This window comes from Callithrix jacchus, chromosome 6 (assembly GCF_049354715.1).
Source record: "Callithrix jacchus isolate 240 chromosome 6, calJac240_pri, whole genome shotgun sequence".
Lineage (NCBI taxonomy): Eukaryota > Metazoa > Chordata > Mammalia > Primates > Cebidae > Callithrix > Callithrix jacchus.
The window spans coordinates 162,263,557-162,381,188 of NC_133507.1; the positions used below are offsets into that span (position 1 = coordinate 162,263,557).

Sequence of the window (117,632 nt, forward strand, 5' to 3'; positions counted from 1 at the left end):
CCCTGGAACCATGGCTGTCCTGGAACTCTGAGAGCTGGGACCATGACCCAAGGGCTAACTGCAGGACAGAGCCTGTCCCCTCCCCGGCTCAGTTCACCTCTCTGCAAGTAGAGTCGTCACCCCATGCAGGGGGGGAAAGGCGCCAGGTGCAGGCTCTCAGGAGGCACTGACTCAGGGGCATGCCAGTGTGGGGTCAGCCCTCCCTAAAAGTTCCACACCTGGCCCTGACACCAAGTCTAAAGGGTCGTGAACCTCTGAGTGAAAACACCATGTGCAGGGTCTGTTAAAACCAGCAACACCCGTCACACGCAGAGAACCCTCCCATGCTTCTTAAAAATAACTGACTGCATCTGGGCCTCCCCGCAAAACAACACGTGCTCACTTGAGGCATTTCAGAAAATACAAACACGAAGACAGACATGGAACCACCCAGAACCTCAGTGGTAGCTGCGGTTACCAGCAGGCGGGCCTTTTCTGCTTGTCTTCGAGGGGTACACTCCTGCCTTTGGAGGCCCCAGTGTGGCACACAACATCACCCAACACCAGGATCTAAGAGAGCAGGGCAGGCTGGGTAGGCTCCAGGAACCAGACCCTGCTGTGGGCCTGGAGACACAGAGGTGGTCCCGACTGGGCCCCTGAGGAAGGACAGATGGACACAGAGCAATGCCCAGGCCAGTGGCCCGAGAGGCCATGGGGAGGGCTGGGCAGGTCACAGGGTCAGGACCATTAATTCAAATACTGGGACTCAGGGTCCTGTCCCCACCTGCCAAGGCCTTGCCCCCAGGGCCTTCGTGGACCAGTCTTCCCCACAGAGGGTCTCCTTTACCCAGGAGTCGACCCGAGGTCCTGAGCTTCCCAGGGGTCTCTCGTGATGTGGCCATGCAGCCGCGAACACTTAGTTCCCTGCCTCCAAGTCTCCGGCCGGGCTCTTCCTCGCACAAACCCGGGCAGGGAGTGGGGTCCCTGGCAGCCTGCCCCTGTGGCCAGAAGCCTGGCGACCCCAGGCTCAGGGCTGGGAAGGGGGCAGCATGGCAGAGGCCTCTGGCCACTCTGAGAAAGTACATCCAGGCACTGCCCGGCCACGGTGCCCCCCACCCCGTGAGTCACGCCTTCGGGGCAGGCCCAGCACCTCGGGCCTTAGGGACACAGGGGACACAGGGCTGTCCCAGGACTGCTCTCAGGGCCCCGGCGCCCCCTCCGGGCTGGGGACCGGGGCGGAGCGTGGACAGAGCGCGCCCAGGCCAGGGACGGGGCTCCCCGCGCGCCGCGCTCTCCCACGGGGCCTGGCGCTTTAAGAGCCGCCCGTTCTGCGCGGCCCCGCCCCGGACGAGTGACCGCCGGGCTGGATATTTAAATCGCGGCCCCAGAGGCGGGGCCGGCCCCGAACGCGCTCCCGCCCGGCGCCTTCCTCCGCGGAGCGGGTGCGGAACGCGGAGCTCCCGACGGCGCGGCCACCCGGCGCCCCCCGCGCCCCGCGCCCCGCACCGCGCTCCCCGCCTGGCCCCGCGGCCACCCCCGCGCGCAGCCTCGGCCCCGCCGCCCGCTCCCCGCCCCGTCCCGCGCTCACCGCGCGATGCGTCTCGGCGTCGCCTGGGCGCTGCTGGCGGCCGCGGCCCTGGGGCTCGGGGCGCGCGGGGTGCGCGGCGCGGTGGCGCTCGCCGACTTCTACCCGTTCGGCGCGGAGCGCGGCGACGCCGTCACCCCCAAGCAGGACGACGGCGGCTCGGGGCTGCGGCCGCTCTCGGGGCCCTTCCCGTTCTTCGGCGCCCGGCACTCCGGACTCTTCGTGAGTATCCCGGGCCCGGACTCCCGCCGCCGCCGCCAGCCACTTGGCACCGGGCGGCCGAGGTGGAATGAGGACAGCGCTCCCTCCTCCTGGGCGGCCCGCGGGAGAGGCGCGGGCGGGGCGGGGGCGAGCGGAGCGCGGCGCCCCGGGGCCGGCCAGAGCCGCCGAGTGCGTCTCCGGGCGCCTGACCCCAGGGCAGGGCAGGGGGCCCGGTACCGCCCTGGTTTTCACGTTTCACGGCTGCGTGGCCCCGGGCACGGGCCTCCCGGACCTCAGTTTCCCAAGTGGGGCGCCTGGCCTGCGAAGGTTGCGGCCCTTCCTCGGACCGTCTCAGCCCCGCCCCCAGTGGCCGCCAGTGCGGCCCGAGGCCAGCAGGCTGGACCCCTGGGTCCGGCGCTCGGGGCAGGGCTGGTTTGTCCGCAGACCCTCGCACGCAGGCTGGCATCAGGCATGTCCGTCCCTCCCCTCCTCTCCGCAGTCTGGGGACTGGCTGCTCAGGCTCCGTTCCTCCAAACGGGACTCCCAGGGGGACTCAGGATCGCAGGCTCAGCTCAGCTGAAGGACCAGGCCCGAGTGCCGCTTGTGTCTCCGCAGCTCCCAGAGTGTGACCCTGGGCCAGGCCTTTGTGGCCGCCCAGGGAGTGAAATGCTGCACCTGGTGACTGCATGGAGCACTCGCCGGCAGTGCAGTGGCACCTGGCGGTTCCCTGAAACACCCCAGATCGTATCTAGAAAACTGCTGGGCCAGCGTCAAGTAGAGTCTCCTCCAGCTCCATCACCGCTGCCACCTCCACCATCAGCCCTCCCTCACCCTCACCTACCCCCAGCCTCAGCCCACAGCCAGCCACATGGCCTCTGCCATCTGTGCTGTGGAGTACCACCACCTACACTGCCAGCTCCACCATCACCACCACCTCCTTCAGCCCACCACCAGCAACACGCCCACCACTGCTGCCATCCCCACGGTCCCCAGCTTCCCATCGTCACTGTCCACATCCTGAGCATGGCTGTCATCGCCCCTACCCACCTCCATCCTCCAGGCCTCCTCCACCCTCCAATGTGCCTCCCACCCCACAGCCACCAACACCACCTACCGCACCCATTCGGTTTCCCCACCTGCTCAGGAAGGCCTCCCCACTTTGGTGGCGGCTCTGGGCAACCTGATGCGGTGGGAGGAACAGCCATGCTGTCATTGCTACCCCCCAAAAGTCCCTCTGGCCCAGGACAGAGGAGCAGGACTGACTCTCAGAAGTACGAGGTGGGTGGGCAGAGTGGTGCTCGGGGTTGGCCAGAGCTGGAGGAGGCCTATACACTTTAGGAACGGGACACTCACGTTGGCACCATCCTAACAGATCTCAGAAGGCTCCCTAGGCATTTGGGCCAGGCTCAACTTTCCCACTGGGAGTCTCAGATGAAAATGTTATTAAAATGGCTAACCCACGGAACAGCCTCACCAAAAACATGCACCCTTGCCAGAACCACGGGGGGAAAGCGCTCTAACGTGGGAAGATCCGCTAGGAAAACAAGGGTTTTGTCAGAAATGAGCCTTCCGGCTGCTAACAAAACATGTATCTCCATCAGAGGTTTCTCCGGAAACAGATATTGTTTGAAAAACATTCGCCGACGCGGACACGGTGCCTGCAGTGCACTTTGCCTTTCTGTTTGCTTAGCAGGAAGGAAAACGGAAAGCTTGAGGTGCGGTGCCCAGGACACCTTGCCTGGAGCAACTGAGGGCTCTGTGGTCAGGCTGGAGAGAGGAAGGGGTGCTTGGCAGCAGGTTACAGCTGAAGCCAGATGGAAAGAAGGGAGGTATTTGTTCTGAAGGAGGTGGACCTCACTGGGGCCTCCCATGCCCACCCGGGCTGAGCAGACCCTCTTCTGAGGCCCCTGGCTCTGGCTCCTGCCCAGCTCCAGTCAGCAGGGGCATGGTGCCTGCAGGCCCTGGACCCAGACTCACATGTCAGGCCCAGCCAGGACCTTGCAGCCCCATCCCGCTGCAGGGACCTCTGCTCTCCCCCACCTCCAGCCCATTGCTTGACCAAGAGTAGGCTTGCTGTCTGAATGAACGAATGTGGCTCGCTCTGACACTGCCCACAAGTCACAGGAGAGATTAGAAGTGCTCTCCCAAGACCTGGTGCTCTCCAGGCTTCATCAGAAATAGCACGTGGGTTCTGGCCTCAGCAAGGCAGCTCTGCCACACGGGGAGTGGCCCCTTCCAGAAGGGACCCGTCATTTTGCTGCTTTTTAGTGTGGTAGTAGCTGTGTGTTTGTGGTAAGCTGTAAGGCTCTGAAAGTGTCAAAGTGCATTTTGTTGGTAAGGTTCTACACACAAAGGTAATGCTGCTGAGGAGTGTGGAGCACTGCACTAGCCTGCCGAGCAGGAATTGCCCGTGTCCGAGTAGGACGGAGCTTGCAGTGGTCTGTGGGGCCTGTGCAGGTGGAGTGGCTTCCTAGGGGCAGGTTCGGGGAATAAGAGGGAATTTCTGTTCCCTGCCCACTGCGCGGAAGCCCTGGCCCCTGGCATAGCCCCCACCTGTGGCATGGTCTTGAGGCCACAGGAAAAGCTTCATTTCTTTGGCATCAGAGCCCTGAGCAGACGTAGGGAGGATTTGAGGGTTGAGAGTGGGCGGTGCCCTGCAGAGCCCAAAGGCAAGAGAGAGGAATGCGGACAGTCAGCCTGACCCTGGCTGGTGCTGGCCAACACCCCACTCTGCGCCCTGAGGCTTGGTGCCAACACCCCCACTCTGCGCCCTGAGGCTTGGTGCCAACACCCCCACTCTGCGCCCTGAGGCTTGGTGCCAGCACCCCACTCTGCACCCTGAGGCTTGGCGCCAACACCCCACTCTGCACCCTGAGGCTTGGCGCCAACACCCCCACTCTGAGGCTTGGTGCCACACCCCGAATCTGCTCACTCTGGCTCTGCACGGACATTCCCATCTGGGCACAGCCCCAGCCCTGCCCCTCCCAGCACAGAGAGCCCAGGGCAGCTGCTCTGGTGTCAGCGTTCACACACAGCCTGTGACCTTTGCCAGCTCCCTTCCTCCAGGAGCCTTTGTCTCCCCATCTGTGTGGTGAAGCTTCTCCATCAGTTCATGCCTCTGTCACACCCCATCGCTGTCATGGTTGTGTGGTCACCAACTCTAAGGCATCTGGAAAATCCTGCCTCAGTGGGACCGAGGCCTGTGTATGGGTGGATCTGGACATGTGGGGAGAAATCACTGACCTCTCTGCTCTTTTCTGAACTCACGAAACTCCCCAGCAAATGCAGGAGCCCCTTGGCTGGGAGGAGGGTCCTGGGCTGCCCTTCAGCCACCCTGTCCACTGAGGTTCCAGGGCTGGCCCACCGCCTGCTGTGGGCTCAGCCAAGGTGGTCCTGCCCCTCCTCAGCACCGCCTTCTTGCTGCTGCCTGGGGGTGGAAGAAGCAGAAGGAAGGGGGTTCCGGGGAAGTGGAATGGGGCTGGAGTCAAGGAGGATACTGGACTGAGAGCCTGACGGCTGCGGGTCAAGGCCCCGAGGCCAGGACAGCTGTGATCTGCCTGGACCTCACAGCAGCCCCTGAGAGGATGGAACAGGACAATCGTGTCCTGTGCAGATGAGGAAACCAGGCTCAGAATGCAGATTCGGGGGCCTTCAGACTCCTAGGTCCAGCGGCCTTCTCACCATGCCACCCCAAACTCAGTGGGACCCAAACGGAAGTCCTGCTTCCTCCCTGCTCCCACCAGTCTCCTGAACCCAAGGGCCTTCCTCCCTCCTTTCCCTCACACTCCACTTAGCAGCAGCTCCGCCTACATCTCTACTGGGACCACTTCCCAGCTGTCACTTCCCGACGCATGCTCCGTCCCCGCCCACCTGGACACCTGCGGGACCCCCGTGCTGACCTCCAGCTCCTGGCCTTGCCCTCCAGCCTGCCCTCCTCTGTGCAGAGCGGCCAAGGGAGCCATACAAAATGCCAGTGGGATCCTGTCTCTCCTTGCCAGAATCCCCCCACACTTCCCCGCTCCCAGCACTCCCCCAGCCCTGCCCTCTGTGCTCACTGCAGCTCGTTAGTTCTGACCTCACCTGGGTTGCTCTTTTTGTTTTCATATTTGGAGCGTGCGCCCCATGAAGGCACGGACCACATCCATCCTCATGCCAGCATTCTGGTGGTGGGCTCAGAATAGGCCTCAGACAACAGCCTGGGACTGCAGTGGTGGTGGTGCCCCGGTGAAGGACTCTCTCTTCCACCCCTGCTGAGGCCAGAGGACGCGTGCAGTGAAATGGCTGAGCCCTGAGCCGTGAGTCCTCCTGTGCCACACCCACATGGTGGGCTCACGGTGGTGACCACCAGCACGTTCTGCACGCTGTATTCCCCAAAGTAGAAGCAGTCCCACCTTCCCTGACAGGGTGAGTCTTAGCCAGGGGGTCAGCTTTTCCACACAGATCTGCAGGACCTGCACACCAGCCTCAGCCCGTGGCCGGCTCCCCCTAGACTGGCCTGACCCACAGCATAGGCACAGCTATTGGAACGTGGTAGTATGATGGGGGTCCTGGCTGCATGCTGGGCCCCATAAGGAGAGTCTGTCTGCAGTGCCTACCTCTGCAGCTGACCTGCTTAGAGAAGAGGCTCACAGGGAAGACAAATCAGTTTGTGTGATACTGACATGAAGTATTATGCGTGACACTTCTGTGTGTGATGAAAGGTGGCCATGAGAAGCCAGAAGGCTGCACACAGGAGCAGCAATTTGTAAAGGTGACAAAAAAACCTTTGGTTATCATTTATGCTGCCCTCTGCCTTCAAAGGTATCTGGTTTCTTATGAGCCCTTTCTTGGCCAAGCGAGCTAGAGTAGGGCTGGGAGCCCCTGGGCTGACAGGGCCAGGCCGTCCTGTGTAAGGAAGGAAAGAGGCCGATGCAGGTGGGAGGTGAAGATCCTGGAGTGGGATGAGCCTGGGGTGAGGCTGGCCTCTGCGTGAGGCACAAGATGGTCCCCACGCCCCACCAGGGAAGCCACAAAGAAAGGAGATGTGTGTCTGCAGTGGGCACAACACTGATAAAACTGCAGTCTTTGGCTTCTTGCTCTGGCTTCCTGTGAAATCTTCAACAAAACTGTTACCATACCTTCATGACTGTGGCCTTGATTCTTTTTCTGGTAAATGCAAAAAAAAAAAAAAAGTCTAGTATTGATGTTTTTTCTAATCTAGCTCGATGTAGCGCTTCCATTTAATTAAAGTGTTTAGACCGTTTACGTTTAATGTAATCGTCAGTGTGGTTGAATTTCAACCTGGCGTCTTCGTATTTGTTACATCTGTTCTCTATCGTTTTTCTTTTGGATTCTAAAAAAATGATTTATTAATATTATCTCTACTATTGGCTTATTAGCTACAACTCTGATTTATTTTTCATGATTTTCTAGATTTAAATGCATTTTTAACTTACTTTACCTTCAAATAATATTATACTCTTTCTAGTATGATATAATAACCTTATAACAGTACATCATTTCCCCCTCTGGCCCTCATGCTATTATTGTCATAGATATTACTTTATACACATCATAAACCCAATAACGCACTGTTAATGTGTGGGGATTTTGTGTGTTTTTGAGACAGAGTCTCACTCTATCACCCAGGCTGGAGTGCAGTGGCACCATCTCCACTCACTGCAACCTCTGCCTCCCGGGTTCAAGCAATTCTCTGCCTCAGCCTCCAGAATAGCTGGGATTATAGGCACCCACAACCATGTCTAGCTAATTTTTGTATTTTTAGTAGATACAGGGTTTTACCATCTTGGCCAGGCTGGTCTTCAACTCCTGACCTCATGATCCACCTGCCTCAGCCTCCCAAAGTGCTGGGATTGCAGGTGTGAGCCACCATGCCCAGCCAGTATTTTTTCTTTAAAGAGTTATCATTTAAGGAGATTAAAAATTAGAAAGTCTTCATGCCAGTATATACAATGGAATGTGGAGGAAAAAAATGAGAAAGTCTTTTCTATTGACCCGCATGTTGACTATTTCCAGTCTTCTTCATTTCTTTGTGTAGGTTCACATTTTAAAAAAAATTTTTTATTATTTTTTAAATTTTAGTTTAGTTTTCGTTTTTGAGACGGAGTCTCACTTACTCTGTCACTCAGGCTGGAGTCCAGTGGCACGATCTCAGCTCACTGCAACCTCCACCTCCCAGGTTCAAGGGGATTCTCCTGCCTCAGCCTCCCGGGTACCTGGGACTACAGGTGCCACCACCACTCCCAGCTAATTTTGTATTTTTAGTAGAGATGAGGTTTCACCGTGTTGACCAGGCTGGTCTGAAATTCCTGCCCACCTCAGCCTCCCAAAGGCCTGAGCCACTGTGCCTGGCCCAGATTTCCATTTTTATATTGTTTTCCTTCTGCTTGAAGGACTTCCTTTAATATTTCTTTTGGGCAGACCTGCTGGCATAAATTATCCCTGGTTTTTTAAAATCTGAAAATGTTCATCTTCACTTTTTGAAAGGTATCTGCCGGGTGAGTGTGGAGTTCTAGATTGAGTTTGGAGTCTGTGTTTTAAAGTTTTGAAGGTGCTGCTGTCTTGTCTTCTGACTGGCGTGAGGAGTCTAGTATCATTGTGTAGGCATCTTTTTTTCTCCGATCGCTTCAAGATTTTCTTTTCATCACTGCTTTCCAGCAATTTAGTTATTAGGTATATTGTTGTAAAAATATTAGGTATATTGTTAAAAATATTTCTTCTGCTTGGTTTCATTAATAGTCATCATTTGTGACTGTATCATTTCCATGAAATTCGAAAAAAATCTCAGCCATCTTCACAGACTTTTTTCTGTCCTTTTTCTGCTCTCCTCTGAAGAGTCAAATTGTTTGAACATTAAACTTCTTAATCTCGTCCCCAAGCTCATTGGGGGTTTGCTGTTTTTAAGTCATTTATTCTCTGCCCTTCATTTTGAATATTTCCATTGTTACGATTTCAATATCACTGATTTTTTTTCCTACACAGTCTGACCTGTTCATCCCATTCAGTGCATGTTTGTTTAATCTATTTCGCTCTTTACTCACGTAAATTCCGTTTGGGTCTTTTCTGCGTTTTTCATTTCTCTTCTCATTATGTTGATGTTTTCTTTTCTATCCTGAGCATATTTTTAATCTTTATAATAATTGCTTTAAAATTGCCATCTACTAATTTCAGCATTGATTTTTAATACAATACTTTGACTACACGTCTGTGAGCAGAAGTGAAGAGACGGTAAACAATTCTGAAACTCCACGTGTAGCCCTGTTTTTCACGGCGGCCTGGCTTAGAAATGTCGAGGCTGTTGAGCAGTTGGGTAAATAGATTGAGAATAACGTGAGCTTCTCCTGAAGACGGGAGCTGCAGATACAGAAAGGAGGAAACACAATGAAACCTGTGGCTTCGTGTTAGACTCGACCTGAGCATAGCAGTGTAAGCTCGTAGTACGTGTTTCTGTGTGTTATGCTAGGTGGGTGTAGGCAGGTTTGTACTTCTCTGTGTCCCTGCATCCACATTTCCTAGCTCTGTCCGCCGAGAGAAATGGAAGCAATAATACCCCGATAGCAAACGGCACTTCCGTGCTCAGGTCTTGCTTGCTGGACACCAGTCTCCACTAGAAAGAACTGGGGAGTCTTGGAGATCCCCAGGTTGATGGTAAGAGAAGTACAATGAGCCGGGACACCTTGCTGTGCCGTAAAGCACGGAAGAGCTGGCAGAGGGATGGAGGTGGCCCAGGACACAGAGGCCTCCGGAAGGGCCCCCGCTGGGGGTCAGGGGGACACAGAGGCCTCCGGAAGGGGCTCCCACTGGGGGTCCGGGGGACACAGGCCTCCGGAAGGGGCTCCCGCTGGGGGTCAGGGGGACACAGAGGCCTCCGGAAGGGGCTCCCGCTGGGGGTCAGGGGGACACAGAGGCCTCCGGAAGGGGCTCCCACTGGGGGTCCGGGGGACACAGGCCTCCGGAAGGGGCTCCCGCTGGGGGTCAGGGGGACATAGAGGTCTCCGGAAGGGGCTCCCGCTGGGGGTCAGGGGGACATAGAGGCCTCCGGAAGGGGCTCCCGCTGAGGGTCAGGGGGACACAGGCCTCCGGAAGGGGCTCCCACTGGCAGGGTTGGGGACAATTTGAGCATTGAAACAAAGATAGTCACAGGTAATCTGTTAACTAAAGGAGAAGTCCATTTTTGAGTCCGCACTGATCTAGGTAAATAATGATGAAACAGACATGAGGGGAAAGTGGCATTGACGGCTGTGCCGCAGCGTTAGGGTCCCTGAGGTGGGTGGTCGTATGCGCTTACGTGAGAGGCTGTCCGTGCTCACGGGAATACGCGCTAAACCGTGTCGGGGGCAGGGGCCATCAGGTGTGCAGCGGAGTCTCACGTCCTCCTCAGTTGTCGGCGATAAGGGGAAGCTAGAACTTCTTGACAGAGGTGGGCAGCTGGCCATCCTCCCAGCCAGCGCTGCAGAGAAGCTCGTGCCTTCATTCGTTCGCTCCTTCAGGCCAAAACCTTGCTCTGATTGAAGGAGGCGGAGAGCAGCGATGTGTCTCTTCTTGGTGTTAACTTTGTTTTCGTCTGTTTTGTTCACCGTGCCGTCAAGCTCCCAGAAGCTGCTCAGGAAATCATTATTGTTCATCTTCTGTCGTTGGGATGATACATCTGTAATTCCATCATCCAAAAATAAGGGCTTTTAACATTGCGGTGAATTCTTCCTTAGCTGTTTTCAAGGGTTTTACAAAGCACCCTTGGGGTTACCGTCTCACACGGGTCTCCGTGTGGCGTGTTTCTCTCAGAGTTACACCGCAGGCATCCACCCACACCTTGACTTCTCCGTGGAAATGTGCCTTTTCACTACAGCACCAGACTGCATTCTCTGGCTGCGATGTGACTCCTTTCGCTAGTTACGGACCCCGGGGGGTTTCAGCATCTCCGAGTCAGTGTGTGTCCATCCTGCAGCCTCCTCGTCTTTCCTTGCAGTGAACTGCCCCAAGTGGGCTCACTGGATCCAAGGGAGTGAGCTTCTCAGGGTGCCTCCCTTCTGTCCGCCACTGCCCAGAGGGCATTCACAGTGACACCCTGCCCTGGGTGGAGGTGGCTGCTCCCCAGCTCTGACACGCCCAGAGCGTGTTGCCAGAGCAGTCTTCTGTGCTGCTCCGGGGCCGCCTGGGATGTGGTGGGAACTCAGAGCTCCCAGGGCAGATGCTGTGACGGGGCTCCTGGACGGGCTCAGAGCCCCACCTTTGAAGCACTACTCCTTCCTCCAAGAGCTGCTCATGGTGACCCGGGCACCCTTAAGCTAACCTACTCTGCCAGCTCCAGTCTCCTCCTGCCCCCATTTCCTGGGAAGGGGTGTCCGGGACAAGCTGCCCCCACAGGGTCCCAGCCGAGAGCATGCCTCCTGCCCCATGGGCTTCTGGGCCACAGGGTGTCCTGGTGTTCTGATTGGGGGTGCGATGTCCTGCCGAAGGGGGCTCCCTCTGGGCAGATCCAAGTGCAAGACAGGCTGGAAGCGTAGGACCTAGTCACACTGCTGCCTGCCTGCCACCAACCAGCGGGGAGCCCCAGCCCGACCTCACCCCATTCATCCTCTACAGGGCCAGCCTCCACAGCCGGGAGCCCCAATTTCCATTCACTGGTTCTTTGCAAAGCAGGACAAGTCATTTGTTCAGCCGGCAGGTGTCTGGTATTAGACACTGCTGTGGGCAGCCGAGGCCTTGCTCCCGAGGTGCCCGGGGCTCAGCGCGTGCAGAAGTCATTTCTGGGCTCTGCGGGCTGGTCTGGGGGCAGCAGCTGGGAGCAGGACTGTGACTGGCCCAGTCCCCTGACCCCAAAGCCTCCACACAGGAGGGCAGCCCAGGATCACACTGTCCTCTGGGCTTGTCCAGGGGCTCATTAAGGGTCAGCCTGGGCCTCCTGGGCCCTCGAACCTGTCCTTCAGCAGCGATGTCCTGCCGTCCGCTCTCAGTGGGGTGGAGGCAGCCTTGGAGCAGGGGCGGGGCGGGGCATGAGGGTGGGGCGTGGGGACAGGCCAGGCTAGCATCTCTGACGGTGGTGGCTGCAGGTGACCATGGCACCGTGGCAGCTGCAGAGATGCAGGGTGACTGTGAGGAGGCCCCTCCCTCTGAGGTGTGGACAGGCTGAGGGCCGCAAGATCTCAAGAGGCCAGGAGGCAGTGGCCCAGGCTGGTGACGGATGGAAAGAGTGGGTGGATACCCACATAGCATGGGGCCTCTGGGGGATTGGGCTGTGGCCCTTCTGGCCATAGGGACTGGCGGGGCACCTGGCCAAGGTGGGCAGCATTTGAGGCAAGGAGCAGGAGGCAGGAGCTGCTGCCAACACCCGGAAGCAGAGGGGCTGGGGAGAGGGAGAGGCTGTGAGGACAGCAAGAGGGACAGGGCCTGAGAAGGGGCACAGGCTGGGGGCGTGGCTCCATGGGGACAGAGAGAGAGGACATGGCCTCCATCAGCAACCTCCTGGGAACCCCTCCTTACCCTTCCCCTGTCCGGGCACTGAATGCAACTCATGCCCCCTCCTCCAGAAATTCACCCTGGCTGTCCCTGGTAGCTCTGTTCCCTCCCATTGAAACACTCCCTTGGGTATCTGCTTCTCTCAGGTACAGTTCCCTGGAGGTCCAGTCCACTATTGCCCTCGGGGCTCAGGGGCCAGCCTCCCTCCCTCCAGGGTTGGCGTGAGGCTGCTCAATGGGAAACAAGGCCTTCAGCCCCAGAGGCCCTGCCCATCTCCCCCCAACCCTGCCCAGGACGCCAGCCCCCACTCTGCCTATGGGAGGAATCCTAATTACCCAGAAAGCTGCCAGGAAATAAAAGACGTGCCTACATTCTTCAAAACAAGCTTCTAAAATGCCTCGGGGCTGTGCTGTTTCACTCTTGGCAGAGGAGTCAAAGCGGGAATCACAGCGCCACCCTTTGTGATCTGACATTTGCAGAGCCAGGGTGCTGCTTTCCAGCTCCAGGGCCCTCGGAAACATCTTGGGTCCCTGGCTCCCCTCCAGGCCCACCCTGCCCTGCTGAGAGCAGCCCCCAGGCTCAGGTCTGGAGAGCAGGCTGTCACACAGCAGCACTTGCAGCCCCAGGTCACCTCCTGGAGGCCCCCCAGACGCTAGCTCTTTCCTGCTTTCATCCAAGTCAGAAATGCCACCGGAACGTGTCTCTGCTTCCTCCGGAGCCAGCAGGAGTCCAGCCCAGTCCTGCAGGAAAGACATGGGTGCCCAAGGGCAGGAGGGCCCTGAGTGTCTGTGGCCAGCCCCGCCCCTGGTGGAAGAGGGCATGGAGCCTCCTCCAAGTCCCCAGGTCACTGTGGCTTTGGGTTTCATGTGGCCTGGGGGCTCCCCAGGGTAGCAGCTGACCAGCAGCCCAAGAACCTAAGCCTGCTCAGAGGGGTCAGAGCATCCTCTCCATGGCAAGGCCGCCATGAGGCTGGCTGGCCTTGACCACAGCCTGGGAGAGAAGGGTGAGGGCGAGCTGAGGGGCATTCACCAGGTTGGCTGCCACACTCCGCTCTGTCCAGCACAGAGCTTTTTCTAGGTGGCCTGTGTATGAGTCCCTCCCAGGACCTTTCTCACCCGCCTGAGACTGATGCCCAGGTGGCAGCCTTGTTTTTCTAAGTGGCAGGTGCTCAGCTGGGAGGAGAGTGATGCCAGCACTGACCCAGGGCCTGGGCTCTGGGCTGCAGGCAGAGCCGTGACCCCAAAGGAGACCAGAGAGTAGCCACGGGGAGGCCCGGGACGACAGGGTCTGCAGGGAAGGACTGGGGGTGCTGGGGATGCAGCCAGGCCCCACTGTAGCATCTCTGCCCTGCAGACCCAGAACAAGCACCATCCTCCTTCCCTGCCTGGGGCAGCAGGTCTCCTGGGTCTCCTGGCACATGGAGCGGCTATATTTCTGCAAGTGTCCCAGTGTGCTGGGCAGGCCTGCCAGGATGGCCTCCGGCCCCAGACCCCAGCAGACAAACACCCAGCAGGTGTCTGAGATGCCAGCGCTGGGCAGCCTGCTGGCGTTCCTGCCCCTGAAGTCGGGACGAGGGATGAAGCCCACACCGTCCTCTCTGAGTGTGCAGGTCAAGTCCACGCGGAGCCGTGAGTGGGACATGAGACAGCTAATCCTTTCTCCTCGTTTCCATGTCTTTTACAAGGTGCTATTGCAAGTAGGAAAAAAACAATAATAAAATGGTTACTTTTCGGGAAGCAGCGTTTTCCCAACCCTGAAGGGGAAGTGGGACCCCAGTGCTGGGAGAGGGGCGTCCGCGTGGCTCTCTCCCCACTTCTAGTCCCTGCGCCCTCTGGCCTCGGCCTTGCCCGCTGCACCCTTCCACTGGACTTGGAACATCCACATCTGGAGGAAGCAAGTCCCCGGCCCCCTGCCAGGGGAGGGTGCCTGCCAGCTGTTCTGTGCTGCGGTGCTGGCGCTGCCCGTCCTGGCCTGGCAGGGGAACAGGGCCGACTTGTTCTGCCCTTCCTGGCTCAGCCCCCATCGGGGAGGGCAGCAGCTGTCTGCGGTGGGGAGAGAGGAAGGCTGGAACGGGGCAGGCGGCGGGTGGGCCTGAGGCCTCTACACACCACACACCTGCATGCTGGGCTCTTGCTTCAGAGGCTGAAGGGAAACTGAGGGCAGCAGGTCAGGAGCCAAGCAGGGAGTAGGGCCAGCTTAGGAAGAGCGTGGGGGTGCGGTGATGGGAAGAGCAGGAGGCCCCCACAGCAGGTGGATGGCCACAGCAGTCTCCTGCCCCCAGATGGTTCTCCCACTTGTCACTTCTGACCCTTCGCTCTTTTCTCCAAAACACATGCCAGAAAGGGTACAAAACACATGTACAGAACATTAGTAAATGTAATGCCAACCCTGGTGGGCCCACCACCTGGCCAAGAGCAGACACTGCCACCCCCCCACCTGGTGCCGTCACCCCCAACCCCGCGCCATCACCCCCACCCCACGCCCTCACTCTGCACCCTGCGCCATCACCCCGAGGCAGCCCTTCTGGCCTGTGGAAGCACCACTCATGCCCGCCGTTTCCCTCCCTGCGGTTTTTAGGGTGGCTCTTCCGCATCTCTGGAGGTGACCCCTCTGTGTAGCTGCGTGAACAGATCACAGCTCATCTGTTTCACAGTGGGGGACATTGGGGGCTGCTGCCATTTTAATTGAATTTGTCCAGCCTCATTGAGGTATCTTTCACAGACAGAATCGTGTGGTTTCCATGTCTACACACCCTTCACCACAGTTACCGTGTGTGTGTGTGTGCATGTGTGTGCACGTGTGTGTGTGCGTGCGCGTGTGTGTGTGATGACACGGAAGATACCCACTTAGCCGATTTCAGGTAAACGAGGCAGTACTGTTAACTATAGTTCCTGTCCTGTGCACAGAGACCCCAGAACACCTCCAGTCAGCACCTCCCCATTTCCCACCCCATCCCAGGCCCTGGCAACCAGCCTCTCTTTGCTTCTGTGAGTTCAACTTAATTTTTATTTATTTTATTATAGAGACAGAGGTCTCACCCTGTCACCAGGCTGGAGTGCAGAGGCCTGATTCTAGCTCACTGTAACCTGGAACTCATGGGCTCCAGTGAGCCTCCGCCTTAGCCACACCCGCCCCCGCCCCACCTGCCTGTCCCTAGTAGCTGGGATTATAGGCATGCATCACCACGCCCAGCTTATTTTTCTTTTTTTGTAGAGACAGGGTCGTGCTATGTCGTTCATGTTAAAACGCGTGCGCTGAATGAAGAGACCCCCACCCCCAATGGGCTTTGTGTGAGCAATACGGCTGTTTATTCACCTGGGTGCAGGTAGCCTGAGGCCGAAAGGGCGTCAGCGGAGGGCAGTGGGATAGGAGTTGGTTTTATAGGTTGGGGCAGGTGGTCGTCTGTTTTACGGAGGCAAAGGCCGCTACAGGATGCATGGTCGCAGGGTAGAGTTCATCTGTTACAAACAGGCATGATCATAAGGGTGGGGGTATCAGCTGCAGTCAGAGGGGAGGGGTAAATTACATAGTTACAGGGTGGGGGTCTTGAGAAACCCAGTGTCCGGGGAGTCCCGCAAGGCTGAGCAGGAACGATGGTTGCGGGTTGCAGGGGGAGAGCAGTTAGTCGAGGCAGGAACAAGCTGTTTCACTTCTTTCTGTGCCTGGTTACTTGTGGTTACTTCAGACTTTCCGGCTTTTGGGGACCATCCAGAGGTGTATGTGTCGTCACCAAAACTGTAATGGCCAGGCTTGGACTCGGAGGCCTGACAGTACAGGCTGGTCTTGAACTCCTGGCCTCAAGAAATCCTCCTGTTACAGCCTCCCAGAGCACTGGGATTCCGGACGTAACCCACCACACCTGGCTGAGTTGAGTGTCTTTCTGTGCCTGGCTTATTTCGCTGAGCATAACGTCCTTCACTCGTCCATGTTGTTGCAGACGGCCGGACGCTCCCTTCCTCTGTGTGCCCGAATTACATTCCCTCTCTGTGCGCACGTCTGTGAGGTACACCACGTTTTGTGTATCCATCCGTCAGCAAACACTTAGATTGAGTGTGTCCTGCTGATGGGAGCGCAGCTGTTCTGAGACGCTGATTTCATTTCCTTGTGTGTATACTCAGAAGTGGGGTTGCCTGCATATGTTAGTTCTGTATTTTTAATTTTTTAGGTGGAACTGTTCCTAGCTTTAGAGTACTCTTTTTTTTTTTTTTTGAGATGGAGTCTCACTCTGTCACCCAGGATGGAGTACAGTGGCATGATCTCGGCTCGCTGCAATCTCTGCCTCCCGGGTTCAAGCCATTGTCGTGCCTCAGCCTCCCAAGTAGCTGGGACTACAAGTGCGCACCACTATACCGGGATAAGTTTTGTTATTTTTAATAGAGACGGGGTTTCACCATCTTGGCCAGGCTGGTCTTGCACTCCTGACCTCAGGTGATCTGCCCGCCTCAGCCTCTGCCCCAGGCCCAGACTACTCCTAACAATGCTGTGTGTGTAAACTCTTGAAGGCGTGTCCCAGTGCTCACAAGGCCACATTTGTGTCGTGTCCACACCCAGGAGTGGGATTCTGAGCCACGGGCTGTGTGCCGTGTGGCTGCTTCCCAGCACCACACCCCGCCCGGCGCTTCTGCGAATGAGGCAGCTACGTGGTGGGAGGCCACTGTGGTCTCATTTCCTGTGAATGAGGCTGAGCCAGTCTCGGTCCCTTGCCGTTGGATTTCTGTTTAGTGGAGTGACTGCTGAAGTCTTTCCCCTCTTTTCTGTGGCGTTATCTTCGTTCTCGCTGATCTGGGGGGATTCTTTGTAACACCAGATCATAAGTGTTGCAAATATCTCTTCTCATTCCGTGCTGTTTCATCCTCTCTGTGGCGTCCTTGGGTGGACGGAAGGAGTTCGTTTTACTGTAGTCAATTCTCGTACTGCTGTCCATGTCGTGTAGCTGTATCATTTCGTCCTTCACGTTCAGGTCTCCAGCACACCTGGAGGTGATCTTCGTATGTAGCCCGAGGTCAGAGTCATGCGGGTTCCCTTTTGAAGGAAAGGAAAGCAGGGCCGGCCCCCCGTTGAAAAGCCGCCTCTCCGCAGGCCCACAGCGCTGTTCTGCTGTGCCTGGCTCTCTCCCCTGCCTCTCTGTCCCTGAGCAGGACTGCTGGGTACGGTGGCCTGAGAAGCAATGTTGGCACCTCCCACAGCAGGGCCTTCCACCCTATTTTTCACAAGACGGTCTCGGTTATTTTGGACTTCGCATTTTCATGTAAAACGTGGAATTGGCTTATCACGTTACACACGTGTATCGCCACACCCGCTGGGATATTTGCTGGGATTGAGTTGAGTACACAGACCAATGTGAGGAGCACCAGTACCTTTGCAATACTGAGTTGTGTGATCTGGGATGTGGTGTATTTCTGTGTTTACTGAGGTGGACTCTAACGTCGCCAGCAGGGTTTCCGAATTAGGGGCTACATTTTTTCACGCTGTCATTTTCTGGTTGTTGCTGGTACATAGAATGGCAACTGGTTTTTTACATTTTCTAACTTTATATCCAACTGCCTAACAAAACCCGCACGAGTCTTGATAAGTCACCTCCGTGCAGCGTCCGTGAGGTTTCCACGTCCACGTGCGGTTTCCACGTCCACATGCGGTCATGGCAGCCCTGGCTCCTCCCCAGTCACTTTACCTGTTGACCCACTGTGGTGTCTTCCTGCGCTGCTGAGGCTTCCCGTGAATCGCCCCGTGGCAGGGGTGCTGGCGGAGCCCTCGAGTTTCCTGGCCTCAGAAAGCCGGCATCCTGGGCTCAGCACCAAACATGGCGTGAGTCCGAAGCCTGTCGGACTGCAGGCTGCCTTCTGCTCCTCAGGTGCACCAGCGTGTCCCAGGGTTTGTGATCACAAATGGATGTCGGTTCTTGTTCCAAGGCTTCTCTGTACGAATTAAGATGGTAATATGATTTTCTCCTTTAATCTGTTACATTGGTCATTTAAATTGATAAAGCTAATGGCAAATTAGATTAATTGATTTTCTTTTTCTTTTTTTTTTTTTTTTTGAGGCAGAGTTTCGCTTGTTACACAGGCTGGAGTGCAATGGCGAGATCTCGGCTCACCGCAACCTCTGCCTCCTGGGTTCAGGCAATTCTCCTGCCTCAGCCTCCCGAGTAGCTGGGATTACAGGCACGCACCACTATGCCAGCTAATTTTTTGTATTTTTAGTAGAGACGGGGTTTCACCATGTTGACCAGGGTGGTCTCGATCTCTTGACCTTGTGATCCAAGATACTGTTTTTTGTCTGTCTGTTTTTTGAGATGGCGTTTCACTCTTGTCACCCAGGCTGGAGTGCAATGGTGCAATCTTGTGTCACTGCAACCTCAGCCTCCTGGGTTCAAGTGATTCTCCTGCCTCAGCCTCCCAAGTAGCTGGGATTATAGGTGCCTGCCACTATGCCCAGCTAATTTTTGTATTTTTAGTAGAGACGGGGTTTCACCATGTTGACCAGGATGGTCTCCATCTCTTGACCTCGTGATCCACCCGCCTCGGCCTCCCAAAGTGCTGGGATTACAGGCGTGAGCCACCACGCCTGGCCTGGTTTTCTAATATAAAGCATAGCTGTGTTCCTGACAGAAACCCAACCTCGTCATGGCGGAGAGTTCAGTTTGCTCATCATTCATGTAAGATTTCAGCAGGGGGCCGTTGGTGTAGCTCCCATGTGTGTGCTGTCTGTGCTAAATTATAGTATCCAGGTCACAGCAGCCTCATCAAATGCACTCTTCTATCTAGAGAGTCTGTGTGTCTCTGGAATTATTTCCTGAACGTTTGGTGGAACTCACTGGTGATGCCATGCGGACCTAGAGTTTCTTGCTGGGAAATTTGTGAATATTAATTCAATTTAATGATTATATAAAAAGTTGCATTTTCTATTTCTACTTATATTTGGAAAGTTGCATTGTAAGTTTTTTGTTTTATATAAAATGTCAAGATTGTACCCTCCTTATAAGCTAAGGAGCGACCCTGTTACTGGTTGACGGGCGCTGGCAGAAAGCGCGAGACTCCCACGTAGAGCCTCATGTCACAGCACAGCAGCAAGAGCGAAGGTTTGTGTTGGTTCCTGCCGCTCTCCAAGTCCTCCTGGCGTGGCATGGAGGGACCGGGGAGATGCCGTGCCCTGTGGGTTTGCGTCACAGCCAAGAAACCCGGAGCTTGGGGGATGCAGCTGTTTCAGAGCGAGCCTGCTCTTCGCCCCCACGGAGGAAGTGCTTTATCCCTCGAGGTGGATTTGCAAACACAGCCCTAGGAAATGAGCCAGGCAAAGAGCAGACAGGGCCTTGCATTCTCCTGTAGCTGGCAAAAAAGGTGCAGAGGCACTTGGGGGCACGGCAGAGCGCCTCTCCTACCAAGCCACCTCCGCAGCCTCACACATGCTTGGCCGTACTCAAATGTCCACGCTGTGTGCCACGCTGGCAGCCAGAACCAAATCCTTCCGCTCTCCTCCATGGCAAGTGGTAAAGGCTGCTGTCCACAGGACCCCCACAGCAGGACCCCCGGGGCCCCCGGCCCAGCCAGCTGCGAAGAGTCCCACAGAGCCCCGTAGGCCTAATTCGAGAGCCAGGATGCTGTCTGAGGCCTGGCTGTGACCCTCATGACCCACGCAAGGAGTCTGACTGCGCTGTTGATCCTTGACACCACTGCCAGTCATTACAGAGGCAATTTCAAGCCCTGGAGGCTGACCCAGGGTTGAAAACACCAGAAGCCTGTGGGTGGGAGGGATCCCGGGATGTCCATCAGTACCTGATGAGTGACCCATGGCTGAGGGACCGAGGCAAAGGGAGTCTCACTGTCAGATACAAATCACCCAGAAAGTCGAAGGCTGTCAGTGGTGTGGCCAGGGGTGGGACAGGCATTCCCCACAGTGAGACAGGCAGGCCAGCTTCTGTCAGGAGACACTGGATGAGTATGTGGAAGTTGCTTTCACCAGCTCATGCACACCAAGTCACATGCAGCCTGGGGCCCCTGTCCCCATCCACGATAATGGCTGCCTGGCCACTTCCAGCCCAAGAGGGATCCAGGAGGCAGCGTGGTCTGACCAGAGAGCACCCCTTAGTGTGGGCACCTACGAGAGCAGCCCTGGCTGTGGAATCAGTGGCCAGGATTTGTTCGCATACCAGCGGGCCCCCAGTGTGAGGGTGTTGGTGTCCCAGGCACCAGACCGCAGACCGGGGCAGCGGCTTTTTCTGTAGAGGTCCAGGGAGTGACTGTTTTCAGCTTTCCAGGCCGTAGGGTCTCTGCTCTTGTGAGAAAGCAGCCATAGACAGGATGTGAACGAGTGTGCTCAGCCGTGCTCCCACAAACCCTGTTTCCGGAAGCAGGCTGGGGTCCCCCGAGGACGGATGCCACATCTGCCCCAAGGCCTGTTTGTATGACCTGTGCGCTAAGAATGTTCTGAATACTTTAAAGGGCTGCAGAAACAAAAAGAACAAAAAGAATGTGCAGTACAGACCACGTGTGGTCCACAGGGCCAGAAATATTTTGATCTGGCCCTTCCCAGAAAGCCTGCTGGCTCCTGGACATATCAGACCATTTGCAACAACCAGAATTCAATAAAACTCCAGTGTTTCTGGTCCCTAAGAGTCCTAAGGCCAAGGTGGCAGCTTCCAGCCCAGCCCCGATGCTCACTGTCTTGTGCTGTCCCCCAGAGTTGGCGCTGGCGCTGGACAGCCGCTGCCCAGGGCACGCCACTGGGTTCCTTCTTAGCGGGACCATCCTTGAATCAGGCCCAGGCATCGAGGGCCCTGTGACTCGAGCACCCCCAGAGCCAGTGGCTCACTTCAGGCACTGGACTGGAAGCTGAGCTTCCGTAAAGGGGTCGCTGCCATTTTTTCTTGTAAATCCAAGATGGCTCTTGGCTTTGGTACTTTTGAACATACCATCTCCTTTAGGGGGGCCTGTTGAGCATTTCCCTTATGTGATCAAGTTAAAAAGCCCGCCAAAATGGGGGGTCAGGTCGCTGAATCACAAAGCCCTCAGGGGTCACGCTCTGCTCCTACAAGTGTTCGCTGCAGGTCAGTAGCCACTCCTCCTTAGAGAGGGTGAAGCGGGGTCCTGCCCTGGGCAGGGGCTGCTCGGGGCTGGGAAGCGGCCTGTCCACTCCAGCGGGCTTCCCTTCTCTTGGGCTCCACACTGTTTCTGCAGAAGGGACAGAGAGGAAGGGAGTGGCCGGCCATCTACGGGTCCCCTCTTATCTCTGCATGCCACAGTCCCTGAAAGTCCCCTGACACCACAGGACTGGGACACGCGGGTGGGAAACACCACGTCAGCAGCAGTTCCACCTTCAGATGTGAAAGCAGCACACACCCAAATCCCACCCTGGAGCTCACTTAACCCCACTGCAGACCCCTCGCCTCAGTTCCGGTGCCTCCGTCCCTTTGGGAACACCTCCGAGGGGGTTCGCATGCACAGGAGTTGGGGGCCCAGCACAGCTGTCTGGGTCCACGAGAGTGGAGTGTCACAGAAGTGCGGGGTCGCTTGCCCCTCCAGCCCTTAGCTCCTTGTCAGCGCCCACCCCTGCACTTCCCACATCCAGAGAGGGTCTGGGCTCAGAGGCCCCTCCCTTCTGCCGCCCCTCCCTCCCTTCTTATTCACGCACCGTGCAGTTCACTGTTTGAAAGTATACAGATCGGTGGCTTTTCACATAGTTACAGAACTGTATACCCATCACCCCATTCCGGCTCATTTTTCCTTACCCTGAGTAGAAACCACGTGCCCTTTAGCCCTAAGCCCAGCCCCCCATTTACCGCAGCTCCCGACAGCCACAGTCTGTGCTCTGTCTCCCCTGGATTCGTCTTGCGGACATTTCATGCTTTCGGGATTGGCCTCTTTCCTTTCACATGTTTTCAGAGTGTATTAATGTTGTAGCGTGGTGGATCGGCACTTCACTTCCTTGTACTGCCAAATAGTATATTATTGGTTTCTATTCATTCATTAGTGGACGGTCATCAGGACTGGTCAACTTTTTTGGCCATTGTGAATGAAGCTCCTGTGAATATTTACGTAAACGTTTTTGTGTGCACGTTTCCGTGTTCCTGAGTCTGTGTGATAGTGTAAGTGGAATTGCTGCTGTGTATATCAATTCTTTAATTATTTGAGGAAATGCCAGGCTGTTTCCAAAGTGTACCATTTAGTATTCCACTAGCAGGGTGGGAGGCTCCGGTTTCTCATCAGCGCTGGTGATTGTCTGTCTCCATCACAGCTGTCTGCCCGGTGAAAAGTGGTACCGTGTGTTTTCTGCATCTCGCTCACGGTTAATTCTGTCCGGCATCTTCCTGTATGTTATTGGCTCCTTCTAAGTCTGCTCCACAATAATGCTATTCAGGTTGTTATTACTGCTTTGTATCTTCTAGATGCACATCCCTTCTCCGATTACGGCTTGCAGGCATTTCTCCCATCCTGTGGGTTGCCTTTTCGTTTTCTGAAGGTGTCCTTTGAAGCACAGATGTTTTCAATTCTGATAATATTTGGTGCATCTATTTTTTATTTTGTTGCCTGTGCTTTTGGTGTCATATCCAAGAAACCGTGGGATAATCCAAGGTCACAAGGACTTACACCTATGTTTTATTCTAAGAGTTTTATCATTTTAGCTCTTACATTCGGTCTTTGATCCATCCTGAGTTAATTTTTGTGTATGTTGTGAGGTAGGGATCTAGCTTTATACTTTCCATAGATATCCGGTTTTACCATCACCATTTGTTGAAGATTCTATTCTTTCCCCCACTGCATATCCATGGCACCTTTGTGACGACAATAGGGAAATCGGGTGGCCTTGTTTGCAGCCTACCTCTCACTGCTCAGCTTCATCAACAGGTAGAGTATGAAGCAGCTCACTCTCCCCGCCCCCAGCCGCCGCCAACACTGAGCACTTGCGGAGGGCATTCTCCTCTGGGTCCTGGGAGACTTCTCCTTTCTCCTGCCATGAGCCAGGGTGGCCTTTGCCCCTCCTCTACCAGAAGTCATTCCTCTGTTATGCTAACACTCCCTCCATTGTTTCTTCTGAAGCTGCTGTTGGTAAGTTGCATTTCTCAAAAAAATTTTCCATTTTACCTAAAATACTTGAAAATATTATACAGATGATTATAAAATCTTCTGATTTGATAGCGTCGGGGCCGAGATGGTCGCATCTTTTTCAGTCCTGAGCGATCTGTGCCTTCCCTTTCTAACTCCATCACTTTCAGCACCAGTTATCCATTTTATTCGTTTAAACAAGTGTTGGCTTTGCTGATGATTCTCTTTATCCAGCATTTGTTTTCTATTTCATGAACTTCTGCTCTTAATTTTTATTTTTTCTTCTTTTACATATGAGTTCACTATATATGATTTTATTTACCAAACTGTGTTTAGCATATTTATTGACTATATATGTGTTTATTAAATTTTATCTATTTACTATAGATGGATGCTAAAATATGCATGCACTACTGTGAATTCCCACTGAAGTTCTGCATTCTCCACATCCTCACAAGTTTTTGCTAAATAGCCTTTTTTGTTGTATTTCTTTATAGAGTTATTTATATTTCTCTTTTATTTTTTACCTCCATTTCCTGGTGATAAGAATTTGTATTTCTTAACGTCTACTTTTTAAGTTATTATTTCTAGTATAATTACACTGTGGCTAAAGAACAAGCTCCGTAGGTTTTACAAGCATTTGAAATTTGTTGGCAACGGCTTTATGGCCCCATATGTGGTAAAAAAAAAAAGTTCTGTTGTGATGTGTGTTAGGTCATTTGTTATTTGCATCGTTCACATTTTCCATATTCTGACGTATGGTCTTTGTCCGTGTCTGGTCCTTTGCTAGAGAAGATACGTTGAATATCCCACCATGATTGTGAGTTGAACTCTTTCCTTTTGTCAGTTTTCCATCTGTGTGTGCTGAGGCCTTGCTCTTAGGTGCACACAAATGCAGAGTCTTAATCTTTATCACGACGAAGTGATCCTCTTTGCCTCTAGCAATGCTTTTTAATCTGATGATAATATAACTGTACCAGCTCTTGCTTTTGATTAGCATTTGGAGAGTTTAAACGGCACCATTTAATTTATTGTCTTTTTTTTTTTTTTTTTTGGCAGTCTCTCTGTGTCACCCAGGCTGGAGTCAGTGGTGCGATCTCCGCTCACTGCAACCTCTGCCTCTTAGGTTCAAGCAACCCTCCTGCCTCAGCCTCTCAAGTAGCTGGGACTACAGGTCCCCACCACCATGCCGGGCTAATTTTTTTTTGTATTTTTAGTAGAGAAAGGGTTTCACTACGTTGGCCAGGCTGGTTTTGAACTCCTGACCTCGTGATCTGCCCACCTCAGCCTCCCAAAGTGCTCAGATTATAGGCATGAGCCACCGTGCTCAGCCACTCTACCACCTTTTTTGTACAAAATTTCCCACCTGTTTTACATTTCTTTCTCTCTCCCTTCTTGCCCTGTGTTATGTATCATGCCTTATTTTATTTATTTTTGTTTTTAATTTTTTAATGAGACGGAGTCTCGCTCTGTTGCCCAGGCTGAATGCACTGGTTCAATTCGACTTACTGCAAACTCCATCTCCCAGGTTCAAGCGATTCTCCTGCCTCAGCCTCCTGAGTAGCTGGGATTACAGGTGCCCACCACCATGCCAGGCTAATTTTTTTTGTATTTTTAGTAGAGTCAGGGTTTCACTGTGTTGGCCAGGCTGGTCTCTGACTCCTGATCTCAGGTGATCTGCCTGCCTCGGCCTCTCACTGTTGAGATTTCAGGAATGAGCCACCATGCCCGGCCAATTATGCCACATGACCCCTCTGTCAGTACAGAATATGGACACTGTTTCTATTCTTTTGGTGAATACTCAAGACTGGGGGTCCCCAACCCCTGGGGCTGCAGACCACTACTAGTCTGTGTGTGGCCTCACAGCAGGCAGCAAGCAGCAGGAGAGTGCGCGTTACCGCCTGAGCTCTGCCTCCTGTCAGATCAGCAGCGGCATTTGAGTCTCATAGGAGCACAAACCCTCTTGTGAACTGTACATTCGAGGGTCTCATGTGTGCTCCTCATGAGACTCTAACTAGTGCCTGATGATGAGATGGAGCAATTTCATCCCAGACCATCCCCCTACCCCCAACCCGGTCCATGGAAAAATTGTCTTCTGTGAAACTGGTCCCTGTTACCAAAAAGGTTGGGGACCACTGCCCCAGACAACACAATATATACTTTTAATTTATGACTTTTCATTAACAAGTTCATTTATACTTTCATCCTCCTTCTGGGAAATGCAGTGACCTTGGAACACTTTAACATGATTTATCCCGTCTCGGTGTATATCACTGTCATGAATTGTAATTCTGTAGATTTTTTTAAACGTTGTTTCTTCATGTTTCATTTTCGCTTCCTTCCTTCTTCCATCTCTGAGCTCCCGTTTCTCTCTGACTTAAGCTGATCCATTACGATCTCAGTGAGTGTGAGTCTGCTCTTCATTATTTACCCGAATCGCCTTTATTTCACCTTTCATCATACAGGGCATTTTATCTGAATATAAGACTTTAAGGCCGGGCGTGGTGGCCCAAGCCTATAATCCCAGCACTTTGGGAGGCCGAGGCGGGTGGATCACGAGGTCAAGAGATCAAGACCATCCTGGTCAACATGGTGAAACCCCGTCTCTACTAAAAATACAAAAATTGGCTGGGCATGGTGGCACATGCCTGTAGTCCCAGCTACTCAGGAGGCTGAGGCAGGAGAATTGCCTGAACCCAGGAGGCGGAGGTTGCGGTGAGCCGAGATCGCGCCATTGCACTCCAGCCTGGGTAACAAGAGCGAAACTCCGTCTCAAAAAAAAAAAGAAGAAAGAAAAAAAGACTTTAAGTTGGCAGTTGTGTTATTTTTTGTTTCGGGTTTTGTTTTTTGTTTATGTTGTTTTCTTTTCTTGGCAGTTTTCTTTTAGCACATTGAATTATGGTTCCACCGTTTTCTAGCTTTCACTGTTGTTTATGAGAAGTCAGCTGTCAGTCTACTTGCACTGTCCCTAATGGCAATCTGTTTTTTTTTTCTTTTTGAGATTGTCTCCTTGTGAATAATTTGTACAGCAGCAATAGAAAAAGAAAAAATAGTTAAGACTGTCCCCTTGTCATTGACCTTCCACATTTCCAACATTTGTTTGATGTGACTTGGTTTTTATTTTTCTAGCTAGTGAATCACTGGGATTGCTGAGCATATGGCTTGATGACTTTTATGAGTTCTGGAAAATTCTCCCCATGCCTCTGTGTCTCCTTTCCTCCCGGCGCTCCACAGTGTGATGTGTTTGGTCATCTTCCTGTTCTCCATCATGTCTCATCCTTCTGCATTCTCCATCTGTTTGTCTCTGTTGAAAACTCTGGGTAGTTTCTTCTGACCCTCCAGTTCCAGCTCATAGTTCTTCCTTCAGTGCATCAAGTCTGCTCTTCAATCTGTCCAGTCAGTTCTTAACTTCTGTTAGTTACTTATATGCTATTCACTTGGTTCTTTAAATGTCTTTTGATTAAATAATGTACATTCCTGGTTAATTTTTTCATCCTAGTCTTTTTCCCTCAATTTTTTCATTGTGATAAAATACACATAACTTAATATCATAGCCATTTTAAAATGCACAGTTCAGTGATTAAAGTACATTCACATTCATGTATAATCATCATCAACATCCACCCACAGAACTCTTTTCATGTTTCAGAGTTGAAACTCTAATCCCATTCAATAGTCCCCATTCCCCTCTAACCATCTTTCTACTTTCTGTCTCTATGAATTCGACTCCTCTGGGTACCTCATGTGGGCGAAATCAGATAGTGTCTGTCTTTTTGATGAGCTTATTTTACTTAGCATGATGTCTGTAAGGTTCAGCCATATTGTAGCCCGTGTCAGGATTTCCTTACCTTTCTTTTTTTCTTAAAGACAGGGTCTCACTCTGTCACCCAGGCTGGAGTGCAGTGGCATAATCTCAGCTCACTGCAACCTCCACCTCCCAGATTCTAATAATTCTTGTGCTTCAGCCTCCTAAGTAGCTGGGATTACAAGCATGTGCCACCATGCCCTGCTAATTTTTGTATTTTTAGTAGAGACAGGTTTTTGCCATGTTGGCTAGGCTGGTCTTGAACTCCTGACCTAAGGTGATCCACCTGCTTCAGCCTCCTGAAGCACTGGGATTACATGTGTGAGCCACTGTGCCTGGTCAGAATTTCCTTGCTTTTTCAGGCTAAATAATATTCCATTGTATGGACGTGCTACATTTTGTTTACCCCTTCCACCTCAGTGGACACTCAGGTTCCTGCCAGCTGTTAGCTATTGTGAATAATAATGCTATGAACATGTGTGTACAAGTACAAATGTCTTCAAGGCCCTGCTTTTGATTATTTTGGTTATAGACCCAGAAGTGGAATTGCTGGGTCATATGGTAATTCCATTTTAATTCTGAGGAATCACGCTGTTTTCACAGCAGTTGTACCATTTTTCATTCTCACCAATGGTGCACGAGGATTCCAGTATCTCGACATCTTTACCAACACTTGTTCATTTCTTGGGTTAGTTTTATTAGTGGCAGTGATGTTGAACGTCTTTCCATGTGCTGAGTGGTCATTTCTGTACCTTCATGGGAGAAATGTCTATTTCAGACCTTTCTCGTTTTTGAAATAAGTTTTTTGTTGTTGTTGTTGAGTTTTAGCAGTTCTCTGTATATTCAGGATATTAATCCTTTATCAGATATGCAATTTGCAAATATTTTCTCTTATTCTGTTTTCAGGTTGCCTTTTTACTCTGTTAATAGTATATATTTTGATGCACTGAAGTTTTTAATTTTCATGAAGTTCAATTTGTCCATTTTTAATTCTGTTGCCTGAGTCTTTGGTGTAATAGCAAGAAATCATTGCCAAGTCCAGTGTCATGAAGCTTTTGCCCTATGGTTTCTTCTAAGACTTTTATAGTCTTAGCTCTTATGTTTAGGATTTGGCTCTATATTGAGTTCATTTTTGTATATGGTGTGAGGTAAGGGCCCAGCTTCATTCTTTTGCATGTGGAAGTCCAGTTTTCCCAGAACCGTTTGTTGAAAAGACTGTGCTTTCCTCCCTAATGCTCTTGGAGTGCTTGTGGAAGTCATTTGATGATATATCGAAGGCTTATTTCTGGGTTCTGTTTTATTCCATCTGTCTTGATGCCGGTACCACACTGATTACTGGAGATCTGTAGTAAATTTGGAAATCTGGGAGTGCGAGTCCTCCAACATTGTACTTCCTTTCCAAGTTTGTTTCGACTGTTATCCTGATAAACTTCTAAAGCTTGCACTGATCTCTTTGAACCTAGTTATTTTATGTCCTGAGTCTGATCATTCCAGTATCTGCTGTTTCTCTCATTTCTGTCTATTCCTCTTGGTGGTATCTTGCTTCCTTGGGTGGCCAATTATCTTTGATTGTATCCTGGATTGTGTATTTGAAGAATTATTTGCAGGAATAAATTGAAGCCTAAGATGATGCCATCTTCCTCAGAGAGGGTTTTCCTTTGCTTCTGTGTAGAAGGTAGGGTGCTCCTCTGTGTGGAAGGCAGGGTGCTCCCTCTGCGTGGGAGGCGGGGGTGCTCCCTCTGCGTGGGAGGCGGGGGTGCTCCTCTGTGTGGGAGGCAGGGGTGCTCCCTCTGCATGGGAGGCAGGGTGCTCCTCTGCGTGAAAGGCAGGGTGCTCCTCTGTGTGGAAGGCAGGGGTGCTCCCTCTGTGTGGAAGGCATAGGTGCTCCCTCTGTGGAAGGTAGGGTGCTCCCTCTGTGGAAGGCAGGGTGCTCCTCTGTGTGGAAGGCAGGGTGCTCCTCTGTGGAAGGCAGGGTGCTCCCTCTGTGTGGAAGGCAGAGGTGCTCCCCCTGTGTGGGAGGCAGGGTGCTCCCCCTGCGTGGGAGGCAGAGGTGCTCCCCCTGCGTGGAAGGCAGGGTGCTCCCTCTGTGTGGAAGGCAGAGGTGCTCCCTCTCTGTGGAAGGCAGAGGTGCTCCCTCTGGGAGGCAGGGTGTTCCGTCTCTGTAGAAGGCAGGGGTGCTCCATCTGTGTGGGAGGCAGGGGTGCTCCCTCTGTGTGGGAGGCAGGGGTCCTCCCTCTGTGTATGAGGCAGGAGTGCTCCCTCTGTGGAAGGCAGGGGTGCTCCGTCTGTGTGGAAGGCAGGGGTGCTCCCTCCGTGTGGGAGGCAGGGGTGCTCCGTCTGTGTGGAAGGCAGGGTTCTCCCTCTGTGTATGAGGCAGGGTTCTCCCTCCACGTGGGAGGCAGGGATGCTCCATCTGCGTGGAGGCAGGGTGTTCCCACTGTGTATGAGGCAGGGGTTTTCCCTCTGCGTAGAAGGCAGGGGTGCTCCATCTGTGTGGGAGGCAGGAGTGCTCCCTCTGTGTGGAAGGCAGGAGTGCTCCCTCTGTGTGGGAGGCAGGGGTGCTCCCTCTGTGTGGAAGGCAGGGTGTTCCGTCTCTGTAGGAGGCAGGGGTGCTCCCTCTGTGTGGGAGGCAGGAGTGTTCCCTCTGTGTGGGAGGCAGGGTGTTCCATCTCTGTAGGCGGCAGGGGTGCTCCCTCTGTGTATGAGGCAGGGGTGCTCCCTCTGCGTGGGAGGCGGGGGTTCTCCGTCTGCGTGGGAGGCGGGGGTGCTCCGTCTGCGTGGGAGGCAGGGTGCTCCCTCTGTGTATGAGGCAGGGTTCTCCCTCTGCGTGGGAGGCAGGGGTGCTCCCTCTGTGTATGAGGCAGGGGTGCTCTGTCTGCGTGGGAGGCAGGGGTGCTCCCTCTGTGCATGAGGCAGGGGTGCTCTGTCTGCATGGGAGGCAGGGTGCTCCCTCTGTGTATGAGGCAGGGGTGCTCCCTCTGCGTGGGAGGCAGGGGTGCTCCCTCTGTGTATGAGGCAGGGGTGCTCTGTCTGCGTGGGAGGCGGGGGTGCTCCCTCTGAGTGGGAGGCGGGGGTGCTCCCTCTGTGTGGGAGGCAGGGGTGCTGCCAGTTGGGGAATACCTTAGTCCCAGTTTCAGGATTCACTCAAAGGGGAAGGACAGAGGGTCCTTCTAAGAGCAGGGTTCTGGGACATTCTTCCCGGTGGCAAATGATGACAGTGTAGAGCTGAGCAGTGAGACCAGCAGCTCATTCACCTGGGTCCCTGCACCCTGTGAGGTCAGGGCCAGTGCCCACATCAGCTCAAGCTGCTTGGCTCGTAGGCACCAGAAGTCTACTTTGCACAGTTCTGGAGTCTGGAAAGTCCAAGCCTCGGTGACCGGGGAGGGCCGTCTTCTGGGTCACTGACGGCATCTTCTTGTGCCTCCCGTGGCAGAAGGCAGCTCTCTGGGCTTCTTTCATTCGGGCGCCGGTCCCATTCATGAGACCTCCACCTTTATTGCCTGGTCACCTCTCAAAGGCCCCACCTGCTAGCACCATCTCTTTGAGAGTTAGGGTCTCAATGTAGGAATTTGGGGAACACAAACATTCCAGCCGTGGCCCCTCCTGTAAGTAGGAAAAGCAGAGCACAGAGAGGTGGGCAGCGAAACTGCCTCATGGATGTGGCAGTGGGCATGGGGTCAGGGTGGAGCACGTGCCTCTCACTGCAGAGGTGCCACTCAGAAGCCTCCTGGGGCTCCCCACTGCCGGAGGCCGAGCACAGCTCCCCCATTTGACCACTGCAGCCCCTCCAGCCTCCCCGGCCATGCTGGCCCCTGGCCATCCCCACCTCCACTCTAGTGCGGGCACCCCTGCCCTGAGCCCACCTAGTGTGCCCCCTGCTCACCTTTCCAGGCTTATCTCAGATAATGGGGCTTCGCCTTGACTCCTGAGGCCCCGGCTGGAGCAGAGCTGAGGAACAGTAGCTGCTGGGCAGGCCCAAGGCCCCACTGACCGGGGCCAGGGCCCAAAGGGGGGCTTTCCTACCCCCACAGCAGCCGACCGGGGCTGGGCACTCTGCAGGGCAGCATGTACTGCACGCAGGTCAGAGCCTGTGCCCTGAGCACACAGCCTGGCAGGAGGGGGAGTGCAGCAGGTCTGGTGGTCCCATCTCAGGGACGGGTTTCTGTCGGGCCACCCTGGGGATGCCCTGCCCAAGGCTGGCTTCCCCTCAGAGGACGCCTAGCATCGGGGCTGGGAGGCTGCTGGGCCACCTGCCTGCACACAGCCCCGTCAGTCCCTGCCCCGGCCTTCTGCCTCCCAGGTAAACAACAACGGGATCATCTCCTTCCTGAAGGAGGTTTCTCAGTTCACCCCAGTGGCCTTCCCCATCGCCAAGGACCGCTGTGTGGTGGCGGCCTTCTGGGCAGATGTGGACAACCGGCGTGCAGGCGACGTGTACTACCGGGAGGCCACCGACCCAGCCACGCTGCGCCGAGCCACGGAGGATGTCAGGCGCTACTTCCCCGAGCTCCCGGACTTCTCCGCCACCTGGGTTTTTGTCGCCACCTGGTACCGAGTGACCTTCTTTGGCGGCAGTTCCTCATCCCCTGTGAGTCCAGGCACTGGTTCTGGGGAGGGGGGATGTTTGGCTGGGATCCAGGGTCTCCCCACACCAGGGCCCCACTTGTGGAGGTAGGTGGGGTACAATCATTGGTCCATACCCAAGAGGGGAACACGTGGTAAAAACCACAGAGCCAGAGTAGAAGAGGACACAGCCCCCATCTTCCCAGTGCTCCTGGAAGCCACCTGCCTCAGGGAAACACCACATGCCCCAAAGCAGCAGCTTGCATGTCAGGGAGAGGCGTGTGGGTTGATATGGTTAGGAGGATTTCCATTTGGAATGGCCCAGTACACTAAGGGTTAAACTGGAAGCTCTCCTGCTTATTCTGTATTCCTTGATAATGCAAAGGTGACAGAAATGTTGACTCAAGAATAATCGCCACGTTGCAGGCTTGATGAGTTCTGGTGAGCTGATACTCGCTAACGAGGACAGCTGGCCGCTCTGGTGGCAGCTACGTAGGTAGCACCTACGGTGGCCAGGCCTGCACTGGGGTCACGACTGAACAAGACAGACAGTGACTCCCTAGGAAATAGCTGTGGGGTGCAGAGCTGTTCGTTCATGCACTTAATAAACACCTTTTAAGGGCACCTTCTAAGCGACAGGCAAGTGCTTTCGGCACTGGGCAGGCAGCCCTGGATGAAGCAGACAGGACGCATCTGCCCAGGGGGTCACCTGGCCAGGCATCAGGAAGTGCTCAGAAACATAACCCAGCCCAGGCCCTTCCAGGAGCAGGTCCGCTGACAAAGTGGACAGTTAGCTCCGCGCATCCCTCTGTGCGCCTCCCCAGCTCCCAGAGCCCCCCATGGGCGCTTAACTGGCGCTAGTCTGCCCTGTCCCCCGCACGGTCCCACCAGCCCGGTTCCACAGCCCTCAGCTCCGTTGGTTTCCCAGCTGTTAGCACGTAGGCCTGCTTTCCTGAAGCAGAGCGCGTGCTCGCTAATGTTCACTACGTCAGCGGAATGGACACTGCACAATCATGCATCCTCTCCAGTGGCTCAGGCGGGGCGTGAATTTGTTTCACTTGCACCCCACGACTGGACGGCTGCCATCCCAGGGGCCTGAGGCAGGCATGGCATAGCCCAAGTCGCCTTATTCATGATCCTGACCTGGCATGCGTGTTTAGAAGGGAGATTGCTGCCTGCAGAATTCCAACTTTCCTCTCAAAAATCTACAGATTCAGGCTGGGTGCAGTGGCTCACACTGGTAATCCCAGCACTTTGGGAGGCCGAGGCAGGTGGATCACCTGAGATCAGGAGTTCCAGACCAGCCTAGCCAACGTGCTGAAACCCTTCTCTACTAAAAACACAAAAATCAGCCAGGCATGGTGGCAGACGCCTGTAATCCCAGCTACTCGGAAGAGGGAGGCAGGAGAATCACTTGAACCCGGGAGACAGAGGTTGCGGTGAGCCAAGATCGCGCCACCGCACTCCAGCCTGGGCGACAGGGAGATTCCGTCTCAGAAAAAACAGAAGCAGTCTCCCCATTCATACTCACAGAAGCCGCATGTGAAAGGCCTGCCTCCCTGCACCCCAGCTGTCATTTTCCAGCCTAAGCCCGTGGCCTCTTTAATTTCCAGTGGCGCGTTTGTTCTGACAGCATCGGCTAATTGTATTCTACTGTGACGTGTCTGTTCAGACCCTTTGACGTGTTTTCTGTCATACTTTGGTCTTACTGATCTGTAGTTCTTGAATTAAGGGTCTCGACAGTTTTCTGCCGTATGCGTTAGAAATGCACTTCCACGCTGTGACCGGACGGCTCTTCTTACTATCCGGAAGCCTTTCGCAGTCAAGTGTGTGATTCTCCCTTCTGGTTTTCGCTGTGAACAAGCGTCACACTCGAGGCCTTTTCACTTTCCCGAGTTACTCATATTCGCCTGTACTTTCTAGGGCTCTTCTTTCCCTTTAACGCCTTCTTGGATTGGGGATTTCTTTGTGTGTGAGTGGAAAGGCAGACTCTCTGATCCTTTTCGGGGGCTCCTGTTCGCCCCAGATCGTCTCTGAAACAGTCCGGATCCTTCGCTTGCATCTCACCTGGCACCTCTTACCTGCACTCTGCCCACCAGTATTCCCATGCAGTGGAATTTCGTGAAACCCGCGAGGCGTGACTGGGACCCGTTGCAGCACGGCTCTTCCTGGCTTCTTGTACCTTTCCTCTTCCCTTTTTTACAGTTTTGCTCATTTCACACAGGAGATTTTGTGGCTCTGGCTCAGTGAGCGCTAACACTCGGTGTGCTGCTCCCCCTACCCCTACGGGAGCCTAAGCCCCCCCAAGGGCAGGGGACAGGGTCTGCTCCCATTTGCTGGCTCCGCACCTGCCCCGGGTGCTTCACTCACTCACTCCAGCAATAGCTGTGGGTTGGGGACGGCCTCTGATGGGTGGCAGGTGCTGGGAGACAGCAGAGCATGCGGCCACCAAGGTCCTGCCTTGGCTGTCTACCCAGCTGGAGGACACAGACACTGAGCAAGCCGGGGCACAGTGGAAAATGACAGTGTACAGGGAAGGCGGACAGGGCAGGGCGTCCCTGGGCCAAGGGGAGCTCAGGGCCCTGTTCAGCCCCCTCTCCCCACAGGTCAACACGTTCCAGACTGTGCTCATCACAGACGGCAAGCTCTCCTTCACCATCTTCAACTACGAGTCCATCACGTGGACCACAGGCACACATGCCAGCAGCGGGGGCAACGCCACTGGCCTGGGGGGCATCGCAGCCCAGGTAGGCGAGTGCAGGGGTGCTGCCCACAGCCAGGATTGTCATGAGCTGGTGAGGTAGGCAGGGACTCCCAATAGGTAGACCGCCCAGTACGGTGCAGAGGCATCGACAGCCATCCCTCAGGCCCCTCCCACTGCCCGAAAACCAAGAGACATCCTCAGACCCAAAGGCACCTTTGCCCCGCCCCACCCCGCCCCTGCAGGCCCTGTTTAACAGCTGCTGCAGCAGAAATGCCCTCTGCTCCTGTGCCCTGCAGTCCGGCCTAGCCAGAGACCTGAGGGACCACGCTGGCAGGAACCCCTGGGTGCTAGGGGAGTGAAGCAGGACAGTGCCCGCAGGGTCAGTGCTCCGAAGGCCCGAGAGTGCCTTTGGGCTGCACACAACCCCGCTCGCCTCCTGGCCACCTGCTTTCTCTTGGGGTCATACTTGCCCCTGGCCCTAGCGGAGGCCCAAGAGCCCAGGGGTGAGCTGCTGGAGGACAGGGCTGGGGAGCCAGGGGCAGCCCTCTCCTTGGCTCCCAGGAACCTGGCTGGGACATGGTGAGGGCAGGGAAACCCCAACCTCTATAGAGCTGGGAAGCAGCCTCCCTCACTCTGCCCCACCCCGCCCCCAGGCTGGCTTCAACGCAGGCGACGGGCAGCGCTATTTCAGTATCCCCGGCTCGCGCACAGCGGACATGGCCGATGTGGAGACCACTACCAACGTGGGTGTGCCCGGGCGCTGGGCGTTCAGAATCGATGATGCCCAGGTGCGCGTGGGGGGCTGCGCCCATACAAGTAAGAGGACAGAGGAGCAGCTTGGGGTGGGAGTGGGCTGAGGAAGGGGCTGATGGCAAAGGGGGAGAGGTGGAGAGGAGGGGCCGGATGCTGACCGGGAGAGTAGGGGGTCTCCAGCCCAGCCCACCTCAGGCACATGAAATTAAGGAGGGCCTGGCTGGTCCTGAAGCCTCACACACACTGCTCTGGGTTGGAGGGAACCCTCTGGGGACTGCAGTTTCGGGGATAGAGCTGCAGGGCTTCAGGGGAGGAGGAGCCCAGGGGTGCCTGTCCCTGAGACTGGGGCCCATGTTCTCCCCACATTCCCACCCGGCCTCCCATCTGGGCTCGGGGAGGAACAGCACATAGTCTCTGAACCCCAAGGCCACCAGTGAGGCAGGTGCTCTTAGCACCCAGATGCCCATTTCTGCTGGCACGCTTGCTGCTTGCTGGGGTTAGGTGTCTGTTTGACAAACCCGAGCATCACGTGGAATGTGAGTTCCAGGGGTCCTTCCAGCCCAGAGTGTACAAGCAGATGGGGTGGGTGCCCCTCCCAGGGGTGGGCACGTGGCCTGTGGGAGCAGCCAGGGCGACAGCAGAACCGGGTATGTAGCCCCAGCCCTGCTGCTGTGCGGCCTCCGGAGCCGGGGAGCCTCCGAAATCACTGCTTACACGTGGGGCGAAGGCAAGTGACTGATCGCTCCACCAGGGCTGCGCATCACAAGCCCTGCCAAGGCTGGGGCCACAGGGAGACCCGAACTAGGACCTGCCCCAGACTCACCTCCCAGCCGGGATGATCTAGGCTACCTCAAGGGCAGAGGGGCCACTTTTCTGCAACATTGAGTCCCCAGAGAACACGATGGGCAGCAGGGCAAGAGCACCACTGTCGGGGTGGAGGTGGGGCACAGGCGTGACACGAGGTCAGGGCTGGGGTGTGCTGGCCATGCCACAGGGCGGGGGGTGGGGGGTAGAAGTACATGTGGTGTGAGGGGTGAGGGGTGCAGGCGCGCCACAGGGTTGCACGTCGGGGATAGTTTGGGGGCTGTGGAAGTGCATCTCGGGGTTCAGAGGGGTGGAGGGTCTGCCGTGGGGTGGGGAGCTCAGCGTGCCTGGTGGGAAGAGGAGGGATGCATCTGAGGGCTGCAGGTGATGCCGTGATAAGGGAGACCCGAGGGGCCCCAGCTACCCATGCACAGAGCGTGAAGAGACCCCAGCTTGCATCTGAGCTTAGGGAGTCGGGGCTCAAGGGACAGGGAGCCCAGGAGCTGCCACCCAGAGCCCCAGAGCAGCCTCGAGCATCTGAGGGACAGAGCCCTCCCGCTGCCCCCGGCCATGCCCCTGCATGGCCTGCCTTGTCCCAGAAACACTGACAACACCAGTACCAGCAGGAATGGGGAGGGAGGTGGAGTGTGCCAGTTTCTAGAACTGCCTGATGCAGGGCCAGGAGGGATGGAGGGGACAGGAGGGGCAGGTGTGAGTCGCCCTGGGGAGTCCGCCCCACGGGAAGCTACATTCCCAGAGGCCACAGCGACAGAACGGCCCCTGCTCCCACCTGACGTGAAACCTGGACCCTGGCTGCTTTGCCGCAGTCACCCGGCACCCGGAGGCCGGCCATTTGTGCCGGGGGTGGGGGGCGGGGGGGGGGGAGGGAGTGGCTGTCCCGAGGAGTGGAGTCCGAGGCAGCGGCTGAGGCTCCGGCCCCTCCCTGTCTGCAGCCTCCGTGTGCCTGGCCCTGCGCCCCTGCCTCAACGGTGGCAAGTGCATTGAGGACTGCGTCACAGGCAACCCCTCCTACACCTGCTCCTGCCTCTCGGGCTTCACTGGGCGGAGGTGCCACCTGGGTGAGTGGCGGGCCCAGGGCAGCACCCACACTGGCTGTGCTGGGCTCGGGGAGCACTGCAGGCCCCTGAGCTCCCAGGGGCCCAGGTGAGGGGTCTCTGTCCCCAAGGTGTGGGTGACATGCTTAGGGGACCACTGGGAGCCAAACGCCATGGGCCCCTGGGGTGAGCACCGTGGCGGGTACAGCTGCTGCCCCTCTGAGCCAATCTCGGGCTTGCTTCTCCATCCCCCGGCCCAACCCAGGGCCCTGGAGGAAACGCCCCATCCCGCTCCGCCGCTGAGGCCCAGCCTGCCCCGTTTCAGACGTGAACGAATGTGCCTCCCAGCCGTGTCAGAACGGTGGGACCTGCGCTCACGGCATCAACAGCTTCAGCTGCCAGTGCCCGGCTGGCTTTGGGGGACCTACCTGTGAGACAGGTAAGAGGAGCCCCCTGACCTCTGTGGCCCTGCTGGGTGCAGGATGGCAGGAGACACAGCCGCAGGAGGCTGAGGTCTAGGGAAGTCTGGCGGCTGCAAGGTGGACAACCCGGGAGGGCCTTGCTCGGGGAGCAGAGGAGCCCGGGGAGCGGAGGAGCCTGGGGAGGCCACGCTCGGGGAGCGGAGGAGCCCAGGGAGGCCACGCTCGGGGAGCGGAAGAGCCCGGGGAGGCCACGCTCGGGGAGGCCACGCTCGGGGAGCGGAGGAGCCCGGGGAGGCCATGCGCCGGGAGTGGAGGAGCCAGATGCCCGGGGAAAGGCCCATATCTGGGTGGGCGGCTTCCGAGGCCATGGCATTCGGACCAGGGATGAAGCCTCAGAACAGGCCTGTGCTTAAGTCCCAAACCAGGCCTGGGTCAGGGCCAGATGGGCAGCACGGCCTGGGTGAGAGCCTGTCTGTGGGTGGTGGGGCCATCAGACCCCCTCAGCCCAGAACCAGCTTGAGGGGGACATGCGGTGCTTCTGGGGTCAGATGGGCCCCTGCGGGCGGGAAGGGCACAGCCACGTGGCCCTGAGCGCAGGTCCTGTAGCTCCCTCCAGCTGTTCCTGGGTGCTGTTTCTCTCCTGCCCCTGCCTTAAGGGCAAGGGGGTCTCACCGTCTGGGTGGGGCGTGGAGTCCGTCTCCACCTTCACTGCTGCTTCCAGAGTTCAGAGCCTGGCCCTTCTGAAGCAGTTGGCAGACTCGGCCTCTGCTTACCTGCCCCTCCACCAGCACCTCTTCTGGCCCTCACCCATGCCCTTCGCCCACCTGGTAAAGAAAGGTGGACCCCCTTTCCTGCTCTCCATCTTACCATGGGGGGCTGCTCAGGGAGCTTTGCAGAGGGAGCCCCTAAGACCGGAGCGCCATGACCTGCTGTTCCCCACCCGGCTTGGCCAGGCGTGCACGTCCCTGACTGCACCGGCTGATGTGCGACCGTTGTTCATAAAAACAACGTAGTAGTTTGTTCAGACAGTGACTGTATCTATAAGCAGTTCTTATCAGACATTTACGGTCGTGGCTTTTTTAAGTATTTCACTCCAATGTTTACACGTTTGTATTGGAGAGAACTAGTTGAGTGGCCGTAAGAGACTTTTGCACCTAAAAGTACGTTAGCGTGAAATTCTGCAGGAGTGCAATGGAAATGTGGCTTCAGGCTCCACAGGAGCGAAGCACCACTCCCACAGGTCAGTGTGTTGTAAAGATCACACACAGGTGACAGCAGTGACCCCCAGTGTCCCTTGCTCCCCGGCCCCTGCCACCCCCCACAGCCAGTGTCGGAGCAAGCTCCACGCAAAGGAGTTTCTCTGCCTCCAGAAGTTCCTGCCCTGCTTGCCCATGTGTTCTTGATGCGAGGCGGGTGTGCATCGGGCTTCTGTGGTGGTGGTGCCATGGCAGTCTCTGCCCTGCAGGCTTTGGCCCTTGGCAAAGAAAGGCCAGGGACGCCAACAGGGTCTCCTTCCTCCCACTCAGTGCCCTCCCTGTGGGATGCTGGCAGGGGAGGCCTTGCTGCAGAAACACCCAGGCCTATGATGAGGGTCCCCAAGGGTGACTGGGCAGAGCTTCCCAGGAACGGGCTGCTCCTTGTCCATGCCCCAGGCTCCAGGAGCCCCTCGCCCCTCTGCGATGTACAGCTTGGTGAGGTCCCCTAAGAGGGCTTGGGGCCTGGAGCCAGGAGCCTGCTTGAGGTCTTGGCTCTGCAGCATGTCAGCTGAGCCCGAGCCTTGGCCTTCTCAGTGCAGTTGTGGCCCAAGCCTTGGGTACAAGCCCCCCTGCCCCCTACAGAGGCTCCTTAGTCTTGGAAGCCACCTTGGCCCCCAGAGTTCAGGGATGCCCACGGCTAGAGGTAAGGATGTGCGTGCTGCCCTGCCTAGTGGAGTTGGGTCAGGGAGACGGGTCACCACGTCCCGTCAGCCACCAAAGCGCTTTCACACCTCCCAGGCAGCCAGGCCCTCCTGTCTCCTTCCTGTGCCAAGGAGAGGGTCCCACCATTCCCCGGTGACTCCAGGGAGGGACACATGCCTTGGCTGTCACTCTGGTTTCTATGTTGAGTTCATCTGGGTATGAGTTGTCAGAAGACGGGGAATGTGGCTCCCCCGCCTCTGGCTCTGCTTCCCCGGGAGTAAAGGAGAGACCTGGGATGCCTGGGCCAGGTGCTCTGGGCTCAAGGAGGGCCAGCATCCGGCGAGGAGGCAGCACAGGGGGTAGGCTCCCCAAGCTCATGCCCACTCTGGGAGCCGGAGTCCCTTTGCCCTGTCTGTTCCTGCACAGGCCATTGGCTGCCCACCCAGCTGCTCACCCCAGGCATCGCTCCTACACCCTGGGTGCTGCCCACTCTTCCAGGCTCAGTCACAGCCTGCATCCTCGACAACAGCTCTTGTCACAGTCTGCTTGGCATGAAAGCCTCCTGAGGAGACCATTCCCCAAGGGTGGGAGTGGGTTCCTGCACCCCCACTGTCCCCGCCCAGCACACACCTCTCCCTCCATCACCCCCCTCCCCCGTCTTCACCCAGCACACAGCCCTCCCTCCACCACCCCCACTGTCCCCCCCCAGCACACACACCCTCCCTCCATCACCTCCCCCCCCCACTGTCCCCACCCAGCACACACACCCTCCCTCCACCACCCCCGCTGTCCCCACCCAGCACACACCATCCCTCCCTCCATCACCCCCTGCTGTCCCCACCCAGCACACACACCCCTCCCTCCATCACCCCTGCTGTCCCCGCCCAGCACACACCCCCCCCTCCATCCCAAGTTTGCTGAATTATACCCAGTTCAGAAGGCGCTTCAGGTAGCCAGTCCTTGCCTGCCGCCCCTCAGGAACCTGCCTGCCAGGCCCCTTGCCCTGCAGGCCAGTCAGGAGTGGGGCTCAGTGTATGTCCCAGGAGTTTCTGTCCCATCAGGTGACCATAGCTGGCAGTCCAATGTCCTGTCTACACCTCTTCACTCTAGCCCAGTCCCCCTGTGATACCAAAGAGTGTCACAATGGTGGCCAGTGCCAGGTGGAGAGGGGCTCTGCGGTGTGCATGTGCCAGGCTGGATATACGGGAGCCGCCTGCGAGACAGGTGAGTGGCTGCCCCCGGGTTGGGGGGGCTCCTGCCGGAGACCAGGTGCTGGGCAGAGGGTGGTCCTGGCCTGGCTCAAGCCAAGCCCCACCTCTGCTGCCCCTCAGATGTGGATGACTGCAGCTCTGAGCCCTGCCTGAATGGAGGCTCCTGTGTTGACCTTATGGGGAATTACACCTGCTTGTGTGCAGAGCCCTTCACGGGACCTCACTGTGAGACAGGTAACTGGCCAGGTGCCTGCTGCCCATCATGGCAGTGACGGCCTTGTGTGGTGAACACACCATGGCCACTCTCCCTTCCTGCCTTGCTGTCTGACTCACCCACACCTGCCTCTGGGGTGGGGGCTGCCTCTGCCCTCTTCCCACTCCCCATCACTTCCCGCTCAGCCTGCGTCCTCATCCACCAACTGCAGGGAAAATAGGAAGCAAAAGATGGACGCTCTGTCGCCAGTGTGCTGTGTGAGGCTGAGCAACCTCTCCCCGTCTCTGGGCCTTGGTTTCCATCTGTGAAATGCTGGGAGGGATGACAGTCCCCAAGGCTCCTCTTCCAGCCTGGGTGATTCTCGGCTTTTTCACGCCTTTCTTTCCCACTCTAGAATCCTCACCACCCGAGGGAAAGTCATGGGAATCAGAAAAGAAACTGGCCTTTACTACGTGTGCTGAAATCTACTATTTTTTATTCTGTTTTCTACTGTTTAGTTGCTAGTTGTGACCTGTTAGAGGAATTAAAAGGCCAACTGGAGATTCCAACCCACAGTGTAAAGCAGGGCTTTCATGTCTCATAGTCACACCTGCCCCCCGAGGCTCCCCCACCGGGCCAGCCTCTGCGGACACAGCAGGTGCTGCTTGTCTTCAAGGAGATGCTAGAGTCAAACTATTCAGGTTATTTTTAGTTTAAAAATTAAGGAGGAAATTATATTTTACCCATAAGACACAAAGGGTCAGGGCCCTCTATCAGTCGTTGCCAGGCGCATGGGAAGCCAGGGTGTGTCCTGAGGGGAGGGTGGTGCTCTGCAGGGCAGGTGGGGAGGAGGCAGCCTCCCCTGTTAGGCTGCTTTAAAGTCACTGTTTGTGTCACAGCTCACTTTGCCTAGATTGCTATCTAAATATCAGTGTATTTCAGTAAATTCATGTCGGGAAACAGATAAGTGGCTTCAAAGGATTTTTGCAAATAGACCATGTTTTGTGCAGAAGTAGAAGTGGATAACAAGAAACCATAGACTGGCCGGGCACAGTGACTCACACCTGTTATCCCAGCACTGACGCTGAGGCAGGTGCATCACTTAAGGTCAGGAGTTCGAGACCCGCCTGGCCAACATGGTGAAACCCCATCTGTATGAAAAATACAAAAGTTAGCTGGGCGTGGTGGTGCATGCCTATAATCTCAGCTACTCAGGAGGTTGAGACTAGAGAATTGCTTGAACCAGGGAGACAGAGGTTGCAGTGAGCTGAGATCGCACCACTGCACTCCAGCCTGGGAGACAGAATGAGTGAGATGCTGTCTCAAAAAAAAAAAAAAAGAAAGAAAGAAAGAAAAAAGGAAAGGGAAAAGGAAAGGAAAGCTATCTCCAGGTGGATAGTGAAAAAAAACGAAAAAGAAAAGGAAAGAAAGAAACAGTAGACTGACTCTTTTGCTAATTTAAGCTGACTATGTTACAAGGCACAAATGCTGATAATCTAATCAGGTCTGACAGGAAGTTGGCCAAAAAATTGGGGACCATAAGAAAGACTTTCTAGTCTCCTGGCCAACAGGAATTCGCTGCTCTGGGAATTTCCCTCTCCCCATCAACATCTAGAAACAGGCAAAATGTGGGAAACCCCTTTTTCAGCCACATGGACAACAGACAGCACAAGCCTGTCATCCCGGGGAATAGGGACTCAAATGAGGTGAGCCCTACAATTGCCCCAGATTCTGCCTGGGGGCAGTTTCCAGGCCACTCTGCTGGGAGGAGGAATTGAGAATCCAGCAGTCCCTCTGAATTGAGGAAACTTAGATCCTAGTTCAATGGCTACAGTTTGTGGGGCGGAATAGCAGAGAAGATGGTGCTCCCGAGGCAGGAGGGAGCATGAGATCAAGAGGAGACCTTGAACCTTGGCTCAGTATTATCTGACTCAGGGTGAAATCCACAGGCAGTTCATCAAACAATTCCTGGAACTGAAACAGGGCTGGGAATCGATTGTGTAGAGTTCTCGGTGGGGTGTCACTTTAGTCACGGGGATAAATAAGTACTGAACTAAAAAGTAATGTGGACCTGACATAGCAAATCTTAAAGAAAGCTTTAGAAGGACCAGATGGATCCTAAGTCATTTAGCTATGTGTCAGAATAAAATCCTGTACTCCTTAACAGAAGTATGTCAGTAATATAACAGAATCCAAATAGCAAGTCAAAAATTATTAGAAGTAAAATGTAACTCACAGCCAGGAGAAAAACAGATCAATAGAAATAGACATCAGAAATGACAGCAGTGATCGAATTAGCAGATATGAAGGTTTACCTATTATGAATATGCTCCATATACTCAAGATTGTTGAAGGGAAAAGACTAAGGAGAAGTAGAGGTATATTTTAAAACTTGTAGAGATGAAGAATGTATCTGAGTTTTTAGAATACACTGAATAGTATTTACAGCAGGTCAGATACTGCAGAAGGAAAGATGAGTGAACCTGAACAGTGAAACAGAAACAATTCAATGTGTGTCACAGAGAGAATAAGACTGAAACAAAGAGGAAAGGTCTTGGCAACCTGCCAACAGTATTAAGCAGGCGAGGAGCCATGAATCTGGAGTCTGAGAAGGAGGATGGAGATGGGCGTGGAAAGGAGTATCACAGAAAAAGCATGTGAAGAAATAACACCCAAACATTTTCCAAGTTTGGTGAAAACTAAAGCCCACATTTCCAAGAAAAGCACGAAGAAAACCACACAAGGCCATACCATAATCAAATTGCTGAAAACTGGTGATAAAAAATCTTAAAAACAGCCCGAGGAAAAAGCCACATTATGTACAGAGAAACAAGAATGTCAACAGGCTTCTCATCAAAAAACAATGCAAACGAGGAGACACTGGAGTAATACCTTTAAAGGGCTGAAAGAACCCCCCAGCCTAGTGTACTGTATTAGCAGCAGAACTGTATTTCAGAAATGAAGCTGAATAAAGACTCCTTCAAACAAAATCGAAGGGCATTCATCGCCAGCGCACCTGCATGGCCAAAACAAGGTTAAAGGAAATTATTTAGACAGAAGAAGAAAAACTGGGACCAAAGGAAAATCTGGATCTCTGCAGAAGGATGAAGAGTGTTAGAAATGATAACTATGCGGGTTGAAGACTTCTTAATCTCTTTAAAGATAATTTTTAAAGTAAAATAATGAAATTTATGACGTATGTAGAAATAAAATAGATGACACCAATAACATAAACCAAGGTTTGCAGACTTTTTCTGTAAAGGGCCAGATAGTAAATACTTCTGGCTTTTTGAGCCATACGGTCTCTACCACAATTCAGCTCTACCATTGTAGTGTGAGAGCGGCCAGCCGTAGACAATACGTAAATGAATAGGTAGGGCTGTGTTCCGGTGTTCCAATGAAACTGTCCTTTTAAAAATTGATGAAAGGCAAGATTTGGCCTGTGAGTTGTAGTTTACCAACCCCAACATAAAAAATAGGCAGAAATGGAAGTGTAATATTTTAAGGTCCCTATATTATATAAAGTGGTATAATATTGTTTGAAGGTAGGCTGCATAAGTAAAAGATACACATTGTAAACCCTAGAACAACAAGTGAAAAATAATAATAAAGAATTATAACCAATAAACCAACTGTGGAGGTAGAAATTGAATCTTACAAATACTCAATCCAGAAGGCAAGAGAAGAGGAAAAAAGAAAGAAGTGGGACAAATTAAAAGCAACAGCAAGGTGACAGGTTCAATCTAGTCATATTGGTACTCACATTAAAATGTAAAATGATGAAACATATGAATTAAAAGGCAAAGACTGTCAAACTAACCTGAAAAGCGATACCCAACTACATTCTATCACGAGAACCCACTCTAAGTATAAAGACAAGGATAATTTTAAAGTAATAGAATGGGTTTCTGGTTCTGAGAAAGATAGAGTAAGCACACTCTATCCCTGTCTCTCCCCCACTGAATACAGCTAAACTCCTGGACAGAATGCATGGAGTAGCTATCAGAGGACTCTGAAAAGTAAATAGTAGCAGGTGGATTGGGGAAGAAGACCATGCTTTGAAGTACCACCAAACCAGTGGTGAGTTTACTATTTTTTGTTTTTTTGCTCTGGGATCCCCCCAGCCTGGACTCAAAGACACCTCAAAACCAGAAGTGAGCATCCACATGGACAAAAAGAGTGCTCCAAAGAAGCACTCTAGTCAGGCTTAAGAAGCAGGGCTGACAGTGCAGAAGTTGGGGAACCCTCAGGTGTCTTTAAACTGTGAGGGAGGGAAAGCTTTCTCTCCAGTTGGAGGTGCTTTGGTTTCAAAGGGGTTGGGTATTGTTTTCCCCTTTCCTGTTGTTTTTCCCTTTCTCTGTTGTCCCATCACTTGGCCCCAGCAATGAATGCCATCATTATAAATAAGTGGCAAGGTAGGGAAATAAAAGCCCAGCTTTCTTGCCAGAGGACTAAAAAAGGTAGCCCCAGAAAACTGGGAAGTACTCGGGAGACTATGGAGGGTGAATCTTGGGACAGTAACTCCATAAAGTTATTTATGAACTCCTGAGGCCCCCCAAGTTGGAGGAATCTGTAATCTGATCCAAAATTATATAGACAATACCATTTATAATAGCTCCTCTAAAGTAAGACTTTAGAATAAATCTAATAAAGTGCTAGAGAATTTGTATGCTGAAAAACTACAAAGAGCTGATGAAGGAAATCAAGATCAAGTAAATAAATAGGCATACCATGTTCATGGATTGGAGGACTCAATCTAGTAAATGTGGCAGTGCTCTCTAAATTGATTTATACATTTAACATGATTCCAACACAGCTCTCAGAAGAATCTTCTGTAAATATAGACAAACTGGTTCTAAAATTTATATGGAAAGAAAAAGAATTTAGAAAGCCAAAACAATTTTGATGAAGAATAAATTTTGAGGAATCACACTACTGGGTGTTAAGATTTACTGTAGGCCAGGTGCGGTGGCTCAAGCCTGTAATCCCAGCACTTTGGGAGGCCGAGGCAGGTGGATCACGAGGTCGGCAGATCGAGACCATCCTGGTCAACATGGTGAAACCCCGTCTCTACTAAAAATACAAAAAATTAGCTGGGCACGGTGGCATGTGCCTGTAATCCCAGCTACTCAGGAGGCTGAGGCAGGAGAATTGCCTGAACCCAGGAGGCGGAGGTTGCAGTGAGCCGAGATCGCACCATTGCACTCCAGCTTGGGTAACAAGAGCGAAACTCCGTCTCAAACAAAAAACAAAAAAAAAGATTTACTGTAAAGACACAGTGATTAGTTCAGTGTGATACTGGCAAAGGGACAGACACATGGATCAGTGAAACAGAGAATATCCAGAATTAGACTCATACAAATATGGCCAATTAATTTTTGAAAATGATTTAAAAGCAGTCCAATAGAGAAAGGATAATCTTTTCAACAAATGGATTTGAAACAATTAGATATCCTTATTTTTAAAAATGAACCTCAACTTAAACCTCACACTTTATACAAAGATGAAGTCAAAATGGATCATAAAATAAAACAAAAACAAAACAAAAAAATGGATCATAGACCATAAAAACATAAAACTAACATTTTTAGAAGAAAATATAGGCCAAAAAAAAATATTTATGACCTAGTCTTAGGCAAAGTCTTCTTAGATAAGACAACCAAAGCATGATTCATTAAAACACACACACGCATACAGATAAATTAGACTTCATCAAGATTTAAAACTTGTGCTTTGTGAAAGACATGGTTAAAAGAATAAAAAGACAAGCTGCAGACCGGGAGAGAATTTGCAGAACTCACACCCAGCAGAGGACCTGGGATCAGAATACATCGAGAATTCTCAGCTCTCAACTGGGACAAGACAACTCAATTTACAAAATGGACCAAACACTTGAATGGACACTTGGTAACAAAAGATACATATGTGGGGGGAATAAATGGATGAAAAAATATTCTTGTCATTAATATCAGCCATTAGTAAAATGCAAATAAAAGCCACTATGAGAAATCACAACAAACCCATTGGAATGTCATATATAGATATATATATAATACCTGGTAGATACGGAACAACTGGGAGGCCCCCACATTTTTAGTGGAAATGCAAAATCGTTCAGCCACTCTGAAACAGTTTGGCAGGTTTTTTATAAGGTTAATATGTGCTTCTAATATGACCCAGCAATCCCATTCCTTGATATTAACGCTAAAGAGATGAAAACTTAGGTTCACACACAAATTTATACACAGATATTTATATTATTTCTGTTTATAATCACCAAACTCCAGAGATAAGTGCATAGACAAATCATGGAACCTCTTTACAGTGGAATACTACGCAGTCCTAAAAAGGACCAATTATTGATACATATGACAACTTGGGTGGATCTCAGAGGTATTACGCTGAGTGAAAGAAGCCAGTGTCAAAGATTATATACTGCATGCTTCCACTAAATGGCGTTTTTGGTCAAACAAAACTATGGTGATGAACAAATCAGTAGTTGCTGGGGACTGAGGTGTAACAGGACCTCTGTGACGCTGAAGAGACAGACCAAAGACGTCTTTTAGGGAGATGGAATGTCCTGTATCCAGATTGCGGTAGGGTTTGAGCAAATTATGTATGTGTTAAAATTCATAGGGGTGTAGTGAACCAAAGTGAATTTTACTGTAATTTACAAAGACAAATTTTAAAAGCACACGAAGAAATTGAACATTTTTTAAAACCCAAAAAATAAGCTTAGGTAAGCACTGATCAGGATATTGCTACAGTGCCTATATTAATATCAAATAAATCAAACATTAAGCAGTGTCACTCCTTAATGTTTGATGAGGAGGGACTTTTATAACGATAAAGGGGTCAATACATCCAGAAAACGTAACTGTGGATACACTTGTGCCTGTTAACACCTATTCACATGAAGCTAGAGCTACTGAACTGCAAGGAGAAGCAGGTCCATAATCATTGGTGGAGGTTTCAGCACTCCCCTCCCAGTGGTGCACAGTGTGTAGACGGGAAATCAGTAAAGCTGGAGAAGACTTGAGCTTGGCCTCCATGGCGTTTATCGAGCCCTCACATTATTCCCAAGTGCTCATGGCCATCAAAGACCACATCGTGGGCCATAAGTAAGGCCCGATGCATTGAAAAGGATTGTGTCTTCTGACCGTCGCAAAATTAAACTAGAGATGAACAGCAAAAAGATACCTGGAAAATCCCAGTTACTTTGCCAATAGGGATGCCTGACCAGAAATGTGTGGAGGCCCCTGGCCCCTGGGTGGTTTCTCAGTGCTGCTTGTCCGTCCACGGAAGGAACTGGGAGATCCTGAGTGCCACGGGGTGCAGAGTGCCTACAAATCTGTTTCCAGAAATTCTGGCTTAAATTCCACTTGGGAATGAGAACTGAGGTTAAAACCCAAAGGTGCTGTGGGGGCTGGGCGGGGAGACCATTCTCCCCACACTCCTTGTGTGGCTGCTGGTGACCACTGTCTTTCTTGCAGGACACCACTCGGTTCCCGACGCCTGCCTCTCGGCCCCTTGCCACAATGGGGGCACCTGTGTGGAAGCAGACCAGGGCTACGTGTGCGAGTGCCCTGAAGGCTTCATGGGCCTGGACTGCAGGGAGAGTGCGTCTGGGCTGCAAAGGCTGCCGGTTTTGGGCTGGGGCAGGAGACCCAGGGAGGGCCCCCCTGTGGGTGCATGCAGGGAACACCCGAGAAGAAACGTGAGCGTATGTGTGTGTAGACACTGCATCTGTGTGGGAAACACCCCGAGAAGAAGCATGTGTGCGTGTGTACACTGCATCTGTGTGGAAATGCCCGGAGAAGCATGTGAGTGTCTGGACACTGAATCTGTGTGGGAAACACCTGGAGAAGCGTGTGTGTGTGTGTGTGTACACTGTATCTGTGTGGGAAACGCCTGGAGAAGCGTGTGTGTCTGGACACTGCATCTGTGTGGGAAACACCTGGAGAAGTGTGTGTGTGTGTGTACACTACATCTGTGTGGGAAACACCCTGAGAAGCATGTGAGTGTGTGTACACTGCATCTGTGTGGGAAACGCCCAGAAAAGAAATGTGTGTGTGTGTCTGGACAGTGCATCTGTGTGGGAAACACCCCAAGAAGAAGCATGTGAGTGTGTGTACACTGCATCTGTATGGGAAACGCCTGGAGAAGCGTGTGTGTGTGTACACTGCATCTGTGTGGGAAACGCCTGGAGAAGCGTGTCAGTGTGTGTGTGTACACTGCATCTGTAAGGGAAACGCCTGGAGAAGCGTGTGTGTGTGTGTGTGTGTGTACACTGCATCTGTGTGGGAAACGCCTGGAGAAGCGGGTGTGTGTGTGTGTACACTGCATCTGTATGGGAAACGCCTGGAGAAGCGTGTGTGTGTGTGTGTACACTGCATCTGTATGGGAAACGCCTGGAGAAGCGTGTGTGTGTGTGTGTGTGTGTACACTGCATCTGTGTGGGAAACGCCTGGAGAAGCGTGTGTGTGTGTGTGTGTGTACACTGCATCTGTATGGGAAACGCCTGGAGAAGCGTGTGTGTGTGTGTGTGTGTGTACACTGCATCTGTGTGGGAAACGCCTGGAGAAGCGTGTGTGTGTGTGTGTGTGTACACTGCATCTGTATGGGAAACGCCTGGAGAAGCGTGTGTGTGTGTGTGTACACTGCATCTGTATGGGAAACGCCTGGAGAAGCGTGTGTGTGTGTGTGTACACTGCATCTGTATGGGAAACGCCTGGAGAAGCGTGTGTGTGTGTGTGTACACTGCATCTGTATGGGAAACGCCTGGAGAAGCGTGTCAGTGTGTGTGTGTACACTACATCTGTAAGGGAAACGCCTGGAGAAGCGTGTGTGTGTGTGTACACTACATCTGTGTGGGAAACGCCTGGAGAAGCGTGTGTGTGTGTGTGTACACTGCATGTGTGTGGGAAACGCCTGGAGAAGCGTGTGTGTGTGTGTACACTACATCTGTGTGGGAAACGCCTGGAGAAGCGTGTGTGTGTGTGTGTACACTGCATGTGTGTGGGAAACGCCTGGAGAAGCGTGTGTGTGTGTGTACACTACATCTGTAAGGGAAACGCCTGGAGAAGCGTGTGTGTGTGTGTGTGTGTGTACACTGCATCTGTGTGGGAAACGCCTGGAGAAGCGTGTGTGTGTGTGTACACTACATCTGTAAGGGAAATGCCTGGAGAAGCGTGTGTGTGTGTGTGTGTGTGCACTGCATCTGTGTGGGAAACGCCTGGAGAAGCATGTGTGTGTGTGTACACTGCATCTGTATGGGAAACGCCTGGAGAAGCGTGTCAGTGTGTGTGTACACTGCATCTGTATGGGAAACGCCTGGAGAAGCGTGTCAGTGTGTGTGTGTACACTACATCTGTATGGGAAACGCCTGGAGAAGCGTGTGTGTGTGTGTGTGTACACTGCATCTGTGTGGGAAACGCCTGGAGAAGCGTGTGTGTGTGTGTGTGTACACTGCATCTGTATGGGAAACGCCTGGAGAAGCGTGTCAGTGTGTGTGTGTACACTACATCTGTATGGGAAACGCCTGGAGAAGCGTGTGTGTGTGTGTACACTACATCTGTGTGGGAAACGCCTGGAGAAGCGTGTGTGTGTGTGTGTGTGTGTGTGTACACTGCATCTGTATGGGAAACGCCTGGAGAAGCGTGTGTGTGTGTGTGTGTACACTGCATCTGTGTGGGAAACGCCTGGAGAAGCGTGTGTGTGTGTGTACACTACATCTGTGTGGGAAACGCCTGGAGAAGCGTGTGTGTGTGTGTGTACACTGCATCTGTATGGGAAACGCCTGGAGAAGCGTGTGTGTGTGTGTGTGTACACTGCATCTGTGTGGGAAACGCCTGGAGAAGCGTGTCAGTGTGTGTGTGTACACTGCATCTGTGTGGGAAACGCCTGGAGAAGCGTGTGTGTGTGTGTGTACACTACATCTGTAAGGGAAACGCCTGGAGAAGCGTGTGTGTGTGTACACTGCATCTGTGTGGGAAACGCCTGGAGAAGCGTGTGTGTGTGTGTGTGTGTACACTGCATCTGTATGGGAAACGCCTGGAGAAGCGTGTGTGTGTGTACACTGCATCTGTGTGGGAAACGCCTGGAGAAGCGTGTGTGTGTGTGTACACTACATCTGTGTGGGAAACGCCTGGAGAAGCGTGTGTGTGTGTGTGTACACTGCATGTGTGTGGGAAACGCCTGGAGAAGCGTGTGTGTGTGTGTACACTACATCTGTGTGGGAAACGCCTGGAGAAGCGTGTGTGTGTGTGTGTGTATACTGCATGTGTATGGGAAACGCCTGGAGAAGCGTGTGTGTGTGTGTACACTACATCTGTAAGGGAAACGCCTGGAGAAGCGTGTGTGTGTGTGTGTGTACACTGCATCTGTGTGGGAAACGCCTGAAGTGTGTGTGTGTGTGTACACTACATCTGTAAGGGAAACGCCTGGAGAAGCGTGTGTGTGTGTACACTGCATCTGTGTGGGAAACGCCTGGAGAAGCGTGTCAGTGTGTGTGTGTACACTGCATCTGTGTGGGAAACGCCTGGAGAAGCGTGTGTGTGTGTGTGTACACTACATCTGTAAGGGAAACGCCTGGAGAAGCGTGTGTGTGTGTGTGTGTGTGTGTACACTGCATCTGTATGGGAAACGCCTGGAGAAGCGTGTGTGTGTGTGTGTGTGTGTACACTGCATCTGTGTGGGAAACGCCTGCAGAAGCGTGTGTGTGTGTGTGTGTACACTGCATCTGTATGGGAAACGCCTGGAGAAGCGTGTGTGTGTGTGTGTGTACACTGCATCTGTGTGGGAAACGCCTGGAGAACCGTGTCAGTGTGTGTGTGTACACTGCATCTGTGTGGGAAACGCCTGGAGAAGTGTGTGTGTGTGTGTACACTACATCTGTGTGGGAAACGCCTGGAGAAGCGTGTGTGTGTGTGTGTGTACACTGCATCTGTGTGGGAAACGCCTGGAGAAGCGTGTGTGTGTGTGTGTACACTGCATCTGTATGGGAAACGCCTGGAGAAGCGTGTCAGTGTGTGTGTGTACACTACATCTGTAAGGGAAACGCCTGGAGAAGCGTGTGTGTGTGTGTACACTACATCTGTGTGGGAAACGCCTGGAGAAGCGTGTGTGTGTGTGTGTACACTGCATGTGTGTGGGAAACGCCTGGAGAAGCGTGTGTGTGTGTGTACACTACATCTGTGTGGGAAACGCCTGGAGAAGCGTGTGTGTGTGTGTGTACACTGCATGTGTGTGGGAAACGCCTGGAGAAGCGTGTGTGTGTGTGTACACTACATCTGTAAGGGAAACGCCTGGAGAAGCGTGTGTGTGTGTGTGTGTGTGTACACTGCATCTGTGTGGGAAACGCCTGGAGAAGCGTGTGTGTGTGTGTACACTACATCTGTAAGGGAAATGCCTGGAGAAGCGTGTGTGTGTGTGTGTGTGTGCACTGCATCTGTGTGGGAAACGCCTGGAGAAGCATGTGTGTGTGTGTACACTGCATCTGTATGGGAAACGCCTGGAGAAGCGTGTCAGTGTGTGTGTACACTGCATCTGTATGGGAAACGCCTGGAGAAGCGTGTCAGTGTGTGTGTGTACACTACATCTGTATGGGAAACGCCTGGAGAAGCGTGTGTGTGTGTGTGTGTACACTGCATCTGTGTGGGAAACGCCTGGAGAAGCGTGTGTGTGTGTGTGTGTACACTGCATCTGTATGGGAAACGCCTGGAGAAGCGTGTCAGTGTGTGTGTGTACACTACATCTGTATGGGAAACGCCTGGAGAAGCGTGTGTGTGTGTGTACACTACATCTGTGTGGGAAACGCCTGGAGAAGCGTGTGTGTGTGTGTGTGTGTGTGTGTACACTGCATCTGTATGGGAAACGCCTGGAGAAGCGTGTGTGTGTGTGTGTGTACACTGCATCTGTGTGGGAAACGCCTGGAGAAGCGTGTGTGTGTGTGTACACTACATCTGTGTGGGAAACGCCTGGAGAAGCGTGTGTGTGTGTGTGTACACTGCATCTGTATGGGAAACGCCTGGAGAAGCGTGTGTGTGTGTGTGTGTACACTGCATCTGTGTGGGAAACGCCTGGAGAAGCGTGTCAGTGTGTGTGTGTACACTGCATCTGTGTGGGAAACGCCTGGAGAAGCGTGTGTGTGTGTGTGTACACTACATCTGTAAGGGAAACGCCTGGAGAAGCGTGTGTGTGTGTACACTGCATCTGTGTGGGAAACGCCTGGAGAAGCGTGTGTGTGTGTGTGTGTGTACACTGCATCTGTATGGGAAACGCCTGGAGAAGCGTGTGTGTGTGTACACTGCATCTGTGTGGGAAACGCCTGGAGAAGCGTGTGTGTGTGTGTACACTACATCTGTGTGGGAAACGCCTGGAGAAGCGTGTGTGTGTGTGTGTACACTGCATGTGTGTGGGAAACGCCTGGAGAAGCGTGTGTGTGTGTGTACACTACATCTGTGTGGGAAACGCCTGGAGAAGCGTGTGTGTGTGTGTGTGTATACTGCATGTGTATGGGAAACGCCTGGAGAAGCGTGTGTGTGTGTGTACACTACATCTGTAAGGGAAACGCCTGGAGAAGCGTGTGTGTGTGTGTGTGTACACTGCATCTGTGTGGGAAACGCCTGAAGTGTGTGTGTGTGTGTACACTACATCTGTAAGGGAAACGCCTGGAGAAGCGTGTGTGTGTGTACACTGCATCTGTGTGGGAAACGCCTGGAGAAGCGTGTCAGTGTGTGTGTGTACACTGCATCTGTGTGGGAAACGCCTGGAGAAGCGTGTGTGTGTGTGTGTACACTACATCTGTAAGGGAAACGCCTGGAGAAGCGTGTGTGTGTGTGTGTGTGTGTGTACACTGCATCTGTATGGGAAACGCCTGGAGAAGCGTGTGTGTGTGTGTGTGTGTGTACACTGCATCTGTGTGGGAAACACCTGCAGAAGCGTGTGTGTGTGTGTGTGTACACTGCATCTGTATGGGAAACGCCTGGAGAAGCGTGTGTGTGTGTGTGTGTACACTGCATCTGTGTGGGAAACGCCTGGAGAACCGTGTCAGTGTGTGTGTGTACACTGCATCTGTGTGGGAAACGCCTGGAGAAGTGTGTGTGTGTGTGTACACTACATCTGTAAGGGAAACGCCTGGAGAAGCGTGTGTGTGTGTGTGTGTACACTGCATCTGTGTGGGAAACGCCTGGAGAAGCGTGTGTGTGTGTGTGTGTACACTGCATCTGTGTGGGAAACGCCTGGAGAAGCGTGTGTGTGTGTGTGTGTACACTGCATCTGTGTGGGAAACGCCTGGAGAAGCGTGTGTGTGTGTGTGTACACTACATCTGTGTGGGAAACGCCTGGAGAAGCGTGTCAGTGTGTGTGTGTACACTGCATCTGTGTGGGAAACGCCTGGAGAAGCGTGTGTGTGTGTGTGTGTACACTGCATCTGTATGGGAAACGCCTGGAGAAGCGTGTGTGTGTGTGTGTACACTGCATCTGTATGGGAAACGCCAGGAGAAGCGTGTGTGTGTGTGTGTGTACAGTGCATCTGTGTCGGAAACGCCTGGAGAAGCGTGTCAGTGTGTGTGTGTACACTGCATCTGTGTGGGAAACGCCTGGAGAAGCGTGTGTGTGTGTGTGTGTACACTGCATCTGTGTGGGAAACGCCTGGAGAAGCGTGTGTGTGTGTGTGTACACTGCATCTGTATGGGAAACGCCAGGAGAAGCGTGTGTGTGTGTGTGTGTACAGTGCATCTGTGTCGGAAACGCCTGGAGAAGCGTGTCAGTGTGTGTGTGTACACTGCATCTGTGTGGGAAACGCCTGGAGAAGCGTGTGTGTGTGTACACTACATCTGTAAGGGAAACGCCTGGAGAAGCGTGTGTGTGTGTGTGTGTGTACACTGCATCTGTGTGGGAAACGCCTGGAGAAGCGTGTGTGTGTGTGTGTGTGTGTGTACACTGCATCTGTGTGGGAAACGCCTGGAGAAGCGTGTCAGTGTGTGTGTGTACACTGCATCTGTGTGGGAAACGCCTGGAGAAGCGTGTGTGTGTGTGTGTACACTACATCTGTAAGGGAAACGCCTGGAGAAGCGTGTGTGTGTGTGTGTGTACACTGCATCTGTGTGGGAAACGCCTGGAGAAGCGTGTGTGTGTGTGTGTGTGTACACTGCATCTGTATGGGAAACGCCTGGAGAAGCGTGTGTGTGTGTGCACTGCATCTGTGTGGGAAACGCCTAGAGAAGCGTGTGTGTGTGTGTGTATACACTGCATCTGTATGGGAAACGCCTGGAGAAGCGTGTGTGTGTGTGTGTGTACACTGCATCTGTATGGGAAACGCCTGGAGAAGCGTGTCAGTGTGTGTACACTACATCTGTGTGGGAAACGCCTGGAGAAGCGTGTGTGTGTGTGTGTACACTGCATCTGTATGGGAAACGCCTAGAGAAGCGTGTGTGTGTGTGTACACTGCATCTGTATGGGAAACGCCTGGAGAAGCGTGTGTGTGTGTGTGTGTACACTGCATCTGTATGGGAAACGCCTGGAGAAGCGTGTGTGTGTGTGTGTGTACACTGCATCTGTATGGGAAACGCCTAGAGAAGCGTGTCAGTGTGTGTGTGTACACTGCATCTGTGTTGGAAACGCCTGGAGAAGCGTGTGTGTGTGTGTGTGTACACTGCATCTGTGTGGGAAACGCCTGGAGAAGCGTGTGTGTGTGTGTGTGTACACTGCATCTGTATGGGAAACGCCTGGAGAAGCGTGTGTGTGTGTGTACACTGCATCTGTATGGGAAACGCCTGGAGAAGCGTGTGTGTGTGTGTGTGTGTGTACACTGCATCTGTATGGGAAACGCCTAGAGAAGCGTGTGTGTGTGTGTGTGTACACTGCATCTGTATGGGAAACGCCTGGAGAAGCGTGTGTGCGTGTGTGTGTACACTGCATCTGTATGGGAAACGCCTGGAGAAGCGTGTGTGCGTGTGTGTGTGTACACTGCATCTGTGTGGGAAACGCCTGGAGAAGCGTGTGTGTGTGCGTACACTGCATCTATAAGGGAAACACCCCGAGAAGAAGCGTATGAGTATGTGGACGCTGCATTTGTATGGGAAGTTGGCCAGGAGCAGGGCAGGTCTGGAGCCAGGGTGCCATCTTTCTGCACCCCCACATGGGAGGCTCCTCTCTCTCTTTGTGGCAGGAATCTCCAATGGCTGTGAGTGCCGCAATGGAGGCAGATGCCTGGGCACCAACACTACCCTCTGCCAGTGCCCCCCAGGATTCTTTGGGCTACTCTGTGAATTTGGTAGGTGCCCAGGGCACCCTTCCTGCCCGTCCCTGAGCATCCTCATAACTAGGAAATGAATGGTGGCTTGGGCTGGGGTCCACAGATCCAGATTCAACCAATGGTTCCACCCCCACCCAGGAAGGTCTGGCCACAAGAGTGCCTGAACCGTTGGGGTCACGGGGTGTTGGGAAGCCCCATCCCTGACAAGGACTCGAGGTCCGCCAGAAGACATGCGGGGTATGGGATGGGCTTCCTCCTCTCTCTCCAGAAATCACAGCCATGCCTTGCAACATGAACACACAGTGCCCGGACGGGGGCTACTGCATGGAGCATGGCGGGAGGTACCTCTGTGTCTGCCACACCGACCACAACGCCAGCCACTGTGAGTGGCTCGGGGCTGGGCCTGCTGGGCCGGGGCTGGGACAGAAGCCAGGGAGAAAGTGGTGGGTGAGGCAGGCAGAGGCCAGAGTCCCTGCTGACCCTTGGGAGAGCTGGCACTTGGGCGAGCCTCTCTCAATAGCCTTCCTGAAATACGGGGCTAGATATCTCCCCACCCCAGGGAAGTAAGCTCGAAGGTGGAAAAGCGCCTCTTCGAGTATACAAGCAGCATGTGGCGTCTTCCCCGAGCCCCAGCACAAGCTATTCAGATATTTAATGCTTAAAATTAGGTAGTTAAATGTGTGACTGCCACGTGTGGTTTATCACTTGCATCGTGTGTAATTATATAGAATAATGACGCGATGCTGGCAGTGATGGCAGGAAGGCGTTTGCGTATCACAGCTCAGTGCTACCTCATGGAAGAGGGAAGGGCAAGTTCTGCTAAAATCAAGAAAAAAATTGCAGGAAGGAGCTCAGAGCCCACTCTGAGGAATCAAGATGCCCACAGAGTACATTTTAAGCGGCCTTGGCTCCAGACAGGATATCAGGGTAACCCCGGCAGGCAAGGTGCCCCACCCAGCCTCTTGCCCACACGGATGCAGCATAAGCTCCAGGCCCACCCTCTGCCCCCAGCCCTGCCATCACCCTGCGACTCGGACCCCTGCTTCAACGGAGGCTCCTGTGATGCCCATGGCGACTCCTACACCTGCGAGTGCCCGCGAGGGTTCCACGGCAAGCACTGTGAGAAAGGTAGGGCGGGGCGGACCGCGCGCCGGGCGTCAGCACCTCGGAGAGCGCCCGCGGGCCTGTTTCTCTGGGAACTGTTGGCCTCGTCTAGAACCTTGCCTGCCGTGCTGCTCGCTTCTGTGCCTTTGAGACGAGCTCCTCTCCCCTGCACGTTTCTAATCTGCGCCAGTCCCAGGCCTACTGCTCATTTTCCTTGCTCTTCTCAAAATAGAGTTCGTTGCCTGCTCAGCATTTTTCCAAATAGGCTTTAGAATCATTGTTTTAAATTTTACTTAAAAACTTTCTTTAGGATTTTGCTCAGTCTAATTCAGCATGGAGAATGTCGAATTTTACTACATTTAGTTGCTTGAAAATAGGAGTATCCCTCTGTAAGCACAGTGCAGGTGTAGCTGTCCCCGCCAGTGCCCACCAAGACTGTCCCTTACGTGCAGTTTGAAGCAATGGTCAGGACCCCCAGATGTGTCCGGTGTCTCAGTGGCCAGTGCCGAGGGGGCTGACTGACCCCAGCATGGCCTGGCACCCTCTTCTGGGGGTTTAGGGCCCCAGGTACACCCCACAGCCTGGATGGGTGTGGAGCCTTCCCATGGCCTCTCCCCTGCTCTGTTCCTTGTCCCTGAGGGCAAGACCCTGAAGTCTCAGCTGTGGACCCAGTGGCTCCCCACACTCCTGCAGCAGAGATGCAGCAGCTTTCCAAAGAGAAGACCCAGGTGCTTGGTTCTTTGCAAGCTTTGACATCTTTCTCAACACACTTCTAGGACCACCCTGAGGCCCCTCATGGACCCTGTCCAGATTCAACTCTGGCCCTAGCCCAGCTCACGCCCACCAGTGGTATGGAGGCCACCTCACCCAAGGGGTGGCCCACCAGAGCCCACATCTCCTAACTAGGCCAGGCTGCCAGTACCCAGTGTCCCTGTTCCACTGGTTCTGTGCCCACCCCAGGAACTGCACAGCCCTCCTCCCAGGTCCCAGCTTCTGCGAGCACACAGGCCACCAATTCGGATAGCTCTGAACCCAGAAGGAGCACAGAAGGGACAGGAATGGCTGTCCTCAGGGGTGGGACAGCCAGAGCTTGGACATGCAGTGTGGTAGCCCCTGGGGGTAAGGGCTGGGGGGGAGAGGAGTGAGCACAGGGGGCTGGCCCCTCCTGCCACTCAGAACACCCAGGGGTCCAAGGATTTGGAGCTCCTCATCGGTCCTGTGACAGTGTGGTTGTCAAGGTGTCAGGATAGATGTGCTTGGTTTAGCAGACAGCTTTTAATACTTGCTTGCCTCAAGTACAGGCCTGGGCAACTGAGCTCCCTGGGGGCCCAGGAACTGTCAGGACCCAGAGAAAACATGGCAATACCAGAGTAGGTACAGAAAACACAGAAGTCCAGATTGACTGCCGTGGCCCCAGTGTCACAGCAGATGAGACTCAGCTGCTTCCTGTCAGATGGGGGGTGCCTGTGGCAGGAAGGAGGTGGTGCTGCTCCCACTGCAGTGGTGAAGCTGGTTCTCCACCAGGAAGGGCCCAGCCATTGCCAGAGCCTGGGCAGAGAAGAGGAAAGGTGTGCAGAAGGCTGGCCTGAGGCTGAGCTGGGGTCTCCAGCCTGCGAGCCCCACCCCCACCTCCCGCCACATGTGCAGACCTGTGGGGCTCACAGACTTCTTGGGGCTCAGCCCAGAAGCAGACCTGGCCTTCCAGCCCCCACTAGCACCAGAGAACTTAGGAGATGCCAAGAGGATGTAGTGGTTCTGCAGGGCAGCAGCCTGGCCCCGTTCATCTGCCTCTGTCCTTCCACACAGCCCGGCCACACCTGTGCAGCTCAGGGCCCTGCCGGAATGGGGGCACGTGCAAGGAGGCGGGCAGTGAGTACCACTGCAGCTGCCCCTACCGCTTCACCGGGAGGCACTGTGAGATAGGTGCGGCCCCCAGAGGTGGGGGGAGGGCAGGAATGATTGGCTGGCTTCACAGGGAGGCTGTGTGAGATCGGTGTAGCCCACAGGGGCAGTGGGGAGGGTAGGAATGACTGACCACCTGCCCCCACCACTTCACCGGAGGCACTGTGAGATCAGTGTGGCCCCCAGGGGTGGTAGGGAGGGCAGGAATGACTGGCCAGCCCTGAGCTGGGGCCCCTGACATACCCTTGACGCCAGCTGCGGTTCTGCTTCTCATGAAGAGGCCCCAGCTCTGGGAGGTTGGGGAACCTGGGAGGGGTGGTGGGCTGTGACCCTTGACCTGGCTGGGTGCCTTCTGCTTCCAGGGAAGCCAGACTCGTGTGCCTCTGGCCCCTGTCACAACGGTGGCACCTGCTTCCACTACATTGGCAAATACAAATGTGACTGTCCCCCAGGCTTCTCCGGGCGGCACTGCGAGATAGGTAAGGTGGGTGGGAAGCCAGGCCAGGGCGGCCAGGGGTACAGCCACCCTGCAGATGTATAAACAGGCCGATGAGCAGGGCTGGCCCAGGCCCTGGAGGTGCAGGAGGTGGAGCTGGGTGCAGGAGGCCAGATGCCCATGCAGTCCCGAGCCTTCAGGGACAACACAGTGGCCAGGACCCTCCTGCATTCTGGCAGCCCCCTCCCCCTGCTTCCGGAGCCCGTGTGTGAATGGGGGCACCTGTGAGGACCGAGGCGTGGACTTCTTCTGCCACTGCCAAGCTGGGTACATGGGACACCGGTGCCAGGCAGGTGAGAGGGCCGGGGGTCACGTGGGGGCATGGGTCTTCTTGCTACTCCCTGCAGAGCTGGGCAGGGCAGGAATGGGAAGAAGGAAACAAGCATCTCGGCAGCCAGGCCCCAGAAGTCAAAGCACCTTTCCCCTGCGAAGGGCAGTGTGGGAGCAGGACGTCCCTGGGCCCTGCAGCCAGGTCAGGCAGAGGGCAGAGCGGTGGGGACGGGCCGGGGAGGCCCAGGACCATGCAGGACAGGCTGCTGTGCCTTGCAGAGGTAGACTGCGGCCCCCCGGAGGAGGTGAAGCACGCCACGCTGCGCTTCGACAGCACACGGCTGGGCGCAGTGGCCCTCTATGCATGTGACCGCGGCTACAGCCTGAGCACCCCCATTCGCATCCGGGTCTGCCAGCCACAGGGTGTCTGGAGTGAGCCTCCCCAGTGCCTCGGTGATTCTTCGGGCCCTTGGGGTGGGGCAGGCGGGGCCCACACCCTCCTCCCTGGGGCCATGTGGAGGAGCACAGGGGCTGCAGGCCCAAGCCTGGGTGTCCATCTCTGACCTGGTCCTGCCCCTCCTCCCTCAGTCTCTCTGTGAATGTGGACCTGGGTGACAGTGGTCATGTTCACAAGCCACTCACTAAAGGCTTCCTGGAGCACGGGGTCAAACACCCAGATGCCCCCTCTGCAGATGCAATAGCTGAGGCCAAGAGGAAGCCCAAGGGTAGAGTCCTAAAGAGGCAAATACAGGTTCAGGGTCCACCTCCTACTCCTGGCCCCTTGAAGAATTGTGGAATCAGAGCCTGATTTCAACAAGAACCGCGTCCTGCTGCAGCCATTTGAGGAGTGTTGCCCCAGAGAGCGTTGCCGCCAAGGTCCCACCCATCTGGCTTGGGAGCTGGGGGTGCACAGCCTAGACACAAGGCCCCCTCTGTCGGAAGTCCCTGGAGAACTCGGGTCATTCACACGCTGCAGGTGCATCACATTACGCCAGAGCAGTCCCAGCGGTGCATCAGAAAGTCTGTGTGATGTGAGCTTGTTTTTATGAAGCGAGGGTTTTAAACAAATGAGCTTAGGGAGGGTGTGTGGCAGTGCCCAGAGATGGATGGGGCACATAAGCACGTCACGGCCTTCCACGTGCCCGCCAAGCCAAGACCAACCCACATGGCCTCACTCAGGTTAACGTCTGGGAATACCTGGCCTCAAGCATCCCTCCTTTCTTTCTGGGCTTCCAGGCCTCAGGGTGAGTTCCTGTGTCTTGGAGACAACCCCCTCCCAGTGCTACTTCCCCCCGTATGATGCTGGATGAGAAGCCGATATCCTCAGCGAATGTGAGCAACCAGTCAGGGTATTGAGAAAGCTCAGAAGTACATCTGCCTCAAAAAACAATAGTAAAAGTCCAGATAATGTGTACGATTGGAAGCAGAAGTGGAGAAGATGGACTGACTAGCAAGCGTAAAATGAGCCTCATCTCTACACAACATTTTAAAAATTAACCGGTCATGGTGTCACGTGCCTGTAGTCCCAGGTACTCAGGAGGCTGAGGCAGGAGATCACTTGAACCCGGGAGGTCAAGGCTGCAGTGAGCTGTGGTCCTGCCACTGAACTCCAGCCTGGGGGCAGAGCAAGACCCCATCTCGTATAGAAAAAGAAAATGGATTCACAGTATAAAATAACCGTGACAGATTTACAAAGTAAACACGGCGTTGGCCATCTGAAACAGGATTGGTAAATCATTTTAAAAAGAAAGTGGGCAGAAGCAGGTTAAGAACTGCAATAGTTGAAAGAACAGACAATATATAAATGGATACAGATGAAGAGTAAGTTAGTGAGTTGAAAGATCAGCTTGAAGAACTTTCCCAGAAAGAAGCAGGGAAAGATAGATAAATCAAAAAGAAAATGTTGGGGCCAGGTGCAGTGGCTCACACCTGTAATCCCAGCACTTTGGGAGGCTGAGGCAGGAGGATCACCTGAGGTCAGGAGTTCGAGACCAGCCTGGTGAACCAACATAGTGAAACCCTGTCTCTGCTAAAAATACAAAAATTAGCTGGGTGTGGTGGCACGTGCCTGTAGTCCTAGCTACTTGGGAAGCTGAGGCAGGAGAATCGCTTACACCTGGGAGGCAAAGGTTGCAGTGAGGTGAGATCAAACTACCTGCCCTCCTGTGTGGGTGACAGAGCAAGGCTCTGTCTCAAAAAGAAAAGAAAAGAAAATATTGGTGCTATAGAGGGTAGAAGGCATGGCCAATGCTGAGATAATTGGAGCCCAAGAAGAGAAAATGAAAATGTAAGGCATGAGTGGCCGGGGAGTTAAATTCCCAGAGCTCCAGATGAGCAGCAGATCAAAAGAGTCCACAGAACACCAAACAGGAGCAAAGGGGAAACAAACACTAGGCCCGTTACAGTCAAATGCCAGCATATCCTGGACAAACGGGAAAAATTTTAACTTCCAGAGGGAAAAACAGGTCATGTACAAAGGAACGAGAACCAGCTTGACATCAAACTTCTCAACAGCAGTGTCGATGTGAGATAGAGAAATTTTTCACATATTGAAGAGATCCACTTGGTCAGCGTGAAATACCATCACCGTCTCTGCAATGTTGAAGGAACTCCATGAAGCCTATGAAATCCTATCATTTAACCTGACAAGGTGAGGATGCAGAGAGGTTGAGGCTGCTGGCCGCTTTCATCCTCCAGCCAAGCTTGTCATACTGTGGGACAAGCACAATCGATTGAAACCAAGAGAAGCCACAGACGCGGAGAGCAAGTTCCCAGCACCCAGCAGGTCTCACCCACAGGATTGTTCTAAGTGCATGAGAAGCCAGGGGCTGGTCTGGAAAGGAGGGAGAGAATTCACAGTCTCACAAGGATTCCATCCAAGTCCACCTGGAGAGAGGCCTGTTCAAATCCTCACGCATTCAAAACCTATCTTGAGCTGAAACTACTTAAAAGTGCTCCAGCCCAGCCCAGCTCGACTCCTGGTGACGTCACAGGCGAGCTCCTCACCCCCACTACCTGGTGGAGACTAGTCTGTTCATCCTAATGGAGGAATCTCCTACTCTGATTTCCAGTGTTTTTATACACGCTGTCTGAGAAGCAAGGAATTATGACACATAATCTAAAGAAGAATCAGCCAACAGAAAAAGACCTCGCAGATCACCCAAGTGTTGGAATTTAGACAGACTTTAAAATTCCATTGAAAGTTTTCTTTGCCCCTTTTCACAAGATGGCGCTTAAAGTGAAGAAGGAAGCTCCTGCCCCTCCTAAAGCCGAAGCCAAACGGAGGGCTTTAACGGCCAGGAAGGCAGTGTTGAGAGGTGTCCACAGCCACGAAAACAAGATCCACACGTCACCCACCTTCCGGCGGCCCAAGACACTGCGACTCCGGAGGCAGCCCAGATATCCTGGGAAGAGGCCCCCAGGAGAGACAGGCTTGGCCATGATGCTATCGTCAGGCTTCCGCTGACCGCTGAGTCCGCCATGAAGAAGACAGAAGACAACAGCACGCTTGTGTTCGCTGTGGGTGTTAAAGGCAGCAAGACCAGATCAAACAGGCTGTGAAGAAGCTCTGTGACACTGATGTGGCCCAGGTCAGCACCCGGGCTCGGCCTGATGGAGAGGAGAAGGCACGTGTTCCACTGGCTCCTGATTATGATGCTTTGGATGTTGCCAACAAAATTGGGATCATCTGAACTGAGTCCAGCTGGCCAATTCTAAATACACGTATATCTTTTCACCATTAAAAAAAAAGTTTCCTTTATGTGAAAGAAAAAGGAAAAGAGAGGCAGAATGATGGAGAAAAGAGAGAATTCGAGCAGAGAAAAAAAGTAACAAAATAGAGAATCTAGAACTGAAAATACATCTGAAATGAATAAATTGTTTTATTTACTATTCATTTTTGTAGAAACAGGATCTCACTGTGTTTCTCAGGTTGGTCTCGAACTCCTGAGCTCAAGAGATCCTTCTGCTTCTGCCTCCCAAAGTGTTGGGATTAACCAACAGGCATGAACCACTATGCCCAGCTGAAATGAATAAATGGGTAGGCCTAAGGAAATCGATACAAAGGAAGAAATGGAGGAAAATGAACGGAAGACAATCATTTGAGGCCAGGAGTTCAAGACTAGCCTGGGCAACATATCAAGACCCCAACTCTACAAAAAGCTTTTAAAATTAGCCAGGTATGGTGGCATGCTCCTGTAATCGCAGCTACTCAAGAGTCTGAGGGGAGAGGATCGCTTGAGCCCAGGAATTCAAGGCCGTAGTGAGCTATGATCATGCCACTGCACTCCAGCCTGGGTGACAGCAAGACCCTGTCTCCTAGAAATTAAAAATTAAGAAACAAAATAAACTTGAGACCTAAAAATCTTTATCCAATCAAACTGGTATTCAAATGTGAGAGCATAAAAAAGTATATTCTCATACAAACATAAGAGGCTTAGCAAAAAAAAAACTGTGTCCTTTTCTGAAGGAAGGAAGATAATGAGGTAATGAGATAAACCCAGTTAAGAGAAGGGACAGTTACCAGGTTTCATGGTGAGGCTTGTCACCATCCACACGGAGAAAAGTATAATCAGAAAAATGTGGCAAATACTAAGATTGGAAAGAATACATACAAATATGAACGGGACTAACTCTCCAGGTAAGAGACTGCCAGACACGGTATGGAACAAGCTAGCGCTCTTCAAGAGACATCCCTAAAACAAGAATATACAAAAAGTGAAGGTAAAAGGAAAACAGGTGGATACAAACCAAAGTACAGCTGGTGTGTTCGCTGTTTTACTATCAGAAAAAAAGACTCTAAGACAAAAAGCGTCATTCAGAATGAGAGGGTGTCTCTCAGTGATAATCGGTTCAGTTCACCAAGACCCTGTCTCAAAAAAGAAAAAGAAAATCCTGAAATACCACAGGGGAAAACAATTTTAAAAAACTATATGATTTTGTGTGGAAAATATAGGTAAATATCTTTTTGACTTTGGGGTAGTGAAAGACTCCTTAAGCCCCAAACAGGATTATGAAGTTATTAACATACTTGACTGCATGAAAATTAGGAACTTCAATCCGTAAACCTTAGAGAAGAAAGTGAAGTATAACCTACAAACTGGAAGAAGAGATACAGAGTTTTAAGACTCCATGAGGGACTCCGATAAGCCAATAAGAAAACAACCTAATAGGGAAAACACATGCAAGAAGAGATACAAAAGCCGGACGGACACGAAAAGTGATATTGTTTCATTAGTAATCAGGAAAAGGTACTCAGAAGTGCAGTGAGATACATTCAGTTGGCAAATCTTCAGAAGTCGGAAAAATCTATACCGGCGAGCATGTGGATCAGCAAGTTCGAGACCAGCCTGACCAACATGGAGAAACCCCGTCTCCACTAAAAATACAGAATTAGCCGGGCATGGTGGTGCATGCCTGTAACCCCAGCTGCTTGGGAAGCCGAGGCAGGAAAATTGCTTGAACCCGGGAGGCGGAGGTGGTGGAGGAGGACATGTTGCTAGAGGCGCTTCGTCTGCCTGGTGAGCAGCGTGCCCGCTGTTGATCGTTTACATCAACCGTGTTCCACCAAGTCCACTTCCGGGTAGAAGCCTAAGAAAAACCTTCACATCTGCACCCGGAGATGGGAAAGAAGAAACACAGACACGTGTTTTGTAAAAGGAAGAAGTCTAGAACCAGCCCAAAGACCCAGCCAAAGAGAATGGGGAAGTATGATATAACCACGCTATGCAATGCTATTCAGCAAATCAAAAATCAATAAATCAAAAAGAAAATGTTGGGGCCAGACACAGGGGCTCACTTTGGGAGGCCAAGGTGGGCGGATCACCTGAGGTCAGGAGTTCGAGACCAGCCTGGTGAACCAACACAGTGAAGCCCCCATGTCTACCAAAAATACAAAAATTAGCAGTGAAAATCTATGACCTACGGTGACCCATGATGCGGAGTTCTCTTCTTCAGATAATGCTGAGGGAAGACAGTATGTCATAATGTACTATAAATAAAGTTCATAAACAACAAAAACTTTATAACATTTTAAAACTAATCTTAATGACTTATTTTACTGCCAGGAAAGCTAATTTTTAAAAGGCAAGGAAATGATAACCCCACACAAGGGAAGAGGAGGGCGCGTGGTCAGATGAGCCCATTTACCGTTCCGGCTGCCAGGGTGGTTACTAGGCTCAGATGTCACTAAGTCATTACCATTTATTTACTTTTTAAGAATTAAACTTTAAAAAATTAAACATTTAAATTCAGGAGCACAGCTTCCAATTTAAAAGAAACCTGTGATGAATCCTTTAAAACTAAAGATTTATCCCATGTGGGCGCAGTGGCTCTCGCCTGTAATCCCAGCACTTTGGGAGGCCAAGGCGGACAGATCACCTGAGGTCGGGAGTTCGTGACCAGCCTGATCAACATGGAGAAACCCTGTCTCTACTGAAAATGCAAAATTAGCCGGGTGTGGTGGCACATGCTTGTAATCCCAGGTCCTGAGGAGGCTGAGGCAGGAGAATCGCTTAAACCGGGGAGGTGAGCATGCCTGTGGTGAGCCGAGATCACACCATGGCACTCCATCCAGCCTGGGCAACAAGAACTCTCTCTCAAAAGAAAAAGACTTCTCATAGATGTACTGGTTTCATAGGTGACTGTTACACATTGAAATGGCAAGATGGGACATGAGACGTTTTCTGCCAAGCCCGAGGCCTTTGCCCTGTCCACCTGAAAGCCACTGGAATTCAGTCCCACAGCATCATCACTGAGCCCGCCCTGTCACTCCACAGGCACAACCGGGCACTGAGCCCCAGGCCTACTGCCCTGCCCCGGCTCCAGGGATGTCCAGCCCTGGCTCTGGCCTCTGCAGTAACTGAGGACATGTCATTGAATTCCGTCTAGACCCTCAGAACTAGTTTATGTGCCTCTCACTTTGGCTTATTTGTGACCACCCTGCTTTACTCTTGGGCTCTCTCCTCTCAGAAATTGACGAGTGCCGGTCGCAGCCGTGCCTGCATGGAGGCTCTTGCCAGGACCGCGTCGCTGGGTACCTGTGCCTCTGCAGCGCTGGCTATGATGGTGCCCACTGCGAGCTGGGTAAGAGGGCCCTGGCCCCGCTGGGTGGCAGTTCCAGCACACTGGCCATGTGCCTGAGGCCCTGGGTCCCCGGACAGATCTCTGTCTGGACAGTCAGGGTGGCCACTGCATGCTCTCTCAGGCCCCTGCCAGCTCTGACATCCAAGACAAAGATTTACAAATACCCCTTCCTGCACCTCCCCGGGGAGACTAGAGCCCAGCTGAGAAATGCTGGCCTGGCCTCAGGGCGCAGAGAAGGTAGTGTCGGAGAGGGCAGGTCACAGTCTCTGATACCTGGTGGCTGCTGCCAGCCAGTGGGGGGAGGGGAGGCCTGCCTGGTGAGCCCTGCGCACCCTTCTACCTCGTTAGGGCTCTAAGCCTGAGAAAGAAACACAGGCTCCAAGGAGGGCAAGGCCCAGGGAGCCTCCCATCACGGAGTGACCTGAAGGAAGGCGTGGCCTGGAGGTGGGACCCTGCCAGCAGGCATGGAGGTGGTGTGCCTCCCGAGGAGGGGCAGGTGTGGGCCTGATGGAAGAGGAAGCAGATGTCCACAGTAATGACTCCCATTTAGGGAAGGGGTGACCAGAGCCCAGGGAGTGCACAGAATCCTGGGGGTAGGTCAGTGCCTGAGACCCAGGCCAGCAACACCCTTGACACCCCTTCTCTGTGCAGAAAGGGATGAGTGCCGAGCTCAGCCCTGCAGAAACGGAGGCTCCTGCAGGAACCTCCCGGGGACCTTTGTCTGCCAGTGCCCTGCAGGCTTCGCTGGAGTCCGCTGTGAGACAGGTAGGGGCTCCCCTCCAGTGGGCCCCTCATGCAGAGCCTGGGCCTCTGGACCATCAGAGAGGAGGTTGGGTGTCCCCACATTCCCTGCTGGGCAGGCCACCTGGGAGAGGGACCCCCAGGGCTGTGGCCACCTTGCAGGGGTGGTGGGGAAGGCTGAGGGGTGGGACCTGCCCACTGCCCCTCTCTCCTGGCCTCTACCCCTGGCTTCCTCCTTTCCCTTCTTCCCGCTGTCCTCTCCTCCCTCCCCCAGACTCCCCCCTTGCGGCTTGGGCCCACTCTCTGGGTGTTCTCCAGAGGTGGACGCCTGCAACTCCAGCCCCTGCCAGCACGGAGGCCGGTGTGAGAGCGGCGGCGGGGCCTACCTGTGCGTCTGCCCAGAGGGCTTCTTCGGCTACCACTGTGAGACAGGTAGGGCAGCAGGCCCACCTGCTTCCCGAGCTCTGCCCATCTCCTCGGAAGCCCCTTTCAGGACACAGGCCAGTGGCCCTCCACCTGTCTTCATTGGTCCCACAATGGTGCCTTCTAATCATCCCCATCTCATGCACTCATCCCCGCCCCCAGACACCCCTCTTCACCCAAGGACACACCCAGAGGTGGGGCTGACATCTACACACAGGCCCTGCTGCCCTTGGATAGGCCAAGCTAGTTGCAGACCCGGGCGGGCCCCGCACTGTGCTTCTATCTGGAACATTCTCCCTGATCAGCCCCCAGTGGGATACCCCCTGATGAGACCTCCTTGACCACTGACCTCCCCTCCTCAAGAGGACTGTCATGGGGAAGGTGGCCTGGCCTGGCCTGGTCCAGTGTCCACTCCCCTCTGTGGAGACTGGAGGGGCTGCTGGCGTGGGCCCCACGGGGCAGCGGAGGTGGCGGAATCCAAGGGTGGCAGGAACCCCCCGCCCCTCCACACCCACGCAAGAGGGACCCAGTGCCCCAGGAGCAAGGGCGGGCTGGAGTGGGGGCCTGGCCACACCCCAGCACTCACTGCCGCCTTCTGTCCCCTCAGTGAGCGACCCCTGCTTCTCCAGCCCCTGTGGGGGCCGTGGCTACTGCCTGGTCACCAACGGCTCCCACAGCTGCACCTGCAAAGTGGGCTACACGGGCAAGGACTGCGCCAAAGGTAGGTGGTGAGGCCGCCTCCGTGAGGGAGCTGTGGGGGCCCCTCTCCCTGGAGGGCCCTGCAGTCCCCAGGGCGGAGCATCCAGCCACTGCTTGACCAGGCCTCTTCCCCGAGGAACAGGGAGGGGACACAATCCCCCGGTGGGCTGGAAACACTGACACACATGCAAGCGTGGCCCTCCTGGAGGTTCCTGGCTGAGGACAGAAGGATCTGGCGGCGATGGTTGTGTCAGGCCCAAGAGCCGCCAACGGGAGCCAGTCTGCACGGCTGAGAGCTGACCAGTCCCCCCCTTGTTTTAACCCAAACCCTGAAGAGCTCTTCCCACCAACGGCCCTCAAGATGGACAGAGTGGAGGAGAGTGGGGTCTCCATCTCCTGGAACCCGCCCGACGGCCCAGCGGCCAGGCAGATGCTGGACGGCTACGCGGTGACGTACGTCTCCTCCGATGGCGCCTACCGCCGCACAGACTTTGTGGACAGGAGCCGCTCCTCACACCAGCTCCGGGCCCTGGCGGCTGGCAGGGCCTACAACATCTCCATCTTCTCGGTCAAGCGCAACACCAACAACAAGAATGACATCAGCAGGCCTGCGGTGCTGCTGGTCCACACGCGTGAGTGCCCCAAGCTGGCCCCGGCCCGGCCCCTCAAGTGCAGTGCTGGCCCCAGCACCCGCAGGGTGGCAGTTGTGCCATCCACCTCCCCAGCTCTCCCGGCAGCAAGACAGCCGAGCTTCGGGGTTGGAGGCACCGTCTTGCTGCAGACAGAGCTCTGGGGAGACAGAGCCGGCCTCAGGCCCACGTGGGATCAGGCAGGTAGAATACAGCCAGGAGCGGGAGCAGCACAGCCCCGGGCATGGCACCAGGAAGTGGGACTGGGGAGGAGCCAGTGCAGGGTTTGGAGGGGCTGGGGTCTGGGGTGCTCAGAAGGCCTGGGAAGACTCTGAGAGGGGCGCTTGCTCACAGGCTTGGGTAGGCACTGGGATGTGCTAAGAGGCAGAGTCCGTGGCTCAGTCTGGAAGAGCCGTGGGGCTGAAATGACAGACCCGGAGCCTGGCACTGAAAGCTGTGGCCAGATGCAACCCGGAAAGGGGGTCCTAGGGAGGAGCCTCCTCGGAGCCTGAGCTGCCGAGAGAGCAGGAGAGGTCCAGGCTGTACACAGCCAGGGGGTTGCTGCCGTGTTGGGGAGCAGGAGGTGGTGGGGGCTCTAGGGAAGGCATTGCGGGGCTTGGCTGGCTGTGTGCCACTGAGAAGGATTCTGAGGAGGGGGAAGGAATCCTAGAACATGGCCGTGGACGGATGGGCAGGGCCGGGAGAAAGCAGAGGGTTGGCCCTCCATGGAGCCGGCTGCATTAGGTAGAGCATGAGGGTTCTCAGGCTGGGCGGGAACCAAGGTGGGTGCAGGGCCATGGGGCCGTGGGACTCCCACCCAACGTGCCTGTGCCCTCCAGACACAGGAGCAAGAACGGGGAGGGGTGCTGAGGCTTGAGGACAGAGGAAGAGGTGCTGAGAGCATGGGCTGCTACGAAGTGGTGTGATGGATGGGTGGGTGGCTGGGGACTCTGTGACCTAAGCGCCAGGCTGGGCCCTGCGGGGCAGCCACGTGAGTGTAGTGAAAACCATGGGTAGCATGGCGGGTGTGTGGAGAGGGAGTAGACACTGGACCAGGCGGCTCTCAGGGGGGAAGGTCTCCTGGCCACACCTGGACCCTGGCTGGATGCCAATGCCAAAGGCATTGAGGGATAGGAGGAGGCACTCAGGGCAGCTCAAGCCCACCCAGGGGCCCAGAGGGGCCTGTCTTGCAGCAGCTGACCACCAAGGGGCTGGAGTTCTCAACACAGCAAGGACACAGCGTACACGTCAGCCAGCAGGGAGCCTGGGACATACGTGTGGTGACACCGAGCAGGTGGCAGCAAGAGCCGCCAAGGGCTGAGTGGGGGTGGCTCACCTGGGCTGTTTTAGGAAGAAGCCCCTGCGAGGTCTGCCCTCGGAGGGTGTCTGGAGTGAGGACGGCGCCCACCCCGCCCGCTGCAGAGTGGGAGCTCTGGCCAGCTGTGGTGGGTGGAAGGAACCACCGTCCACTACTGGGGTTGCCTGGAGCCAGGGGCTGCCCTCTGATCTCTGCCTGGCACGTCAGCAGTGGCATGAGAGCTTCAGAGGAGACTGGCTGGGTGGGGAGCCAAGCTCACAAGTGGCCACTTCCCTGCAGTTGCTGGGAGTTCTGTGCGTCCATCCTCCTAGGACGGAAAAGAGGGGAGGCCCAGGTCACTCATGTCCAGAGGGACTCCAGCCCATTCCCTGCCATGTCACTGTCACATCTAAATGGAAACTAAGACCCCTGCCTCTGGCAAAGCAGGCTGGCCCACAGTGGGCCTCTGCAGCCGTCAGCCTCAGAGGCCAGAGCCCAGACATCCCACCCAGCCTGAGTCCCTCGAGTAGCCAATGGGATGCCCTCTCCTGCGCCTCTCTGAGGCCCCCAGCACCCTCCCAAGCCTGGTCTCGTCTTGAGCTCCTGCACTCCTCCGGGAGCAGGAAGGGGCCTGTGCCTGCTGAGCAGCCCATTCCCCCCAGGACCCCGCCCTGTGGACGGCTTCGAGGTCACCAATGTCACAGCCAGCACCATCTCGGTGCAGTGGGCCCTGCACAGGATCCACCATGCTACCGTCAGTGGGGTCCGCGTGTCCATCCGCCACCCTGAGGCCCTCGGGGACCAGGCCACCGACGTGGACAGGAGTGTGGACAGGTTCACCTTTGGGTAAGGGGATGTGGGGCCAGGGTGAGGGCAGGGTGGAGTCTCGGGCACACTCTCCGCGTGTGCACTGTGTACCTGCCCTCCTCACCTGGCAGAAGCAAAGGTCGCAGGTGAGCTGGCCTCAGACCCCGGAGGCTTCACTCCCGCCCCACCCCATCAGGGCTGCCGAGAAGATGCACCTTGGTAGTGTTGTAAAGTGTCCAAAATAAAGCAGGCAAAGCTCTGAAAGCCTGGGACCCACCTTCCCCACGTACATGAGAGGGACTGGGTCCCAGAGAGCAGCAGCCACGACGGCAGATGGGAGCAGCCCAGAGCTCTCCCAGGGTCCCGCAGTGGACCCTGTGATGTGGTCGCCAACCACAGAGCCTCTGCCTCCTGCTCAGCACAGGCAGGGGAGCCGGAAAGGCCAGAGCCAGAAGGGAGGGAGCCTGCAGCCAGCAGCTTCCCCAGCTAGGCCGGCGTTGGCCTCATGTTGCCTTGCGGTTTCCTGAGAATTTACATCAAATCACCTGTGCTGAGGGGGCATCAGGCCTGCCTGTCACCCATCCCTGCAGTGACCCCGTGCCCCTTCTCTGGCCTCTCCCATCTGAACACTTGCCCTCTGACCACACTGCAGTGGCCCCAAGCGCACCCAGCCCTCAGCTTCCTAGACGGGTTAGCTTCCCGCCCCAGGAACACACGGCTCTGAAGACCATGAGTCTGCCCCTCGTGGAGGCTGCCTGGGCCACCAGCAGCAGGACGACCTCCCCTTGGCCACCTCCTGCCTGGGGGAGCTGAGGTCTGGCAGCAGAGTCACACACAGGTCCCAATATCCCTGTTCCCTTCATTGTCTCCCACCCACAGGGCCCTGCTGCCTGGGAGGAGGTACACCATCCAGCTGACCACCCTCAGTGGGCTCAGGGGAGAGGAGCACCCCACGGAGAGTCTGGCCACTGCGCCAACACACGTGTGGACCCGTGAGTAGAGCGGTGCGGCCCACACACACCAAAGGCCGCCTTCTAGAAACTCGGACATCCCCCAGTCCTCACCAAAGTGTTTACAACACCAGAACCCAGCCCCTGGCCTCCCAGATGTCTCTTCCACTAGGGCCACCGGGCAGGGGCCACTGGGCTGGGCTGAGTCCGGCCAGGCCAGGCTGAGCAGGGGCCCCTGTGCTGGGTCAGCTGTCCAGGGCAGCCTCCACCCCTAAAGGCTCCTGGTAGCTCCTCAGTGTGGCGTTCCTACGGGGTACCCAAGGGCCAGAGGAACTCACTGATCTGGGGATACTCAGGGCCCTTGTGCCTTGCAAGCAGCCCCTCTAGCTAAGCTCCTGTGTCATTAGGCCCACACCCTCTCTCTCCTTAGCACATGGGAGGGGAGAGAGCACGCAGTCAGCTCAGGGGTGTGGCGGGGACGGGTGAACTGGGCAGAGGAGGCTGCAGCTCCCTCTGTGGGGAACGGAGGCTTGAGCAGGCCCCTGCCCACCTGTGCACTCCAATGCGGCCTGCCTGGGAAGGCCTGGGAGAGGCCAGTGGGGCTCCGAGAGTGCTGCAGGGAGGGCGCCAGCTGACAGGCCAGGGCCTGGGGGCTTCCCTGCTGGATCCTGCCCTAAGAGGAGGGTGGCATCGGGGGCCTGCAGGCCTCTTGGAGGGAAGACACTGCTGTGCGTGCTACCTCACGCCCCGCCTCAGCATGTACCATTCCCCATAATAACGAATCTGGTTCCAGGGAGGCTGCAGCAGCCCCTGTCAGTCCTCACACTGCGTTCTCGCCGGAAGACCCCACAGGTCCCCTTACTTCCCCCTGCTCCTGCCTCATCCAGGGCCCCTGCCTCCAGCAAACCTGACCGCCACCCGAGTCACAGCCACCTCTGCCCATGTGGTCTGGGACGCTCCGACTCCAGGCAGCCTGCTGGAGGCTTATGTCATCAATGTGACCACCAGCCAGAGCGCCAAGAGCCGCTACGTCCCCAGTGGAAAGCTGGCATCCTACACGCTGCGAGACCTGCTGCCGGGGCAGCGGTACCAGCTCTCCGTAACGGCGGTGCAGAGCACGGAGCAGGGGCCGCTGCACAGCGAGCCTGCCCACCTGTACATCATCACCTGTGAGTGCCTGCGGGTGGGCTGGGGCAGTGTTTGCCAGCCCTCCACCCTGTTCAGGACCGGCCTGGCCGTGCAGGGGCCTAGACACAGGGCCATGTTAGCAGGGGAGGAGTGAGTCTGTGTGTGAAAGTGCAGGCTTTTCAAACCCACGAGGAAAGGAAGGGCTCACAGACAGGCAGCACCAGGAACTTGAATAATAAGCACATTGAGCCTCAACTGGTGCCGGACTGTCCCGTAGATCCCAGACAGGCTGAGCGTCACCTGAAGACAGTGCCGAGGGTGGCGGCGAGGAGGAAGCCCCCGAAGTGGCCTTGCACCCCAGCCTGACCCATGAGGAGCCACTGGACACTTAACACACAAAGGGCCTGGAGGCCACAGGCTGGCAGGAATGCCGGGTGCAGTGGCCCAGGGCAGGAGCTACCTGGAGGAGCTGAGGCTCCCAAGCTTGCCAAGAACTCAGGTCTGCTCCCTAGTGTGGAGGCGACCCTGCCAGTTCCACCAGGGACCTGGACGCCCCTCGGCTCCTTCTGTGAACTAGGTCTTCCAAGTTCACACAAGGAGCTGTGGGAAATGCAGGAGCGGGACAGGGAGAGGAGAAAGAGACGGAGACCAGCAGGGAGAAGGGGCCGGACTAGCCGAGCATGGGCGGCTCCCCAGGGAAGAGGGGGCTCCAGTTCCGACCCCAGGCTCCTCCCTAACCCATGAGGCTGCACTGGGGACACGAAGTACACAAGCTTGGCAAGTTCTCAGACCCGACCTGCCACCCCCACCGGCTCAGGGCCAAGCATAGCAGCCAGGTGGAAGGGGCAGATTGAGGCCTCTGTGAGCCGGCCTCAGTGTGAGAGGGAAGGGAGGCTCCCAGGGGGAAGGAGGGCCCAGCCTGGGAAGCTGAAGGACACTGTCAGGGTGAGTGCTGGGGCAGGGACTCCCAGTGAAGTGTCCTATCAGGAGGCCAGTGGGGGGAAACAGCTGTGTCTCCAGGGCAGCCTAAGACCTGAGTCCAAGCCCAAGGGCCGGCCCTTGCAGCTGGAGGAGTGATGCGGGCGGGGCCTAGACTCGGCCCCTCCTCAAGACTCCTAGGCCAGTGCCTGTCTGTCATGGCTGCGCATGGCTCCTCCTCAGAAGGGACTCGGCAGGTGGGCTGGAAGGGAACCCAGGGTGTCTGGGAAGCCACAGTGCCTTGGATGACCGCAGTCCAAGCACAACTGAGTGTGGGAGGTGCCTCCTGTGCCACAGGGGGCAGGGACAGGAGCACATGGCAGCCCCAGACCAGCCCCTTCCTCCCACCTGCTCTGCAGCCCCCAGTGACGGCACTGACAGACGCTGGCACCAGGGAGGGCACCACCCTCGGATGCTCAGCAACAGACCACCCCCAGCACGCCTGCCGGAACTGCGCCTTCTCAACGACCACAGTGTCCTCGAGACCCCTACCCAGCCTCCCAGGTAGTACCCCACCCGTCGGCCCCACTGACAGAGGCGGCACTCCGGCTGTGGTGACCCTCCCACCCTCTCTGCAGGTTCTCGGAGCTTGTGGACGGCAGAGGAAGAGTGAGCGCCAGGTTCAGCGGCTCCCCCAGCAAAGCAGCCACCGTGAGATCACGTGAGTGCCAGGGCCTCCCCACCCTCCTCGGTGCCACTGTGCCCAGGCCCTGTCCCCTCCATGATGAGACCACCCCCACCACGAGCAAAGTGTCCAGCCAGGGACCCCACCCCGGCTGTGGGCAGCATGTGCCTCCACGGCGGGAGGGGCAGCTCGTGAGGGCCTCACATTGTCTGTGCGTGGGCGGAGGCACAGGCTGCTGGCAGGGCACGCAAGAGAAGATAAACGTTCCAGAAGCAGGTCTGAGCCATTATGGCAGCCTTGTTTGCCAAGGTAGGGCTTGGTTTTGGTAAGCCGTGGGCAGGAGGCTATGAGGGTCTAACTTGCTACTCCCAAGTGTGGTCCAGCAGTCCCATCGCTGTCCTAGCAATGTCTCCCGGCAGCAGGAGGCAGAGGGTCCAGATGCCTTGGCCCCTTCCCACCGGGTTTAGCGGGTGAGGGCGCTCTGGGAATCTGCCTGTGATTCTGACACAGAGGCCCTGAGACATGCTCGAGGAGTGACGCAGGCACCACCTGCCCCAGAGGGGACCTCTCTGGCCCTTGCCTCTCACCTGGAAGGCCGAGTGCTTTACCCTCATGGAATTCCCCAACAGAGCCTAGTCACCAGTTTCATGAACACGTTCTGAGCAAAAACTCCCCAGGCAGAGGAGGGAGGGGCATTCAGCAGGGAGAGTGACCAGGAAGGACCAGAGTCTGGGGTGGCTGCTGCATGGTGAGCTGGGGAGAGGGCAGGTGAGATCCTGGAGTCTGGCGGGCCCGTCGTATCTGCAGCCATGGGAGCAGATACGAAATGCCCAAGGTGGCAGTGAGAACCTGCACAGACGAGATGCAGTTGGGGGTGGGCACGAGACAGGGCAGCAGAGACCGAGGACGGATCAGAGAGGGCAGAGGCTGAAAGGAGAGGAATGTGTAATTTGACCCTACGAAGGAGAAAGCAACTGTATCAGCCCTGAGAAGGATGGGGCCTCTCAGCACAGTCACTGGTGACTGTCCCCAAAGCAGCTCTGATGAGGCCTGCAAGTGGAAGGCCCAGCCCCTCCAGAGGGTCAGCAGGAGGGCGAGGGCCAGCCCTTCAGGGGAGGCAGTGCTGGGGCCAACAGGTGCCAGGGCCACGAAGGGAGCCTGGTCCCCGCCAGGGACTTTCTTGCTCTCAAGGTATAGAAGTACTCAAACGGGTGGCCCCAGGACCATCCTGGGTGCAAAGCCGTGCGGTGTGGTCACCACCTGGCTTCTCCTAGAACCCACAGCCATGGCACAGCTCGAGAACACAGAGGAAGCCCCCAAGCAGGTCAGCCTGGCCCTCCAGCTCCCTGAGCAGAGCGACAAGGACATCGAAAGTAAGTGGGCGGCGCTGGTGGGGACGTTGGGACTGACTGCTCTCGGGCCTTAGAGGCTGCAGGCAGGAAGGCCCACCCCTCGTGAGGGACCAGGAAGCACAGAGTCTCTCTGAGGGGAGGCTGAGCACCAGGCACCCCAGTCTGGGAAGGGTGGGGAAGCCACACCACCAAGCAGTGGGAGCCCATAGATGGGAACAGGCCAGGGGCAGGACCCACCCAAACCACCCAGGGTCTGCACTGGAGAGACTGGCTTTGCTGCTGCCTCCCCTCCCCTCCCCTCCTTTGCCTCCACATGCGACAGAGCCTACCCAAGCCCCTACCTCTAGATGCCTCACCCCTTGCTTCTCCGAAGAGGAGCAGGCGGAGTCAGGATGGGGGAAGCAAAGGGAGCAGCCACTGTGGGGCCCCAGCTTGAGGACCAGCTGGACACCGTGGACACTGAGGCCACACAGGACCGGAACTGTCTCCTAGTCCAGGGCTCTGCCCCATGAGAATCGAGGCGTCTGCCCAGCACCTGCAGAAAGAGTGCCCAGAAGCCATGAGGCAGTTCCCCTCCGGGCAGCACTAAGAGATGTGTGTTCCTCACCCTGAGTCAGACTCCACCGCTCCCCCGGCTTTAATCATTTGGGCTGTGTCCTCCACAGACAGCTCTTCCAGCACCCGAGTCACACGACAGACTCTGGCTGGGATCACCCCTGAACCTGGCCCCAAAGAAGGCCTAGTACTTGGTAAAGTGTGAGCTGCTGAGCGCAGTCTCGTCCACAAGGCCTTGCCCCCAGCTTCTCCAGGACACCTGTATACATCAGGGGCCCCTGGGGTGCCAGAGGGCGCGTTTGCAAGTATGGCTTCACCGACCCAGTTCACATTCTCCCGCACCATATGAGGTCTGAACTTGCTCCTCGCCCCTGTGAGTGCCAGGAGAACAGGCTTGTGCATCCGCTGCCATGAGTGAAGCCTTTCCTTAAAGTCTGGCCCATTCATATGAAGACTCTCAAGTTGACCTTTCAGTGAACAAAAACAAACATTTCATCGGATGGTTTGCATTATGTCAGCCCCTTTATATACTGGGTGTTCATGTCCTAGAAGCCAGAAATTGGAGGGGCCCATGTTAGCTCTCCTAGGTCTCTTCAGCAGGGGAGATTCAGGAAGGGCTGGGGCTGGCCCCCCGGTCACTGGAATCAGGTAGCGTTCGCCAGCGTACGTGCTCATGCCCTGATGGGTGCACATGACATTAAGTGGTAACAGGCAAAGCAGAATCATCAGTGGCCCCTCAGTGTGCAGACTAGTTTGGTTCACGCTGACCCTCACACTAGCTACTTTTTATCTCGTAAGTTGGCCTTTGAATAGTGGCCTTAAGTCAAGAACCCCCCCGTGAACTAGAACGTGAACAATACCTCGTGTCTTGCTGTCGTACTCCTGTTCTCCCCCTTCAGCCAACCATGATCCTGAACTTTGTGCTTAGAATTCCTGTTTTCTTCAGAGTGGAAGGTGGGGAGAGTGACTTCATCATACGTATATGTACGGCAGAACAATCAGTGAGTTTTCTTTGCAAGATAAGTGTCTTGCCACATGTGACCGTTAGACCTGTGTTTCCAGCCCGCATTCTCAGACGGAGGTTGGCCCATGCAGTCTGGGAGGCTGTGGCTTATGCACACCCACTACTGAGCAGACTCCACTGGGTGAATTCACCGGCTCTTCCCCTCTGAGCAGAGAACACGTAGGTTGTGTTTGGCTGGCATGAGCAGTGCTGCAGCGGATGTTCCCGTACAGGGTTTCCAGTGTGTGTGCAAGCGGAAATGCTAGATCTAGGATGAGGATGTGTGAATGCCCAAATTACACGAGAACTTCGCTAAGTCATTTTCTTCTTTTTTTTTTTTTTTTTGAGACAGAGTCTCACTCTGTCGCCAGGCCCCAGGCTGGAGTGCAATGGCGCAATCTCAGCTCACTGCAACCTCCGCCTCCTGGGTTCAAGCAGTTCTCCTGCCTCAGCCTCCTGAGTAGCTGGAACTACAGGTGTGCGCCACCACACCTAGCTAATTTTTGTAGAGACAGGGTTTCGCCATGTTGGCCAGGATGGTCTCAATATCTTGATCTTGTGATCTGCCCGCCTTGGCCTTCCAAAGTGCTGGTTACAGGAGTGAGCCACCGCGCCCAGCCTGCCAAGTCATTTTCTAAGTGGTGACAGCATTCTCCACTCCTGTGGCAGTGACTAAGAGGGGTAGTTAATCCCTGGCCTCTCCAGAACTAGGCAGTGCCGGGTTTGAGACCCCGCAGGCAGAACGGGTGTCTGCAAGCCCTGGGATCTGGGACTGTACCTCCTGAGCGTCTCCTCATGGGCATCCACCAGAGGTGCTGGCTCTTCCGTGAAATGCCTGATCATGCCTTTGGACTTTTTCTTGGGTTATTTGTACTTAATCATTTGTCAGAGTTTTTATGTTTCAAAACACTCTGTAGCATTGCTGTTGAGATGTCCCTGGACAATTGTGTACAGTGTCTAAAATCCATGTGGAGTTGCAAAGGACCCAGAATAGCAAAATTATTCTGAAAAAGAGGAAAAGAGTTGGAGGACTGACAGTTCCTCATGTCAGAACGTGCTATAAAGTAACGGTAATGGAGTCAGTGTGGTAATGGCTTAAGCATAGGCATTTAGATCAGTGGAAAAGAATTGAGAGTCCAGAAATAAACCACAAATCCATGGGCAGCTGATTTCAACAAGGGGGCCAAGACCATTCAATGCGGAAAGAATAGTCTTCTCAGCAAACGGTGCTGGGGCAGCTGGATATCCACGTGCAAGAGAAAGAGGCTGGACCCTTCCTGCCGTATTCCTCATAACACAGACGGACCAACAATCTAATGTTAGGAGCTAAAACCAAAACTCTTAGAAGAAAACACAGGAGTAAATCTTCATGACCTTGGATTTGGCAGAACAGAGGGTCCTTAGGCCCAACAATAAAAGGATGAGCAGTAACAAATGTATCTGTATATATGAACCGCTCTTCATCAAAACTTAGAACTTCTGTGCCTCAAAGGATGCCGTCAGGAAGGTGAAATGACAGCCTGCACAGTGGAGGAGACAGGTGCGAATCGTACCTGATAGGAGACCTCCGCCTCCTGTGTCCAAACCGAAGAATTCTTACAACTGAATAAAAACACAACCCCATTTAAAAATGGGCAAAGGACCTACACGGACATTTCTTCAAGGAAGACGTACAAATGGCTAGTAAGCACACTGAAAAGACGCTTACCGTCATCAGTCACCAGGGACAAGCAAATCAAAGCCTCTAGAGTGGCGGGGATTAAAAAGTCAGATAATAATAAGCATTGGTGAGGACATGAGAGATCAGAACCCACCGCACTGCTGCTGGGAATGTAAAGCGGTGTAGCTGCTTTGGGGGCAAAAAAAAGTCTGGCAGTTTCTTAAAGGATTGCCAAGAAATCTCAGGCTCTCCTCCGTGATCTTCGTGTTAGTGGTACTACTTGTACTGTTAGTTTGAAATGATTACATGTATATGTCAGGATAAAGAAAATGATTGTTAATGCCACCAAGAGTTTCAGTGTAACGAATTAAAAATATAATATGAAAGAAATTAAAAATCTCGTTTGTTTTGGCTGGGCACAGTGTCTCACGCCTGTAATCCCAGCACTTTGGGAGGCTGACACAGGCAGATGACTTGAGGTCAGGAATTTGACACCAGGCTGGACAACATGTTGAAACCCCATCTCTACTAAAAATACAAAAATTAGCCAGGCTTGGTGGCATGTGCCTATAATCCCAGCTACTCAGGAGGCTGAGGCAGGAGAATCGCTTGAACCCGAGAGGTGGAGGTTGCAGTGAGCCAAGATTGAGCCACTGCACTCCAGCCTGGGTGACAGAGCAAGACTCTATCTTTAAATAAACAAATAAGAATCTTGTCTGTCCTTTGATTCTGTTAATTTGAAATGGAAATATTAGTATGAACTCGTAATGTTTATTTTTTTTTTTTAAATCTAACTTTCTAGTTGAGTTCATTGAAAGGCCTGAAGCTGTGACGTCCCATCACAGGGAGCAGCATGAGTGCCCAGGCTATGGGGTCTAGATCTCACTCTCGCCAGGAAACCAGTGATCTTTGGTGAAATGGGTGATTCCAAGACTGAAGCAGGATGTGAACAAAATAAGCCCAGGACATGCTGTGTAAAAAGAAAGCAAGCTTTCAAAACAGCAGACCACGTCCTGAGGGCGGGGAGCCAACCTGCAGGGCTCTGCTGGCCAGAGACAGAATCCATTGAGCATCAGGAAAAGTGCTGACAGCAAAGGACAGAATCCCATCAAACACATCAGCCTCTCTGTCTTCATCACCATACTCAAAAAGAAAAAGCAACTTAGTGGGCAACTTTAGAGCTTTCCGAGGACTGACTCGGTCTGCAGGAGCACAAGTAAAGGAGCAGGATGGAGGCTTCACCCTGCCTTGCCTGGGTGGACCACAGTCTAAGGTGACCACAGGCAGGGGAGAGAAAGCCTGTCTTCACAGACCACTCTCCAGCAGGTGAGGGCAGGAGCGACAGGGTCAGACAGGCCTGTGAGAGAACAGTCCTTGGATCAGGGATCTCGATGCCTTGCTCGAACCATCAGGGACTTTATTCTGGGTTGGTCAAACTGCCAACACTGGACCAGTGACCAGTCCTTGTGTCTTGCGGCGGGACTCGGACACATCGCAGGCCACCTGGGGTGGCTGGGGGTGCACGAGCATCCCTGAGAAGCAGTCCTGCAAAGACCTGAACCTGAATCCTAGGAAGCCCCTCTCTGTAATCAGAGTTTACAGGAAACGGGGGTGGGAACAAGTGAGCAGTGACCCACATCCAGGCAGGGACTCCACAGCACCTTGTGTTTTCCATGAATAAAGCAGGAGGGTGAAGGAAAGTTGAGGCACATGAAACCAAGGCAAGGTGTAGACCCTTAGGAGCCCTCAGCGGGTTAGACCTCAAACTACCACATTCCTGAGACAACTGGGGAAATTCGAACATGACCTGGGATTTCTTATGACACTGAGGAACGACTGCTAATTTCTAATAATAACAGTTTGTGGTTACGTGAAGTATTAGATACTGCTGCCGTGTTCACGGGAGCCATGGTATCTATGAGCTGCTTTGAAATTCTGCAGCAAGAGAAAGAGGGCGACAGAGATGAAAACAGATGAAGCCGGGCTGCAGCGTGTTGAAGCTGAGTGCGTGGAGCTCTTCCGGCTTACCTGTTGGGGGCTTGAACATTTCCATAATAAAGGGTTTCTTTTTTAAAAAGAAACTCATTTTAAGCATATCAAGAAAGGCAAAAGGATGGCCGGGCGTGGTGGCTCACGCCTGTGACTCCAGCACTTTGGGAGGCCGAGGCAGGTGGATTATGTAAGGTCAGGAGTTTGAGACCAACCTGGCCAACATGCTGAAATGCTGTCTCTACTAAAAATACAAAAATTAGCCAGACATGAAGGCACCACCGCACTCCAGCCTGGGTGACAGAGCAAAACTCCATCTCAATTTTTTTATTTTTTTAAAGGCAAAAAGACAAGGAAAGTCCCAGAGGATGGGCAGAGAAAGGAGAAAAGCCAAAGGGAATCCAGTGAGGAAGGTGGAGTGGCCAGAGAGAGAAACCCAGGGCTTGGGACCAGCATGGACAGCAAGGCCTGGGGCGGCCGCATCGTGCATTGGGCACGCAGGGAGGCTGTGAAGAGCAGATGAGTAGGAGTCGGGTGAGGGGTGCTACACTGGATGGTCGAGGGAGACGGGGCCTCACTCAGTATTAGACAGTGGGGTGGGCACAACTCTTACTCTTTTGTGTTTTTCAGTGTTAAGTTAAAAATAAAATGGGCCGGGTGCAGTGGCTCACGCCTATAATCCCAGCACTTTGGGAGGCCGAGGCAGGTGGATCATGAGGTCAAGGGATTGAGACCATCCTGGTCAACATGGTGAAACCCCATCTCTCCTAAAGATACAAAAATTAGCTGGGTGTGGTGGAGCACGCCTGTAGTCCCAGCTACTCAGGAGGCTGAGGCAGGAGAATTGCCTGAACCCGGGAGGCGGAGGTTGCGGTGAGCCGAGATCGCGCCCTTGCACTCCAGCCTGGGAAACGAGCGAAACTACGCCTCCAAAACAAAAATTAAAACAGGAATCTTAAAAAAGCTAAAAAATAATCATAAGGAGAAAAATAAAGATAGAGTGAACACAAACGGAGAAATGTGAGCTGGCTCCTTCCTGTGTCACTGCTGACTGCCCAGCTCCTGTGGCCAGTGTGGCCAGGCACCTCTGCACAGAGGGCCCCGTTAGAGGACCAGGAGGGGCCTCGGGAGCCAAGCAGCAGAAACCCTGTTCAGGTACAAAGTCAGCAAAGGGCAGGGCTAGGGGAGGGGCCCCAGGCTAGAGGAGGCTCAGCACTGAAGGCCCCACTCCTCCCTCCCTCTCTCTCTCTCTCTGTCTCCTCCTCCTTGTTCATCTTCCTTCCAGTAATGAAGTCAGAGCTGGGCACGCTGAGGCCTGTCTCCTCTGCTCTCTCTGCACCTGAACTGGGACCACACTCTAGGGCCCAGATGTGTTTAGGAGGCCACCGCAGCACGCCACAGGGGAGTGCACAGCCACCCTGCATCAGGCCAGGTCATCGAGGAAGGGACAGCAGCATGTCCATGAGGCAGGCCTGTCATGGGCTTTCAGTGACTAACCTCTTGTGACCTCTGTTTTCAGACGCCCCTGGGAACTGTTCAGAAAACCCCTGTCAGAATGGAGGCACCTGCATACCAGGCACGGACGCCCACAGCTGTGACTGCGGGCCAGGGTTCAAAGGCAGACGCTGTGAGCTTGGTAAGTCGGGTCTTGCCCTCAGGGTGCCTGTGCCTCCAGCTGGGGCTGTTGGGCGACCACTGGGTCTGCCACAGGAGCCTCCGAACCGTGAGGTGCCAGATGGGGCCCAAGACTTCCCAATTCCAGGCCAGGAGCCTGGTGACCAGGCTGACCTGTGAGTCACGGGGGCTGTGCCACCACTCCGAGCACCAGGATGAGTGATGCCACCCGTCACAGGCATCAGAACAGCCACAGCATGCGAGGCACGGCTGCGGAGGGCTGGCTGACCCCAGCCAGAGCAGTATCAGGAGGAGAAGCTCACCCACTCCACACCACGCCCCGCCCTGGCCTTAGAGGAAGCCAGCCAGCAGACCTCGGGCCCTCTACCTTGGCATGGGCACGGCCTCAGGAGGGGCAGGGTGAGCGCAGCGTCAGGAGCCCCTGTCAAGCACTGCCCCCCTTCTTTGTCGCAGCCTGTATAAAGGTGTCCCGCCCCTGCACAAGGCTGTTCTCCGAGACCAAGTCCTTTCCCGTCTGGGAGGGAGGCGTCTGTCACCACGTGTAAGTTGCTTTCCATCCTCCACCTCACCACATTCGTTGTGTGCTCTTGACTCCTCCAAGTGCTTTCTCAAAGCTACCCACCTAACCCCGAGGAGGGATGGTGGCTGCAGTCACAGGAGGGACTTGCTTTGACCACCAATTCCCTCCACGTCACAAATGAGGCAACTGAGGCAGAAAAACCCAGTAACTGCCCCAGGTCCACGCGGCTCAGAAGCAGCGGCTGAGAAGAAGCCATCAGGCCTTCCTTTTCCACACATCAGCCCAGCCCCACTGGATGGCACAGCCAACTGAAGGGACCTCCCCTCTTCCCTTCCTCAGAGCTCCCTGAAAAAACACATGGGTCATGAGAACACCATCCCCAGTTTTGCCATTAACTAATGATGTCCAAAACGGGCTGCAGAGGGCCAGCTGCCCAGCTCATCTCTTAGGACCTTTCTTGCTAACACTCTGTGACTCAGTGGGTCACACAATCAATTTAGCCAACAGATGACTTACTGAGCACCTGCCGTGCCGCACTCTGTTCTAGACACTCAGTGCACATCAGAACAGAGCAGACCAGAGCCTTGCCTTCAGGACCCGTCACTGCAGATGAGGGGATACAGTAGACAGCAGTGAGTGTGTGGTGTGTGGTGTGGCACGTGGCTAGTGCAAAGGGGAAAAGGACCAGATGACACGGCGAGACTAGAAGAGCCTGCCGGGGATGGGCAGGCACTGGTGCAGCAAGCTCCTGGAGAGGGCGATGCTGAACAGACATGGAGGAGGGATGGACATCTGAGGGAAGAATATTCCAGACAGCCAGAGAAACAGTTACCAAGGCCCCGAATCAGGTGTGTCCCTGGCATGATTGGGGAGAGGTGGAGAGTGGTGGGAGGTGAGAGACGGGGAACCCTCGGAGCCAGGGAGACCCTCAGGACTCTGGTGTTTGTCCATCATGAAATGGGGAGCTACCGAAGGCTTCTGAGCAGAGGAGCGATGTGTTCGATTATACTTTTAAAGGCCACTTTGGACGCTCTGTGGAGAACGGGAGGTAGAAGCTTTATTGGAGCTTGGACACGAAGCCAGTTGTAATATTTAGCAGGAACACGTGTGAGACACTAATCTGTCTTGGGATTTGAGGGAAGAACATTCCAGACAGCCAGGGGACCCGTTACCAAGCCGTGTAGACAGCCCACTGAATTTGGATTCTGTGCAGTGGCAGTCAGAATCCACAGTATCTGCCATCTTCCAGCTGTGTGTAGCCATGCCAGGGCCTGCTGGTGGCCACCAAGTGTCCAGCAAGAAGACCCTTCGCTTCCTAAACGCATTCCATCCTTTCACTCCTGTCTGCGTATTTCAAGTGCCTTTCTTGTGTCTGACACACAGCTGGGTCTTGCTTTCTATGCAGTCTGAGAGTCTGTTTTTATTGGAGTATTAAGACCATTGGCGTCCCCTCCGCATAATGACTGGCGTGGTTGGATTGAAGCCGCATCTTACTACTTGTTTTCTGTTTCCCATCTGCTTTTTACTTTCTTCTCTTCCTGATTTTGGATTTTTAGGGTTCCATTTTACCTCCGCTACAGGCTTCCTGGCTGTACTGCTTCGGTTTATTGTTGAGTGCTTGCTCTAGGATTTGCCATACGTGTCTTCAGCTTAACGATGTACGTTTGCTACTGTACGAATTCAGTCTGATGGCAGCATCTAGGATTTGCCACACACACCTTAAGCTTAACACAGTTCACCTCTGATTACTATCCGCAACTTCAGTGTGAGGGCGGTGGCTTGCGTCACGCTTCACTTTCCCTCTCATCCTTCGAATTATTGTTAGACCTTCTACTTCTTCCACATTTGCTGTGAACTGCACAATGTCATTTTTGCACTCAAAAATTACCTTGTTTTAGATGCTGAAAGTGTTTTGTATTCACTTGAACGTCTGCCGGCCAGTTCCAGCACCCCTCATTCCTTTTTGTAGATCTAAGATGCCATCTGATATCAGTTCTCTTTGCCACAAGAACTCAACTCTAACATCTCCTACGGCACAGGGCTGCAGGCGCTGAATTCTCTCTGCGTTTGTTCGTCTGCGCAGGTTTTTGTTTCGCCTTCATTTTTGAAGAATATATTTGCCAAAGAATATATGTGACTTCCTGATTGGCGGTTGTTTTTTCTCTCATGACTTGAAAGCTGTCGTGCCTTTGTCTTCTGGCTCGTGTAGTTTCAGACAAGAAGACTGCAGTCATTCCTATCTGTGTTACACTGCATGGCACGTGTCTTCCTGTCCCTCTAATATAAGCTTTCCCTTTATTACTGTTTTGGACAATTTCATTATGAAGGGCTTTGGTACGGCTATGATTTCATTCTCTGGAGTTTGTTAAGCTTCTTGTCTTTCTGGGGCTTCAGTTTTGTCAACCTTGTAAACTTTTTGCCATTATTTCTTCATATATTTTTTCTATCCCTCCATTTCTTCTACTTCTGGGACTCCAGTTATGCATGTGTTACACTGATACTGTCCCACAGGTCATTGCAGCTCTTCTCAACTTTTTCAGGCTATTCTCTTCCTTTTTGACAGATTCTATTGCTGTGCATTCAAGGTCATTGATCTTTTCTTCTGCAGCATCTAATCTACCATTATATCTGTTCAACCGGCCAGGTGTGGGGGCTCACCCTTGTCATCCCAGCACTTTGGGAGGCCGAGGCGGGTGAATCACGAGGTCAACAGATCGAGACCATCCTGGTCAACATGGTGAAACCCCGTCTCTACTAAAAATACAAAAAATTAGCTGGGCATGGTGGCGCGTGCCTGTAATCCCAGCTACTTGGGAGGCTGAGGCAGGAGAATTGCCTGAACCCAGGAGGCGGAGGTTGCGGTGAGCCGAGATCGCGCCGTTGCACTCCAGCCTGGGTAACAAGAGCGAAACTCCATCTCAAAAAATAAAATCTGTTCAACCACATTTTTATTTCAGATACTGTGTTTTATCATCTCCAGAAGTTTCGTTGAGTTCTTTCTTAGATCCTCCAATTTCTGTCTTTACATTTTCCTGTAGATCACTGAACATGTGGAACAATTTTAAGGTCCTTGTGTGCTATTTCTGTCATCACTCACACGTCTGGGTCTTTTTCTATTTGATTATTTTTCTCTAAGTTATGGGTCACTTTTTTGATTATTCAAATCATTCCTGAATGTCTTACAGCTTTTTTAATTGGATGTTGGGCATTGTAAGTTTTATGTTAATGAATGCTGTATTTTTTTGTTTTCTTTTCAAGAATGTTGTCTTTTCTCTGGAAGGCATTATCTGAGTGTAGTTTGATCCTTCTGAGGCTTGTTTTAGGAGGGTTTCAGAGTAGCCTTTATTCTGGGGGTAATTTTGCCCTCTTCTATGGCATGGCCTTTCTGGGGTTTTTCTTTCTTTTTTAAGATGGAGTCTCACTCTGTCACTCAGGCTGGAATACAGTGGAGCAATCTCAGCTCACTGCAACCTCCGCCTCCCTGGTTCTAGCGATTCTCCTGCCTCAGCCTCCTGAGTAGCTGGGATTACAGGTGCATACCACCATGCCCAGCTAATTTTTGTATTTTAGTAGAGCCAGGGTTTCACCATGCTGGCCTCAAGTGAATTCCTGACCTCAAGTGATCAGCCCACTTCAGCCTATCAAATTGCTGGGATTACAGGAGTGAGCCACCATGCCTGGCCCTTTCTGGGGTTTGTATGGAATGACCTATTGTTAGCAGGCTCTCTCTACTCTGCCTCTGGAAATTGTTCAACTCCTCAATAGTTCTTTGCCTGGCCTTATGAGAGGTGCACCCCATGCATGCACAGCTCATTTCCATCCACAGGCCCAAGGGGACCCTTACGCAGATTTCTGGGAGTTCCTCCTCTGCATAGTCCTCTCCTCTTCAGTACTCTGCCCCACAAATTCCAGCTGCCTCTGCCACCCCAACTTCAATCTCTGTTTCCTTCACTCAGTGTGACCACTGCTTGGATACCCTTCCTTTCTCTGTGATGCCGTCCAAAACTTTCTCTAGGCTGAGTTCCAGGCTGATCACAGGGCTCCATCACACTTGCTTCTCTTCTCTCAGGGGTAACAGTCTTATGTTGTCTGTTGTCTAACATTTGACACAGTTTCTTACTATATTTCTCAGAGATGACAGTCTCACGTTGTCTGTTTTCTAACATCTGACACACAGAGTTACTTACTATATTTCTCAGGGATGACAGTCTCACGTTGTCTGTTCTCTAACATCTGACACACAGTTACTATATTTCTCAGAGATGACAGTCTCACGTTGTCTGTTTTCTAACATCTGACACACAGAGTTACTTACTATATTTCTCAGGGATGACAGTCTCACGTTGTCTGTTCTCTAACATCTGACACACAGTTACTGTATTTCTCAGGGATGACAGTCTCACATTGTCTGTTCTCTAACATCTGACACACAGTTACTGTATTTCTCAGGGATGACAGTCTCACGTTGTCTGTTCTCTAACATCTGACTCACAGTTACTGTATTTCTCAGGGATGACAGTCTCACGTCTGTTCTCTAACACCTGACACACAGTTACTGTATTTCTCAGGGATGACAGTCTCACGTTGTCTGTTCTCTAACATCTGACACACAGTTACTGTATTTCTCAGGGATGACAGTCTCACGTTGTCTGTTCTCTAACATCTGACACACAGTTACTGTATTTCTCAGGGATGACAGTCTCACATTGTCTGTTCTCTAACATCTGACACACAGTTACTATATTTCTCAGGGATGACAGTCTCACGTTGTCTGTTCTCTAACATCTGACACACAGTTACTGTATTTCTCAGGGATGACAGTCTCACGTTGTCTGTTCTCTAACATCTGACACACAGTTACTATATTTCTCAGGGATGACAGTCTCACGTTGTCTGTTCTCTAACATCTGACACACAGTTACTGTATTTCTCAGGGATGACAGTCTCACGTTGTCTGTTCTCTAACATCTGACACACAGTTACTGTATTTCTCAGGGATGACAGTCTCACGTTGTCTGTTCTCTAACATCTGACACACAGTTACTGTATTTCAAAGGGATGACAGTCTCACGTTGTCTGTTCTCTAACATCTGACTCACAGTTACTGTATTTCTCAGGGATGACAGTCTCACGTCTGTTCTCTAACACCTGACACACAGTTACTGTATTTCTCAGGGATGACAGTCTCACGTTGTCTGTTCTCTAACATCTGACACACAGTTACTGTATTTCTCAGGGATGACAGTCTCACGTTGTCTGTTCTCTAACATCTGACACACAGTTACTATATTTCTCAGGGATGACAGTCTCACGTCTGTTCTCTAACATCTGACACACAGTTACTGTATTTCTCAGGGATGACAGTCTCACGTTGTCTGTTCACTAACATCTGACACACAGTTACTGTATTTCTCAGGGATGACAGTCTCACGTTGTCTGTTCTCTAACATCTGACACACAGTTACTGTATTTCTCAGGGATGACAGTCTCACGTTGTCTGTTCTCTAACATCTAACACACAGTTACTGTATTTCTCAGGGATGACAGTCTCACATTGTCTGTTCTCTAACATCTGACACACAGTTACTATATTTCTCAGGGATGACAGTCTCACGTTGTCTGTTCTCTAACATCTGACACACAGTTACTGTATTTCTCAGGGATGACAGTCTCACGTTGTCTGTTCTCTAACATCTGACACACAGTTACTATATTTCTCAGGGATGACAGTCGTACGTCGTCTGTTCTCTAACATCTGACACACAGTTACTTACTGTATTTCTCAGGGATGACAGTCTCACGTTGTCTGTTTTCTAACATCTGACACACAGTTACTGTATTTCTCAGGGATGACAGTCTCACGTTGTCTGTTCTCTAACATCTGACACACAGTTACTGTATTTCTCAGGGATGACAGTCTCACATTGTCTGTTCTCTAACATCTGACACACAGTTACTGTATTTCTCAGGGATAACAGTCTCACATTGTCTGTGCTCTAACATCTGACACACAGTTACTGTATTTCTCAGGGATGACAGTCTCACGTTGTCTGTTCTCTAACATCTGACACACAGTTACTGTATTTCTCAGGGATGACAGTCTCACGTTGTCTGTTCTCTAACATCTGACACACAGTTACTGTATTTCTCAGGGATGACAGTCTCACGTTGTCTGTTCTCTAACATCTGACACACAGTTACTGTATTTCTCAGGGATGACAGTCTCACGTCTGTTCTCTAACATCTGACACACAGTTACTGTATTTCTCAGGGATGACAGTCTCACATTGTCTGTTCTCTAACATCTGACACACAGTTACTATATTTCTCAGGGATGACAGTCTCACCTTGTCTGTTCTCTAACATCTGACACACAGTTACTATATTTCTCAGGGATGACAGTCTCACGTTGTCTGTTCTCTAACATCTGACACACAGTTACTGTATTTCTCAGGGATGACAGTCTCACATTGTCTGTTCTCTAACATCTGACACACAGTTACTGTATTTCTCAGGGATGACAGTCTCACGTTGTCTGTTCTCTAACATCTGACACACAGTTACTGTATTTCTCAGGGATGACAGTCTCACGTTGTCTGTTCTCTAACACCTGACACACAGTTACTGTATTTCTCAGGGATGACAGTCTCACGTTGTCTGTTCTCTAACATCTGACACACAGTTACTGTATTTCTCAGGGATGACAGTCTCACATTGTCTGTTCTCTAACATCTGACACACAGTTACTATATTTCTCAAGGATGACACTTTACATTGTTCTCTAACATCTGACACACAGTTACTGTATTTCTCAGGGATGACAGTCTCACATTGTCTGTTCTCTAACATCTGACACACAGTTACTGTATTTCTCAGGGATGACAGTCTCACGTTGTCTGTTCTCTAACACCTGACACACAGTTACTTACTGTATTTCTCAGGGATGACAGTCTCACGTTGTCTGTTCTCTAACATCTGACACACAGTTACTTACTGTATTTCTCAGGGATGACAGTCTCACGTTGTCTGTTCTCTAACATCTGACACACAGTTACTTACTGTATTTCGCAGGGATGACAGTCTCACGTTGTCTGTTCTCTAACACCTGACACACAGTTACTTACTGTATTTCTCAGGGATGACAGTCTCACATTGTCTGTTCTCTAACATCTGACACACAGTTACTGTATTTCTCAGGGATGACAGTCTCACGTTGTCTGTTCTCTAACATCTGACACACAGTTACTGTATTTCTCAGGGATGACACTTTACATTGTCTGTTCTCTAACATCTGACACACAGTTACTTACTGTATTTCTCAGGGATGACAGTCGTACGTTGTCTGTTCTCTAACATCTAACACACAGTTACTTACTGTATTTCTCAGGGATGACAGTCTCACATTGTCTGTTCTCTAACATCTGACACACAGTTACTGTATTTCTCAGGGATGACAGTCTCACATTGTCTGTGCTCTAACATCTGACACACAGTTACTGTATTTCTCAGGGATGACAGTCTCACGTTGTCTGTTCTCTAACATCTGACACACAGTTACTGTATTTCTCAGGGATGACAGTCTCACGTTGTCTGTTCTCTAACATCTGACACACAGTTACTATATTTCTCAGGGATGACAGTCTCACGTTGTCTGTTCTCTAACACCTGACACACAGTTACTGTATTTCTCAGGGATGACAGTCTCACATTGTCTGTTCTCTAACATCTGACACACAGTTACTGTATTTCTCAGGGATGACAGTCTCACATTGTCTGTTCTCTAACATCTGACACACAGTTACTTACTGTATTTCTCAGGGATGACAGTCTCACATTGTCTGTTCTCTAACATCTGACACACAGTTACTGTATTTCTCAGGGATGACAGTCTCACGTTGTCTGTTCTCTAACACCTGACACACAGTTACTGTATTTCTCAGGGATGACAGTCTCACGTTGTCTGTTCTCTAACATCTGACACACAGTTACTGTATTTCTCAGGGATGACAGTCTCACGTTGTCTGTTCTCTAACATCTGACACACAGTTACTGTATTTCTCAGGGATGACAGTCTCACGTTGTCTGTTCTCTAACACCTGACACACAGTTACTGTATTTCTCAGGGATGACAGTCTCACATTGTCTGTTCTCTAACATCTGACACACAGTTACTATATTTCTCAGGGATGACAGTCTCACGTTGTCTGTTCTCTAACATCTGACACACAGTTACTGTATTTCTCAGGGATGACAGTCTCACATTGTCTGTTCTCTAACATCTGACACACAGTTACTGTATTTCTCAGGGATGACAGTCTCACGTTGTCTGTTCTCTAACATCTGACACACAGTTACTGTATTTCTCAGGGATGACAGTCTCACGTTGTCTGTTCTCTAACACCTGACACACAGTTACTGTATTTCTCAGGGATGACAGTCTCACATTGTCTGTTCTCTAACATCTAACACACAGTTACTGTATTTCTCAGGGATGACAGTCTCACGTTGTCTGTGCTCTAATATCTGACACACAGTTACTATATTTCTCACAGATGACACTTTACATTGTCTGTTCTCTAACATCTGACACACAGTTACTGTATTTCTCAGGGATGACAGTCTCACATTGTCTGTTCTCTAACATCTGACACACAGTTACTGTATTTCTCAGGGATGACAGTCTCACGTTGTCTGTGCTCTAATATCTGACACACAGTTACTATATTTCTCAGGGATGACACTTTACATTGTCTGTTCTCTAACATCTGACACACAGTTACTGTATTTCTCAGGGATGACAGTCTCACGTCTGTTCTCTAACACCTGACACACAGTTACTTACTGTATTTCTCAGGGATGACAGTCTCACGTTGTCTGTTCTCTAACACCTGACACACAGTTACTTACTGTATTTCTCAGGGATGACAGTCTCACATTGTCTGTTCTCTAACATCTGACACACAGTTACTGTATTTCTCAGGGATGACAGTCTCACGTTGTCTGTTCTCTAACATCTGACACACAGTTACTGTATTTCTCAGGGATGACACTTTACATTGTCTGTTCTCTAACATCTGACACACAGTTACTTACTGTATTTCTCAGGGATGACAGTCGTACGTTGTCTGTTCTCTAACATCTGACACACAGTTACTTACTGTATTTCTCAGGGATGACAGTCTCACATTGTCTGTTCTCTAACATCTGACACACAGTTACTATATTTCTCAGGGATGACAGTCTCACGTTGTCTGTTCTCTAACACCTGACACACAGTTACTGTATTTCTCAGGGATGACAGTCTCACATTGTCTGTTCTCTAACATCTGACACACAGTTACTGTATTTCTCAGGGATGACAGTCTCACATTGTCTGTTCTCTAACATCTGACACACAGTTACTGTATTTCTCAGGGATGACAGTCTCACATTGTCTGTTCTCTAACATCTGACACACAGTTACTGTATTTCTCAGGGATGACAGTCTCACGTTGTCTGTTCTCTAACACCTGACACACAGTTACTGTATTTCTCAGGGATGACAGTCTCACGTTGTCTGTTCTCTAACATCTGACACACAGTTACTGTATTTCTCAGGGATGACAGTCTCACGTTGTCTGTTCTGTAACACCTGACACACAGTTACTGTATTTCTCAGGGATGACAGTCTCACGTTGTCTGTTCTCTAACATCTGACACACAGTTACTGTATTTCTCAGGGATGACAGTCTCACGTTGTCTGTTCTCTAACACCTGACACACAGTTACTGTATTTCTCAGGGATGACAGTCTCACGTTGTCTGTTCTCTAACATCTGACACACAGTTACTGTATTTCTCAGGGATGACAGTCTCACGTTGTCTGTTCTCTAACATCTGACACACAGTTACTGTATTTCTCAGGGATGACAGTCTCACGTTGTCTGTTCTGTAACATCTGACACACAGTTACTGTATTTCTCAGGGATGACAGTCTCACGTTGTCTGTTCTCTAACACCTGACACACAGTTACTGTATTTCTCAGGGTTGACAGTCGTACGTCGTCTGTTCTGACATCTGACACACAGTTACTGTATTTCTCAGGGATGACAGTCTCACGTTGTCTGTTCTCTAACATCTGACACACAGTTACTGTATTTCTCAGGGATGACAGTCTCACGTTGTCTGTTCTCTAACATCTGACACACAGTTACTGTATTTCTCAGGGATGACAGTCTCACGTTGTCTGTTCTGTAACACCTGACACACAGTTACTGTATTTCTCAGGGATGACAGTCTCACGTTGTCTGTTCTCTAACATCTGACACACAGTTCCTGTATTTCTCAGGGATGACAGTCTCACGTTGTGTGTTCTCTAACACCTGACACACAGTTACTGTATTTCTCAGGGATGACAGTCGTACGTCATCTGTTCTCTAACATCTGACACACAGTTACTATATTTCTCAGGGATGACAGTCGTACGTCGTCTGTTCTCTAACATCTGACACACAGTTACTTACTGTATTTCTCAGGGATGACAGTCTCACGTTGTCTGTTTTCTAACATCTGACACACAGTTACTGTATTTCTCAGGGATGACAGTCTCACGTTGTCTGTTCTCTAACACCTGACACACAGTTACTTACTGTATTTCTCAGGGATGACAGTCTCACGTTGTCTGTTCTCTAACATCTGACACACAGTTACTTACTGTATTTCTCAGGGATGACAGTCTCACGTTGTCTGTTCTCTAACACCTGACACACAGTTACTTACTGTATTTCTCAGGGATGACAGTCTCACATTGTCTGTTCTCTAACATCTGACACACAGTTACTGTATTTCTCAGGGATGACAGTCTCACGTTGTCTGTTCTCTAACATCTGACACACAGTTACTGTATTTCTCAGGGATGACACTTTACATTGTCTGTTCTCTAACATCTGACACACAGTTACTTACTGTATTTCTCAGGGATGACAGTCGTACGTTGTCTGTTCTCTAACATCTAACACACAGTTACTTACTGTATTTCTCAGGGATGACAGTCTCACATTGTCTGTTCTCTAACATCTGACACACAGTTACTGTATTTCTCAGGGATGACAGTCTCACATTGTCTGTGCTCTAACATCTGACACACAGTTACTGTATTTCTCAGGGATGACAGTCTCACGTTGTCTGTTCTCTAACATCTGACACACAGTTACTGTATTTCTCAGGGATGACAGTCTCACGTTGTCTGTTCTCTAACATCTGACACACAGTTACTATATTTCTCAGGGATGACAGTCTCACGTTGTCTGTTCTCTAACACCTGACACACAGTTACTGTATTTCTCAGGGATGACAGTCTCACATTGTCTGTTCTCTAACATCTGACACACAGTTACTGTATTTCTCAGGGATGACAGTCTCACGTTGTCTGTTCTCTAACACCTGACACACAGTTACTGTATTTCTCAGGGATGACAGTCTCACGTTGTCTGTTCTCTAACATCTGACACACAGTTACTGTATTTCTCAGGGATGACAGTCTCACGTTGTCTGTTCTCTAACATCTGACACACAGTTACTGTATTTCTCAGGGATGACAGTCTCACGTTGTCTGTTCTCTAACACCTGACACACAGTTACTGTATTTCTCAGGGATGACAGTCTCACATTGTCTGTTCTCTAACATCTGACACACAGTTACTATATTTCTCAGGGATGACAGTCTCACGTTGTCTGTTCTCTAACATCTGACACACAGTTACTGTATTTCTCAGGGATGACAGTCTCACATTGTCTGTTCTCTAACATCTGACACACAGTTACTGTATTTCTCAGGGATGACAGTCTCACGTTGTCTGTTCTCTAACATCTGACACACAGTTACTTTATTTCTCAGGGATGACAGTCTCACGTTGTCTGTTCTCTAACACCTGACACACAGTTACTGTATTTCTCAGGGATGACAGTCTCACATTGTCTGTTCTCTAACATCTAACACACAGTTACTGTATTTCTCAGGGATGACAGTCTCACGTTGTCTGTGCTCTAATATCTGACACACAGTTACTATATTTCTCACGGATGACACTTTACATTGTCTGTTCTCTAACATCTGACACACAGTTACTGTATTTCTCAGGGATGACAGTCTCACATTGTCTGTTCTCTAACATCTGACACACAGTTACTGTATTTCTCAGGGATGACAGTCTCACGTTGTCTGTGCTCTAATATCTGACACACAGTTACTATATTTCTCAGGGATGACACTTTACATTGTCTGTTCTCTAACATCTGACTCACAGTTACTGTATTTCTCAGGGATGACAGTCTCACGTTGTCTGTTCTCTAACACCTGACACACAGTTACTTACTGTATTTCTCAGGGATGACAGTCTCACGTTGTCTGTTCTCTAACACCTGACACACAGTTACTTACTGTATTTCTCAGGGATGACAGTCTCACATTGTCTGTTCTCTAACATCTGACACACAGTTACTGTATTTCTCAGGGATGACAATCTCACGTTGTCTGTTCCCTAACATCTGACACACAGTTACTGTATTTCTCAGGGATGACACTTTACATTGTCTGTTCTCTAACATCTGACACACAGTTACTTACTGTATTTCTCAGGGATGACAGTCGTACGTTGTCTGTTCTCCAACATCTGACACACAGTTACTTACTGTATTTCTCAGGGATGACAGTCTCACATTGTCTGTTCTCTAACATCTGACACACAGTTACTATATTTCTCAGGGATGACAGTCTCACGTTGTCTGTTCTCTAACACCTGACACACAGTTACTGTATTTCTCAGGGATGACAGTCTCACATTGTCTGTTCTCTAACATCTGACACACAGTTACTGTATTTCTCAGGGATGACAGTCTCACATTGTCTGTTCTCTAACATCTGACACACAGTTACTTACTGTATTTCTCAAGGATGACAGTCTCACATTGTCTTTTCTCTAACATCTGACACACAGTTACTGTATTTCTCAGGGATGACAGTCTCACGTTGTCTGTTCTCTAACATCTGACACACAGTTACTGTATTTCTCAGGGATGACAGTCTCACGTTGTCTGTTCTCTAACATCTGACACACAGTTACTGTATTTCTCAGGGATGACAGTCTCACGTTGTCTGTTCTGTAACACCTGACACACAGTTACTGTATTTCTCAGGGATGACAGTCTCACGTTGTCTGTTCTCTAACATCTGACACATAGTTACTGTATTTCTCAGGGATGACAGTCTCACGTTGTCTGTTCTCTAACACCTGACACACAGTTACTGTATTTCTCAGGGATGACAGTCTCACGTTGTCTGTTCTCTAACATCTGACACACAGTTACTGTATTTCTCAGGGATGACAGTCTCACGTTGTCTGTTCTCTAACATCTGACACACAGTTACTGTATTTCTCAGGGATGACAGTCTCACGTTGTCTGTTCTGTAACATCTGACACACAGTTACTGTATTTCTCAGGGATGACAGTCTCACATTGTCTGTTCTCTAACACCTGACACACAGTTACTGTATTTCTCAGGGATGACAGTCGTACGTCGTCTGTTCTGACATCTGACACACAGTTACTGTATTTCTCAGGGATGACAGTCTCACGTTGTCTGTTCTCTAACATCTGACACACAGTTACTGTATTTCTCAGGGATGACAGTCTCACGTTGTCTGTTCTCTAACATCTGACACACAGTTACTGTATTTCTCAGGGATGACAGTCTCACGTTGTCTGTTCTGTAACACCTGACACACAGTTACTGTATTTCTCAGGGATGACAGTCTCACGTTGTCTGTTCTCTAACATCTGACACACAGTTACTGTATTTCTCAGGGATGACAGTCTCACGTTGTGTGTTCTCTAACACCTGACACACAGTTACTGTATTTCTCAGGGATGACAGTCGTACGTCGTCTCTTCTCTAACATCTGACACACAGTTACTATATTTCTCAGGGATGACAGTCGTACGTCGTCTGTTCTCTAGCATCTGACACACAGTTACTTACTGTATTTCTCAGGGATGACAGTCTCACGTTGTCTGTTTTCTAACATCTGACACACAGTTACTGTATTTCTCAGGGATGACAGTCTCACGTTGTCTGTTCTCTAACATCTGACACACAGTTACTGTATTTCTCAGGGATGACAGTCTCACATTGTCTGTTCTCTAACATCTGACACACAGTTACTGTATTTCTCAGGGATGACAGTCTCACATTGTCTGTTCTCTAACATCTGACACACAGTTACTGTATTTCTCAGGGATGACAGTCTCACGTTGTCTGTTCTCTAACATCTGACTCACAGTTACTGTATTTCTCAGGGATGACAGTCTCACGTTGTCTGTTCTCTAACACCTGACACACAGTTACTGTATTTCTCAGGGATGACAGTCTCACGTCGTCTGTTCTCTAACACCTGACACACAGTTACTGTATTTCTCAGGGATGACAGTCGTACGTCGTCTGTTCTCTGACATCTGACACACAGTTACTGTATTTCTCAGGGATGACAGTCTCACGTTGTCTGTTCTCTAACATCTGACACACAGTTACTGTATTTCTCAGGGATGACAGTCTCACGTTGTCTGTTCTCTAACATCTGACACACAGTTACTGTATTTCTCAGGGATGACAGTCTCACGTTGTCTGTTCTGTAACACCTGACACACAGTTACTGTATTTCTCAGGGATGACAGTCTCACGTTGTCTGTTCTCTAACATCTGACACACAGTTACTGTATTTCTCAGGGATGACAGTCTCACGTTGTGTGTTCTCTAACACCTGACACACAGTTACTGTATTTCTCAGGGATGACAGTCGTACGTCGTCTGTTCTCTAACATCTGACACACAGTTACTATATTTCTCAGGGATGACAGTCGTACGTCGTCTGTTCTCTAACATCTGACACACAGTTACTTACTGTATTTCTCAGGGATGACAGTCTCACATTGTCTGTTTTCTAACATCTGACACACAGTTACTGTATTTCTCAGGGATGACAGTCTCACGTTGTCTGTTCTCTAACATCTGACACACAGTTACTGTATTTCTCAGGGATGACAGTCTCACATTGTCTGTTCTCTAACATCTGACACACAGTTACTGTATTTCTCAGGGATGACAGTCTCACATTGTCTGTTCTCTAACATCTGACACACAGTTACTGTATTTCTCAGGGATGACAGTCTCACGTCTGTTCTCTAACATCTGACTCACAGTTACTGTATTTCTCAGGGATGACAGTCTCACATTGTCTGTTCTCTAACATCTGACACACAGTTACTGTATTTCTCAGGGATGACAGTCTCACGTTGTCTGTTCTCTAACATCTGACACACAGTTACTTACTGTATTTCTCAGGGATGACAGTCTCACGTTGTCTGTTCTCTAACACCTGACACACAGTTACTTACTGTATTTCTCAGGGATGACAGTCTCACGTTGTCTGTTCTCTAACATCTGACACACAGTTACTATATTTCTCAGGGATGACACTTTACATTGTCTGTTCTCTAACATTTGACATATAGTTACTTACGTATTTTGTCCACTTCTCTACTTGTTCACATTGGGAGGTTAATTCCCAATTCTGTTACTCTTTCTTGTCCAGAAATGGAAGTCTTGCCACCGGTTTTAAATTCCAAAGGTTCTGTGAGACTTCACATATGAGTTGGAGCTTTGCTCACTGAACTCCTTGGGTAGCTCTGCCATTTGAGAACTTTAACCAAAGACAGAATACTTTTCCATCCATTATTATCTACAAACCTGTAGAGAGATGGTCTGAGTAAGTCCCATCTTATGTGCAACTGAGGCTTCAAACTTCAAGAAACTTGCTCAAAGTAGCCTGATTAATAAATGGAAGAGGCAGGACATGAAATCAGGTCTCATGTTCTGTAATGCCTACACCTGAATCCTGAATCCCTAACACTTCTCAAACTTCTCTGTGAAATACCTAGAAAAACAGCAAAGTGAGGTCATACCTTCCCAAGGCCTCAGGCCAAGTGGCCTGCCTCTAGCATGGACGTGTTTTAGAAATTTCACATTTTGTCTTTTAGTGCCACGTGCTTTGTCAGTGCTCATCAGCATGCACATTAACATGCGTTTATTTTATGTATACTACCGTGCCTCAGTACATCTGTTACAAATCACATGATCTTTATGTTAGACATTTTAATACATCAGTGGGAGGTAACGTTTCATTAAAATCACAGCTTTTCCCTCCAACAGCTTCCTGTCTACCTGTGGGTTCACAAAGCCTGGGTTAAGCAGTTGGGGGGCATTTTGCTTCACTGTCTGGTTTTACAAAGCTTTCTTGTGACAACAGGTATAAAAGAGTCTACAGAGTTCACCAAGACATCTGCTTCAAAGAGAGCTGTGAAAGCACGAGCAGCAAGAAAGCCCCAAACAGGTGCCTCTGGGAAGCAGGCCATGCTGTGCCCTGCATGTGGCTCACAGGGTGATGGGCAGGGGTGGCAGGTGCTGTGGCTGCTGCAGGCCTGCGGGCTGAGCCAAGCGGGCTACTTCCCAGATAGGCAGCCCTTGGGAAGCCATGTTCTGCTATGAAACTTATGTCCATATATGTGCATGTGAGAGTACAGAGGGGCACAGCCACGCATGCTGGGTGCTCAGGGGAGGCCACATGCTGGGTACTGGGTGGGCACCTGGTGATACATATTCACACAGAACGTGGTGCTACAGTTGGGAAGCACAGCGTGTTATTGACAGCCCGAGTATTTAATGGCCAATATAGTGCATCGCTGTTTACTTTTAATTCACTCACACCCATCCAGGTTCTTCTCCCCAAAGGGTTCAAGGTAGTTAATTACTCCTGTCTGGGGTTTACTGAAAGAAGTGCCTGAGAACATTGTATCTTTCAGAATCAGAGTTGAAACCTGTCATCATCCGCACAGACCCACAGTAGCCACACACACGTGTTTTGCACTACCAGTGTCAGGACAAGGCCGAAGCCTGCAGCTCACCAGCTGTGCTGCCCGGCCTGCACGTGTCACCCAGCTCTTCCCTAGGGTAGCTTTTGCTTGCTTTCTCCCACGTCTTTCCTTCTCTTTCTGACTCACATCCAGTTAGGTTTCTAGCCTTCTCATTCCAAAGCTACTGTCTCAAGCCAGGTGGGTACGCAAACTGAAATGCCAATCTCCACATCAGTGTCTGGACTAATGGTGTCCCTCACCCTGAAACGTACGTGAGCTAAAGGCAGGATTTCAGCAGGCATCCTGGGCTGAGGTAGCTGGAGGATTCAAGGTACACAGTCTCTGTCATTAAACGACTTTTCTCTATTTCAGGAAACAAAGTAAGAGTCAGACACTGGAGAAATCTTAAGGTACGCCCCTGCTGCTCCTGCACCACTACCACAGAGCTGCTGGGAAGTGGGGGTGTCTGCCCAGCCCTGGGCTCTCGGGGTGCCGCTGCCTACTTACTAAGCACCCTGGGCTCTCGGGGTGATGCTGCCTACTTAGTAAGCACCCTGGTCTCTCGGGGTGCCGCTGCCTACTTACTAAGCACCCTGGGCTCTCGGGGTGCCGCTGCCTACTTACTAAGCACCCTGGGCTCTCGGGGTGATGCTGCCTACTTAGTAAGCACCCTGGGCTCTCGGGGTGCCGCTGCCTACTTAGTAAGCACCCTGGGCTCTCGGGGTGCCGCTGCCTACTTAGTAAACACCCTGGGCTCTCGGGGTGCCGCTGCCCACTTAGTAAGCACCCTGGGCTCTCGGGGTGCTGCTGCCTACTTACTAAGCACCCTGGGCTCTCAGAGTACTGCTGCCTACTTAGTAAGTGCTGCTACAGGAAGCTCAGCCATGTGCTGCTGTGTTACAGACTCCTGGGCCAGGAAGGTTTCAGAATTCCCCAAGGGGAAACAGACGTGAACCTGGTCTAGCCACTGACAAATACATCTTCAGGTGGAAATGCAGCTCTCTGTGGGTAGGGGCAAACCCCACTAGATCAGCTGCAGTGGGAGGAAGAGGCAGGAGGGTGGGCACTTAGAGAGGCTGGAAGACCACCTGGCACCTGGGAGGAGGGGTGTAGGCAGTGGGAGGGCCTGGGCTGCTGAGGAGTTCGGAGGTTCCAGGAGAGATCTAAGGGAGTGCTGCCCAGAGCTTGTGAATGGCCTTCTATCAGAACTAAACATACGGCAGGGCCTTGATCACTTAATACTAGAAAGTGTCAAAGACTGTCTCTCACTAGGAGACTCATAATGGACAGTGGACTCAGACATTCATAAATCCTGAAATGAAAAAGCTTTCTATTTGTTTAAGCTAGCATTTTCAAACTCTTGGCAACCAGACCCACATCCTGCCCCCACCGCCCTACTGCTGAATCTTAAAGAGCACTGGGATTCTTCACAATAGTTTGCAAAAGACTGGGATGTACCATAAAACCCATCTACAACCTGTAATCAGTTTCCTACTGACTATAATTTCTTGTCAACATGTCACTGAGCATCAAGGATGAATTTCTGGCTGGGCTAGGACAGCTTTACTACTCCTGCCCCTTAAATGAGCCTTCACAGTTCATCTTCCTGGTGGTACAGATGAGAGTGAGGCACCCTTGGGTAACAAGGCACTTCGAACAGGTCTATGTTTTGTTATATTCTAAAAAAAATACAGACAAACAGAAGCAAAAGAGCTTTCAGGTATAGGCTCACACCAAAGGAAGAGCGTCCACAGCACCTGAGGGGAAGGGCCTGGGCCAGAGCTTTGCCAATGACCGGAACTTGAGCTCTGAGTTGGCCGTGACAGACTGCATGCGCCTGCCATTTCAGATGTGGAAAGTCTCCAGAAGAGAGCAGCTGGCAGATCTGCTTCCCCTCCCACCTCACGCTCCAGAGACACGCACTAAACACACTCCAGGCTTGTGGGTAATTTACCGCAGTCCAGTGTTGCTTAGCAATGGAGATGCATTCTGAGAAATGCTTTGTGAGGCGATGAGCACATACTGAGAACACGCTGAGATGGCACCGCGTCCTGCACACTAGGCCATTTGGCAGCGCCTGTGCTCCTGGGCTGCACAGCACAGCGTGTTACTGAATACTGCGGGCAGTTGTAACAGCGCTGTGTGTATCCAAAACACATCTAAACAGAAAAGCTACAGGAGGGATATGGTATAAAAGATAAAAAGGGTACACCTGTGCAGGGCACTTCACATAACGAGTGGGCAGGGCTGGAAGTTGCACAGTAAGACATTAGTCCTTCAACAATCAGTTAACCTTAGCTTACTGTAACTTTTTTACTTTATACATTTTTAATTTTTTGCTTATTATAACTCTTTGTAATAACCACTTAAAATAACAACTGTACAGATGTTCAAAATTGTTTTCTTTCCATCCTTTTTTTTTGAGACTCAGTCTTGCTCTTGTCACCCAGGCTGGAGTGCAGTGGTGCAATCTCGGCTCACTGCAACCTCCACCTCCTGGGTTTAAGCAGTTCTCCTGCCTCGGCCTCCAAGTAGCTGGGTCTACAAGCACGTATCACTACGCCTGGCGAATTTTTTGTATTTTTAGTAGAGTTGGGGTTTTTAGAGTTAGGATGGTCTCGATATCCTGACCTCGTGATACACCCACTTCAGCCTCACAAAGTACTGGGATTACAGGCGTGAGCCAGCAGTCCCGGCTCTTTCTCTCCTTATTCGCAGTGCTTTTTTCTGTTTTTAAAACTGTTTTTTTTTTACTTTTTTAACTTGTTAAAAACAGACACACACACACATTAGCCTAGGTCTACACAGGACCAGGATCATTCATTTCACTCTCTTCCACCTCCACATCTTGTCCCAGTAGCACACATGAAGCCGCTGGACACCTCCTGAAAGACCTGCCTGAGGCCGTTTTACAGCTGACTTTGTTTTCTACTGGAAGGAGTACACTCTAAATAATGAAGAGTACGGGCAACACACAAAGCAGTGGTGTCACGTGATCACGGTCAAGTGGTATACACTGTGCATGATCGTATGCGCTAGACTTTTATTCACCGGGCGGTGCAGTAGGTCTGTATACAGCAGCATCACCACAAACACACGGAATTCTCCTGGCACTTCGGGAGGCCGCGGCCAGCAGATCACTTGAGGTCAGGAGTTGGAGACCAGCGTGGCCAACATAGCAAAACCCTGTCTCTACTAAAAATACAAAAATTAGCCCGTTGTGGTGGCAAGCGCCTGTAGTCCCAGCTACTCAAGAGGCTGACGCAGGAGAATCGTTTGAACCCAGAAGGCAGAGGTTGCAGTGAGCTGAGATCGCACCACTATGCTACAGCCTGGGCAACTGAGAGAGACTCTGTCTCAAAAAAAGAAAAAGTCATGGCTGAGCTCAGCTTCACTGTAATTTCATGAGACAACTGTCATGCCCACGGTCCTTCATCATGCAGTGCCTGACTGTGCTAGGATTACAAATCCAACATAATTTGGGTTTGAGATATTTATATTGTGGTAAGTCACCTGAAATATTAATGTATCATTTTACTTATTTTTTAATAGAGATGGGGTTTCACCATGTTGGGCAGGCTGGTCTCAAACTCCTGACCTCAGGTGATCCACCCACCTTGGCCTCTCAAAGGGCTGGCATTACAGGCATGAGCCACCACACCCAGCCAATATATCATTTTAACTTTTCCTAGCACATCCACTTCTATAAAAACAAATCCGAAGCCCCCCAACTAATTATCAAACTGGCTTATAGAACAACTGGTCTTGAAACAATGAAGTAAACACACAAGCAGGAAACAGAAATACACTCACCCAGACACCTACCCAAGAACAACACGAGAATTTATTTCAACACAGAGCAACCTAACACAGCCATACCCTTAGAGAACAGACCCACAGTCGTTACCGGAAGGAGGAAGGCAGGGAAGAGGAATAGCCTGTTGATTTCACATTTAAAAGTTGTAATGCTGAGCCCACGTGTTGCTAAAGATGGGAACTGCCCCCGCCGTGCACTGCCTTGTTAGACCCTGGTGCCATAAGAACATAAGTACCACTAAGAGAAAAGGGAAGCAGCTGGTTTCACGAGGAGTGGGAATGCCTGCCATTCTCATGCTTCACTTTCTTTTTTCTTCAAAGGATTTAAGACGTTCTTGTTACACTCCACCAACCTCAAAAGTTTCTAAAACCCAGGAAGATGAGGTCTCAAAACTGGATGAAAAAGGACACCCTGAGAGAAAAGGTCCTAGCTGGAGTCAGTCCCCTCTGTGACCGTTCTCCTCAGGCCTCTAGAAGACACATGGCCAGGACTGTGCACGCACCAGCCCGCCCTGAGACCCGGCTCTGGCACCAGCCACCTATGAGTCCTGCGAAGCATTTCAGCAGCCTGTGCTGTCACCCAGGCTGCAGTTCCTGAAGGTGTGGTCCATGCCTCTGCAGATGAGATGACAGCCACCATTACCCCGGATCAGCAAGGCTGTAGACCACACTCTGCAGTACTCAGAAACCTGTTCTTTGACTCCAAAGCCAGAGAAAGAATTCTGCCTTTGAGGCCTAACAAATTGAGAAGGAATCATGTTGGACTGCTTCCAAAACAGACAGGGCAGGGGCCAAAAAGCAGAGACCAGGCGGTGCTGGACGGAAAGCTGAGGTGCAGACATAGCCACCCTGCTCTGCTCCTTCGGCGTGTTTCTGACGCTCCTGCAGGGTGAGGAGCCATTGTATGGACTAGTAGAGGAAATGTTAACATAAGGAGTTCAGACACTTTTCATCTACAGTGGAGCTGGCAGCCTTTCTCTGTAAAGGGTCAGACAGTAAATATTTTCAGCTTTGCAGACCAAAGGTCCCTGTGGCTACAGTAGCACAGACACAGCCACAGGCATGTAATTGAATGACTGGGTTCCAATAAAAGCCTACTTACAATAACGGGCAGTGGCCAGGTTGGCCCATGGGCCATATTTGGTGAACCCTGTTCTATGAGATCATCTCGGCTTCAGCCTTAAACAGTGGAAGCCATCTCCTGAATAACAAGTCACAAAGGCATCAAAGACCCCTGAGTTTTCATGGAAAAAAGCTATCGAGCCCCCTGCTTGGAAAGCTGAGGCACACAGCCACACAGCAGCAAGGACTCCTCACAAGTCTCAGCGCAACAGGGATGGACGCCTGGGCTGGCTGCACAATGTTCAAGTTCCTTTCAGTCCATGACTCAAGAAACGCTGTGTCAGGCTATCAGGCGGTCAGCATGATCTTAGACACGCCATCTTCACAAGCAGGACAGTGCATCACCTCACATCTGCTTCCCACCCTGCTTCTAGGCAGCTGTCCGTTACAACCAAAGAGGCCAGTGCCACCTCCTCGCGTGTTGAGCCTCATGAGAGCTGACCTAGCTGGAAAGCAAGCACCCCGCCGCATCTCCCTGACTCTGCTCAGAGCCAGCATTCCAGCCACAAAGAGGGCCTCCTTCCTTTTGTCTTTTATAAACATGTTTTTTTAAGAGTTAGAGTATATTTTAGGCTTTTTATCTTTATTAAAATTTCATGTGCATCTGTCTGTGTATTCTGCAGTCTGTCATTTTCAGAGAGAAGGAACAGGCAATTCGAGAAGTTTCACCTGTACTCCCAAAATGTTCCCCAGTCTCCAGACCCACTTGAGAACAGAAGGCAGAGCTCAATGCAGGGTCTCCAGCTCAGTGAAGGGTCACTGGGTGAACTGAGAGAAAACCACGTACACAAACACGTACTGCTGACTTCCTGCAGCCTGGGACCCGTCACTGTTCATCCATGTAAGCTCCAGCATTCCTAGCAGATGTAAGATCGAGTGCTATCACTGGAAATGTAGGCGAATCTTTCTACTCCCTACTAGGACCTCAAGCCCCTCAGCCACACAGCAAATGCTAATATGCTCCAAGTGTCAGCTTGGAAGTCTCTGTGTCAACGAGAACTGGCTCCTGAGTCCCAGGCTTGGTGCTGTGCTGACAGGACTCGTCCACGGGGAGGCTTTACACATTAACTATCTAGTGAGAAGACTTCCTGGTGCTCAGGAATGAGTTGATTCCTGAAACATTCCAAAGAGGCCACCACAGCTTTTCTCACATGGCTTCTTTTAAAAACTCTAACGGCGTCCTTGAAAATACTCAAAAGTCCACCCAAGGAAATTAGTAAGAGTAGAATCAGAAAGTTGTCAGGAGCATAAAGGTTTATTTTTGTATCAAAATGAAAGCAGCAGTCGTGAGTTGCTGAATTACCCATTTGCTAATGAAACTGGGATGTACTGATCATCTAAGCGAGTGCGGATTGAGGATTCTTAGTCCTCCCGTTGGGCACGAGAACAACAGCCCAGGTTCCGGGACAAGTGGCAGTCATTGGGAAGCCATAACCGAAGAGAAAACGAAAACACTGGCACAGTGAAATGTGTTCATTTCCAGTTCTGCCTATGGCCAGCAAGGCAAGACAAACTCCCCCTTTTGCCCACGGCATGTGAGCTGCCAGGTACAGGTAAGGGGCTCTCTGCTGTGCCCACTGTCCTCCAGTGGAGAACCTAGCAGGCAAGGGCCCCAGTGAAGTGCCAGCTCACCTGCACCTCCCCTCAGCAGGAACTCCTTCCACTGGCAGTCAACTGCCACTGCATCTGACTCAACCCTGGCAATGTGGAGGGAATCACTGAGCTGCTTCTCTTTTGCAAAACAAAAGTCTTTTTCTTTGCAGTCACGCTCCAAGAGGAGGCTGCTGGAGAAAACAAAAGCACCCAGACTTCAGTGCTGAATCCCCACACTAGCATGCAGCTCACATCTACCAAGGGTATTCCCGTGCATAGGGGAAAGGAGCCCTGCTGAAAACCCAGCTATTTATTTCTCTTTTAAATAAAATAATACAACTATTCTAAGTCCATTTACAATCTGAAGTTGTCATGAGTGAACGGTCACATTACTTTATTAGACCAGGCCTTAGATGAGTTTCTCAGGCTCAGCACTGACCTTTTGGGCTGGATCATTCTCTCTTGTGGGGCCATCCTGAGCACTGTAGTGTTTTACAGCATCCCTGGATCCTAGAATCTAACCCACTGGAATCCTAGAATCTAATAGATCCTAGAATGCTACCAAGGAGACTGGAATTTTGCTCCCATCACCAAAAATGCTTTCTGCAACAATCCTGTCAGTTTCTCCTAAGGGCTACCTGGAATGTTCTAGGGTGTACCAGTCCTCCAGGACCCTCTTAGACCTCATGCCATCAAAGACAGGCCTCTACCTCAGGGACCACCCCTGGCTTAGATCAAATTCCTCTTCTCTGTTCCCAGCATTTCAGACTGTTCTTTACTCTCAGTTCCCTAAGGTGACAGCCCCCACCTTAGGGGTCATGGAGAGCTCCCTGTGGCCCTGGCTTCAGCCCACCTGCCCTTCTCTGGTTCTCAAAGCCCATCTGTAACCCGGGCAGGGGAGGCGACTGTACAGGAGCATTCCCCAGCCTCCACCTGCCTCAGCACTCTCCAGGCCAGCACAGTGGCAATGCAGACTACAGGGCCGGAGACATCAGGCCCAGAGGTGACCGACCACTGGCCAAGGGCTGGCATAAAAGCCAGCTTCCCCGGACGGGAAGGGCCTTTTTTTTATTCACAAAGATAAAACTGCCGCAGTGTTTTGCTGGCCTTGAGGCGCTGGGCAAATTAACAAGCACATCACAGATCAACTTCCTTTCACTCTGCTGCACGCTGAATGCCATTATGAAACAATATACTTTTGGATTAAAAACAAATATTTTTGTGGAAATCCTGCTACATGTTTTCATAAAATAAAGTGCTATGATGTACTAAAACCTCACACTGCCTTCTCATAATTTTATTTGTATCACTAGAAGGAAATATAAAGTGACTGCTGAACCAGCAGAAGGAACCCTATCTTCCAACTGTCATGGAACTATCACCAACATAGTCAAAAGAGAAAGCAATGAAACAGAATGTTGATGAGTCCCCTTGCTTTGAATAGCTCAAAGTAAGTATGTTATTTAGGATGGGACAGGGCCCTCCCCAGACACCGGACAACAGGTCAAACTTGCATTTCCTGTTTCCTGTTTGGTTTGATCGATCTCTCAGGTGATTTATAATTTTTTTCATCAAAGTCTAGTTTTAGAGTAAAAAATAACTTGAGAAGATTCAAGTAAAGGACCCAAAAGCTCTAAGAGAACGGAAAGCTTCCTTGGTATCTCTGGGCCCTTTGCTTTAGTCCTCCCATCACAGCTGCTCCTCATCATCATCTTCATCATCGTCATCCTCCTCTTCCTCGTCCTCCTCCTCCCCGTCGTCCTCCTCCTCATCCAGACTTGCCCTTTTGCCATCAGATGTGCCGCTCTCAGACTCCTCCTCCTCCCGAGCCAGGAGCTTCTTAAAAACCTCAAATTCCTCAACAGAAGTACAGGCTGTCCTTGCCAAAAACTCGGCTTCTGAAACTCGGAGAATGTTCTTGACCAACGGGTTAAGGATCTGCGTCTGCCCCTTCTTATCAGGGGTTTGGTACCGTCCCAGGCGCTCCAAGTAAATGTGCCTCTGCTTAATCTTGTTTAGTGGATACTGCAGGTACTCGCTCTTTACAATGTCGGGATGCGAAATTCCCATCCTGAAATACGCATACTGGAAGACACAGACACACTTAGGAGTCCCAGATACAGAGGCTTAAAACCCGTCATTCCACAGACCATACAAACTTAAGTTGTACAAAGGATTCAAAAAGAATTGTCTAATTGACAACTGCAGAATACCCACTCTAGAATACTGACGTTTGTATGACAGCCGGCAGTTTCAAATTCATATTGAGAAACATGTAGCAGAAAATAAAGGGGCAGGAGGGAGAAGTTCTATTTCTTCTTAAACAGGGAAGGAAAACTATGAATATGGAAAGGATAGGCAAAACATTCAGAAAACATCTAGAAATTTGACCTAAGTTGCCATAATTATTACTAAAAACTCAGGACAACTGGTAAAATTACATTTTCAAAATCAACATGCAAAACAGAGTCTGAGGACAGGAAGGCTTCAGCTATTTTAAAATGAGCTATTTCAGAATCCCCACTCTAAGAATACGACTGGATCATTCGTTATTAATGGCGGAGAAGTTGAAGAATAGGTTTGATCTGTAGTAAAGATATTAAAGAACCAGAACCGAATTCTCTGGCTGCTGTATGCAAAGACAATCTAGTCTTTCACTTCCTCCACTCAAATATGAGGTGTCTGAGGCTTCTTATCCATATAACTGACCCTTACTACATTTGAAAAACCTGAAAAACTTGCTATTACCACTGTAATCACCCTGTGAGTCATTCTCACCTGAAACTTATATTCCAATTGGCCCAGGTCCTCTCGAAGAACAAAGGGGCAGCTGTGCAAAATCCTGGTGACTTGCTGTACCGTGAAAAGGCACTTCTCCTTGAGAAGCCTGACAGTGCCATCAATGTCCTGCTGAGGCATGGTGAAAATTTCAGGGCAACAGGAAAGCACCCTCTTTAATTTCCCTGCAGAACATTCAAAAAAGGCAAGCACATCATTTCAGGATACTCCAGAAACCAAGGAGCTAGGTGTACCCGATTTAAGTCCACATTTAAAAACAAACAAGGATCCTCTCCCTCCACAGAGCAAGTGGCAATTTCAGACATGTCTTCCCAGAAGCACCATGGAAATGATACATGTCCCCACTGACTCCCTGACACTCCTCAGACTCACCAGCCTTCCCCCCCTCCATTCCTGCTGTATTCTGGCCTCCCACCTGAAAGGTGCCAACTTTGTATTTTGGGTCTCCTCTTGCCCTCCTCACTTGGAAAAGAATTTCCCAGGCATTTACTGGAAAGATCAGAGAGTAATATGGAGAGTAGTTTCCTCCATTTTGGGCTTTGAGTTGGTGCTTCCCTCTATAATAAAATAGTCACCGAAGCATTCACAACTAACATTCTCCAGCTGAACTCAATGAACAGGAGTCCCATCGCCGTCATCATAAAAGTAATAATAATAGTAATCCTGAGAACACACACCAACACTGACATCCTGGCTACCAGGGTTACTATGTATCTTCTCCAAGCCAGGGCACTCTGAGTGAATCAGGCCCTATTAAAACTGCATTATCTGGTGTAAACTGGGACTATTCCAGGCCTTCCTAGGGATAGCTGAGCAAAATTCAGTACTTGGAAACTTAAAGTCAACTAAACTGTTAACAGTTTCCTAACATTGAGTTAGTGATTATCTTAATGTGTGAGGAATTTCAGGAGTTTAGGTTTTATCTTCATCTCCTCAGGCTGTGCTGAGTTTGCTAATTAATAATGACTGCACATAATGCATCAAGTTTAGACTTTTAGATTATACTATAAGAGATAATCTGTTAAGAAAAATATACAAGGCTGCCTTTTCCTTATCTTCTAGAGAAGGAGTCCTATAGAGATGCTGTGAAATGGTGGATCCTACACCTTCCACCCCTGCCTCAAAAGAAACCTTACCAGGAAGAGTCAAAAATAAAAATAAAGAACAGTGGAACTCCTCTGGTCAAAGTGGTAAGGGTCCTTGAGACCCTCATGAGCTCCCAGCTCCTCCAGAAGGCCTCTAAAGAGATCCAGGGAACTTTGAGCCTCCCTGAGATGTCAATATGCTAGGGGCAGGAGTGGGGGATAGACAGAAGGGAAGGCCACTCCACCAGTTTCCCAGGAACCTGGCAAGATCTCTCGTAATCCACAGTAAATCAAAACACTCAGCTGGAAGTTAAGTCTTTACAAGAGATGCTGGTTTGATATCAGAGACAAAGCACCAAGACCATTTCGTGTTGATTTAAACATCAAATGTTCTATGTACACACATTTATCAACATCACATATCAGCATCAACCCACTGAGCATATACCGTATGCCCGTCACTGCACTAGGTGCTAATGAGCCCACGGTGGAAAAGGCAGACACGAGTCTCTGTCCTGGCACTCCATTTTTTTCTTCTAGTCTTAACTCTTCCTTCTTCCCTCTTGAAATGCCTTCTGCACAGAAGGCCACTCCTGTTCCTCCAAGCTGAATTACACATTCCTTTCCAGGAACACTGACACCCTCAGAAATCCCCCTAATCCATCTCGCCAAGGCTCTTCTCTCCCCAGCTCTGGCTTCTCTCACACTATATAAAATCTGCTTTTTTTTTTTTAAGACAGTCTCTCTTGTCACCCAGGCTGGAGTGCAGTGGCGCCATCTTAGCTCACTGCAACCTCCACCTCCTGGGTTCAAGCGATTCTCCTGCCTCAGACTCCCAAGTGGCTGGAATTACAGGCACGTGCCACCACACCCAGCTAATTTTTGTACTTTTAGTAAGAGACAGGGTTTCACCATGTTAGCCAGGCTGATCTTGAACCCCTGACCTCAAGTGATTTGCCTGCCTCGGCCTCCCAAAGATGTGGAATTACAGGCATGAGCCACTGCACCCGGCCAAAATCTGCATCTTCTTGTACCTTCTCCAAGCCCAAGCTTTCGCAGGTAACTAGAGCGCTTCCTCATTTGCTTAATAGGCAGTTTCAATAACTGGGGACTTTTCTTCAAGGCCACAAACACAGGCTCTGGATTCAGACCCAAGAGAATAAGTTCTGAAATGGTGTCCAGCAACTGTTGAGGATTGGCACCTGGCTGTACACTGAGCAATTCATTAATATGGGCATTGCTGAAACCCATGTCCTGGAGTGAACCGATGACTCTCTCCAGCAGCATGGACCCCTGTTCCACAGGAGTCCTCTGCTCCTTAAGGAGGCACTGAACAGGATTCTTCCTGCATTCTGGCTCCTGCACAGAGTTACTGGATCTAACACAGGATGACTCCTTAATGAACCCTCCATTGGAGGCTGTAGTCAGTTTGCGCAACAAGGAAGCTGTCGTCCTTCTCTGTTCTCCAAGATGAGGAACCTGCCTAGTGATACAGGCCCAGGTGAGGGGGATCAGGCGGTGCCAGTCAAGGACCTGTAAGACACAGCGCAAAAGACAATTAATTCCTCACTATTCCGGTGCAATGGACACCACAAGATTTTGAGCCAGAGTATTTACTACCTTGATTCCACACAAACATAACCGTTTTTATAAGCAATTTGCAAAATCATATCTGAACTTAAGCCTACAGAGAAGGAAGCTCGCATATAGAGAACAGGGTATTTCAAGGGTGTAGAGATGGGAGCCAAGCAGGTGCAATATTGTTAGCTTGTGCAGTTTTAAGGACGGGAGCGGAGACATGGAGGAAGAGAGAAAAACTGGTCAAGTTTGCCAGAAAAGTCTCACCTCAGACTACTTTCCAGATTCACATTCTTAAATTCATTCCACAAGAAAAATCTTGTGGGATAGGGTTGGCCCTTATTCCAGTTACTCGGGAGGCTGAAGCGAGGGTTTCAACTGCTCAGACCCACTGACACGTGGATTTTCTTACACCTCTGCCACCCCTGAGACACCAAGACCAACGTCTCCTCCACCTCCTCTTCCGTCTAAAGACCTTACGAGAATCTGCTTCCTCTAAATGAATAATACATGCATTTTCTCTTAGGATGTTCTTTTTCTTTTGCTTTTTGAGTTGGGGGGGGTCTCACTCCGTTGCCCAGGCTGGAGTGCAGTGGTGCAATCATGGCTCACTGCAGCCTTGACCTCCCCAGGCTGAGTAGCTGGGACTACAGGCACACAGCACTACACCCTGCTGATTTTTGTATTTTTTGTAGAGATGGAGTTTTACCCTTATGATTTTCTTAATGACATTTTCTTTTCTCTAACTTACAGAATGCAATATATATACAAGATATGTGTTAACTGTTTATCTTGTCGGTAAGACTTCCAGTCACAAGTAGGCGCTAAGTAGCTGAGTTTTAGGGGAGTCAGCGTTATACATGGATTTTTAACTGGTGTGGGGGCAGTCTGGTGCCCCTAAGCCTTGTGTTGTTGAAGGGTCACAGTAATTTAATCAACTTGCATACACAATTCCAGTTGACCTCAGAAATCCTCAGTGGTTCAGGCTGGTGCTTAACAAACTGCACAAATCGTCCGAGCACTCTAAGCCAGCAGTCTTCAAACTTTTCGGCACCAGGGACTGGTTTCATTGAAGACAATTTTCCACAGACTGGTGAGGGGTTTCGGGATAATTCAAGCACATTACATTTGTTGTGTACTTTATTTCCATTATTTTCACATTCTAATATATAATGAAATAATTACACAACTCACCATAATGTAGAATCACTGGGAGCCCTGAGCTTGTTTTCCTGCAACTAGAAGGTCCCATCTGGGGGTGATGGGTGACAGATCATCGGGCATTAGATTCTCATAAGGAGCGCGCAACCTAGAGCCCTCAAAGGCGCAGTTCACAATAGGGTTTGCACCGCAGTGAGAATCTTAACGTCTGACAGGAGGCGGAGCTCAGGCGGCTTGGCCAGAGAGGGCAGCGGCTGTAAGTAGAGAGGGAGTTTGGCTGGCTCACCCACAGCTCACCTGCTGAGCAGCCTGGCTCCTAACAGGCCACGCACCGGTACCGGGGGTTGGGAAACCCTGCTCTAAACCTTCACATCGGTAGCAACCCCTCATCCAGCGTCCCCGACTGTCGTCCCAGGGCCAGCCTGCCAAGTCCAAGCCCCGGCTGCTCTCCAGCCTCCCTGTTCAGCTGCTCCCTCCGCCAGGAACACCGGGCAGTCGCCGTGCTCAAGCCTAAAGATCTTGATGCGAATTCCGCTTCCTCTGAATGAACAGTAAATACATGTTCTCTTCCTTGTGAAAATCAAACTCTTGTTCAAGAGTCAACTCAGGCCGGGCGCGGTGGCTCACGCCTGTAATCCCAGCACTTTGAGAGGCCGAGGCGGACAGATCACACGAGGTCAGGAGTTGGAGCGCAGCCTGGCCAACACGGTGAAACCCCGTCTCTCCTAAAAACACAAAATTAGCCGGGCGTGGCGGCGGGCGCCTGGAATCCCAGTTACTCGGGAGGCTGAAGCAGGGAAATAGCTTGAACCCGGGAAACGGAGGCTGCCGTGAGCCGAGCTCGCGCCACTGCCCTCCAGCCTGGCGCTGGCAACAGAGCGAGAACTGTCTCCAAAGAAGAAAATCCACTTTACTTTATATCCCACAATAATTGAGCAGAGCCAGGGGTCCAGGAGGCCAAAACCAGGTCAGCGTGCACGGAGCCCCGGAAGGGCTGCACGAAACACACGGCGGCCGCGGATCTTCTGCGTCGCTGCCTGTCGGCCCGCCGGCGACCCCGAGAAGCCCCCGCACCCAGAGCAACCTCACCTGACGGCTGAACGCAGCCATGGCGCTGAGAAGTCGGCAGCAGCTACCGCGCCGGAAGCAGCGGTTCTCCCCGGTCCGTCACTTCCGGCCCCAGGTCCGTCACTTCCGGCCCCCGGTCCGTCACCGCCGCCCTTCCCAGCGCCAGCGCGGCGACGGTGGATCGTGATTCCGGCCCGGAGCTGTGTTGCGCGTTCATGGCCTCGCGGGGCTCAGGCTTCCCCCTCGGGTGTCCCGGGGCCGCCCCTCCGCAAAGCCGGGAGGCCGGAGTGGCGCCCCTCGCCGTGGCCTCGGCCCTGGGAGCTCGGCGTCCGGTCGTTCCCGCTTCGCAGAGCTCTGGGCTGGGTCAGCGAATGGGGTCGCCCTGGCTGGCGCTCGTGCTTCCGATGACCCGAGAGTTCCTCCCAGGAGCACGGGATGGGGGAGCGGGCAGAAGGCTCCCGGGAGAGCCGGTCTCCTTGCTTCAGGAACTTCACCCAAGAGCGCAGAAATCCTTCCCGAGGCGGGAAAAGTGGATTCCGTTCCCGGTGGACGTGTTTAGGATTTTGTTGTGCAGAAGTCTGTATGCGACGAGAACACCGGGGCCACCTACGCACAAAACGCCTTTACCGTTTTTCTTTTTTACCCTCGGCTAGGGGAAGATGAGAATTTGCCGATTTTAAAAGGCCCAAGTAAAATGACAGGAATTATGGCACATTTCCCCGTATAAGCAAGAGCCCTGCAAACTTAGAGGTCTGGTTCCCGCTTGGATGAAATACGGTCAAGTTTCAACCTCATGTGTATCCATTCTTGAATTTCCTCTCTCGACCTGTTTGAGGACAGAGCATATGCATCCTTCAAAAGAAAAGGTGTGCTTTCTCAGCTGCATAAATCCTGCCACCAAAGCCTTAATTTATAAGCATTTCTTGTTTTAGCTCCTGCATTCTGGACTGACATAAAGGATTTGATTCTTGCATAGATACACATTTACCCAGGAGGTTGAGGCTGCAGTGAGCTGTGATTGTGCCACTGCACTCCAGCCTGTGCAACAGAGCAAGACCTTGTCTCAAAAAGAAAAGGAAATGAATTGGTTCCTTTTGTTGTTTTTTATACTGCAGTTTTCTTCTCAAAAACTAACCTGTCAGCATCTCCAAATAAATTGTTTTTCTGCTACACCAAAAGCCTAAGAAATGCCCATGAGCCAGCCCAACTCCCTGGAAAGAATCGAGGAACCTGACAGGTTATCTAGCTCTAGAAATAAGATGGCAGCTGGGACACAAGGATTACTAAATAGATTACTAAATTTTCTATTTACTATGAAAAACTGACACGAAGCTGGGCGCGGTGGCCCACAACTGTAATCCCAGCACTTTGGGAGGCTGAAGCTGGCAGATCACTTGAGGTCAGGGGTTTGAGACCAGCCTGGCCAACATGATGAAGTCCTTCCTGTCTCTACTAAAAATACAAAACTTAGCTGGGGATGGTGGCGCTGTGCCTGTAGTCCCAGCTACTCAGAAGGCTGGAGCAGGATAATTGCTTGAACCTGGGAGGCAGAGGTTACAGCGAGCCAAGATCACGCCATTGCACTCCAGCATGGGCAACCGAGCAAAAGTACACCTCAAAAAATAATGATAAATAAATAGACGTCACCTTCAGTCTTTGGTGAAAACTTTGCTCTCTCAAGCCATACTTTAAAAACACAGCGTGGGCCGAGCAAGGTGGCTCATGCCTATAAATCCTAGCACTTTGGGAGGCCAGGGCAGGCGGATCACCTGAGCTCAGGAGTTCAAGACCAGCCTTGCCAACTTGGCGAATCCCCATCTCTACTAAAATACAAAAATTAGCCGGGCGTGGTAGCACACACTTGTAATCCCAGCTACTAGGGAGGCTTGAGGCAGAATTGCCTGAACCCAGGGCATGGAAGTTGCAGTGAGCTGAGATCATGCCATTGCACTCCAGCCTTGGTGACAGAGTGAGACTCCATATGAAAAAAAAAAAACATGGAGTGGAAAAATTGTCAGCCTCAGCGTCAGAATTTTTCTCTCTGGGTCCTTTCTGCAAGGAACATTTGCAAAATAGCCGACCTTCCACTGCTCTCAGGTCAGATGAGCTTTCATTATTATCTTATAAAAAAGTAACGGTTCTTGGAAAGCTAGGACCTAGCATTCTCAATCCATTAAACACCTGTCTGAAAACACCATTCTGGCCAGGAGTGGTGGCTCATGCCTGTAATCCCAACAATTTGGGAGGCTGAGGCAGGGCTATCACTTGAGGTCAGGAGTTCAAGACCAGCCTGGCCAACATAGTGAAATCCTGTCCCTGCTAAAATTACAAAAAAATCAACCAGGCGTGGTGGCAGGCACCTGTAATCCCAGCTACTCAGGAGGCTGAGGCAGAGGAATCGCTTGAACCTGGGAGGCGGAGGTTGCAGTGAGCTGAGATCACACCATTGCACTCTAGGTGCACTCTGGGTGACAGTGCAAGACGGTCTCCAAAAAACAAACAAAACCCGCACCATTCTATAACACCCTCTGTGTTATAAGCATCATAAACACTGCAAAGAAAATGTTGAGTTCTTAAAACATCAGGAAACTCATTTGAATTCTGAAGTGTCACTGACTTTATTACACATCCCTAAAAACCTGTACCTTTATCGTCCCTAATAGAGGAGGGTTCTCCACCCCCCCCCAACTCCCT

General features: G+C 52.0%; 2 protein-coding genes across 22 annotated transcripts; one reads left to right on the plus strand and one right to left on the minus strand.

Annotated features, from left to right (window-relative positions):
• Positions 1-1,377: 1,377 nt before the first annotated feature.
• SNED1 (sushi, nidogen and EGF like domains 1) lies at positions 1,378-108,526 on the plus strand. 19 transcript variants are annotated; one of them, XM_035306310.3, is made up of 32 exons: positions 1,378-1,786; positions 31,365-31,652; positions 34,234-34,374; positions 34,985-35,147; positions 36,842-36,967; positions 37,269-37,382; positions 40,374-40,487; positions 40,595-40,708; positions 48,161-48,286; positions 55,840-55,944; positions 56,195-56,308; positions 56,938-57,054; positions 58,837-58,953; positions 59,295-59,411; positions 59,587-59,721; positions 59,978-60,151; positions 66,668-66,781; positions 67,433-67,546; positions 67,841-67,954; positions 68,553-68,666; positions 68,980-69,276; positions 71,233-71,416; positions 72,257-72,369; positions 73,215-73,496; positions 74,793-74,937; positions 75,012-75,094; positions 76,333-76,431; positions 83,137-83,253; positions 83,706-83,793; positions 100,113-100,196; positions 101,089-101,126; positions 104,854-108,526. In XM_035306310.3, the coding sequence occupies exons 1-31, from the start codon at positions 1,574-1,576 to the stop codon at positions 101,123-101,125; spliced, it is 4,263 nt and encodes a 1,420-aa protein (XP_035162201.1). In that variant the 5' UTR covers positions 1,378-1,573; the 3' UTR covers position 101,126; positions 104,854-108,526. The 19 variants fall into 19 exon arrangements, with proteins under 19 accessions (XP_035162201.1, XP_035162202.1, XP_035162199.1 ...); XM_035306311.3 differs by having other exon boundaries at positions 59,608-59,721; XM_035306308.3 differs by lacking the exon at positions 83,706-83,793.
• Positions 106,891-115,009, minus strand: MTERF4 (mitochondrial transcription termination factor 4). 3 transcript variants are annotated; one of them, XM_017973870.4, is made up of 5 exons: positions 114,960-115,009; positions 113,904-114,124; positions 112,166-112,664; positions 110,026-110,210; positions 106,891-109,332 (listed from the first exon to the last, which is right to left on the minus strand). In XM_017973870.4, exons 2-5 carry the CDS (start codon positions 113,904-113,906, stop codon positions 108,937-108,939), a joined length of 1,083 nt encoding a protein of 360 aa, XP_017829359.3. In that variant the 5' UTR covers positions 113,907-114,124; positions 114,960-115,009; the 3' UTR covers positions 106,891-108,936. The 3 variants fall into 3 exon arrangements, with proteins under 3 accessions (XP_017829359.3, XP_008998054.3, XP_035162211.3); XM_008999806.5 differs by lacking the exon at positions 113,904-114,124; XM_035306320.3 differs by lacking the exon at positions 113,904-114,124 and having other exon boundaries at positions 114,168-115,009.
• Between the last annotated feature and the right edge of the window lie 2,623 nt (positions 115,010-117,632).

What these genes read in the sequence shown, in the direction of transcription:
- SNED1 (XM_035306308.3), top strand. Translation starts at nt 1,574, where the DNA reads ATGCGTCTCGGCGTCGCCTGGGCGCTGCTGGCGGCCGCGGCCCTGGGG. An exon ending in GGGCCTGGACTGCAGGGAGA is followed by an intron (nt 48,287 to 55,839) that starts GTGCGTCTGGGC and finishes TCTTTGTGGCAG; the next exon opens with GAATCTCCAATGGCTGTGAG. An exon ending in CGGGAGGCACTGTGAGATAG is followed by an intron (nt 58,954 to 59,294) that starts GTGCGGCCCCCA and finishes TTCTGCTTCCAG; the next exon opens with GGAAGCCAGACTCGTGTGCC.
- MTERF4 (XM_035306320.3), bottom strand. Translation starts at nt 114,260, where the DNA reads ATGAGGGGTTGCTACCGATGTGAAGGTTTAGAGCAGGGTTTCCCAACC. An exon ending in AAAGCTTGGGCTTGGAGAAG is followed by an intron (nt 110,211 to 112,165) that starts GTACAAGAAGAT and finishes AATGTTCTGCAG; the next exon opens with GGAAATTAAAGAGGGTGCTT. An exon ending in AATTGGAATATAAGTTTCAG is followed by an intron (nt 109,333 to 110,025) that starts GTGAGAATGACT and finishes TGTGTCTTCCAG; the next exon opens with TATGCGTATTTCAGGATGGG.